A 144,179-nucleotide genomic window follows, 5' to 3' on the forward strand; every position below is an offset into this window, starting at 1 on the left:
ATTAGGTACGCTGTTTAGCTTAGTTTATCCATCTAATTAAAGGAAGCAATTAAAAAGTAGGTAATAAGTAGGGATACTGTGATAGTATAAATTCCGAATTATTTAAGATAAGTGTAACAAAAGAAGTAGGCACGCACAATGTTTTACATCACGAATGATTGATACAAGGCGCGAATCACGCAATGTGCGACATAACCTCAGTTTCAATTGCACATGTGCACTTGGCAACCATACTTATTTCATTGTTACATCACCAAAAATTATTCCAAAGTAAGGTAATAGTTTGCCACTATACTCAATACGCCACTTTGTTAATACATCATTCCATAAACTCTGAACTAATAATTTTTGTAAAATTAATTTTTTTAAATTATGTTTAAGAAATTTCTATGTTTTCTTTATGTTTAAAAGTTAACTATTGGTGGGCGTTTCACAACCTCTTCTGAAACCACGGTCCTATTTATACAGCTGACCGCAATGCGTCTCAACCAATCAGAATGTATTATTCAAAAATAGGTGTATCTGCATTGCAGATATTGGTGTGGCTGGTTGCATAACTCTATTCGCTCCGCAGGAGTAATCTGTGCTGGTTGCCTATCCATCAAGGATGCCCTCGTTCGTCAGGAGAGAGTGAACTGGCCACGGGTGTGTTGCTGGTCACACCTCAACCAATGTGCTGTCCATATGGTAGCAGTTAATGCTAGATATAGACTATCCGCACGTTGGATGATTATTAATTACAACATAACGTATTAAATGGCATTCATTTACTGATAAACGGAATTAATTTAGTTTCATTTTAAGTAAAAATAAAGAATATAGGTCTACATTGTATCAAATAATTAATCCAATGGACTGAGCTATGTTTTTGATGATATTATAGCAATAAAATAAACAAATAAAATGTATTCAAATTGATTGAAACCCGCCTTCCGATCAAATAGGCCACATGATTAAAGCAAAATTGATATAATCCAGTAATCTGGCATTAAAAATGTAAAGAAAGAAAGTCATTCCAGAGACGAGATTTGAACCTCGTCAGAACTTACCCCATGAGCTTATCAACTGCGCTATCTTTATTTTTGTTGAAAAAGATGGGCGGCTCATTGGAAAGTTGGACAGTCAACAGTGTGAGCCAGTCATTTCCACCCTTAATGTTGCAATTTTTATGTGACCCCGAGTAGTTGTGTAGTTGTAGTCGTAGTTGTTCGTGTAAGCGCCAAGGAGACGCCAGGACAACACAATTACAGCCATGTCTTACCCGGGGTTCGAACCCAGAGCCCCCGCCTCGAAGCCCGTCTGCGCTACGGACAATCAGGGCTATTGGGGTCAGGGGAAGAGACTTGTGTTATCAACAGTGTGATGACAGCTTTCTTACGTATTTAAAAATTGGGATTTATTTTTACTAGGACTATTTTATTTTACCAAATATATTTCAGGGTGGTTTGACTATGATTATGTTTAATTTGGCACACCAATACATTTGGTATGTATCCTTATGTTTACGAAAGTGACTATATTCGGATTTATGTGCCTACACGGGGATGTCCGCCATCTTTGTGTCACATTTCCGTTCATCGATTTCCATTCCATTTTCACGAAATTACACCTACCAAGTGCCGTATACGGATAGCTAAGAAGTTTACATATCAAATATTGATCAAACCAAATTTTATTTGAAATGACATTAAGAGACGGTCTTAAAATGTTGAATGATAAAAGTTGTGGTCCATTAATGAACTAAACGAAACTGCAGACAATTCCGGGTCGCTGGGTATTCGTTCGAAAGCGCTGGAAGCCTTGCGGTATTGCGCCTCTTGCGTACTTTGCAAACACGAGGAACAAGCGACGGCTCTGAGGCCGTTGTTGCGCGCGCCCTGGTGTGGCTGCGCGCGCACTGGAGGGGGTAGTTCCGATGGTGAGGGGGAGGGGACAGGGAGGGGGCAGCGCGCGACCAACCAGCGGGTGGTGGAGGGGAGCGCCGCCAGCCAATAGCGAGCCGGCTCTCTGGGAGTGGAGGGGCGCCCTCCCGCGGTTAGCCACTGTAGCAATTTGTCCAGTCCCCCCTCCCCTCCCCCGGCTCGGCGTCGCGACGACAAAAGGGAGTCCGCACGTTCACTCCACAAGTCAGGCTGCCGGCACCTGATTGGTCGGGAGCTTGCCTTACACCCGGAGGCACGCACGCCGACACAGAACCACCAAGACTGCCTGCGGCTTGCACGGGAACATTTATTTTATTTGTTATTATAAATGTATTTGAGACATCAGTTAATTCATCATCATGTTAAATAATGGTTTAAAACTATGCACTGCATCTCGGACGAGCGGAACTTTATCACAGCTACACATTGTCCGGGAAACTCCAGCTGTCTGTGTGTGCAAACCACCAGTGGCGTTTGTCCGTGAAGTTTCGAATCAAAACATGGAAGTTGTGTTGTTCCGTACATCCACACTGCAGAGGACAATGGGATACTGCCGCAGTGTCACCCTGGATTCCAGACCCGCACTGCAAACACGCCAGCATCAGCCTAGAGTCCTAGACAGTTACACCATACTGCACCTAGGCATCATGTTAGCATGGCGAAGATTCTTCACGAACATTACAGGCGTTCGCATTGTAGCCTCGTAGACTTGTGGTCAAATGTCGCTGGAGCAGTTATGCCAAAGACAGTTGTAACTAAAGACACTGGAGGCACTGGTGGCTTACCTTAAATTAACGACCGTATCTTACCGAATGGAATTTCCCAGTAAATATACACCCTTCTCGTTAAATGCGGTAAGACAAGTCTGTAGTATTTTATCACTCTGACGGGAGATCGTATCCTACCCAGATGAATGTGCTTTCTTTTTGTCGAATTTGTTTCCTAATGTGCTTCCTTTTTGTCGAATATGCTTCCAAATGTGCTTCCTTATTTGTGTGTGCTTCCAAATGTGCTTCCTTTTTAAATTTTGTTTCGACTCGCGTATTAATGTAAATTGTTCGTGTTTTGACTCGCATATTATTCCAACGGCCGTGGTTTTATAAGAGAGTTACAGAAGACAGGAACCTCGGTCCACCTCTGACAGGTGCACTGCGGATAGTCTTGTTTGACTAGTCTGGTGCATAAGTCTCGTACACGTCGATTCTTGAGAACTCTATGACGTCTTCACCATCTTTAACGACAGCCTCGATGGAAGTTGTATCATGAACAGTGCAGACCTCGATGTCAATGTTGCTGTCAGATCCAGAGATCCCGATGGCGACGACAGCTACAGTGTCTTCAGCAGCAAATCAAAGGTCATCCAAGATGGCCGCTGACATCGATAAAGGACGTAGGAACTAACGGTGTTCCATAATCCAACTTTACGTACTTTGAAAACATCAAAAAACTTGAAAATTCGTGATTACAGAATACACGATTGTTATAATGACTCTGAACGCATTACATATCAGTGAAACAGGTGTTGTAGTCAGTTTATACGCTACGGAAACTTGAAAAAGCACATATGATTTTGCATAAGACTGATTAAACATTCATCGAGAAAAAAAAAAAGTATCTTATGAGGCAAGATGTTTGTGCACATGTTCATTGCGAGGCAGCATGAAACTGAGATAGGTATCTGTGCTATGTGCTGTATGTGGTAATCAACTGTCATGTGGAGACCCAATGAAATTACATTCCAAGGCATGCAAAGGACTTGCTTCGTACTCTAAGAAGATTGTAGAAATCGAGAAACGCTAATAATTTTCCTGTATGTATGTACCTAATCAATTTTTGACGTGACGTCTAATAAATTGATGAACGCCTGCTGCACGCACGAAAAAGTGTCCCGTAACGCATTGTCCCGTTGCGCTGTGTCCCGTTACGCTCATTGTACGCTTGCGCCGCATTTATCTCTCTTCTACTCGATTGGAATAACCATCGATTTGACTTTTTCGAGGCACATTAAACTTGAAACACTCCCATTCGTTTCCTACTTTTCCTATCATTGTCCTATCCTTAACAGAATAACACAGATTGGAAGAAGTTAAATAGCAAACATGTAGGCTATACAAGTTATAGTTCAATTAAAATCTCTTCGTTAAAGTAATAAACATATTTGAATTATTGAGTGCAAATAAAAGTAAATTTATCAATTAAATTGTAGATTTAATTTCACTCCTTCTTTGTATCCATACAAAATAGTGATAATTCAATAAAAATGATTCAATTTTATTCATAAAAGTATGCATTCATTTCATCAATGTTTTGTTATGACGAACTATCGCCCGTAAACCGACTTTACAGACAACCAAATTTTTATTTGTAATTTTGTTGCTTTTTCCCTTTCAACCGGAGATTTTTATGGTATTTTTGATTAAATTATATTTTCTAAATTGATAAATGATTGAACTGAGAACGAATATCAATCGAATCAATCGTTATGTTAATGAGTGATTTTTTAAAAATGAATTTTGGAATGATTCCCGGTTTTCTAGGTCAATAATTACAGATTTTCAAGATGCCGTCTACGAATGCCCGCAAGATGGCGGAAGCCACGACAGTCTAGTGGTTGGCACTGCGGCGGGTAAACAGGGCAGGGTTCAAGATGGCAGCCGCGACGTCATATTGGCCTTCGTAGTATCTGCCTTGGCATTAGCGGTGGGTCAGTCTGCTGGTGGCTTCCGAGGAGGAATCTGCGTCCGCATTTTCAAATGAACTCACCGGGCTCTAACCCAGTACCATTTATATATGTTACTATCAAAATGTAATTAAGGAATTTTTTAATAAATTTGAAAATATTTCTCTTTTTTAGCATAAAACATATGTATTTTAAATATGGCGGACAATTTTTAAAATGGCGGAATAGTGTTTTTTATTAAAATTTTATTATTTAAATGTTTTTATAAATTTTAAAATATCTCCGACTTTCTAGCTTAAAAAAACTGATATCTAATATGGCAACCATAACCAAAAGTGCAAAGGTGACGTCATACAATCTAAGATTGCGGCCGTAACTAAATCTTTAACGTTCGGGGATTAGGGAGCTCGATTCCAAAATGGCTACTGAAATCAAAGGCCTAGGTCATCCAATATGGCCGCCGTGACGTCATAATTCAATAAGGCTACCGTAACGAAAAGTGCAATGGTGATATCAATAAAGATGGCTGCCTTAACGTCAGAATCCAATATGGCATAGACAATCATCAATCCACACCCAGCACCTATTAGCAGGACCACTATTATAAGTTATAGGTACTACTAATCCTTCAAATTTAACTCTTGGATCTTACTTTATACAGAAAATTTTTTTTCATCAGATAGTTATTTTGATTGCGAAGAACTTCATGTTAGGCAATGGACGATATGAAATGGTTTAGATATACAAATTTATGTATATATTTTTTAATGTTTAGCAAAGACCAAATTTATTATTAAAATACTGTTACGAGGATGCTAGAGGCGAAGCCACGAGGCAGGCCGAACGGCCCAGTGCGCCGGCCAGAGGTGAAGTGGAGGGGGGGGGGTCCAGGGGACACCCCACCTCCTGTGCTGGTTGTGTCTGTCTCTCTGCTAGTGGGAGCGGCGTCTCTCCCAGTCCCTCGAGGTTACGGCGCGTGAAGTGGCGTGACTAGGACGCCACTGTCTGGACACGGCAGTCGGGGGGCTACGAGACAGCGGGGCCGGGGAGTGTGCGGGGCGAGGGGCGAGCCACAGCGCCTGGTGTCAGCGCAGTCTAGCCGAGCCGAGCTGCAGTTGGACTTGCAAACATATACCTATATGTGGTTAACTAATATAATTTAAATTATAATGTAAATATTAGCAGTAACTAAAATTGTATTTAATGAATCGGGCTATTTTATGGACCTGTTTTCCCCACTAGTAACACTGTTATAAATCAACTATTTATGTTACGAACATTGCACATTACATAGGTACCTATATAAAAAATATTTTAAATTAAAGAATAGTTTTATTATTTTGATGGATTAATTTTTTTAAATACTTCAAATTAATTTCACTATAAAACTGCCAGTCGTGTGTTTCCAAGCTAAGAACCCTGTCACTTGGAAAGCACAGCCTGACTTGCCGTCCAGGCGGGCGTGAGAGCAGCCGTGTGGGGCAGCCCTCGCCTGAGCGGCGCCGAACACAGCCGCCCAGCTGGACCCGGTGGGAAACACCGCCTCTCCGGGGGGCGCCCCGACTTGAAGTGGCGTTCACACGCCGTCCTCGGCCCCATGCCTCCTGGGCTTCGTGGTCCGCTCCGTCACACACGCACCTGGGGGGCGCGTTCAAGCAGCTCGGTGACTGCTCCCTGATGAGGCGACTGCAACCCACAAGCCGAGCTGCTTCAGACGATGGCCGTGAAAGCCTGCGGACATTTACTGTACATATTGTTGTTGCATACCATTATTACTACAATGATGCTCCGCTTCGTGCGAATATGAGCTCAGGAGCTAGTTGGCACGCCGGCGCTTTTGTCGAGCCCGTTCCACGATGACTGAAGGCGAATGTTTGAATTCCTTTATTTACAAATGTATAATGTTGTGGCTGGAAAGTTGTTTGTCCAACTCAGATATAGTTGTGCATATTTAAAAGTAATAACTTCTGGATCGACCTAGCTCTGAATATAATTTAATTGCAAAGCACCTTTTATATCTTGCTTGATTATGCTTGGCTAATACTTTTTAACCGCTCTGTATCGGAATGAGCATGAATCATTTCTGCACACGTGACACATTACTTTAATACAGTTATTTTCTTGTGTAGCGCAGGTGAAGAGGCTATTTCGACCTGGTGTTAAAAGCAGGCTTTTTTCATACTAATGAAAAAATAATAATGAAATAACCAACTCATTATGTACACCGAGCCATAGTAAAAAAAAAAACTAGATAAGCTATAGGTAGGGGCATGCAGATTTCGCAAAAAGATTTCGAGACTAGCTGAAAGTTAAAACACTATAGCATCGTCTGTGTTTCGTGATTGGGTGAGTTTCTTCCAGGTACTTATCGATTGTAACAACACCAATCACAGTGATTCAGTGCGGAAGTAAATGTGTCCTGAGTGGCTCGGTCAAATAAGGAAACGACTTCTCTCGCAGACGGCCGCCAATCACAAGGAAGAAACCACAGGTTCGGGTATACCTTGTTGCAGTATAATAAGTGTTCAAATCTTTTCGCGAAAAATGCCTGCCCCTAGCTATAGGCACATATAGATTAAATATAATAATTTACACACAAAAATTAATACAAGCTAGGTCAAGATTAATCCAAATTTTTTGTTTCTCTACCTAGTATGCAAGTTAAGAAATGACAGAAACAATAATGATTGTACTCGATTTGTTTTCGTGACCACCACTATCATTTATTTTAAAGTTTTTATAAGCCAGAAAATTTGAAATGTAAAATAATTTTGTACTGAACAAAAAAACAGATTATAAGTGGTCACACAGACTGAAATACAAATTGTGGACTCTACAAAAATATTTTTTTTATCTATCACTATAAATCTTTTGGCAAGATACCTGTAAAATGTTGACGATCATCAAGTCACACAATCTATATTAACACAAATGTAAATGTTCGTTTGTAAAAAATACCTACCACCAATTGCTTTGAAATTTTGACAAAACGTTGCATTTGTATACACACGTGTTTTTGTACAGGAAGAAAAAAAAAAAAACACCACATGTAACTCGTTCACATAAAAGAAGTGACATTTCATTGGCAATTTAAACCTAGACTCGTAAGTGCTCTCTTTATAACTATTTGACTTCAGAAACTTTTCAAAACAATGTTTCACGAAAATGTGGCATTAAAATTATAATTGAAATTTTACTCTCATCACACCCAAAGTAGTTTCACTTTAAAAATTGTGAAATTAAACATATTATAAACATGTGCTTTTTTTTTTGCTTTCCTTTCAATTTAACTTGACTGAGGCACAGAAACACGTGGTCGGTACAGCTAGTAACGATAATTAAATAACAGTATCTCAATAATTGTACTTATTAACGAAGAATATAAAGTTTGCAGCACAACTTACACTAATACAGAAATAAGTACTATTTTAATTGTTCCTGGCTTTAAAAAAAAAATAATAACCAAATGATACTGGTAGGAAATAGGAAGGGGAAAAAAATAACTGAAATTAAAACAGTAATTTGTTTATTCCATACACACACCGTACAAAAACACATTAAATGTTCCTTACTCTGAACATGAATTATAAACATGGCAACTGAGTATATATCACTTGCGTGATAGTTGCAAGTAGAACAAAAAATAGTTTGATACCTATTTGTGTCCTCAATAATTTTTTTCATTTTGTAAATGTATTCAAGTCCAGGCAGAACATAATTGTATTGCATAAGAAATATTCTGTGACAATTTATTTTTAAAATTGATGGTCCGGCATGGTAATCATAATTTTTTAAGGAGTATGGTAGCAAAATTTGTTCTTTGTTAGCGTACAAAAATTGTACTCACAATAACGCAATTTATAAATTGTGTCTAGCTGTCCCAAAATGATTTAACATTGTTCATCATGTAAACATAAAAAGAACATTTTCTTTAAAAACTAAATGCTTAAAAGAAAATAGAAACTTTCTTTTATAATGTCCAATACACAAAAAATGCTCACCAGACTATTGTAAGCAAAAATGAATAAATATTTACACTTTAAAATTATTTGCTCAAGTTGCAAATACCTAAGCAATTTAATAATACAATAATTTTACTATTCATCTATAATACAAAAAACAAATGATAATTTAAAAATAATGAAGAAACTATTTGTCATATTAAACTCATTAATCATGGTGAACGTAACACAAACAGTTCAGCTTTTGAGCAGTTTATGTTAACATTTATTAAAAATTAATTTAATATGTTGCTACTTGCAGAAAACATTTTACTGCTTTTTACTGAAGTATAAAATACACATAAACTGCAAGGTTTATTTTAAATACATGACACACAATCTATAAAGAAATTATTCACCAATAAAGCTTTAAATCACTAGACTGGTTAACTTCATACTAAACTTGCAAAAAATGTCAAATCCAAAAAAATTAGAGAAATTATTTTGGTATCTACTGAGTAAATAAAACATGTTAATTTTCAAAATGAGAATAATTCTCAACAGTTGAAAAGCACTTGTCTCAGTAGTTCCCACCGTAGCCGCTCCTACTTCTGTTGTACGAGTTCCTGCCTCTCTGAAAGCAGCACAACAATTAAATAAAATACAACAACAAAGCAACATATGACCTTTGTTAATATAATTCAATTAATGCCATCAGCCCCTTAGTGGTGATGGGTAGTGAGAAGCAAATGGATAAGATCATACTATGCAGAACATTAAGATGGGAAATTCAATGGGGTTGTTTTGTTAGCTAAATATGTTCATTATAATACCTGAATGTACAGAACTAGTCCATACAGAGTAAAGTTAAAATAAGTAAACTGTTTTTTCATGATATATAAAAAAAATGAAAATAAATTTGCTGTAAAATTATTAAAATCAAATAAGAAAAACCTCTATAGTAATAACCAAATGAACAAAATCTTGGAACAAAAAAAATATTACAATTTTAAGTTCATTTAATTAAACATCTTATTATTCAATTGAAAAAGAAAATAATTGAAACATTTCAGTACATAATTGAGCTATATAAAAGGTTTTTATTATGCGATTTTAATAATTTTGTAACTTAATTTTTTTTGTATTTGCTTTTTTTGTTTCAAGACCTTATTTAATGAAAAACAGTTTGCATTTTTTCTAAACTATAAACTATATTGACTATTTTTGTACATTGAGGTCTCCATAGTGAAAATATCTAGCAGACAAAACAAATCCCATTGAATTCTGACAATTTATTAAGATTCTATTATTGTTTTTACATTTTCGGCATGCACGATACGACCTCTCCTGCCCTCTTCAGATAACATGTAAATTTATAACTGGTTTCATTCACAAAATTTTTCACTTGCAAGAAAGTCTGTTTCAAAATAAGAATTTTTTTTAAAATATAACTATCAGAAATGGGAGATTTTCTTATGACTTGCACAACTGCAGGGCATAAAAACTATCGTTTAGCAAAATAATAAAGTATACACTGATGATCACGTAAATATCATTAAATGCAATTTAAGACAAGTAATTACCAATACTAGCACTATAACCACCACCATTACTACTGATAACTGAACACCACCAATACCACTACCATCACCACCATAATCACACAACTGTTAACTACATATAATCCATTCTGAAAAGAACCCATCACTGAGATGACACACTCGGATGACTACTCTTCAGGAGGCTGTCAGGCCGCGGCCAGTGGACCAGTGGGACTGCGTGCACGAGGTCCAGTGGACTCACCTGCTGGCTGTAGCCTCGCTGCTGGCCCTGGTGGTGTCCCTGGTGGTGGCCCTGGTGGTGTCCCTGGTGGTGTCCTTGGTGGTGCCCCCACTGCCCGCCCGAGCTGCAACACACCATCAGGGCCAAACTTACCTGCCGTTCTTCTGCAAGCCCAACACTGCCTGCGGGAGGAACTCTTATTGTCAACACCGAGACACAGTTTCATGAAGTATATTTGTACCCACCCACCCGCTAGATAGTTCTCTTTAATAATGTATTACCCACTAACGTAAGACTGTTGATAAGTAATACATAAGCTATTATCAGGCAAACAGACCAGTGAAAATAAAATTGATTTATTTTGCTAGCTACATATTATGTGGTGTGGCATACCAGACATTTTTGAATCTTTTACTCATTTATATAGAACATAACGTTTTTTTATTATTACAAAACTGCATTAAGTGTTCGCACAGTTTAAGATCACTTTCAGTGAGCAATTAGTCGTCAAGTATGTTTCCGACTGTGTCTAGCAGGCTTTTCAAATCTTGGGATGAAAAAAAAAAGATTTCACAATTGAATGCACGTAATAATGACGCATCACTCAAGTTGAAGTTGTGTTTATGCACAACAAAGAAGTTTGCTGATGTGAATTTACCAACATCTGCTACATGAAGAATATGAAAACTATGATAAAGCATAATACAAACGTAAGCGCAAACTGGGACTTTTGAGTTGTTTCAGCGTGTTCGGAGAAGGAGGAGAGAATGTAGACGTAGTACAAGCACTGCTGTAGTGTTACCGGCTGCTATGCGACCCAACACTGTCTCCACTCAGCGAGGCTCTGCAAGCAACACTTGGCAAGATGTGGGTACCGCTGGCCAGTGGCTGGGCCTACGGACCTCACTTCTCACCATGCCTCGACCAACATAACTAGGGACCGGAAAAATTCGCGGGTTCAATGACATCTAGGATGAACATTATAGTTCTACGTACACTCGGTCAAACGTCACCCTCTCATTGGCTGCTGTCTAGTGAAGGTGTCCCAACGTAGCGGACTGTGATTCGACACAGCTTCGGTAGAGAGTTTCTCACTGGCCCAGAGTCGTCCAGGTGAGTTGCGAGCCAATAGCAGAGGCAGCACTGAGGTATAACTATATGAATTTTAGGCTGTCGTGAAATGAATCCGCGAATTTTGCCGGTCTCTAATCATAACCCACTGCCAAGGTGTGTACGGGACCGGACTGTACCGAGCAGAGAGGGGAGAGGGGGTGCAGAGGGGAGAGGGGTGGAGTGCGGGTGACGCGGTCGAGCCGCCGCCACAATGGCGACGCGAAATGACGGGACCACGGTGGAGGGCTGTGCCAATCACGCGCGAAACAAACGGCCAATCACACAATTCCGACGAGCCGTCACGCCCGCATGTCCCCTCCTAGCGCTGCCTGCTCGCCGAGATTAAAACATTGCAAACACCCCCTCCCCGACACTCGACACTCGACACAATGGCAGACATGAACATCATGTGTCCTGAGCAGCCAGAACCAAGTTACAGTCAAACATCCCTATACAGACTATGTACTATGCTACTCTCCACGCACACACTTGTACGAATAGACAAGTCTGTGTTTCTGTTCGTTGACTGCCGCAGTCTACCACTGACCGGGTCGCAGGTGCAAGTAAGACCACAGACACACAGTAGTGCCTTTTTAATGTACAGTACATTCTGTCCACACATTATAATGTAATTTAGCAGATTTGTAAAGATCTCTTTTGAAACTTTATTTTTTCCCCCTTCACTAAGGCGTCTAGTTCAACGTTTCAACACAACAGAATCGACCTTTTCCCCCTCCATATTCAGCGAGGTTCAAGCAACATGGTGTCCGAGTTTCCTGGCGTTTCGCTACACCTAGCGGTCAGCATCTTCAGTGAAAAAAGACTTGAAAAAATACTCAACACCAGGTTTGGACCTGATTTTACACAAGTGATTTAATTAAAATATTGCCCATACTGTAAAAAATTAATTTAATATTTAAAACTATAAAGTTTCCCCTTTGTATCTGATGAATTCGGATCGCGTCATCCGCCCCAGATGGCAGCACCATTGTTACACATTTCCGTTCCATTCACGAAATTACTCATACTAAATGCTTTACACAGAGTTAATATGTTAACACAAACAAAAAAAGGGTTCTCCGAGGGTCCCACAAAACAATTCGTCACTATCAGTGCTCCAATGTACTAGGGATTTCACGCAATCATTACTGGTTTAGACGTCCAGTTACGTAACTACGGAGTAAACAGAAACAGGATTGTGTCTAGTAGCGTATCGTACTATAAATATAGATAGCTAATGTAACGTGAAGGTAATTGTTTTGTAAAGGGGCTTCGAATAAATATAATTCCTGAAACTTATTATTTCAGCTTTTCCAAAAGTAAGTTGTTTGCAAACCTGTGTGCTCGAGTAGGAGTAGTAGGAGTAGGAGCAGGCGTGGCTGCGGAGGGCTGACTGATGGACTACTCACGTCCTGGCGGTGTATCTGGAGTCGTGGCCCGAGTCGTAGCCGCCGCCGCCGCCGCCGCCGCCGCCGCCGTGCCAGGAGTGCGGTCTCTGCTGCTGGCGGTGGCCGCCTGCAACACACACACACCCCTGGCTGCAGACTGTCTCACTGCTGGAAGGCGTCCTCTGCAAGTCACCTCATGAGCCGCCAGGAAGACTGCACATGCGCTGTACAGAGACGTGGAGTGTGTTAGGGCGAGGGCACAGGCGTGGTTACTGATCATTAGTCATAACTAGGGACCGGAAAAAATTCACGGGTTCAATGACCTCTAGGATGAACTTCATAGTTTCTACGTACACTCGGTCAAATGTCACCCTCTCATTGGCTGCTGTCTTGTGAAGGTGTTCCAATGTAGAGGCCTGTGATTCGACACAGCTTCGGTTGAGAGTTTCTCACTGGCCCAGAGTCGTCCAGGTGAGTTGTGAGCCAATAGCAGAGGCAGCACTGAGGTCCCCCCCCCGGCCTACACGTGGCTCGAGCTTCCCCCAGGCCGACACGCTTCAATGCAGTCGACAATTATTATCAAATACTTCTTCAGACGCGCACCATGTACCGAAAATTCCACAGGATGGAAAAAAAAAAGCTACATAAAAATTAAAATTATAGCCTATACGTGCTTTTTAAATATTTGTGATAGAAATTATGTTTATGAACTTTTTCATGTGTGGGTTATTTTCCAGTACGTATGATTTATTTTCATTATAAATGGTAACTGATTAACCATTATTTAACAAATAAAATAAATTAATTATAATAAACTTTCAGCATATTTATTGATTTTCATTACCAATTGAAACTAAACTCGATTATTTTAATACATTAAAAAAAATTTCATACACCTGTTTATATTAATATTTAATACTGGGTTTAAAAGTTTTTAATTTGATTGAATTTATACTTTACTAATTGTATTCATAATATCATTACAGTTATTATATTATTTTATTTATATTAAGTAGGCTATATGAATGCAAAATTAAAGGTAGTTTACGCCAAGTGAGTAACTTCTGCGACATACAAGAATCAATAAAAACAAGATTTTAAGGTTTCATTTTCAAGCCAATTACGTTTTTAGAACACGATATTTCGGTGCTATGGTTTTTCATATAAATTATTAGTTTAATTATCAACAAATGAAAACACTCAAATATGTTCTTCTTAATACATGTCACATATATATATATATATATATATATATATATAAAATTTTGACTGATAGCATACTGGCTGCACTTTTAAAATAAAATAAAATGTAATATCAAGGTCAGCACTATTCGGAATAAAAAAAAATCGCTGCGTGTTTGTGTTCGAACAAATTACCAACGTCTGGAATGTAAAAATGAGTTACTGATAAAGATGCAATCTTTCAGTAAATTTTTATTTTATACTAGACCGTTTCGATGATATACTTTATCATACTTAAAAATTATATTTTTTTGATGTACTTTAGATTTTTGACGTAATAACGACTTATAAATCGATGAACGCCGGCTGTACGCACGCAAAATTGTCAAGTTCCGCCTGAGCCGAGCGTGCAAGAACAGGCCAACCACCGTGCGAGAAAATCTTCTATAATATCAAACAGGTTAAGGCGGGCTTTTTAACTAATTATTCGTGATTAGATTTTTAAAAAAAAATATTTAAATTAAATTTGCAAAAACTGTAAATAATATTTGAAAATAAAAAAAAAGTATGCAATTTTTCATCAATGTTTTCTTATGACGCTATAACGTAAAATTATCGTCCGTAAACCGACTTTACAAACAACCCTCTTATTTCTATTATTATTAAATATTTTGACGTGACAACGTCTAATAAATCGAATAACGCCGGCTGCACCCACGAAAAAGTGGCCCGTTATGCACATTGTTCCGTTACGCTGTGTCCCGTTACGCTCATTGTACGCTTGCGCCGCACCGACAGAAGTGAAAACTTAAAACTTTGTTTATAAATGTGTAATATGAAAAAATTTCTACGTCAAATGTACGTAAGAAAATGAATCTGATTACTAGTATAATATCAAGTATTTATTCTTTTATTATTAAAAAAAGTAGCATCTGTCGGCGAGTGCAGTAATAATAGGTTATGTTAAATATTTGATTACAGTTTATTTATATGAAAACTTGTTCATAATTATATTTAAACGAAAAGTTAATGTGGTTTTCATTGCTTATTACAACAACAATTTCGGCAATAAAGATTAATTATTCTTGCATTTTAAAAATCTCATTACTATAGTATAATTTCAAGAATTTATGCTTTTATTATTAAAATAAAAAATGATTCAATTTAATTCATAAAAGTATGCAATCATTTCATCAATGTTTGTTATGACGTTGTCACGTTAAACTATCGTCCGTAAACCGACTTTACAGACAACCAATTTTTTACGGCTGTTTGGTTTGATTGCATGTGAGTGGTTGATCTCGGTGTGTGGTGTTGCTGGTGGGTTGTCGCTCCTGCTGTCCGCGACCGCCGGCTCCCGGCTCGCCACGTGCGGGGCAGGGGGAGGGGGCCGCGGCGCGGACAGGACATCACGTGCGGGACAGGGGGAGGGCTGGACACGGATGCGCTCCATTCACCAATCACCGGCCGGATGCGTCGCAGCGCGTGGCGAGGTGCGCCCATCGTCCGGATGTCCGCATTCCGGGAAGGTCAAACAATTTGTTTAAAAAATGGTTCCTTCACAAAACTGCAAAATTTGCAATGATTAAGAATGGATCACGAGCCACGGAACAGACGGGGAATGGCGCGGACTGCCTCCCCAGGACACCGGTACTGCCAACTCTGCAGGCTCCAGGCTGTCTGCAGTGGAAGTGAGTGGCCCAGGACACGCGCACACACACACACACACACACGTCTGTAGTAACATCTCCCTCACTTCTTCCATCTTGTAGGCTACGAGTATGTTTTAATAATTGGTATTTTTTGGAAATTTTATGAAAGAAATAAACAAGATAGTCCAACCTCCACAACTTACAGCTAGCTTAGCATTAGGGTAATGTGGGGCAAGAGTCCGCACGGGGCAAGAGTCCTCATTCGTAGCAGTTACGCTCAGTGTCACGGTACTTCCGCCATTTCAGTGTGCGTGGTGGCAGTTTATTGTTTTAAGCAGTGTGTGGTGTTATTTATTATATTTAGAAGTACGTATAAATTTGCATGAAATCTTCAAACCATTCTGCGGAAAGTACATAGACATTAGAAGTAAGTTTTAAATTATCTACTGGTGTGGGAAATTTTTGTTTTTATGTAACGGGTAAATAATGGCCAGTGGATGAAACATTTTGTTACACATGGGGCAAGATTCCTGGGGCAAGAGTCCGTATAACATTCTGTGCGGATTCTTGCCCCACATAGCCATTTTATCTTGAAAAATGTATTTAATGCCTAAAACTATGTTTTAAAGTATGCATTTCCTTTTTTGTTTTTATTTTTTTTGTAAACATTGATTAGAAACCGTGAAATTCAATTGAAAACCCCAAAATTCTTATTTTATTTAGTGAAAACATTCGAATATGATTTATCCTGGATGTGGGATCAAATGTGATTAAAATGCGGTTTCCATTTACAGGATATGTAATATAGTGTGCAATTCACTTTATGTAATGTAACTCATTTTATTTATTTTAACAGCTAGTGAGTTACTTACAGGACACTGACAGAAGATTTTACGGTTTGACATTTAGGGAAGTTCAAGCTTTAGCATATGAATTTGCAGAACAAAATAGCATTGCTCATCCCTTTAATAAGGACATCAAACTTGCAGGGCGGGACTGGGTTTATGGATTCCTTTCACGCCACCCATCGCTAAGTTTAAGGAAGCCTGAAGGTGTGAGTATAACACCTTCTGTTGGATTTAACAAAGTTCAGATGGATCACTATTTCAAAAATCTTCAAGAAATAGACGAGAAACATAGTTTTCTAACCGAACCCAACAGAGTGTACAATATGGACGAAAGTGGCCTATCCACTGTGCCCAACAGAATTCCCAAAATAGTATCTACCAAAGGTCAAAGGATTGTAAACAAAGTTGTGTCTGGAGAGCGGGGTCAGACCGTGACAGTTGTTTGCTGCATGTCAGCAGCTGGGCATTTCGTCCCTCCTGCGATGATATTTCCAAGAAAGCGAATGAAGGTTGAACTTTCAGATGGAGCTCCTCCATAAAGTTTATTTCTTCTTTCTGATTCTGGATACATGAATTCTGATCTGTTCTCAGCGTGGCTTCAACATTTTGTTTCACATACTAAGCCTTCTAGAGACGACCCTGTCCTGTTACTTTTGGATAATCATTCCTTACATATTTCCATACCTGTTATGTTCTGTCGAGATAATCACATCAATCTGCTTTCTCTACCTCCTCACAGCTCCCACAAAGCTCAACCTCTGGACAAAAAGTTCTTTGGACCTTTGAAAGTTTACTATTCAAGTGAGTGCAGCAGATGGATGTCAGCTCATCCTGGACATTCCATCACACAGTTTCAAATTGCTTATCTCTTTCGATTGGCATATGAAAAATCAGCATCTGTGGGAAATGCAGCCAAAGGTTTCAAAACATGTGGCATAATCCCATTAAATCCTGATGTTTTCACAGATGTTGACTACCTTTCATCTGCAGTTACTGACTAGCCTGCCATAAACATCAATGTCGAACCGTCTACATCGTCCTCTTCGCATTGTTTTCTGGAAAGTTGTGGCACTACATCCCATCTAGTCCTAGGTCATCTCATACAGACATTAACACTGAGTGTGCTCCAGATAGGCCAAGGTTACCAGACCTTTCACCTCATGCTGGAGATTTTATCATGTATACTCCTACAAAAGCTTGTTCTATTGTTTCCCCAGAAATAATAAGACCTCTTCCAAAACGTAGCACTCCTCAAAAACGACATAAAAATTCCAAAATATCTCAACTGCTCACAGGATCTCTTTACGTTAAAACATTTTCTTCTTTACAGTCGAACAGCAACACAGAAATGAACTCTCAGAAAAACATGCCAAAGAAATGTAAGCCAAGACAGTTGGCCATTAAAGGTATTGGAGCAAGACGTCAATTAACATGGGGGGTTAAGAAAGGCATAACATGTTCTGGAAAATGTGACTACTACTGTAGGGGTTGTGGTGCTGTGTACGAAGAGCCTTGTACAGATTACATGTGAACTGGTATTTTTACATGCGATGTGTGCAAGTAGGACTCTTGCCCCTCATGTGGGGCAAGTTTCCTAATTTACATGATGGTGAGTTGTGTTAGGTTAAAACTTCATAAAACCTCCAGTAATAATTCTAAATATTTATTTTTGTTCCTAAAGGCTGTAGATGTATGATAATGTGTGTTTCAGTTCTAAAATTTGCAACAGAGGTGATAAAACTACATATGTGTCCTTAAGTGCGGACTCTTGCCACACATTACCCTATATAACTTAAAACTCAAATTTAAACGGATCTTCCGTATGCCATTCATTTTATGGCGTATATGCAGTAAAATACAACGTGAAAAAAAAAATTTCACAGTCTAGATAATGGCAGACTGGAGCATGACACAAACATCCCACTCCCCCCCCCCCCCCCACACACACACAAATTACAATCACTGGGGAATCATCTCGACATTTTCGAAGATTTCAAGTAAATCCCTAGAATTTTCCGTACCAATTCAATCTCCCCTGGCTTTACAGAATGTAGAAACTCTGCGGGAGATAAGAGCAACAGAGTTGCTGAATGTTGGACATGCAATAATGAGAGTATCGAAATGTGAGAAACAGGTCCGGAAGGATAGCCCGTTAGTAGAGACCGGGAAAATTCGCGGATTCATTTCACGACAGCCTGAAATTCAAATAGTTATACCTCAGTGCTGCCTCGGCTATTGGCTCACAACTCACCTGGACGACTCTGGGCCAGTGAGAAACTCTAAACCGAAGTTGTGTCGAATCACAGGCCGCTACATTGGGACACCTTCACAAGACAGCAGCCAATGAGAGGGTGACATTTGACCGAGTGTACGTAGAACTATAAAGTTCATTCCTCGAATTTTTCCGGTCACTTCCCGTTAGTTGCATGCAGTTCTATCGCTGACCCAATGCTCGGACTCGAGCAAGGCGCCCGTCAGCCGGGGCCCACCGGGGACAGCTCGGCGGGTCCCACGGAGTCCTCTAGGCCCGGGAGAGGCCAATTACCGCTGGGAGGGAAGACAATGGCGGCGGAACGTGCCCGATGTAGCACGGAGACAAGTTTTAATTGGAGAGCAGCTAGGGGGCGGGGCCTGGCATCGCATCGGGGGCGCAGCCTCTCGGAAACAAAGACCTTCATCGCTTGCCCCGGGGCGCGTCTGGCCGGACAAGAGCCACCTGATGTGCCCCCGCGGGACCCGCCCGCCTTCCTCAAACAAGAGTCTGCAGATTATTACAAACATTCGCGACGATTTACTAACGATACTGAGGTGGAAGAAAAGGAAAAGGATAATGAGCTTACATATTACAGATAATAATAGGTACACACTTCCCTAAGTCTTCCATACGTAGAAAACAAAGAACACACACACTTCTTTTCAACTTTCCAAGACAAGTGAGGAATATAAAAAGGTTTTACTTTTTTTTTTGCCACGTCGATATGACACAATATACGATTGAGTGCATGGAAATGCTTTGTTTCGAAAAGGGTGGGGGGGGGGGGGGGGAATCCATGTCGACAAATACAAAATAAAGACTTGTCAATATATAACTGGATAATTTAACTGACGATAAAGATTTCTTTCATATTCATGTAGTTTTTCTTTCCCTCTGACCGCTTGTGTAGATACGAATTTTTCTTTCAATTTAAATTTATAATTATAAAATTATTTTCGAATCACAATTATACATTATTTCACACGACAATTAAATGCATTTGGCATACATAGAGCATTACACAATAAAGGTAAGTTTCTTCCTCAAACTGGTATACTACATACTGAAAATGCTACAAATATAAACAAGTAGACCAGCTAGTTGTGGGAAGCCTTCTTTTCATAGACGAGAGAGCCAAACTCCCGATCGTGCATCTTCGGTTTTTTTTGTCCATTGTAAAAGGTTAGGTTAGCTACATTATAAATACTTTAAAAAGTTGTGGACGGTTGATTTGGTTAGGATAGCTACATTAAAGATACTCTGAAATCATGTAAACGGTTTCCTAGCCCTGGATAGCTACATATTAAAAAGTTATTTGCTAAGCAACCATAAAATGATTTTACAGTATTTTTAATGTAGTTATACTTACCTAATATAACCAACCAACCATCCACAATGTTTTAAAGTATTTATAATGCAGCTAACCTATCCTAATCGACCGCAAAATTTAATGCCACACCGGTTTATACAATGAGATAGAACGTAAAAAAACAAAGCGAGCATGAACTTCGGGTGTGGCTCTCTCGCGTGTGAAATGAAGGCTTCCCGCTAGTTGTAGCGCCAGCAGCAGTGGCGAACCTAGCGGCCACGGCCGGCACTTGTCCGGCCACCAGGACAGAGGGCGCGGCTCCGCCCCACAGGTCGCAGGCCGACCACTGGCCAATCGCTGTCCGCCCTCCGCTCTCTCTAACAACACCGGTGGAAATGAGATCTCGACACCAGAAAGGAGTCGTGCTAGAAAAAAGCTAAATTCGGGTGGCGTGTGCGCACACGTGAAACAATTCGCGCCGCAGTCGACCAAGAGAGCTGCTAGTGGCGCCACCGTGGCTGGACACTTGGCGAGAGTTAGCCGAGGCCACGCAGGGTAGTTAGTGTGTGCGACACCGCGGTGCAGTGGTCGGGAATACTGCCTGGCAGGCAGCCGGCTCGGGTTACATACCAACTGGTGGTGGCTTTCTTTTCATTTTCATTCCTTTTATTCCTCGCACTAGTTAACATTAATTACAGAATTTAAATATATCCAAACAGTTAAATTTACATATTTTGAATTAATATATTCAATTTAATAAAGTTTACTCTAACTCAGTTAATATAGGTAGCCCAACAGGAATAGTTTTCAAACATACTTTTTTGAGCTGTATTTACTGTAGAGCGTGGTTTATGATTCTAAACTTTCGTCGTTCAATAGCAATGTGTTAATGTTGTCGTTATATCAACATGTGATTTTTTCCCCCCCTTTCCTGCGTTTAGAGCACATTGCACTGGTAGATGATTCAAATCCCCATTAGTGGGCTTCTGTAATAAACTACAACATCGTTCTGCGTGATCTGTGTGTTGTGTGTGTTGTGTGTGCTGTGTGTGCTGTATGTGCTGTGTGTGCTCTGTGTTGTGTGCTCTGTGTTGTGTGTTGTGTGCTCTGTGTGCTGTGAGTGTGTTGTGAGTGTGACGTATGCAGTCCCCCGAAAGGCTCGCGGACGGAGTGGCAGGGAGTGGCAGGGAGGGCGGATGATCGCATCAGGCACCGACGCCTCCACACACGCCCGCATTGTGCGCGCTGCCACAAATCCGGCAGTTCCCAAACCTCTGGGGAGGGGTGAAGGTATTACCACACACCGGGCAACAGTTTAGGAGACTCGCGAGGGGCGCTTTTCCCACGATTTTCCGGCTCGCGTGGCGCAACTCACGAGGAAGAGGGAAATCCCCTGACGTCACGAGGCCACGCCCCTTGGCAGGCGACAACAAGCTCTTTCCAGATCTTCAAGGACCGTTATAGGGATGTTCATGAGTTTACAAAAGAATTGAAATATATCCGAACAGTTAAATTTAATTAATTTAAATTAATATATTCAATTTAATAAAGTTTGCTGTAAATTATTTAATCTAACTACAGATGAATTATTGCAAATTATACATTTTTGATTTGTATTTACTGTAGAGCGAGATTTTTAAACTTTTGTCCTTCAATAACAATGTCTTATGTTGACGTTATATCACAATGTGATTCTTTTTATTTATTTATTTATTTCGTACGTTCTGAGCACATCGCTCTGGCAACTGTGAACAGAGTCTCGCCCAGTGTTTGCAGTGATTTGTCATAACAAAGGTATTTATTTTATTGGAGAATGGGGATAGAAAAATTAATGTTTCTTCTGATACAAAAAAAAAAAAGCAGCATAGATAATTACTTGCTAGAATTTTCGTCAAGTGCTATTAAGAACCTCGCCCAATCATGTAATTAATAGTTGACCACAGCGAGGAATAAAAAAGGAAAGACGCCCAGTGGACGGACTGCCAGGCAAGGCGCCTAACCACCGCGCCACGCCGAGAAGTCCAACAACAACAAGTGCACCCAACACACAGTTACACGAAACAAAATGAAAAAAAAAGAAAACTATTCGTTCTTTCGAACACGTGAAACATTGAGTTCGAAAATTGTTCCATTGAACCAACTGATTATATACATAACAAATTGAGTATCGGTAATAATTTTAAATTAAATAACGGTTTATTTTATTGTGAAAACAAAATTTTTTCAATACGTCATCGGAGTTTAATGTTACTTTTTTTCCCTCATTACAACTGGTGCATGTATTGAAAACAAAAAATTAAAAAAAAAAATTGTTGTCTGTAAAGTTGGTTTACGGACGATAGTTTAACGTGACAACGCCATAACAAAACATTGATGAAATGATTGCATACTTTTATGAATAAAATTGAATCATTTTTATTGAATTATCACTATTTCGTATGGATACAAAGAAGGAGTGAAATTAAATCTACAATTTAATTGATATAATTACTTTTATTTGCACTCATTAATTCAAATATGTTTATTACTTTAACGAAGAAATTATTTTAACTATAACTTTTATACATGTTTGCTATTTAACTTCTTCCAATCTGTGTTATTCTGTTAAGGATAGGACGATGATAGGAAAAGTAGGAAACGAATGGGAGTGTTTCAAAGTTTAATGTGCCTCGAAAAAGTCAAATCGATGGTTGTTCCAATCGAGTGGAAGAGAGATAGATGCGGCGCAAGCGTACAATGAGCGTAACGGGACACAGCGTAACGGGACAATGTGCGTTACGGGCCTTTTTTTCGTGCGTGCAGCCGGCGTTCATCGATTTATTAGACGTTGTCACGTCAAAAAAAAATATTCTATTTGAAAAGTGGGATCTAATATAAGAGTGTTCCCGCGTATGGAATGTGTTTGGCCCACCGGCATGGCAGGAGGGCTATCCGCACCAGAGGGTCCTCGTGTCCCGGGCCCGCGATGGCCATCCACTCGCCTCCAGGGCCGCTACACTCGGCCTCTCGGCGCCGCTACTACCCTGGCTGCGGACATCGGCCCTGCGCTACTCGTGTCCCAGCCTTCTTTTCACAGACGAGAGAGACAAACGCCCGATCGTGCATCTTCGGTTTTTTTTTGGTTCATTGTAAAATGTTAGGTTAGCTACATTATAAATACTTTAAAACCATGTGGACGGTTGATTTGGTTAGGATAGCTACATTAAAGATACCGTGAAATCAGGTAAACGGTTTCCCAGCCCTGGATAGCTACATATTAAAAAGTTATTTGCTAAACAACCATAAAATGATTTTACAGTAGGTATTTTTAATGTAGCTATACTTACCTAATATAACACAACCATCCACAATGTTTTAAAGTATTTATAATGTAGCTAACCTATCCTAATCGACAGCAAAATTTAATGCCACACTGGTTTCTACAATGAGATAGAACGAAAAAAAAAAAAAAAAAAAAAACGAGCATGAACTTCGGAGAACTTCGGGTGTGGCTCTCTCGTCTGTGAAAAGAAGGCTTCCAGCGCACCATTACCCATTAAACTGTACGCGAATGCACCGCGGTTCATGAAAATCAGTTTTTCCTGTAATGATGCAAATGTTATCTACTACGTACTTTAGCGACTAACGTACGGATTTAACGTGTCAACACTCGGGCACTTCACCACCGATAGAAGCACTCAATAAATTTGGTGATGGTATAACAAAAATTAACGATTACAGGAGAGATAAAACCAGAAATTTTAGCTCCAGCCTTATGTTTTAACAGCATGCACACTTCGCATTTCATTCGTTTTAATTATGAACATTTTGATAAAAAATAGGCAAAATAAACATATTCTTATGACTACTTAATTTAAACAATGGGTGCGTGTACTGATGTATGCGTGTTCAAGGTTATGCTTACGTACCTGACAAAATATAAAAAAAACTAACTTCAATAAATGGGCTGGGGTGTGGTTATAAATACGGTTGAGAAAGTATAAATTCAATAAAATTTAAAAAAAATTAAATGAAGACTCAGTAATCAATATTACTATAAACCCGTTTATAAAATTAATTATTTATTTTAGCAAACTAATTGAGATAAAATATAATTAATAATGAAAATAAAAAATAAGCTAAATGTTTATTCTGATTTATTATTTTTCATTATTTATTAAATATAATGTATTTTAAAATGCAAATTTTATTATTCACACGGGAACATAACCTCATATATATATATATACACTTGAAAATACGCTTGAATAAAGTTAATAAACATAATATTTCACATTACCAATTTTTAAAAAATATATATCAGTATTAAATATCAATCGTTAAAGTATAAGATTTAAAAGCACACACATGATTTTTATTTGTATGTAGTCTTCTTAAATTTATATTTCCTTTGGCGCAAAATTAAAAATTTAAAGTGAATTTTTAAAGTGCGCGCACCTTGAAACGAAATTTACACAGGATAAAAAAAAGATACATACAAATAAAAATTATGTATGTGTTTTTAAATCATATACTTTAGTGATTGATATTGAATAATCGTCCAAATCATTACATTTACTTATTTTCAAGTGTATTTTCAGTATATTTATATGATATTATTTGACGTATGTATAATTCATTTGAATTAAAAATTATTACATCATTATTTAATAATAATTATAATTAATAAATAAGAAAAAATTGATAATTTATTGATTATCATTACTAATTAAAATTTATCTACATTATTTTACTAAATTAATAATTCATTTCATGCACGTGTTAAAATTAATATTGAAGACAGAGAATTCATTTACATTCATTAAAATTTGATTGAATTTACCAACGTATTTATAATATCACTCTAGTTCTTTTATTATTTCATTTCTTTTAATTATTTGCAAGCAAAATTAAAGTTAGTATTTTAATACACCAAATAAAAAGTTATGAAAAATGCTTCGATCGTTTTGGCATTTATATACTTTAGATGATAAAATTATTATGGTATGTAAATTTGTCTTTTTTATATAGCCCATCAGAGGTTGTAAAAAACCGCCCTCGTATGAGTAGGACAGGATAGGATAGATTCGTTCCACAGGCGAGCCAATCTCAAAACTAAAGACACACACAGGTATTAATTATGTTCTCAGTTTGCTCGTTAACTGCTGAATCAGTTTGTTCCTTTCAGCTGCACTACACGTGGAAATTCAATTTTATCATAAAAACCGACACATTTCGGGCGGAATTGAACCCAACGACCACTACATCGCAGACAGGCAGGTGATTGCAAAAAGAAAACCAGCAGAGGTCTGGAGGACTGCAGCAAGATGCAGCAGCACAGGCGGGAACAGCAGCAATATGAACCAGCACAGGACGAGACTGCAGCAAAATGCACCAGCACAGGTCTGGAGGACTGCAGCAAGATGCAGCAGCACAGGCGGGAACAGCAGCAAGATGCACCAGCACAGGACGAGACTGCAGCAAGATGCACCAGCACAGGTCTGGAGGACTGCAGCAAGATGCACCAGCACAGGTCTGGAGGACTGCAGCAAGATGCACCAGCACAGACCAGGACTGCAGCAAGATGCAGCAGCACAGACGGGGACAGCAGCAAGATGCAGCAGCACAGACCAGGACTGCAGCAAGATGCAGCAGCACAGACGGGGACAGCAGCAAGATGCAGCAGCACAGACGGGGACAGCAGCAAGATGCAGCAGCACAGACCAGGACTGCAGCAAGATGCAGCAGCACAGACGGGGACAGCAGCAAGATGCAGCAGCACAGACGGGGACAGCAGCAAGATGCAGCAGCACAGACCAGGACTGCAGCAAGATGCAGCAGCACAGACGGGGACAGCAGCAAGATGCAGCAGCACAGACGGGGACAGCAGCAAGATGCAGCAGCACAGACGGGGACAGCAGCAAGATGCAGCAGCACAGACGGGGACAGCAGCAAGATGCCCCAGCACAGACGGGGACCGCAGCAAGATGCAGCAGCACAGACGGGGACAGCAGCAAGATGCAGCAGCACAGACGGGGACAGCAGCAAGATACACCAGCACAGACGGGGACAGCAGCAAGATGCAGCAGCACAGACGGGGACAGCAGCAAAATGCAGCAGCACAGACGGGGACAGCAGCAAGATGCCCCAGCACAGACGGGGACCGCAGCAAGATACACCAGCACAGACGGGGACCGCAGCAAGATGCCCCAGCACAGACGGGGGCAGCAGCTAGATGCAGCAGCACAGACGGGGACAGCAGCAAGATGCCCCAGCACAGACGGGGACAGCAGCAAGATGCAGCAGCACAGACGGGGACAGCAGCAAGATGCCCCAGCACAGACGGGGACCGCAGCAAGATACACCAGCACAGACGGGGACCGCAGCAAGATGCCCCAGCACAGACGGGGGCAGCAGCTAGATGCACCAGCACAGACGGGGGCAGCAGCTAGATGCACCAGCACAGACAGGGACAGCAGCAAGATGCAGCAGCACAGACGGGGACAGCAGCTAGATGCACCAGCACAGACGGGGACAGCAGCAAGATGCAGCAGCACAGACGGGGACAGCAGCAAGATGCAGCAGCACAGACGGGGACAGCAGCAAGATGCCCCAGCACAGACGGGGACAGCAGCAAGATGCAGCAGCACAGACGGGGACCGCAGCAAGATGCCCCAGCACAGACGGGGGCAGCAGCTAGATGCACCAGCACAGACGGGGACAGCAGCAAGATGCAGCAACACAGACGGGGACAGCAGCAAGATGCAGCAGCACAGACGGGGACAGCAGCAAGATGCCCCAGCACAGACGGGGACAGCAGCAAGATGCCCCAGCACAGACGGGGACCGCAGCAAGATACACCAGCACAGACGGGGACCGCAGCAAGATGCCCCAGCACAGACGGGGGCAGCAGCTAGATGCACCAGCACAGACGGGGACAGCAGCAAGATGCAGCAGCACAGACGGGGACAGCAGCAAGATGCAGCAGCACAGACGGGGACAGCAGCAAGATGCAGCAGCACAGACGGGGACAGCAGCAAGATGCCCCAGCACAGACGGGGACCGCAGCAAGATACACCAGCACAGACGGGGACCGCAGCAAGATGCCCCAGCACAGACGGGGGCAGCAGCTAGATGCACCAGCACAGACGGGGACAGCAGCAAGATGCAGCAGCACAGACGGGGACAGCAGCAAGATGCCCCAGCACAGCACAGACGGGGACAGCAGCAAGATGCAGCAGCACAGACGGGGACAGCAGCTAGATGCAGCAGCACCGGCACTCGGCGCGGAAGAAGAACAGCTTCATCAGCACGCCCCTCCAGCGGCACTTGACCCCGCGACTTGTCCGAGGCGTCGCCATGGTGACGGGCGGGAAGGGGGGGGAGGCAGCGACGCCTCAAGAGGCCTCCTCCCCCGCGAGGCGTCGCTAGGCAACCACCGCGAGCCGCCGCGGCGCGTGACGTCAGCCGCGGTCGCCAGTCCGGGTCTGCGGCGAGGCAACAGTCCCGCACCCCGGCCCACCCGGTGGACAAACCACGCGATATGAGGACTGCCGCAGATCCCCGAGTGGCGTCTGTTTGCGAAAAGCCTTTAAGGATGCGCCGAGACGGACGAGCTGTTTTGTTTCCGGATTCCCTTTTCTAAACCCGTTTTTCTAGGAAGGTGATAATGGCTAAAACGATTGTAAGCACACGAGACTTGCACTAGACCTCTATCTTCATTTCTCCGCCATACAGTTCCATGGTGACCGCTCACATACCAGAGCTATCCTGCGCACGACGCGAAGACTGCGCCTCCCACACCGCTGTAGAAGCACCAACCAGTCCCGCCTCACTCGACCAGACCCCGTAACGATCACTCTGATGTGTACTTGCTAACCCTCACCAGGCGCGGTAACGCACCGTTCACGCGATGATTCAGGCGTCGCATTGTGGCTGTGGTGACTGCATCTACGTCACAGACTGCAGTCTCCTGACGATTCCCAACTCCCTGGTCATAGCCGTGTGACTGATATAGGCTTCTGTGCGCACCCTTAGCTGACTGCCTCCATTGCTCGCTACTTGGTTGTTGGATCATCGACCTGGTGTTAGGAACGCAAGGTACACACTAGCGGCGAGGGGACGACCCTCATAGCCGCACCAGGTCTCGATAATCAGCTCACACGTCGCAGGAAGCCCCGTGCTCGTCGTCTGCGCCATCCGCGCAGTCAACATTCCGCATCAGCTGATTTTGGCTTGTTTTTTCTTTCTCTTTGTACTCGTGTATTACATTTCCTTTTCCATTCTCGCTGCGGTTTCTCTACGACATACATGTAAGTTCACACCTCATGAACACACCAATACTCCCACAGGCAGCTGATCCCGTTAGGGTGTATTCCTGATTCGGAGAAAGATGGATCTTTTACATGCCTGATACTGTTACCAGTGTCCGACATGGGTTCCGAGAACCGGGAAACAGGTACGCCATTTACAATCGCGGCATGTTACTGGAGAGCGCACGGCTGGGTCGAGAGGTTGAGGACACGCAGTGAGAATCAGCAATAGTCGATGAACCGCTGAGAGAACGTCTGGGCCGAAGTCAGTGGCGTGAGCCGAGCCCAGGAGGAGAGGGGCCGGGGCGTCGTGGCGGTTACCTCTCGAGCGCGCCGTGGCGCGGAAGCTGTGGAGGGCCTCGTTATTGGCGCAGGGGGGAGGGGCCCTGAGGGGGGCCGGGCGACGTCTCGCCGGGGGTCAGTGTGGAGGGCCGCGAGCCAGGGGGCCGGCGCGCCCCGCGTCCCCCTGGCGTCTCACTGCTTGTCAGCGGCGCACCCGTCTGGAGCACACTAGAACAACTGTCAGCAGGCCGGCTCAACACGGCGCCATCTTTCTTCCGTCGCAATGATTTACCGCAGTTTCACTACACGAGCAAATGCAAAGTTATTTTTCTGCTGTGGGTCATTTCTGAGCCGGAAATATTCCAAACGTTATTCCGCTGTATGTAAAAAATCAGGTGAATATTTATAATCGGAAATGTTTCCTGAATGTCTGCGTGCCTGACAACTGCCAGGAGCACGGACAGCCGCCACAGGCGCCGCACTCGAGCTGAGTGCTGACACCCCCGCCAGCTCCCGTGTGTGCTCGCGTTCCTGGACACCCGGGAGACTTACCAACAGTATGTGTGTGTCATTGTGGAAGTTCCTTCGAATAGGCCTGTGATTTGTAAACTTAAATAATAATGTTAATATGAAGTAAATACAATTTTGATAATTCACGATTCTTATAAAAGCTTTTATTATATTTATTAAGTAACGTCTCAACATTAAATGTTTCAGGTTATGTGTGTCTGTAACCCAACAGATAAGTGCACGGTGCCAATAAACGAAACACGAAAGCGTATTTAAAACCCTGTAACTGCATTTTATATTTTAATTTTTTAAAAATATATTTTACTTTAAGCAAAATTGTTATTGTTAATTGTATTTTTATTTTTAAACGCTGTAATAATTTATAATTATTGACGTGACGTCTAATAAATCGATGAACGCCAGCTGCACGCACGAAAAAAGTGTCCCATTACGCTGGGTCCCGTTACGCTCATTGTACGCTTGCGCTGCATCTATTTCTCTTCCACTCGATTGGAACAACCATCGATTTGACTTTTTCGAGGCACATTAAACTTGAAACACTCCCATTTGTTTCCTACTTTTCCTATCATCGTCCTATCCTTAACAGAATAACACAGATTGGAAGAAGTTAAATAACAAACATGTATAAAAGTTATAGTTAAAATAATATCTTCGTTAAAGTAATAAACATATTTGAATTAATGAGTGCAAATAAAAGTAAATTTATCAATTAAATTGTAGATTTAATTTCACTCCTTCTTTGTATTCATACAAAATAGTGATAATTCAATAAAAATGATTCAATTTTATTCATAAAAGTATGCAATCATTTCATCAATGTTTTGTTATGACGTTGTCACGTTAAACTATCGTCCATAAACCGACTTTACAGACAACCAATTTTTTTTTCTTCCCGTTTGTTCTGTTATTTCATACTAGTTAGGCGCACGGAAGTTTAACACGTCAAGTGACCATGTCGATGACGACTTACATGAATTTACTCCCTATCCAAACCTTCCCATAGAATTTTTCACTTCAAATATTTCTGTAGAAAATCACAGATTCAAGCTGAGCAGTTTTAAAAGATTTCCAATAAACGCCACTTCCCTGATGTATCCCCAGGGACCTACTTGTTGAGCGCTGCTGGGCTGATGGAGCCTCGGAAAACAAGACTGAAACAACCCCGCCGCGGTTAAACTCCTTATCGCGCGACTAGTCGATCATCGCTCGATGTCTGCAGTCGATCATCGCCCGATGGCTTCCTTGTTTTCTCTTTGGTTATCCGCGAGTGCGTCATTCCACCTCTCAAACCTCGGCGTCCTCTGGCTCCTGCGCGCGGTTCCACTCTCTCATCTCCCAGTCTCTCGCACAAATACCCGCGGGTATGTTCACCACAGGGCAATTATTAATTACCTATTATTAATTTAAAATAAGGAAAGGAAAAAAATACCAGTGTTTTACACCTCAACCAGACAAGCACAAATTAACATAGGTACAATATATTCTTGAAACTCGACCTCTTTGGCTGATTTCGTAACATTAAGTTGGAAGGTTTTAAGATAAGACAAAGGGAATGCCCAATTTCGTTTACCAAACACCTGTATAAGTTTCATACGGAAACATATTTGCGACAACGGCAGACAAGTTCCCCGCTGAAAGACGTTATTCTAAGGGCCGGTTTTATGACCTCCGGCTAAAGTTCCGGCTAAAATTTAACCGCAGGCTAGCTCTTATTTCGGTTTTATGACTCCATGTTAACGTCTACCTTCCAGTTAAAGTTCCAGCTAACCTAGCGGGTGGATGAACCGGCCGCTAGCTGCTTAACCGGAGGCTAAGCAACAGAAAATAAAATGGCGATGTATCAGGCTAGGTTAGTTGTTTATAGTGATGATGACTATTTGAGGAATTCTATTGAATATTTGCAGGATGCGATGGAATAAATAATTACTAAATATAAAATGCTTCGCCGTATTTGTCAAAGTTTTATTAAAAATTACATGGCATGAAAGTGTAGTCACGCTTTTCTATTCTCGTCGAGTCGTGTATTATTATTTGACTTTAATTGATCACGAAGTACATAAACGTATGCAATGTATATAAACTTAAATGTTCCTGCTTAAGAATATGTGTAAATAAGTGAATTTTAAAATTGCAAAACAAGGGTTATTATTACCTATAAAATGCGTGTTTTCGTGGAAGTTGTATCTGTGAATTTTTATTCGTAATACAGTGGACATATGCCGGGAATGAAATGCACTTCATACGACTTCAGACGTGGTTCTAATTCAATGAATACAATTGAATGTGAAAATAAATGTTACCCAATTATCCCTTCCCTATCTTACAAACCTTTAGGTACTTATTAACTACCTGCCACGCAAGTGCAAAACGAAAACAGCACTGGAATTATTCTGTTTCCCGTATCCAAGTTTATCCCTTGATCCTATTGGCATGGCCCTTTATATATGTTGGTCTTGTTTTACATTAGACTTGCTGTTTTAATTTAGAATGGTGAAAAATCCTGTACATAACTCAAAATACCTAACATATCACGATACAAACAAATTATGTCAGGTCTTGTAAAAATGTATTTCTTTCTTATACATTTTACAATCATATGTATTTCCCCAGTGAATATGTCTAGGATCTCTCGACATAGTAAATTAAAACAGCAAGCATCCTATACCACAAACTAATTCCATCAGGATCGGATTAATTTGGATACGTGATACGAAACTATTAGTACAAAAATGAAACCTACACCAGTGAAATGAAAATCGACAAGTATTTTCCCGAAACAGGGTCTATATTATTTGATTATGAAATAAATTTATGAAAGAAATAAGTGTTCTCTAGCAAAAATGTCATCCTTATTTATTTGTTTGTATAGAATTACTTCGTTAGTTTTGGCTTAATATATAACCTAACAAAATCATGAGTTTCAATACAAGAGTAAAGTTGAAAACACACGGTTTTGAATCGTAAATTGTAATTTTATGGTTTAATACAAAGCAGGTTTGACGTCGAAGTAGTTTTTGGTTAAGTTAATTATATCTGTTGCAAGATAAAGTTCGCGGCATATTTCTTTACTGCAGTTGTAAACATTCCGAATCACAATACAAACAAACAGCTGACACATTCTACCAGAAAAAAAAACTGTTCTGCAACAAAAGTTACCAAATTCTGGTTTATTTCATTACCAACACACCCATTATTACACCACACGTTTCGTCAGGTTCCGGTTAGCCAACCGCAGGCTAAGTATAGGTCATAATACACCCCTCGTTCGTTAACCGGAGGCTAGCCTAACCTGGAGGCTAGCTAACCTGAAGATTTAGCCGGAGGTGATAATACCGGCCCTAAACACGCCATCTTCAGTCGCACCTGTGTTTTCGTACCATGTGCGTCTCTGCCTGAGGACGGGAGCAGACAGCAGTTCCCGAAACGTCGCTTGTTTCTGTTTTGGAAAACTATTGTGTTTGTTTCGTCTTTTCGATTTGTCGTGATTTTGTCTCGTTTCAACTGTTGTGCAGATTTTTTTTTTGTTCAATATTTTTGTGCTGTCTTCATTTGTGGGTTTTTTTTTCGTCCTCTTCTGTTTTGGAAAACTATTGTGTTTGTTTCGTCTTTTCGTTTTGTCGTGTTTTTGTCTCTATTCAACTGTTGTGCTGAATTTTTTTTGGGTTCAATATTTATGTGCTGTCATCATTTGTGGTTTTTTTTCCGTTCTCTTAGTCCATTTTTATTTGTTTTTCTTTGTTTGTTGACCATATTCCTGTTATGGAATATTATGTGGTGTTTACCTATATCCTGTTGACAACAGCAATTTTTTGCTTAATTTGTGTTTTTGTTTTTTTGTAGTTTTCTTCTACAGACATACATGTGCTTAGCAATGGCGTATGTCCATCAAGTAAATCACGATAAGGCAAGCAAGTGTCGACAACTCGCGCGACGCCTGGTCCCGAGGAACTCCGCGAGCCTGGAAGCAGCAGCGGCGGCAGCTCCAGGCGGGGGGCAGCAGGGCGGCAGGGGAGACGGGGGCTAAGCCCGCCGGCAAACTGCGGCGCCGCGGGGGCCGCGCGTGGGAGGAGCAGGTGCGGCTCTCATTACCGGGAATTGGATCCGGCCGCGGGGCCGCTGTTTGCTCTGGGATAAGTCGGCCCGGCGGCTGGCGCCTCCGCAACTTGCCGGCGAGCAGGGCGGGGGTGAAGGTCATTAGAGACGTCGAGGGGCGACTGAGTACACCAGGCGGAGTGGGAGGAATGGCGGGGAGTACCCCGAGAAAACTCCCGGCCGGCCTCGACCGCTCGCATCCATGGTCTTCCCGATAACCTCCATGGCCGCGGCTGTTGCATTGTTGATGATGCTTTCTTCCGTGTCCTGGCAGCGGCTATTACACTGGTATCACTGGTATCACTGGCAGCCAGCCAACCCCACGAGCAGAATTGCCTGTCTTTTCCGTCATACAATGCAATATTGGTATAGCCAACACTATTTATAGCCTAAATAATCTGCACTCTTCCTAACACCGCCATCATCACTAAGGGGTTCTTCAACGTTGCGACAAAACCACTTACACAGTAACAAAAAGCATAGAAACTATGCATAAGTATCACATCACAATCAAAGGCACCATCGCAAATGCAATTTAGCAACACACTAAAAAAAATTGGCATACCAGCACTACAATAAGCAAGTACTTAACATGTTTCACTAACTATTTCCTGATTATTCCAGAAAATTAAAAAAAATCCCTCACCAGTTTGCCTTTTCTTCTGATGCTAAACAACCTGTATTATGCATTAAGTCATACTACGCCTAAGCTTTTTAAATAAAATAAAAAAACACAACTTTCAGCACACACATTGTATTGTATTTCGTGGGTCAAATCAGGTAATAAGCATGGTTTTAATGTAAATTTTCGCGAACAAGTGTAACAATTACGTACATCATAAATCAACGAGCTTAAAAAAATAAGGTTATGTTCAATAAAGTCATAATAATATAATTAAATCGACATGTTTTTTCTGAAGCATTTAGCAAGCGTTGTAAGAGCCTAACCAAAATATTTAGTTGACCAATGGAACGTAAGTAACAATGTTAGGACTCTATGACTGTGGCAAAAAGATAGTCATTGGTTTCTTCTAGTCGACCTCACTAAAATTCAGAATCACTGAAGAAGCAGTACCTAATCCTCTCCCTTAAAGTTACCCAGATTATTGTTCATGTTCCGTATTGCCTAAAAATAATTGATGCGGTAAAACGCAAAGAGAACCATCAGAGACATATCACACAATTGGTTTGTTAATTAAATTGTCACTTTATATTTTCATGTACATAAAAAAGGGTGCGTTAGTAGCGAAACTCTACACTTCTATATTTAACTGGAACAATAAAAGTACACAAAGCACAAACATTTTGGTCCACACTGGAAGTTTACAAGTGATTGAAACATGACTTCAATAAAACAGGAAAGCAGTTTGACAAGTAGTTCTCTCTACTGTATCCGTTTCTTCCTCTTCTCCCTTTCTCCATACATCATATAGAACCCCGAAAATATCGTTGCGCTTTTCGTTACATACTGTAGTCAGTGCTTCGATCTACACTACCGATTGCAAAGTTGTTTCACTGAACAAAAAATAAATAAATCTTGTCAGCAATTCGAAATATTTTTGACGTGATAACGTCTTCTAAATCGATGAACTACCGGCTGCACGCACGAAAAATTGTCAACGTTCCGCCTGAGCCGAGCGTGCAAGAACCAACCGACCAACCACCGTGCGAGAAAATCTTCTATAATATCACACAGGTTAAGGAAGGCTTTTTAACTAATTGTTCGTGATTATATTTAAACAAATTATTGAAATTAAATTTGCAAAAAAAAAAAACTGTAAATAATATTTGAAAATTAAAAAAAGTATGCAATTTTTCATCAATGTTTTCACATGACGTTATCACGTTAAATTATCGTCCGTAAAACGACTTTACAGACAACCCCTCCTTTTTTTTTTTTTTTTTTTACCGAGATACACCACGTGGTTGTAGTACAAGTGTATTGTGAACAGCGTGGGAGGATCCGGCGAACTGGCGCCGGGAGATCGACGAGAGCGCACTCGGCGAGCACGCAGTGAGAGCGCACTCGCCCGAGGGCCCTCGTGAACACGAGCAAGGCGCTCGGCGAGAAGGGGTGGGGGTGGGGGGGGATGTTCTTCGCGCCGGCACTCGCCCCACTGCGAGGCTTCATAGATGGCTATCTCCTCGATTGACTTAAATCTTTTTGCTACCCGAATTTCAGAATTCCTGTTGGACCTGAAAGCTGCACGTGTCCTCTATGCGATGCACTGTTAACTCCTCCCACTCCCGCACTGGCGACGACGGCAACCCGGTGGTGACTGCAGCCAGGCGCTCACCTCGGCACAATCAGTGACGTCACTTCGGGAGAGGGTGAAGCCGGCGTGGTGCTGCAGGTGCGTGTCAGGACTACCAACATACCATGACACGAGCATCGAACTCCAAAATCAACCATTTCAGTAGAAGTCCTTTTCACCCAGTTTGATGTACCTACACCTAAAGTCAATAATGTTCGCAGGCTTTCACGGCCATTGTCTGAAGTAGCTTGGCTTCTGGGTTGTAGCCGCGTCCTTGGCGAATAATTCGACCAACGTTTCGGTGGACATTGCAGTCACCATCATCATGGAGCAGTTACCCGCTGAGGTTCTTACCAGTTGTCCTGCCTTTATATACTCTCGCCTGAGGGGAAGGTGCTTCCTGATTGGCTGCTGCTGTGGGCCAATCAGAGCCTTCCTTTCTTCTGGTTGGCTGGGCTGTTTTGCCAATCAGGGGCGATTTGTCTGATGTTGGCTGTGGAGCTATGTTGTGAGGATTTCTAAAGAGTGGGTTCCATATTTTGCTAAAATTTGTAGCCATCTTCTCTATTGAATGTTGCTGGGTGTTTTAATATTTCTATTGATTCTCGAATGTATCTTTTCTTGTATTGTCGGATGTTGGATATGGTGTGGAATTGGTCGAAATCAATGCTGTGTCCGGTTTCAAAGGAGTGTTCTGCTATAGCTGATCGTCGATTTTCATTGCTCCCTGATGATGGTGACTGCAATGTCCACCGAAACGTTGGTGAATTATTTGCCAAGGACACGACTACAACCCAGAAGCCAAGCTACTACACCTGCAGTCGTTGACGGGTGTTCTGCCGAGTACATACTCCACCAGGACACGGTAGGCTGGAACTAGTAGAAGTCTCTAGTAGCCCAAGCAGTTCTCTGCGGAGCGTCCACAATAGACGTTACACCGTATCGTTGTTTCAAATAACAGTTGTGTAACTCTTGGCGGTGATATTCAGCAGCAAAGCTTTTATTATAATTTTGTATCACTATGATCTTCTTGCAGCACTTAAAATAATTTTAGTTAATATTTCACTTTCACAAATGTCGGACGTCGAAACCAAATTCAATGGATTATGTGGAATATCTTTAAATAAATCCATTAGCTTTACATTACTTAATAAATTGACTCTTCTTATATAATATTCACGCCAGCTTAAACTTCAACGATGATCCGAGTCGTTTGGTGGAAGAATGAGAATAATATAATATACCTCCGAATTCCTTGACGGCTCTCGCAACTAACATAAACATTCGTAACAACCTAGTTTTGCACTATTCCACTAAAGGAGAAAGTTTCGACCAAATTAGATTTCAGCTTACAAATTACATGCAATCTTTTAAAATAGTATATTTACCTTAAAAAGATCCAAAACGCGAAGAGAATTAGTACACATGATCTAATAACACAAATTTGCTCGCATAACATTGTAAATTAGATAAAATCATTAAGGTAATAATTTAAATAATAAATTAGCATTGCTAGGCCTTTAAAGTATTAATTATGAATGGTTTTTAAGGTAAACACATTCATTAAAAAAACCAAAGCTATATGACACAATAAATAATTATTGTGCTTAAAGATATGAGTTTTAAATCACACAGCAAAATTTGTACTGAAATATTAAGTTATATGAAAAATCAATATTAGCTACCGTCATATGTCTAAGGAAAATTACTAAACAATGGGTAAAAAATGTTATGGCCATGAAATAATTAATTTTCCACCAAGCCTCGTATTTTTCAGATGCATAAGCATCATCATCAACATCATGAAACCCTTCCAACCTGCTGTTGGGTCAGCTATGTGGAATCCCTCCATCTTCCTCTGTCCCTCTACCATTCTTCCTCCACTCTGTTCCATTCTTCTCCTCTCCTGCTCTTTCCACCTCCACCTGGGTCTTCTACCTGTGTACTTCAACTCCATCATTGTCCTTAAAGCCACTTTTCCCCATTCTCACGAAGTACAAAACATTAAATCAGAAACCTACTTTGTTATTTTACTACCGTATACAAACAAACGTCCAAGTAAACGAAGCGTTCACAAACCGTAAGTCTGGTGAAAATGTCCCAGGATCACTGTTCACCGACAAACAGGCAGTGATGATAGTGTTGCGTTTAAAGAATAACACGTACAAAGTATCCGTCAACGAATTACGCCAAAATCAAGAAGCAAACCAAGGGTAGGCAGTCTGTATCATTTTCATGAGTTCTGCGTGGAAGAAGTGTCATCTTGGCTTTACTGATTGAATCCAACACACCGAAACAAAAATGAAAGTGTTGTGTATGGTCTGAGAGAACTGGACATGTGCATGGTCTGAGAGAACTGGACATGTGCATGGTCTGAGAGAACTGGACATGTGCATGGTCTGAGAGAACTGGACATGTGCATGGTCTGAGAGAACTGGACATGTGTTTGGCGATGGAGTAGTTGGAAGACGCAACTGGCAGTGTCGGGCGGCCCGGAATATAAAAGAAACAAGCGAAAACAGCATTTAGAATAGCAGCAAATTAGCTACATAAGGTTACAAACACATCATTGTGGAAATATTATTGTAATACTTTGTGGGCCCTCATTGTGTTTCCAAGCCCAGTGTATACTTCATGCCAGTTTGCACACGTGTTGCTGTAAGCATGAAGCGTGTACTGTGTTAGTGAGGCGGGATAGGCGCGGTCTCCTGTAGTGCACGGTGCAGTGACCGCGACACTACAAGGCGGAGAAACAAGATGGTGTAATGTCAGTCCCTCACCAGTACCAGTTGTTTTACGCCTAAACATTTCTGAAAACACGCCTTTCAGCCATTTTCACTCTTCTAAACATACAGAGTTTAAAAATCTTGATCCGGAAACGAAGCTACTTATCGGCCCTCAGCGAACTCCCAAATGCTTTTTCGCAAACGGAGAACCCACTCGGGTATCTCGAGTAGTTTTCAAATCGCGTTGTCTTCCCCTGAAGCTGTGCGCACCGCGTGTGTGCCCGGGCGGGCGAACTTGGAACAAGGTTTTAAAACAATGAAACAGACAGGAACAATACAAGATGTCCGAGGCACAGTAGACGTGAAGTCCCCGAGACTGCGGCCGAGAGGCGCGGCGCAGGACAGTTCCTCGCGAGACGCCGAGGTAGCGACAGACAGAGAGAGAGAGAGAGAGAGAGAGAGAGAGAGAGAGAGAGAGAGAGAGAGAGATAGAGAGAAAGAGAGAGAGAGGAAAGAAAAAAAAGCCGGGGAGGAAGCGAATAAAATGTTTGAAGGCGGAATATAATAGCGAGGAACAACCCCCTTCGCCCCTGCGCCGAGGAGAACCGAGGGTGGTTGCCGGGGGGTTGCGGGGTTGCGTGCATATCCTTGTTAACATCGCCTCCCTCCTGGTCTTATGCCACCCTCCGTCCTTTCATCCCTCTCGCTTTGTGTTCTCATTCCGTCGATATTTTGTAGTGCACTTGAAGATCTGATGCCTGCCCCCCCCTCCCCCGAGCCTCTTTCTTTCTCCCGTGCTCCCCCCCCCCCCCAAACCCGGGAACCACTCATACACGAAATAAAAAAAAATATGAAAAGACGCACTCGCCTTTCTCCCGAAGAGCATTTTAGAGAAGCGGGGCTTCGCACGGGGCGCAGCGAGACGGGAGAGCCCTGATTGTCGGTGGTTTCCCGCCGCCTTCCGTCCTCGAGGGTCGGATACTGTCAATCACCGCGCGGCGCTGCCAGGGACTGCACGGCGCCGTCCGCCACGTCTCCCGCCGGGCGGCGAGCTGTCCTAACACCGGCGCTGCAGTGGTGCGCAGTGCAGGCTTTTCAACGTGAATTAACATCGTTCCTCTTCCGTAGAAAAAGGGGGTTGTCTGTAAAGTCGGTTTACGGACGATAATTTTAAGTGATAACGTCATAAGAAAACATTGATGAAAAATTGCATACTTTTTAATTTTAAAATATTATTTCCAGTTTTTGCAAATTTAATTTAAATAATTTTTTAAATATAATAACGAATAATTAGTTATAGAAACTGGAATCAAATCAATGTCAATAAATTGTTAATTTGAAATGACGAAATTGGACATATAAATAAAAATTTTTAAATTGCTGCTTTTTAAAAGCCCGCCTTAACCCGTTTGATATTATAGAATTTTTTCTCGCACGGTGGTTGGCCGGTTCTTGCACGCTCGGCTCAGGCGGAACGTGACAATGAGTCATGCTTTTCTCGTGTGAGCAGCCGGCGTTCATCGATTTATAAGTAGGGACCGGAAAAATGAGAAACACCCTACCGAAGCTTTATCGAATCGCAGGCTGCTACGTTGGGACGTCTCACAAGACAGCAGCCAATGAGTGCCGAGTGCACGTATAACTGTGGAGTTCATCCCACAGGTCGCTAGCCATGACTCGATAGCGCGAGCACACGGGAGTATCGGTATTCCGGCTGCTCGGCCGGCAGTGGAGTCCGGGCAGACACAGGATAACGAGGTAAAGGTGGGCAGGAGCCGCACAATGGCGGCGAGGCAAGACGTGCTCGAGGGCCGACCGCGGCTAACGACGGCCACGGGGCGGGCGCCGGCGACTAATAACAATTGTCCTCAGCCCCGGCGCGGGGGGCAAGACAAGCCCCTGGCGCGTGCGGGGAGGGGCGCGAAACAAAACGGCCGTGAGTCAAAGCTTAATGAGCAGGAGGGGAGGTTCCAGCCCTCGCACGCTCCGCGGAGAATTAATTACTGCGTGGGCCGCACCCCGCGCGCCCGCACCCCCCTGTGGCGGGGCGACTGAACTGCTGCTCCTTGGAAGGACAGCCCTTCAGGATTTTTCTGACAGTGGTGTTTTTGAAAGGTTGTCTGAATTGTTGCCCCTTGGAAGGGCATCCCATCAGGATTTTTCTGACAGTGGTAAAGTGACCTGACCTAACCTAAACTAACTTAACTAACCACTGTCAGAAAAATCCTGAAGGGCTGCCCTTCCAAGGGGCAACGATTCAGCTCCCCCCCCCCCCCCTGGGGCGGGTGGCGCGGACCAGAGTTCACTAAGACAAAGGGAATCTTTACAGCATTAGCTGTTTAGTGAATTTTAACAAGATGACCATGATTTTTTTTTCCAAATAATTCTTTGCCGAAAATCAGATGCAAAGCCGGGGTTTTGTATTTCTTAAAAGTCTTTTTTCGCTTTTATCGGAGCCGCTTCATTACATAGTTTAAAATTTCGCTCTGCAAATCTAATGATTCAGTAGTCGACACAACTGCTGCGGTAACGAATTCTAGCGGCGGGTGCGTAACTACGTATCATCTGCGTCAACAAATGTACTTGGAAACATAATTTTCTGTTTTTTCATCATGCTCGGCAGAATTTTAAGAATTCTAAGTTAAATTCTGTGTCCGAGTATTATAGGTAATATGCTAGTTACAGAGGTTAGGTGGCACATATCTCTGGCGAATACTGAAATAATAGCTCACATTCTTTTATTATGAACTGGGATCAATATTTCCATGTTTTAATGTCATTTCAACGGCTGCACACTTAAAAATTGATGCAAGTTACCAACAAGGATTAATTCTGGTAAACGACTCACTCCCTAAAGTGTTGCACTGACCGCAAACAAAGACTATAATTACACCAAACACCCGTGGCGCTCGAAACTAGCGCCTCACGACTTAATCCCTGGCCAATGAGATCCAAGTTAACTTGAAAAAAGATTGGTTGTCTGTAAAGTCGGTTTACGGACGATAGTTTAACGTGACGTCATAAAAAAAACAGTGATGAAATGATTACATACTTTTATGAATGAAAATGAATCATTTCTATTTTAATAATAAAAGAATACTTGAAATTATACTAGTAATCAGATTTTTAAACTGCAAGAATAATTAACCTTTATTGCAGAAATTGTTGTTGTAATAAGCAATGAAAACCACATTAACTTTTCACTTCACTTTATAACCAGTCGACGAAACAGTTCACGTGTAGATGTAAGTTGTGTGCTGCCGCTGTAATTCTTCTCCTCGGACGCATAGGCCAATCGAGTGGAAGAGAGATAGATGCGGCGCAAGAGTACAATGTGCGTAACGGGACACTTTTTCGTGCGTGCAGCCGGCGTTCAGCGATTTATTAGACGTCACGTCAATACGGAAAAAAAAATTCATGCACTAGCTTCTTTTTCCGTCTCAGCTGAATGAGTGGACATTCAGCATACGTGTGCGGGTGCGACCTGAACCTCAAGTCGTTTCCAGTGACGTGTAAAATAACGAAGTAACAAACGGACACAAACGTGTCTTGGCCAAGGAACTATTTAGTCGTCAGAAGCGTCACAAAGCCCGCCCGCGGTGTAATTGCGAGGTGCACTGCACTGCACGTGTTTCTGCTCGGGCGAGGCTGAGGCAGATACAGGCTGGCGACTGGCGACGCCTCATGCATTATGCACGTGACGACAGAGCTGCGTGCGCGCCCCTCAGAGCCACTTACACCACAAGTCCATCAGCCCGCGCTCATGAATATTGGAGCACCTGGCGGCGGCGCGCGGAACTACCACAGTAACCCCCCCCCCTTCCCCCTCAAGGTTATCTACTTTTGAAATGCTGTAAATTGTTGTAACTGGAAGGTTAGTTTAAGTAAGCGACATTACAAATACTTAAAAGGTGTTTTTCGGGACAGTAGTATCATTGAATATATTCAATGGTAGTATTGAAAAATACCATTTTCGAAGTTTTAATATATATATTTTTTTCCTTTCAGATGAGCACTTATTCTAGGAAGTTAACTATTTCATCACGTTTTACAGAATTATTTACGAAATAAATGATTTAAAAAAATTCAAGTTTGAAGTTAATTACGTTTCTCTGTTTAAAGTTGTATGATCCTTGTCCTTTTACTATCACTTTTAAATTTACGTCATTTATTCATAATCTTAATTTTGTTGTTTCGATTATGAATACACTGTTTTAACACAAATGTATGGAGTATAACCCCTCACGTGCGTCCTTCAGGCTGAGCCGCTAGGATCGCTGCAAGCGGCCGCCATGTTATAAGGCCCGAGTCTCCTGTAGGTTTCTACTACAATATGTGGTGGCGAGATGAAGACAGCAGCAGCCCGGGAACTGAAACTACCTGTTATAACCCAACCACCTCTACCCTCCACCAGAACCACGGCGATACCTACAAAGCTCGTGACTCGGCCTGCTGTTAGAGATGGCAGTGACGTAGCGACGCTGGTCCCAGACGCGGGGACTCGCACACGAGGCTGGGGGCGGATCCCGGGGAGACAAGTCGACTCCCCGAGATGAATCTCCTTAGTTCGTGTGAAGAGTGAACTCTCACATCTACAGGTTGTACACGAAAACCTTCAATAACATTTCCCACACTTTTCCCCAACTTTCCATTACCAAAATTACAAATTACACTGACTGATCTAAAAAAAAAAAATAATAATTTACCTATTATTCAATATTCTGAAAGTACGAAAATACAGCCTACACCATTTTCATAGCTGGTCAAGTTGGAACAAAACCTTGCATACATCATGTTATAGTATAATAACTATGCACTATTACAACAAGGGGGTACACGTGTTCCAAGCCAGGAACCACACAGCCCGTGCGACGGACGAGACGACTGCGTGTTAGTTGGCGGTCGCAGGGAAACACCCCAGTGAAAGTTAACGACAAGGTAATTAAGGACCCCCCCCCCCCCCCCCGTCGCTTACTTGAGCAACCATACGAATTCAGAGCTTCACAAATAAAAAAAAACCACGCGGATTTGAAAACTGCCGAAGCTGTCAGAGTGGAGTCTGGCTACGAAAAGCATTATAGAAATACGCTGTGGGCGGATGAGTTAGTTATTTTTACATATTTCGCTTTTACGCCGTATTTTTTATAAGAGTGAAAATGGCTGAAACAATTTCTTTTCTTTCAAGATAAGTTCCGGCACGCACCAGCCGGTGCAGATGATTGAAAGGCAGGCGGTTCCCACGGGGACTGCTAGTGGGGCGCCCCAGCGCGGCGGGGAACAGCAGCGGCGGTCAGGTGGAACCCCCCCCCCCCGGGCAGCCCACCACTTCTTCCTCTCCGCTGGACGCGCAAATCGTAAATCGTTTTGTTGTGGTTTGAACCCGCGGCTTGGTTCCTTCTGCTTGCGGCCGGCCCTTGTTGCAGCGTGGCTCCTGTGCGGGTCGCCTATCATCTCAGGAGTGACCATTACACTGTCACCGAGACAACTGTCGTAATGCCAGTCCCTTCAGTGCTTTCAAGGGTGTTTCCAAGCGCGGCTCCAGAGGAGGGGCGCAGGGGGGCGACAGCCCCTTCCGAGCCCAACTTTTACTTCTTATTTCTTTGTAGGGAATATTAATGTTAACTTAAATACTTTCGTTAATGTGCTGAACTCTTCTTTCAATCAAAAATTTGTACGAAAATTAAATTTCAGTATTTGAGACCATATATTTTGTGAATATCCCAAGGGCAATGTCATGATTATTAACTGCATCCTCCTGTGTGTGAGAGCTCTGCCCGTGAGGTCTTCCTGGAGCCGCCATTGGGTGTTTCACGCATACAGACGTGTCCTGAAAACACAGCCTTATGATACACAACAACTCACCCGCTCCAGCGTATCCTGACCTCCGGAGCAATGGCGCCCACTGTGGTCATGCTCACACTCCCGGCTATGGACAAGTTTGTAAAATATCAGCGAACACAGTATGTTGCTGTGTGAGAAGCCACTACTACTGTCAATGAGTTTGCTGTTTTGAATACACGTGTTCAAATTTTAATTCTTTCTTTATCTAACACCCCCCCCCCCCCCCAAAAAAAAAATAAATAAAATCCTGTATCCGCTACTGCTGGCTTGTTAATATTACAACATTTAATTGAATACCATTGTTATTTATCATACTTTTAGTAGTCTTTTAATAATTTTGCTTTTGTTGATTTTTCTCTAAGGTCATAAAATAGTGCCTATTTACAAAATTATTACATTTCACATGAGAAACTATTTGTAGCTGTCGGTCACTAATTAATAACAAGGCATTTCTTCAAATTATGTGCTATGCTCGAAAATAGCTTTAAATTTAAAATTACACTATATAAATATTTGTTTGACAAAAATGGTTGAAACCAAGATGGTGTCTTTCAGTTATGTCTCCTTAAAAGTAAGAATTGAATATTATCAGATGATGCTCTCCATAAAATAAAACAAGAAAATGCTTCCTTTACAAAAGACAATGTTTCAGATGCACTAATAAATATTTTCAATACATTATAATATTGTACTTTATGGCATATATTTGGCAAACTGAACAAAGGAAGCACTATGGCTGAAAATGTGCAGACAAAGTACATGCACACTGCTAACTAAGGATCACACACTATTAACCAATTTTTGGATAGATATTAGTTTTGGTCTCTGTAAATGGTATCAGCCAACTTAATAGGTTCTTAAACCCAGCGAAAAATCTGATTATCAAAATCTTTACTTTCGATGATATACACATGAATGTACAACTTAAATTTCTACCTTTGCTTTGTAAGTTACTATATGTGCATGTTTTTTGTTGGAATTTGAAACAAACGTGTTAAAATATTATTTTATATTAAACTATGTTAATCCTGGTAAAATACAGCAAAAAAAAAAATATTTAATGATTATTTTAGTTACTACAGTGTTCAATCAAATATAACCTACAAATGGCGACGTTACTTTACCTGGAAGTACAGGAGAAGTATGCAGATTCACTTGCTTGTTACGTGCACATCACTGCTGGGTACAAGCACGCACAAGTATGATTGGACAAGGGCCTTGGGAAGACGGACGGGCGATGAAGGTAATACCAGCCAAGACCGGAAGATGAAGGGAACGAACATGTTGGAATCACGCTGGGGGATGCAGATGTGGGAACGAGACCCACCACACTGCATTATGGGCCACAGACCTGCCCACGCCAAGGGGCTGTTCACACATGCTTCTCCCTCCCTGAATACATTTTAAATATACGTCGATTCCACATCAAAGCGGTACAAGCAAAAACTGGCATTGTACCAAGTTTATTTACAAAATTGTTTTAAAATTTTGTATTAGTAACAAAATAAAAACGTCAACAAACCAACTCAAAAATTCTTTTTTAATGTAACTAGGAGTAGGCAGATATTATTGCTAACAGGAGTTTCATTAGCTCGCCTCCTCCAATGTGCTGTGAACATGAACTGGACTGCTGACTGTATTCAATCCACACCTGGGACCGTGCCAATGACACGCCTCAAACAGGTGACCTGGTAGAGTACAAATAATTAAACTACTTTTCCTGACATACTGCCAAACTTACTGGGCACTTACCACTAAGTAAATCCTGCATTTGAAAATCAATTTCCTTGTCGATCGAAGACCTCCGGTGTAAATAGTGATAACCAAAATCACAGTGTCTGGCTGCAATGATGTTAGGTAATGTTCAAGAATATCTCTGATAGAAAATTTTTTTTATGAAGCTTTGTTCTTTATATTTTCCAAGAACGTTTATACTCTAAACTTGAGTTCAGAAATAGAAAACTTCAAAAAGGTCAGAGCAAGGTGCTCCCTTCTTCTGGGTCCGGCCTTCGTAGCAGCCTTGGGTGGCTTCCGCCACACACACCACTAATTGTGTCGGACAGGTGCGACAAGACATCACTTCCTCCTCGGCTTTCACAACTCCCGAAAAGACAGGTCACAGAAACTCTTCAATCCGAAAAGCTCACAAAACTAGACTTTTCCATGGCGAAAATACAGTTAGTAATTATTTGTATAAAAAAAAATTGTACCTAATCCAAATTGAAGCTAGCTGCTTATTCATTGAATGATAAAAAAAAAAAAACTTACCAAATTGACATTTTTTTAAAACTCCAGTGGAAATATAATAACACAAACTGTAAGCACACAGTTATCCAAATAGTGCCAGCACTCTTGAAGAGTAGAATGTGTCAACACTTTATTTTGACACGAGTACACACATTTATCTGAAGAGAGTGTTTACAACAAATGTTAGTTTAGATAGAAATACTGAAGTGTTCACATTTGTTATATTCTCTACAGCAAATAACTAAACCATAAAAAATTGAATAAGAGATAAGTTTGAAGGATACGTGGGAGTTCTGTTTACAAAACAAGCTCATGCCAGGGTTCACCCAACCATTCAACAGAAACTCGGACGCCTTCAGCACCTCTCTGCCACAACTGGCCAAATGCACATCTCGACTAGTATCTACTACAAAATTGTTCCTACATATTGATTAAACTACTTTCAGCTCTAAACATATGGCCACTTATTTTTATTGCTATTATTTTCAAATACATACTAATTGTGTCAAGATTACGTCATCTCCCCAAGAGTAATTATAATTTCTCCTGTAACAGGCTGAACTTGATGACTTTACGATTTTTAACATTTTTTATTAATAAAACATTCAAAATAACAGAAGCACCCTAAAAGTGTAAATATGTGTAGCCAAGGATAGATGCAATATGCACATTAAAATATTTCAATACTAGACCAATTTTTTTTACTAATTTTTTATCTTTAAAATTTTTTTGCTAAAGAGAAGATCCAAAGTCAATTTTTACAAATAAATGTAATATTTTTAACAGAATAGAAGTAAAAATGCCATATACAACAAAACATCTTATGTATGCTTAGTTTACGGCTCGGTAAACTCTAACCACACGAAATTAACGTAAGGAACTTAATAAGCACACACTGATCTACAAACATTTTCAGGAAACTCATAACGTTTGTAAATAAAACTTTTTTTCCAATTTCTCTAAATGTTGTGCCACAGTGCGTGCAGGGAAATGCTACCACCGGCCACACGGCCCGGGCGATGCTTCTGCTGAAGAGGTATGATGTCCAACGCAGGTGTGGAAATATAAATAAATCAGCTGGAAGACAAGCGAGCCGCGGGAGCCAGGGAGCGGAGGGGGCGCGACCAGGTCACTAATTGTCACGGGGACCGGTTGCCATGGCGACGGCACGCAGCCCGCCAGCCTAATGAGCGCTGGTTAAAAACAAGCGCCAGCTGACGTCGGGCAACGTAGCCAACCACCGCCCGGCACACGCATCTACAACACTCCTCACTCCTCATGCCTCACTCCTCATGCCTCACTCCTCACTCCTCACGCCTCACCTCACGTGTGTATCGGGAAACCACAAAGACAAGTTCTTCAATTAGGGAATGTGCAAAAACACAATTTACTTTGCAAGTTCATTACTTGGAATAAAAAGAAAATGCAAAAGTTCAAGAAGGTAGTATTGGTAATAATAAATAAAATGGTAATGCATTAACATTTTCATGTAATCATACAATGTTCTAGGGTACGTTGTAACTTAACAACAAACATATCCATGAAGACACAGTATCTGGATTAACATCAAGGCGTAAGTAAACTAATTTAATGATATCTCAAAAGATATAAAAAAAATTGAAACCATCAAAGATAAAATTAAAAACCTCCTTTAAATTTAATTTTAGTTTTTTTTTAAAATAACTTATTCAAAAGTAAAAGTTGGGAATTTAAAATTTTTCATTTCATTTTTTAAAATTTTGCTTTTTTTTTCTACTTTGACTTGGTTTATTTATACTGAAAACGTTTCTGATAAGTAATAAGGCAATAAAAAACAGAATGGAAAACAGCTAAAATGTTAAGCCTAGTAACAGTAGAATGTCTAGTAAAACAAAACATAGAAAATATTTAAAGTGGTTTCATACTTAGGGTTCACTACATGGTTGTCAAACCTTAAAATAAAGAATGAAATAAATATGTATAAATGTTTAGATAAACATATCAAGTAATTGATCTAAATAATTAATTACAAAACCTTATTTTTTTCCACAAATGGTTTTAAAGATACTTAATTCTTTTGATATAAATTTTTATTATTTTTTAACAGTGGGATTATGTGTGCAATAACAAGCAAAAAACAAAATATAACCTGACTACTAGGGTCATAACTCAGAAGGTGAGTGAGTTTTTTTTTTATTTGGCTTGTTAATGCCTCACTGTTATACACTAAGATAATCATGAGAGGAAGGGCGGGGGGCTACAAACCAAACCTAACCTAATTTTACAATAAAAATGCCCCACAACTTATCCAGGATTCGAACTCCGAGTTTCTCACACCAAAGTTGTCGCTTCACTAAACTGTGCTACGGAGGTCAGACACAATGAGAGAAAAAAGGACACTAATATCATATAAAAGAAGGAAACTTATGCGGTACCCACAATGGTAAAGGTTTATTTAAACAACATTCCCCATGGCTTGCAGACGTCGCATTGCGTACTCACCCGTCCAAGACTGCTGATTGCCCATCATCAGTTGCTGGACCATTAGCGCCCCGTTGAGTGCAGACACATTGCCCATCATGGGCGGCACGTTGCTGTACTGGCCCACACCTGCCGCTTGCTGGTGGTGGCTAAAATAACAACACATGAGCTCATTTAACACCCTCACGTCATCAACCACTTACCCATTCCCCAGGCCCCAGCGTTTATCATCTTCAAGTGCCAAAATTCAAAACCAAAAAATTCATCATTTTTTTTATTAAGTAACAAACAGTCAAAAAATTTGTCAGAGACCTAATTTAACTAATAAAGATTTTTTCTGTATGCACCATGTTATATTTTCAAACAAAGAATATGTGTAAAGTGCAAATATATAGCACTCACTTCACTCAAAAATCTGTAAACACCCATAATTGTATACTGGTATAATTAAAACAGAGTTAGTTAGGAGCTTGAACCGCCTACCACCGGCAGTAATGGTCAGTTTCAAATGTAACTTTACGAGAAACCACTCGACATTCAAGAATAGTTTTTAAATGAAATTTGTTCATTGGAAGAAATAGGCAAGCATTTGTCACATTTACATAAAAAATAGTTCCAACCACTGAAAATAAAAAAAATTAAAAAATTGGCTGTGTAGCTTGGCAGAAAACATGAAGCAACGAATAGGCATTTATCGTACGCGGAACAAACTTTGCAAAAGGCTGCTTCCCGCAGTCAGGATGTCTGGCAGTTGCTCACCCCAGCATCCTGTGGCCTGCGTCTCCTAGAGACGCTCGCTTGTTGGCGGGAGACATGCCGATCTGCGGACGCCAGTTCCTGTTCTGCTGCGGACTCAGGTCCCCGGGCTTCAGCACCCGCGGGGGGTTCCTGCAGCACCGAGGCAAGCAACAACGGCCCTAATGGGCGTGTGGCTGTAGTTCTACATCAGCTCACCAACTGCTGTCGTCTGTGTACCGGCGAGTAACTTAAAAGCTATTATATGGATATTAACACTCAGATTGAGTTTCATGGATGTGCACAACAGACAAGACAACAAGAACTGTTAAAAATACAAATAAAATATAAAAAGAAATAAAAATCACAAAGGACAAAACAATGGACAAACACAATGATATTAACAGTATTGAAAGGAAAATATACAGTAAACTCCCGGTATACCGCGCCCCGATAGATCGCGGAATCGGGTATATCGCGGGTCAAACCATGTCCCCCAATCAGAAATGAATAATAATAATAATAATAATAATAATAATAATAATAATAACACAGTAGAACCTCGTTGATTCGTGATGGTTGGGACCGAGATAATCACGGATTACAGAATTTCACGGACTAGCGATTAAAAGCCCGGAAGGTCTTGTCAAGCTTCTTAGACACCAGCGTGCAGCTGGGTTAAGGCCAAGGTCATGTGACGTAACATCTCCCGAGGCTTACTGCGCCTTGGCAGCAGATGGATAAAAAATGGTAAACTCTCCATTATTCGTGTTAATTGGGACCCGCCGATGCCCGGATAATTAAAATCCTGTAAAAAAAAAAGTAATAAACCCGGATAATCCATTCACGGTAAGGGCCGTCTTCGAATTAGTCTCGGCTTAAAAAAATACGGCACTGCCTAGCCATTAGTTCACGGTCATTTACAACAGCCGAAGAGAGAAAGATAAGATCGTGCTGAACTTGCACACATAAATTTTGGGTAGCCCCCCCCCCCCCCCCCTCATCCCACTTCGTCCAGCCGAATGCCAGCCAGACACGTCACTCGTCAGGCGCCTGCCGTGCGTTGGCGGGTGGAAACAAACAAAGGGAGACGGGAAGCAGAAGTCAGGACATCCCCCTCAAGTTTAAAGAGTGACAAATGTGACAGCTGAAAGGAGGACGACACAAAGGGTCGGTACAAACAGAGTTGCAGAGTTTGGCGGCCCATGCGAAGGCTTGCTGTGTTTGCCGGCCGCCGGCCCGCGTGACGTTAATTTTAAGCGCTGACAATTTTTACTTCTTTTTTTTTTCTGCACTTTTAAATCGTCCCGGATTATCCGATTCCCGAATTAGCGCGTCACGGATTAACGAGGTGCTACTGTAATAATAATGCAATAAATGGTTGACAGCCGATTAGGATAATTTTGCGTTGTAACTCACAATCTAAGCATCGGGCAGAAAAAAGCCTAGGCGTAGAAAATGTCCGCAGTGAAATTCTAAACAAGATATATCCGTACATTATTCCTCTATCTTGTAGTGTTTTCAAATTATGGTCCAATCCAGCCCAGTGTTATTTTCTGAAACACTAGTTCTTAACATTTTTTTAACCCACAAATAAAGCATCGGACAGGGGACCCGATAAAGCCCACCGTCCAGCGACATTATCCAGCGTGACTCGGCTGGGGATTGATGTTGGATTGATGTTGGATAGTCTTGGTTGACGGCAAGCGCTGGGAGGGGAGAGGCGAGCAGAGAATATGCGACCAAGACACCCGTGTAGACGGGAGGAGTGGAATATAAGCGCCAGTGATGAGAGGGGCGATTAAGCCGAAAGGGGGGAAGTCTGGTGACCTTGAGTAGTTTACTCATTTCCGTCTGCACACTTCTCGTGTTCACGTGTGTTGACAAGCGGAGACATATAAATGTTTTGTTACAATTGAACCTACAGACGTAATATTATTCGTTGTATTATACACGTTCATCTTTTTACTTTGGTATAATGTTTTAACATTAAATAGTAAAGTAAATCAGCTAGCGTATTTTTAATCTTTGCCGAGGAATTCCGAGTGGTCCAATACTTACGTGAACCATACTGTACCACTTTTGCCGTGAGGTAGTAAACAAGCCCCGGATATGTTTATGTGTAGCGGCCTCCCGACCTTTAACCAGAGGCTGGGGAATATAACACTTGCCGATCCGAGCCACACACACTCAGCAACTCGACACAGCGTTTGATGGAATAAGTAAAGACAACGTTTAACAGACTTTTTAATACGGCGCCACTGATTGCGCTAAAATTATTTTGGCGAAATTTTTGTATCCCACATGTGACCATTTATAATTTACTGTAAGCATGGATAACAAAGTTTAACCACTTTACACGATAGACTATTCTTTATTTTATATTGTACGAATGCTAGAATCGTTTTTCACGTATCTGCTGCATACTTCTGCAAAAGACACGCTATCTGTAAGTACGTAAATCTAGAATTTTTATTTTGTCAATCGAACTCGGTACTTTGCGATTCATATTCGGTTTGAAGTATTACTATGGCCTTTCTATTTAGAAGACTTTGACCACAGAATCGTGTGTAACCGCACACACTGCACTTACTTTGTTACGGACACTCAGACGAAGCAGATACTGTGGCTGACACCACGAGACTGGCAGCAGCTTGTGTGCCGCACGTGTGTATGGCGGCGTGTGGCGCGCTCGTAGGCCGTGCGACAAACTGTGCGCGGCATGCGGGGAAAAAAAAATCAACATTTAATATTTATCTTGAAAATTTATTATTTTTATTTTTTCACCCGCGTTTAGTGAAAACTGCGGATGCAAAGTCCGCACAAAGGCGGGCCGTCTATACTGTGCGTGCTTGCCGACCTATTAGAACACAGGCGGTGTTTTATTCCTTTTGACCTTGGTCACATCGAAACATCGCGGTTATGCAACAACGCGGGTAAAAGTTATGTCCCCCGACAACCGCGTTAAATAGGGAGTGTACTGTACTATAATTTGCAAGGAACATTTATGTAACAATCAATTGTAATATTAGTATTTGTAATGATCCAAATAGATTATTGAAGTTCGTAAGAGTAATTTTTTTTTGTAAGAGAATTTTTTATTGTTTGTTTTGAGAACCTCAAGTTGATTAAAATGGTTATTAGTTTGTATAACTTATCGTTATTTCTATTCAAGGTACAAAAAGTTGAAGTCAGACGGCTGTGAAATGTAGGGACTCTTAAACCAGTATTATCTAGCATGTATTTACAATTAACTTTGGAATTATAACAATTTTTTTACAAAAACATGATAAATAAATTGGAGCTTCGAGGAGCTTTAGTATTAATGGGCGTGCCTCGTCTGATATATTTATGCTAGTGACGTGTGACGGCAAGTGTGATGCTCACTGGTGCTTCTAGCGCAATACTGAGTCTAAGTGCAAAAATATATAGTTTTAAAACAAAAAAAAATGCAAACAGAACCACCCAAATGTCCTCAGCGTATCTTAAATGCTTTTCGTAAACAGATACTGCACTGATATTTCGGGCAGTTTTTAAATCAATAGTATTTTCACACCATATGTAAGCCAGGGAATGGTGGGGCCCATTCTTCCACTATTCCTTTCTCTCTCATACACACTCTCCATCCTAATTTTTTACTTTATCCATCTCACTCTTTTGCTTACGGTACAGCTTTAGAATTCGATTTAAATTTAAATGTCGAACAAGTGTTGGACCAATACATATATTTAAACCAATCTCCTTGGTTACAAATTCTTCCTAGGTGAAAAAAACTGATTGCACCCAAACTCTAATGCACTAAGTAACCTCTTCCAGAGGTTACTTACACCCCTTTTCTAGAATAAATATTAACACACAAATAAAAGAAAAAAACAAACAAAAAAAAGCATAACTTGACCCCAGCACTCTTAATAGAACTTACATACTAACAAATAAATACAAACCTAGTGAATTCCATCACTTATATATATTTTTCATTGTCTGTTTAAAAATACTTACACTGCTCCATCAAGTCTCTTAGCTGGAAATACGAAGGAGTCATCATACTTTGGATCCCTGAAGCGAATGCTAAAATAAAAAGCAAAGCTTTGTTTAGCAAAATTTGAAACATATAATCATCCAAATTAATATATATTGAGTTTCCAAATTATGAGTTAAATTGGAAATAATTCATATAATTTGTACATAAGTAAATTGTTAATACCTACCAACGAACACTGTTCTCATAAATTATTGGAAGGCCCATAACTGGTGATGAAAGAGAACTAGAAAAAGAAAATCAAAACAATGAGGGAGTGCATATCACACATTTCTTTACAATGAATAGAAAATACCAAACTAGCAGAAATACACACTGAGATTTCATAGCAAACTGTTAAAACAAAACTTTTCTTTGCAAGAATATATATGATTTTATCAGTTAAGAGATAAGTAGGAATGTTACATGTACTTCAATCCTCTTGATGAGTCTACAGAGTAAGTGTCTCAACCAACTATCAAATTTCTATTACCTAATGGAAAAATGAAGTTGCGTACAATTTTACTTACAACATTTATATTTTCTAACAGGTGTGACTAATTTGTAGAGTCAGGAAAGAAGAAGAAGAAGAAGAAGAAGAAGAAGAAGAAGAAGAAGAAGAAGAAGAAGAAGAAGAAGCTGAATTGCTGATGTCACGCAAATGTTTGGTAGTAAGTAAATATCAAAATATATTCATTACATTCATTATAGATTCTAATAAGAAATTTTCTTAGTAAATGTAAAAATATCAGAACTTTTTGAACTAAATGAATATTTGAGTACCTAACAAAAAGTCATTCCTTTTATATGAATTGACTGTACTAGCTTTGAATCCATTACTTTTTTTTCTCAAATAAATAACAGGCAAGGGTCTAATACACTTTTCCTCAAATATGAATCTCAAAGTCAACCACTAAAAGTGTGCCTCAAATTCAAATTGATTTCAAGAGACAGCAATAAAAATTATATAAGCAAAAACACATAAATTAAAGCTTTAAAAAAATACTCAATCATTCAAATATTTTTTTTAAATAAAAAAAGAATGTCAAAAATGTTTCCTGAAGTGTTAAACAAAAATTCCCAGAGCATTGTGGCTATTGGTAGATGTAAACATATATTTGATAGTCTCTGTAGAACTAAATAACACAATCCTCGTAAACCACACACGAGCTAGTGTTTAAATTTCTGAATTCCTCTTGCTCAAAGTTTTATCTTTCAATATTTACTTCAAGTACTTTTGAACAGTAAAGGTTTTATGTATTTATAAGGATTAGACTAACCCATCCATAGAAAAAAAACTGAATACAAGTAAACTAACAATTTCCATTTCCTGAAATCAAGCATCATTGAAAACATGTCCTAAAACATAAAATAAGTGAATTAAGGATGACACTGAACATAACACGACTTCAAAAGTAAGGAGGCATTGCAACGCATGCCGGGCATTAGCTAGTATAATGTAAAAATATAAAAATTCACGCTATCTAACTGTGTAGCAATCTTGTATGCAGGAATCAGAAGATTTTCATTAACGAATATTTTAAATGAAATTTTTAAACATGATAAGCACAGACCGGAAAAATTTGCGGGTTTGATGACCTCCAATATAGACTCCAATATCCTCTACACACTCGGGCAAATGCCAACTGTTCATTGGCTGTTGACTTGTGAGTTGTCTCGACTGGGTGGCTTGTGATTCGACACTTCTATTGAGTCAGGGTCTCTAATTGGCCCTCAGTCCTCCAGATTAACAGTAAACCAATGACAGAAGCAGCACTAAGGTATAATTATTTGAATTTTAGCATAACACGAAATGAACCCGCAAATTTTTCAGGCCTCTAATGATAAGGAACATCAGTCAAGCACAATTCACAATTGGATAGACTTGAAAGTGTGAACAAACTTAATGAGAAACACACACAACAACCATTACCTCCAATCTGGTTCTACACAAACTCAGCAAAGTCCTGGAGAAGTGGAGGTCACTTACCCCCCTTGCTTGATGCAGTCTTCCGCAAGCAACACGGTGCCTCTCATGCCATCAATCATTATACTGGTTTCAACCGTGCTGTCTACTTCGTTCTGATAGAGGCCTTGGATGAACGAAAAACCTGAGTTTTCCTTCGTAACATACAGCCTATCGTCACCACGGACGTTACGCCGTACTGGAAAACAAGTGCACATAGAAATTTTTAAGTAAAAAGTACACATTGTGACATTGCAAACCCCTGCCCTCCCCATCTTTGCAGAGTATTCTTATGCCATGATATTTTACAGTACCGTGGTATATTAGCTGCTTATATAGTTCAAGGTCACTGTGACCTAGTTTGGTTTTTGTATTTTAATCATTTGGAATATTTTTGTAGTAGTTCTGATATTTAATTATTTTTATTTAGAAAAGCCTTTTAATGATATTTTCACCGATTATCACAATGAGGCTACATTACTATTTATGTAAGTGTGATTTTCCATATTTCATTTCATTTAAATATTCTTTTTACAACTATACTTTTACGTATGTGTTTCATAGAACTTCGGACTGTGGTTTCTGTGAAAGAAAGAATAAACAAAAGAAAGAATAAAAGAAAGAAAGAAAGAAAGAAAGATACACGAAGCCATGGTGCCGAAATGATAAACAATATTTTATAGCAGTAATTGTAAGAAAAGTACTTGCAGCCAATAGGAAGGCAGCTTTTTCAGGGACGGCCCCGTTGATACTTTAATGTATGTTTCTTTCCACTGTGCTTTCTCTGGTCAGTCACTGCTCGGACATTGCCATGCAGGCTGCACTGGTCGGTGGCTCACTATTTTAAAATATTAATGTAACTGAGAGACAAATTTAACAGCTGTGGACCGGGCTGCATCGATAAACAACTTCTTTCAAACTTTTCATTTTGAATTTCATTGACTACAGTCATCGCAGGAGCCCACGAAAGGGTAATAGTGACCTTTCGCATCGTCCCAAGGACATCATGTTTCCTTGGTTGTACCGTTTGTTCAAAATTGACCGCGGAATATTTTCCTAACCTCAAATTATTTCTGTGCCAAGTGATAAGTTGCCATAATCTATGTTGATTTAGTGCAATTGTGGACAGTGTGAAAAATAGTTTCGTAATGAAAAAATAAATTTACAGTATTCGACTATAAACATTTTTATTTGAACCGTCACTCCAAGTTCAGTAATAATCTTCACAACCTTCATCTTAGTGAATGGTCTCAAATGATTAAATACTTACAAGACTTATATTTTATGGAAGTGCTTTATGTATGTGAAATTCAGACCAGAGCTAGCCTGTGAGGTCTGGATTGTCACAACTTTAAATTAGAAAATTAAATATTTTCTCGTAAAGGAATATTAGGTTTAATTTTCCCCAAAAACTACTACATATGTACAGTAGAACCCTGTTATAATGTTCCTGCATATAATGTTTTCCTGCTTATAATGTCATATTTTTAAAGTCCCAATATTTCCCCCATAAGGACAATGTATTTATTTCCTGCATATAACGTTCATAAATAGTGTAATTTCCTGCTTATAATGTTTGCTTTCTAACATTCAATAAATGTGGAAAAAATGTTTTAAAACCAAATTATTCCAACACTTACGATAAAAAGTTTCCTTTATGTATGTTTATGTTTACAATCACTGCCATACAATACATGAAGTTTGTTAAAATACAATTTTATGCAATATACTGAAGGTACACAATGTTCATAGTTACGTGTCAGTTGGCACCCTTAGTCAACGCTTCTCTTCCTTGCCATTTCAGTGGGTATTCAGATGCACGTACATTGTCCTACGATATTCAAGTTGCCAACCATTGAGCGAGGGCATAACTTAAAAGTGTTTTCTATTGCTCACAAATAATTGTTTTTTCATTCTTACGTAGGAATCCCAAAATTAAACATTTTCAGGTGGCGAAGGAGTAGACGTTCTCACTCTTAATGTTGTTATCATGAATCGTGAGACAATTTTACAAAAAATGTGGCAGTGTATCTTTAAAGACAAACAAAATTTAACCAGGGAACAAGACGAAGTTGAAAAATTGTTGGCTTATTTCAGAAAATTCATGTATCAAGTATACTATCTTTGGTTTTAACATTAAAGTTTTTTACATAGCTTGGTGAGTCCATTGGTACAAAGCTTTAACATTGTTAAGTGCTAAATTGAGATTTCCTGCTTATAACGTTTTCCTGCTTATAATGTTTTTTTCTTGTGCTCCCTTGAAAAACATTATAACAGGGTTCTACTGTACATACTAATAAAAGTCAGGGACCAAAATTGGCTGGTTTAATTTTTACCTAAATTTTATTTTTAAAAACCCAAGAATTTTGGTGTTATTGATTTTATGTTTAAAAGTTGTGTTTGTTTATGAAATTGACTTTCATTGAAAGTCATTGTCTACTACCTATTGAAAAAAGTTTGGTAACTTTTTGCACATTCGTGAGTCACGATACAGCAAGGACCAACATTATAGGCGAGATTATGTGAATCTAGGAATGCTGATTTGCCCAAGACAGATGACAACAAGAAAATCAAAAAAATGTATCGCCAGTTTGCAGTAGAATAAACACACTACTCACTCTCAGCGGTAGTAAGACAGTCGTAATACGGCTCCAAGGCTTTGAACAGCCTATTCTCGTCGACAAATGGCAACAAGGCAACACCCTGCCAGGCAAACTTCTTGCCGTTGAGATCGATCTTGAAGTCCACCGGGTAGAAGTCAATGATGGGCGAGTCCTGCAACAACATTCACCCATCAGCAGCATGTCCAAGTGAACACACGTGGCATGGAATTGAGTAACAAATAATGTCACGTGCACCTAGCCGGTGCCACCGCCATTTCTGTCACGATCCACTTTCAGAGGGGGGAGAGAATCGTAGCTCTTTACATAGAAACAACTCGCTTGGCATCAACTAGTCTTAACTTCATAAAATACTTTACTGTACCTAGGATCATAGGTTCGTCATCCCGTACAGGATGTCTGGTGAGAGCTGAACTAAGGAGATTTTGCAAAATAACATAATACTAAATTAAAATTATTTTATTCTTAAAGTCAAATAATCAACATCATTCTTGACGAACATTTACACATCGGGATTAAAATTTAAAACAATACTCTTCTTTACTTCCTTAACGATTGAACGACCTTACAAGAGAGAGAATGAGAGAACTTCACTAAACACTTCCCTAGTCCTTCCGAATACCTCAAATCATAATTAATACTTAAAATTAAAACAAAGATAAGTCCATACTCACATTTTCCGAAAAGCCTTTCTTGATCGATTACTTTAAAAAAATAACGTAGGGGCCTCTCCTGCCCTTGAAATCCCGAACGAACATTACATTTTAAAAACTATGACGCGTGACCCCTGACGAGGGCCATAGCCTCCGCCCGAAAGCTTGAATTCCTACATCACGAACGAACTAACAACTCGTGACCACAGGTGAGACGCATAGCCTCCGCCTGAGTGAGCCCCGAGTCACCAATCACTTGCGCTTAAATTCGCGCGCCCTGCCGCGCCTAGCATAACAAAAGCTCGTTATTGAAGTCAAATTTACTAAACAACTAACTAGAACATCTGGGAAGACTACCCCCCCTCTACCCCGATGTGCAGGCCACACCGCGCGGCTTGTTACGACAGCGCGCCCCAGTAACTGCGGCCCGTGGCTGCGCCAGCGCGCGGCCAAACAAACAAACAAAATTCTGCAAGCCCGCAGCGCGCCGCGCCGGCCCCGTGCCCCAATTACATGGTCACGCCACTTGCGCTGACGAGTGAACAGAGCAGCCAGCCCAGAGTCCCGTCAGTAAAGTCCCTAAATTTGATTTCAACAACCCTGCAAAATTTCAACCCGCGACATAACCCTCCCCTCACAGAGCTCGAGCCCCATCGAGCTACCTCAAAATTACAAATTGTCTTTTTCCATTAAACCATAACTATAAATTCCTCATTTCACAAAAATAATAATTTTCTTAGTTCCTTGCTGTCTGAACATACATCTAGATTCTGCATAAGATTTATTTTAAAACAACAAGTATTCATAAAATTAAATGTAAAACTTTTATCTGGTTTGTTCTCACAGGAACCTTCAGAGGCTCGAGTTCTCAATTCTAAAAAAATTGTTCTGTTAGTGAAGCTCTCTTTACAAATTAAATTACTGTTCTTAGTTTCTCAGTATTCGTTAAACAATGTGCAAATTCTTGATAATTATTATTATTTTTTTTTTTTTCGGTTTCCGTTTATTACCATACTTCTTTCGTTCTTCAAAAAAAATTAAGTGTCCTTACAGTGTTTCAATTAATTAAACTCTTATCTCGTGAAGGTTGGTGCAACTCCTCGAAGTCAGTGTTGTCGAGAAGAGTAGCTCCCTGGGCTGGCCATCAGCAAACACCACTCAACTCCAACAGCTACTGGACTGGCTTCCAGGGCAGCTCACAACTTCTCCCCACATCTGCTTCGGAGTTGTGCCATCCTCATCACGAACAGATTACAATTCTGAAACATCATCAACAGGCATTACCATCACGCCTGACAAATACAAAACTAACTACTAAACTGCAATCGATGGGCAAGGATGCAAACACACAAAAAAAATAAAATTAATTAATTCAACTGCTAACATAAAGTATCCCACCCTTAGCATAATCTAATCAGGCAAATAATTTGATAGGAAAAACTTAAGGAAGGGAAACATGACCTCCAATGATTTTCCCTAACTCTTGAGTCTTGATCTTCTCTATACAGCAAATAGTCCCCACGAAGTAACTGGGTTGAAGGTCACTTCACATGACCCACCCATAACCTTTCTACTCTTCTTTTCTTCTGGGGGCAACCACAATGCCCACCAATCTCTCTCCATGGTGCCGAACCAGCTATCCCATGAGAGTAAACAACGTAGTCAATAGAAGCGCAGAGGGGAAACACCAATCTCTGGCTTGTCGAGTCATAAAACTTCTTCTTCTTCTGAGTAAAAATATCTGACTAACCTTGCTTCTATTCTTCCAAACAGTAAAAGTTCATCAGGTATCTTCATGAAAGAAACATTCTAACTAATAATTCTTCATTTTTCTTCTTCTTTATTTCTGTTAGTTGTAATAGAAGGCCATGTTAGGGAGGTTATAGGGAAAAAGAGTGGCCAATTCCCACCCCATCACCCACCTAGATCATGACTAATTAACTTTTAAACTTTCTATTTCAAACAAATAAAAAAAAACATTTTTATTCAAATTTTTAAATTATAGCTACTTTTCCTTCATAACCTCAAAAGCAAATCAATAATTCTAAATGAAATTGTGATTTACTGCATCCTTGTTCCATCCGATCTGTTTGTTTATAACCTTTCTTGTAAAGTATAAAATTTTCAAACATTACTAATTCAAAAAAAAATTAAATTCTGGTGTCCTTTGAGTTACAATTAACTTTACTATTTCTTAGCTTGAAATAATTTAAGTTTTCAAAACTATTTCATTGTCTAATTCACAACACCTAAAAATCAACTCAAAACAACAAATCATCAAAATCAATAAGATCATCTGACCTACCTATCAGTACGGTGAACTTGAACTGTTCGTACACATTTATAATAAGCTATTGTATTGAAATTCCAACCTAAATAAGGTTTAAAAAAAACTACTAATCCCTCTGTAAATTAAGAAAATTAACTTTAAAAATTAAACTTAAGGTATTAGTTCTTTTTGACAGCTACCACAACTCACTAGTTCCATTACATTACTATAACCTAAAAAGTTCTGTAAATAATGTTTATAACAAAAAAAAACTCCAGTTACTGTCTTCCATAAAAAAAATAAAACTTTACATGACCTTATTAATCTCCACTTGTAAGTCCATGGCTGCCAGCTTTCTCTTCTCTTGAATCTTCAGTCTTGGCTCTTGTTTCAGTGATCTTGTATCTTGTCTCTCGAACTCTTGTCATCTTGTAAACTGGACTGCTGCTCAGCTCATCTTAAGGAATCTGTAACAGTTTCAAAAATACATGTTAATTTAAATTACATAATTCCTGTTCTTTGGTCCTAAAAAAAAATTGTATTATTAGTACACATTACCCTGAAACAACATTATTATTCATTGTTTATTACTTAAAAAAAATGCTTTACCATAAAATCCTTTTTTGTTCTTTTCATTAGGCCTATTTATTTTCCTTCTTCTTTATTAAATTCTGCTTCAAATGTTAATCCTAACTTAAGACCTACCATCTATTTATTATTCATTACCTACATTATTTATGTTACCCTAAAATTCCCATAAGTTTCTAATACTTCCTATCAAAGACATTCTCTCTAAAAAAAAATTTACTTGTGACTCTTAACTTAACAAACTTAAAAAAAACTTTTACACTAGACTTAACTTATTATTCATTCTTAGTTACTAAATTTCTATTTGTAAACTTTAGTACTTACAAACAAAAACTGCCTATTTCTCTCTACCTCTTAATCTCTTTCAATTATTACAATAATAATGTTACCTTGCATCTTTAAACTTTCTTCTTTTCAATTAAATTAGACATCTCATAACAATAAAAATTCTGCCTATACTCTTCTTATGGGTGTACAAACCAACAACAAAATTTCAAATTCTCAAGTTTCCTTATATTTAAATTATGCAATACAAATAACCTCTGTGGTGCCTGTACCCTTTAGGCCTACCACCTTCTCCTCTCACAGCATAACTCTTATTCCTCGGGGTCTGTATTCACTGTTCCAAATCAAATATCTCAAATAAATTAAAAACAAATTTATTATTTTAAGAAAACAAAAATTTACATTGACTTTACTATGGAGCCTGGAAATCTCAATGTCTCACAGCAGCTAACATGACTAAATCCCATGGAACCCCAGGTTTACATAACCTGTGCCCAAAAATTTAAGCATACCAGGCTTTCCCTGCACTGGTTTTACAGCATCACACACTATTTAGGGCCCCTGATCTGCCATCAGTCCCAAGGAGTTTTCCCACAACCCCTCTCTACACAAGCGCCTACCGCATTCCTCTCAATTGGCTATCGGTTTTACGGCATTCTTTTGGGATCCGACCATCAAGTTAGAGCTAATCGAACACTAAACCTCCATACTTCCAAACTAATGTAAATCAATTAAATTTTCTCTGTAATTTCTTAAAATCCAAATACAAATTATTCAAACATGCCCAAGAAACTTTCAAAAAAAAAAATTCATAATCTTATCTTCAAACCCTTAAAATAAAAATAAATAGATTACTCTGTTTTCTCCTTAATAACTGTAAACTGTCAACAAATATTATGTCGTAAATTTAACTATGCTTACTGACTCTAAATCATAAAATCTCATTCGTCCTAATTAATAAACAACCAATTTCCTTGAAATCTCACTGTATCTCTCACACTCAAACTTCACTGGCTGAATATCTCAATAAATTCAAAAACAATTATCTACACTCTTAAAGAAACTCCTCCCCAATTATTCAAATTACTTCACCTTATTTTATTTCATTACTTAAAACACCTTACTCAAAAAAAATTAATTAATTATCTAGCTATCTTCCATTATTATTTAATTACCGAACAAAACTTTCTCCTAAATTAATTTAGTAAAATTCAATTTCACATTAGGCAAGTACACTAACTCTCTACAGCAATGTTTCTCATTTCCCTCCTTCCTAACTGAATCCAATCTTACTTAACCTCCAGGGAATTTACCTCACAAAATAACCAAAAATTTCACTGTAGTGCCTATCTGCTATAGGCCCACTACACAGGGGGCTCTAACCCCACCAACAAACTTCATTGAAATGGTACCCTATCCCATACAGGATAGCCACTTCGGTACTACCATGGGGAACTCCTGCCCCAAACTACTCACAACTCTCAGGATTCTCCTAACCCTTAATTCACGTAGCCAGCCCATCTCCTATGGTCTGCGCTACAATTCCCTTTCTTCCCAGGGACACAACGCCTCACCTTAGGGTCCCTCGCCCTAATGAAAACATTAATTTTGTCTCTCTGTTCTTTTGGAGTAAATTCCCTCTACACACAAAATCTAGCCTTCCCAGTTTTCTCAATGCTTATCGATTTTATAGTGTACCTCCTTAATAATGTTTACAAATCCCAAAAAAATATTTTTAAAACCGAGGTAGAATTTAACTAACAAAAACATAAACAACTTACAACGAAACACTTCTAGCCTATACATCATACACTTCTTAAATTAAATTACTTACATACTGAAAGTTCCTCTTCTCCTAAAACACACTTAAATTTAAATGTATTTAACCAATAGTCTATTTTCTTATCGCTAAGTTACCGTACAGCTGATCAAAACAAGGTCACGGCCGTCCACGTCTCCGTATGAGCCCGTGACGTCACCGAATTCCATCAGGTGCGCCAACCCTCGCTTGCGGTTCCTCCGTTCTCCGCTAGGTCTCAGCACCTCCCCGTCACGTGTTCACTCTGCCACGTCCACTGACGTGTCGTTCTGAAACAACTCTCAACATTTTTCTAATTAAAACAAAACATCACTATAAATTCTATAACTCTCTTTTACATAAACTCTCGTTTTCTCTTTAATTCCTTTCTAACGTTTATCCTTCCCTCGACTGATTTAATTCGTACGTCTCGTCTCCTACGCGCACGAAAACAAAACAAACTTCTCTTGAAAATAATTCCTATTTACGACAAAAAACTTTATTTTAAATTATAATTCTCTTAACCTACAATCTTAAAATGAACTTCAATTAAATTAAACCACTTGCATTATCTCTAATAAGCATTTAACTTATAACGTATTCTCCTCACGTAATAATCCCCGATATAAATCTACAATAAATTCAACGACTTAAAACAACTTATCACTATAAACTTTATCCTTACAAGTATCCTCAAATAAACATCTGTTACGTCAAAAAAAAAATCTCAAAGACTTCCTCCACTATAGACTAAAATTCCGTAATCCTCTCCTCAAGTAAACTCTTAATAACCTGCTATCAGAAGCTGAAACTAACTTAATAATAAACATAAAAATCTACCTCTCTCTCTCTCTCCAGAAATAGAACCTACCCGGCGCCTCCACCATTTCTGTCACGTGCACCTAGCCGGTGCCACCGCCATTTCTGTCACGATCCACTTTCAGAGGGGGGAGAGAATCGTAGCTCTTTACATAGAAACAACTCGCTTGGCATCAACTAGTCTTAACTTCATAAAATACTTTACTGTACCTAGGATCATAGGTTCGTCATCCCGTACAGGATGTCTGGTGAGAGCTGAACTAAGGAGATTTTGCAAAATAACATAATACTAAATTAAAATTATTTTATTCTTAAAGTCAAATAATCAACATCATTCTTGACGAACATTTACACATCGGGATTAAAATTTAAAACAATACTCTTCTTTACTTCCTTAACGATTGAACGACCTTACAAGAGAGAGAATGAGAGAACTTCACTAAACACTTCCCTAGTCCTTCCGAATACCTCAAATCATAATTAATACTTAAAATTAAAACAAAGATAAGTCCATACTCACATTTTCCGAAAAGCCTTTCTTGATCGATTACTTTAAAAAAATAACGTAGGGGCCTCTCCTGCCCTTGAAATCCCGAACGAACATTACATTTTAAAAACTATGACGCGTGACCCCTGACGAGGGCCATAGCCTCCGCCCGAAAGCTTGAATTCCTACATCACGAACGAACTAACAACTCGTGACCACAGGTGAGACGCATAGCCTCCGCCTGAGTGAGCCCCGAGTCACCAATCACTTGCGCTTAAATTCGCGCGCCCTGCCGCGCCTAGCATAACAAAAGCTCGTTATTGAAGTCAAATTTACTAAACAACTAACTAGAACATCTGGGAAGACTACCCCCCCTCTACCCCGATGTGCAGGCCACACCGCGCGGCTTGTTACGACAGCGCGCCCCAGTAACTGCGGCCCGTGGCTGCGCCAGCGCGCGGCCAAACAAACAAACAAAATTCTGCAAGCCCGCAGCGCGCCGCGCCGGCCCCGTGCCCCAATTACATGGTCACGCCACTTGCGCTGACGAGTGAACAGAGCAGCCAGCCCAGAGTCCCGTCAGTAAAGTCCCTAAATTTGATTTCAACAACCCTGCAAAATTTCAACCCGCGACAATAATAACTACTACACACTTCCTTTTTGGCAGATTCATACATCTTGAGAAAGTTACCTGCTCCTTACCCTAAAGGCAATAAAACATAAAATTATGAGACCTATCTCTGATACAAATTACAGTAGATCCTATGACATTTGAGCATGCCAGACTCACAGGCTCGACTGTTGATGGTTTTAGTCCTACGTTATGGCATGGCTCATAATTTATGAGGGAAAGGTTAGCACACCTGCATATTGTAGCCTGTCATAATCTCTACAGCCCGGTTGAAGTGTAGCTGTCACATCACTCTTACCACCACAACAAATCAGTAGAGCCAAGATTTTATGGTGTTGTAAAAGAGAAAATTTCTTCATTAAAAATAGTGAATTTTGTCTTCTCTCATTAAAAATGAAAACACATGAAATAATTATGTTGATTAACTGCTTCAACAGTTTGTGGTGCAACTTTTAAAAAGTTTACATAAAACAATACTAGATAATTATATTGATGAAATTAAGTTAAACTAAAAATCGAAACTAAAACATTAAAAATTCTTCCGTAGTGTTTCTCAGTTCTCAAGGAAGTTATAAATATGGAAATAATAAAAAGTACAACTAAATGTCTACAGAAAAGATTTTATAGTTTTACATTATGACATTTCCCTTGTTACAGCTATTATTTTTAAAGAAAAGTACATTAATATAGAACAATATTTAAACAAGGAAAAGTGTTATTGGAACTAGTAAACCTAAATAACTTTTTAAGCAGCGGGGAAAAAAAATATTTGAATAGTTGTGTAATTTAAACTTTTTCTAGTGCCAAACATACATTTTAAATTTAAACTCGCTTAAGACGTTCTCACGAGATGTTCAATTGTGTTACATTTCAGACTGGCCCGACAAGGCAGCATGAAACTAACGAGTTTGGAAGGATAAAAAAAAATCACTTTAAACAACTATTGAGGTGCAGTTGATTCCTTAAAACTGATTTTTTAAAATAAATTCTTCACTAAAAAAAATCCCAGTCCGAGTAAATTCTTCACACATAAGCACAGATGATTGGTTCATTTTTTTTTACAGAACTGTGATCAGGGGTGCAACAACTATCCAAAAGAAGAAGGGGGGGGGGCAATATACCTTTTTATAAAGAATCATCGATCACCTCATTGAAGCGGGGGGGTCCTCCCCTGGGAAAATTTGTATTTCAAGGTGGAAAATTGTGCTATTTAAGCAGTTTTATCATCTAAAAATTGATTACACAGCACTTTCTTTGCCGCTGTTTGCCCCCACTTCAATGTTTCAGAGGGGGGAAAAATACCCTTGCCCCCCCCCCCCCCCCCCCTGTTTTTGCGCCCCTGGCTGTGATTAATTGTTAAACTTCTTGTAGAAATGTGAAGACGATGAGAATAACTACTGTGTCACAAGAGACAAGAGAGGTGCGATGTGTGCTCTCACCGGGTCGCTCATGAGCGTCGCCCACGGGGCCGGCACGTGGGAGCTGCTGGCGGCCGGGAACACCCCCATCAGCTGCTGCAGCGGCTGGAACTGCAACCAACCCCAACACCACCCTCCGAGACCCACCGCCACTGACCGCACCGGAGGTCGCTCCAGTGGAAGCATGTAACACTACTACTGAACTTGCCAAATTCATTATACTATACATATTCTGTGATGATCTATTCTACATTATCATCCAGTGCGCGACTATTTCCCTGGCTTATAACGTGACTGGATGGTATATTTAGTAGTGATGGGTCAATTCCTGTTTTTTCCCGGTTCTCGGTTCGGTACCGGTTCTTAAAAATCGGTTCTCGGTTCTCGGTTCCTCGGTTCTGACTTAAAAAAATAAAATAAATATTATTCACACATTATTTATGAGGTGTTTTAAGTAATAAACTATTTACTGTTTTGGCTACAAAAAAGCACTAAAAAGCATGTGTCCATACTTACATCTTCAACAATTTACTGTTTATAACACTGAAAATAATAATTTGTTTGTATTGTTCTGTCCTCAATGTTTTTTTATTGTATGCTTACAAAGAAATGCATTGGCATAATGATTCAGTCTTTAAAGAGGCTATCAAAGCAAATTAAAAGGTTTAGAATAGTTTTCAAGCTACAGTAAACACACCAACATTAATAAAACTAAAATTTACTATATTAATTAAACCCTACTTTAAAACATAGGAATAAAAAGAAAAAGTTACAATAATGGAAATAAATACAATGATGGTGAACTTTCAAAGAATTAGAATATTAAATTGTCCATCAAACTTATTGCCTACATTGAATTCAGTATGTTTGCACAGTCAACAGTAAATTACTGCCACACTTCTGATGCCATTTCTTACACAATTTGCTCTATTTGGCCAGAATAATTATACTTTACTAGTGTCAACAAGCATTTTGTAACTTCCCCCTTCAAAAAAATCCCGTATGTCTAAATGAGAAAGTTACTAGCCATTACACTAGATGGCTGCAGATGCAGTGAACTTACATTCCAAAGCACTGCACAAAAAAAATGCATAAAATTTTATAACACCGAAAATTATCACGGAAAATTTTTAATCAATCATTAATTATATTAAACAATTATTCTGTGGAATTTGCAATACACCAGTCACCCTTACGTGTCAACGACTCAATTAACTGCCTATTTTTAAAAACAAATTGAAACAAACATGGCGTCTTTCTGTTCTCACATCTCTGCTGAGGCACGTCATAGAGTTGCACACCTCTATGAACTACATCTATGGCACCTTCAACTGTTATGTTTTGATTGTAAAACGTACTTTGTTTACAGATGTGGCGAGAACATTAAATATTTTCACGTGTTATTTATTTTATAGTTAGAGATGAATATTATTCCACGGAAGTCCAAAAAAATAATTCATATGTGGTTTGGACGTGAGTTGAGCCATTTCATGCTACAGTTAAGTTATAGTGAAGGACTATTTTCGTAAAGGGTTTTGCTATACTGCCGGTACCGGTACCGGCACCGGCACCGGCACCGGCACCGACATTTTAGCTGCGGTTCTCGGTGCCGGTTAAAATGCTGAGAACCGTAGGAACCGAGAACCGAGAACCGGTACCGACCCATCCCTAATATTTAGAAAAGGACCGAAGTTTCTGATGACAAAAGGTATCTGGTTGCGCATCTCGCTCAAGAGGTGGTCGTTAAAGACGGACACATATACATCAGGAAATTTGGTGAAGGAACTGACAATGATCAGGAAAACAGAAATGACAATGTACCAGTGTTCAAACCCTCGGTTCAACCCCATCGCTTGTGACATAGAGACTGCACCCAGGGGGAGAGAGATGCCGGATCTCGCAATCGTCACAAGTTTACACGCGCGATCAGCAGAAACATTTCAATTCTCACCGGCTTGGTTCCTTTCTCGAAAGTCGTTGGCAAATCTCCAATGTCCACGAAATCTGATGCGAATGGAGCATAATGGTAAGGGAAGTACCACTTCCATGAGGCGCAACCCTGCAACAACAAACATTTATCAATCCAGTCAGGCAGAGAGTAATTTCTTTTAAATCTTTAAAACACCCTAAAGTTATTTTTTTTTTACTGTTTACACACTTCACAGATTCTCATACATGGCAAGCTTCATATCAGTTTCATGACCAACAACTAACCTGATAGTAATACTGCAACACCCAGCATAGACCCCGCACGTACTCACGTGCGAGCTTATGCCTGAACTTTATATTGCTGGGGTCCACGTCAAACTTGGACTCGTAGTAGCGATCCTTGAACCCATCTTCCCACAGCCGCACCTCGTCGTTAGGCTCTTCTTCCTCGTCTGAATCCATTTCATCCGCTTTTCGCTTCTGACCCCTTGGCCCAGACTGGAAAAAAAATATATTTCATTGGCAATAGTTTTATTTTTATTAGGTGTGACTGGATTTTTAAACACCAATTGTTGACTTAAATAATGTCTTCTTGTAATAAAAGACAAATCATTTGATGAAGAAATAACTTTAAGGATTTTTAGATCTGCAAAAATTATACCAAAAGAGTGGCAGAGTACCTTGGTATATCGTAAATAAATACATATATTAAAGTCGATAAATTATTATTTTTTGAACAAGTGATAATACTGGAGGATAGTAAGGATACAGGTATGATCTCAAATGGAAAAGAGAATATTTTTTTTTTGGTGTAGATAAAAACAAGCAGCGTTACAAGAATTACGTAGCATCACTGCTGCATCATTTCTACCTCTCCCCTTGCCATTAATCCCTTTCAACTGCTAGTGTATGCAGTGGAGGGGTGGAGTTGCTCACGCACTCTCATTCTCTACCGGTTCCCCCACCACGTACCTATTCCCTTCATGCGATCATAATTTTTGTAACGCTCAAAAACTGTAGCACTCTCAGCAAAGAAGTTTCAATCATAAAAATGTTTCAAAACTTAAAACTTTTCCTTTAAGAAAATACAATGTCAGTTTTTTTTTTCTTTCTTGTATTGTACAACAATTTTTTTATGGTTTCATATATATAGTTCTCTCTATTTCAATTTATTGAACTGAACTCCTGTGAAGTGTAAAAAAAAGTTCCCCTGTATTTTTTATTAAAATTTTAAATATTCAATATTAGTGAATAATTTGATATTCAATTCTAAATTCAATATGAATAAAAAAAAAAACAGGATTATGCAGAAGCCTCCATGCTATAAAACACTCATGCAGCCATACTGCGACATGAATAAACATGGCATTTTATGTTTGTTGCAATCCACTTGAAACATGTTGCACTTTCAACACAGAATAATTGACTGACGCAACAGCCTGGAGAAGGAGTGCTCTTACCTGAGAGTCATAACCCAGGCCTCCTCTCTGTCCGCCGGCCTCCATTCTGCCCTGATACGCCGTCTGCCTCGGGTTCTGGACCGGGCTCGCATTCCGCCCTAGTGGCTGGAGAAGGAAACAAAATACAGTGAACTCCCTATTATCTGCCCATGCTACGAAAAAATACAGCAAATACATAAATCTGTATTTTATTACAAGTGAGCGAATTTTAACTCTACTGACGAGTGTATTGTGTGCATTATACCGTAAAACGCCACAGGCCTTCTCGGAACTCACGCAGTAGGTTGGCATGCCTAATTATTCAGTAAAATTCTAAAATTTCAGCATCATTTAAAATTTTTTTACTGTTAATTGTAACTTTTACTGTACATGAATTTTTTAATTTTTAAGTTGAAATTAATGTTTCCTTTTTTGTTTCCCATTTTCGGCTCTTTTGCGGATTATCCACAATTTTCACTATCCGCAGTGGCCCAATTATGCAGATAATCGGGAGTGTACTGTATACAGAATGCAACACACATTTTAATCACCATAATTTGCCGCTTCCAGGCTTTGGCCGTATATGCTTAAGCACTTTAAAATTGAGAGACTGAAATGAGGGATATCACAATACATACTATGTCAGTATTTCTGGTTTGTTGATTCCAATGCCGATACCTAGGGACCTCAATAACACAGACAAAAGCTGCACAAAAATTTGATGTATAAATACAAAAGCAATACAAAAATCTGGGTAAGAACCTAAAAGCGATGCACAAAAACAGTGCAAAAAAGTGAAAGTTTCTGTAAGTTGGTACAAAACTTTTGTTTTAACCTTCATTTCTTAAAATTTTTTTTCTATAGACTATGCATCAAAACATAGCATTTTTTTTTATAGATAAGACGGAACTGGCATTTTTACTTCGGGACGGGATTCGGTCTGGAAAGGTATTGGATTTTCGGGATCAGGATCAGGATTGTGAGCAATAGCTTTGAAATTATGTCACGTCACTTGGTATACAGAAAAAAAATTACTATTAAACTGTGCATATTTATGTCTCTCATAAACCATCCTCATTAATAATTCAAATGATTTTATGTTCAAAAAAAATATTGACATATGACAAATAATAAGAAATCAACATCTTATGCCCTATTCTACTTCAAATTTTCGTGTATAAATATGTACCAATTCTTCAACATGTTCACTTGTTATTTTGTTAGTTACAATAATGCCAGCACTAGAGGAAACACATTCTCCGGCAACCTCTGTTAATGATTTTTTTGTCTTAGGAATGATGGACTCATCATATTTAGCTTTAGGATAAGGTGTTATATGCCTGTGCATTCCTGTTATACCACATTCAGTTTTCAGGACAGAAGGGCAAAAGTGCCATGGATCCTGTTATCGGGTAATTTCTGGAAGAATTTCCAAATAGGTGCTGAAGTCACACCTGGATCACCTTGCCATTACTGCCTGAAATGCCAAATTTAGAAACCACTCGTTTATATTTCATAAAATTTACTCTAACAACAGTTGAGTCAAGATTTTTTTTAATGCTTGGGTTCACCTTGCTAAAATGAAAATTACAAGTCTACTGTTAAAAGAATACAAAGGAAACCTTCAAGTAAAGCAATACAAACACACAAATCAAGTTTACAGTTTACATTTAATTATTTTTAACCGTGCAGTTTGAAAAGCTGTACATTAAATAATAGGGATGGGGAGACAACCAAATTATTTGTCCCCTTAGTTTCTCTCGATGGCTCATCTACTGACAGTTCAGTATAAACTACGTTCAGTATTCATACTAGATGAACCGTAATGAGACACACCGAGCGCTTACCTGAGGCGAGTACTGACCCTGGGGAACCCAGTTGGGTCGGAAATTCTTTATTGCCTTCTCCCTTCTGTTCTTAGCCTTCATGCGCGCCCTGAAGGATATCTCGTCTTGCTGTCGCTTCTTGAAGATCTGGTCCTCCACCTCCCCCAGGTCGGCCAGTATGAGCTGCACTCTCTCCAGGTAGACGTGGCCGCTGTCCGTGACGAACCCCTGTCCAGTCATTCACATCTGCTTTCCATGTGCTCTTCCCGCAGGCAAGTGCCTTCTGAACTGATGGATACTTAAAATTTATATATTAAGTAACTAGTAACTATCAAATATTATGTAAAATATACATACAGTAAGACACTGTTAATAAGTTTCTCAAGGTACTTAGAAATATAAATTCAGACTTATTATCTATTATACCTTATTAAAAGGGGAAAAAAAATTGTATTTATTTATAGATCAAGTGTGAAAATTTTTAAACTTATTTTTGCACTGCATATGGATCCTTGTTGATGGACCTTTCATTATTTTTAATTTTAAACCAAAGTCTAGGAAAAAGTTCTTAATCTTTACCAAAAGACAAAACTCATTAAAATATTTTTTTTTCTGTGACATCATTCTAATATAAAAAAATACCCAGCAACAAATTGCTTAATAACTCATAAATTATGTAAGTGTACCCAAATATATAGTTAAAAAGAAATACAAAATCAATGTGACAAAGGCACGGAACTGAAACCTGAATTTGAAGGGGGGGGGGGGGGGGGGGGGGGGGAACATTAATCATTTATTTTCCATTATTGGTAATATTATTTATAACCATATTTACAGGAGTTTGTGGGTTTAAATAAGGATAAAAAAAAATTTTCATTAGCAAGTAAATTTTCAAATTCTTTGGAAACTTTTTAGGTAATTGAATTCTTCCGAAGTTGAATAAACCAATTCTTAAAATAAATTTTGATTTCACAAAGATTTGCACACATTGAACCTATATTTTGTTCAAACAAATTAACATTTATGGTGCACTTTAAAATCCAAAACTAGATAAATATGAAACATAAGTCTGTGGACTTTTACAATGATAAGGAAATACATCTACGTTCAAAGTTTCAAGGAAGGATGCAATTTGATTGTTTAAAATTTTTGTTTTAATTTTTTTAAATACTGTGTTTTCTCGCATAATCATCGCACATTTTATTCTAAAATCAAGTTTGAAAAGTAAATGTGTGACTATTATGTGGGAAAAATTTTTTCGTTAGGTAAAGTTATACATGAAAACAAAACCCGTTCATGGATAGTATGTTTATTTAAAAAGTGAAGTTTAAAAGAGCACGCCAAACAAATAATTCATGCAACAAAAACTTTCTTCAACTTTAAATAGAAAATCTGTGACGCGAACGCAAGCCACTTGAATATGTGACCTGAAATAGCATGTAACTGTCGTAGTACACGCTTGCCACGAAAGAGTGCGGGCCGTCAAATGTAGTTAACTCGGCACCTGACAGAGAGAGCGCGATGCATGCAATCGGCGAGATATCAATATTCGACCATGTGCGCGCGCTCTATGCGGACAGCAACATAACCAAAAACGAATGATGCCAACTAGCGCTGGCTACATGTTTGTAAACAGTAAACGCAGGCGATCAGATATAGGTTATAACTTTTAAAAACTTCTTTAAAACAAAATTTACGTCAGACAAAATTCGTATTTCCGTTAATTAAATAAGTAAGTGGTAATGTCCGAATAAATATTAGATTTCTACTTTAAAATAAATCGTTTTATACGGAGATGATACCTACACGAAGCACTCAGTATCTAATAGCGGGACCAAAAACATCATGCGACGTTTAGGTGAGGAGTTTATTTATCCAAATTTTGACGGCCTAAAATATGGGTGCGACGATTATGCGATAAAAGAGGGTTATTACAAACAATAAAGTGTATTTTCCTGACTAGAGTTTCAGGTTTTTTTTATCCCAACTTTGACTGCCTAAAATATGGGTGCGACGATTATGCGATAAAAGAGGGTATGATGGACGGCTCACCCCCGTCTTGTAGACGGCCTTCTTGTAGAGCGTGACGAGCCGGTCGATGGCCCCCTCGCGGATCTCGAGGGAGGGCAGGTGCGGCAGGAAGTCGTTGCCCACGAAGAAGCACATGAACACCCAATCGTCCACCGCCCGCTCGAAGTCGTACTGGAAGGGCAGGCCGGGCATGTCCAGCTCGCGCTCCAGGTACTCCCGCAGGATGTTGAGTCGCACGAAGATGAACTCCCCCTCCGTGCCGTAGTCGGGCGGAGGGTGGTCGCTGCTCTCCGCCGGCCGCTCCAGCCCGAGGCAGTCCTTCATCTCGTGGCCTGGCCATAAGACAAGCACACCGCTCACACTTCCTGCACCTCGCCTATAAACACATACCATTTTATGCTTTTAATAAAAGTTCTCGGTTAATAAATCTAATATTATAAGAATCTCGAAAAAATTCTAGACAGGGATTTCCTGTATTTACCGTATTTACTCGCATAATGTCCGCAGTAATTAGGCTACATTTTTGACAAAAAAAATGGGATGCGGACACTATGAGGTGAAGTCGGAAAAAAAAATTTTTTCCTCAAAATTTTATGTTTTGTGTAGAGTAAAAAAATTGTTCTCTCATAATTAGTATACTAGCAGAGCGCTGGTGACTGGCGACCCTCCGCAGCGGATGTGAGAAATGTGACAGGTGACGAGATAATTGGGTGCCGGCGATTAGTGGAAGATGCCACTCATAATTTTTTTTCTTCTCTCAATTGAGTGTGCGCTCCTACATTCAGAAGCCACAGCGAGCCTACACAAAATAAATGCTTTGCGTGAAAAGATATTTTTTTAATCTTTCATTGAGATGGCCACTGACGGCACGGGGCAGATGTCTAATGTCTGCATTAGCCGGCGCCGGCGAGCCTCCCTCCCTGTCCCTTGCCCACTGTGTGTATAAAAAAACTGTGCGCATGTACCCCCACCACTTCTCCGCTACCTCCCCTACTTTGTGACGTAGTGTGAGTTGAGGTGTACTGGCTTGTGCTATATATAGCCCATCCCCTTGCAACTCGCATGACGTAGCAGGCAGCTGCGCAGTGGAGTGCGAGTTTCTGAGTCCGGACGGTTTCACCACGCTACGAAACCCTCTCAGCGACCGCTCCGGAGAAATGAACAACTCAAGGTCAAAGCATTGTTGACAGTGTCAGTAATTTTCCATCCCGTTACTGTGCCTTTCAGGGGTGGCCAAGGTTGCTTTGTCTGGTGCGGACTTTATGCGGATTTAAAAAAATTCCATTTCAAGTATTTAAAAAGAAAGGTGCGGACATTATGCGATGGCGGACATTATGCGATTAAATACGGTAAATGTGGTTTCGCAACAGTAGGGACTTATCCCAATCATTGGTAATGAACGGAACTGGTTGATTATCAACCGGGAATTATTTGTACAATGTCAGCCTATTTACTGATTTGTTCAAATTCCATTTTTTTTGTAACTATTCATTGTCACCTATGAGGCAACATGTCTATCTCCAAAAATCCCTCCTACAACTGCCACCAGAGAATTTTTTTTTTTAATTCCTGAAATTGTCTTATTATTTTCAGAAATACGCATTTAACAAAATTATGCCCTGCATTTAATAATTTCAATGTCAATGGCTTCACGAGGTAATATTTGCCCATGTATCTTAGCTCTTTTATTTTTTGTCATTAACTGCGTACTGTTATTACAAATAAGAAATAATTAAATTTAAAAACACACATTTTGGATATATTTCTGTTACTCCAATAAATCTACATTACAAATAAGTTGGAAACAAAACCAATACTAGATCAACAGTTCTAAATGAAATTGAATTTTAGGGAGAAATTACACATGTCTAGTTAGCAGAGCACAAGTAGTTAAACACATTTTGCCAAACTGTTTAGTATTTGATTTAAAAGCAATGCCTTAATAGGGAATGGCATTTTAGAACTTTTGCATGCACCAGACAATCCTTTGGTTCATTTCTCACATGGGACTTGGAAATTCCGAGTGGGAATGTCAACATGGTTGTAATAGATGTTATTTCAATCATTTTCATGAGTCAGTATTTCAGCTAAAACACAACCTTTGCAATGATGCAGTGTAAAGACCTGTAGCACACCATCATTGTTACTCTACAATAAAAATTACACTTTTACAACTCTAAGTTAAAGTAAGTACTTTGCGAATCAAAATCATCATGCATACGTGCATTTATAAAATGTTCCAATGTCATATTGCAAATGTTAGTAACAGATAACAGTTTCAATAGAAAAAAAAAGCAAATATTTTTCGAATCTATTTAGTACATACATTTTGGTACTAACTACATGCCAAATAAATTATCCATTGAATTTAGTATATTAAATATTAAACTTTTTTAATCTGAGTTGAGTTTTGATCACATATGCATATTAATTACAAGATTTGTTTGCTGCATTTCGGTGCTTTTGGGTGTATTAACTTGCATTTGGTGTTCTATGTATGGTGAATAGACATGCTTTTATGAGTTACTAGCGACCCGCCCCGGCTTCGCACGGGTGCAATGCTGATACTAAATATATGTACTACAGAATCTCTCTATATACCGGCCCCCCAGCCGGTACCGCCGCAACCGCTAAGCCCCTGTATTTTAAATCTGTAATATCTTGAAAATATTAATTTAAATTACATGCTGTAAAGGGACATATTGATCTATATTAAATGCACAATGTATTTAAGGTACTTAATCAGATAAGGATTAATGCTTAAAATCGCTTTGTAAATAAGCCATTATTTCTCGTCAAAAGTAAAAGGATAAAAAATGGTTATTGTGGGTTATCCCTAAGAGATAGACATATACCATCGCGAACATTTTTGTAGACCTTTTTAAGGTGTACAATACTGTAGTACATTATTCTGATCCATCTCGTAGGGTTCAGCCAGCGTTTGCAATTGAAGCGCATGAAAAATGTGTTTATTTACGACATCACATTAGAAACCTCTAAAATTGTCAGTGTTTCTCTACTATATTATATACATATAAACCCATCCTCTTGAATGACTCTCGCACACAGAGGGACGGCCGGAGCACGCACCCATCTGGCCGCAGATGTCGCAGGGGCGGGGCTTGTTGGGCTTGAACTCCTCCCGGATGATGGTGAAGTAGGGCTCGTGGGTGGCCAGGCCCAGCATGATGAGGTCGGCGTCCGCCCCGCACAGGCAGTGCTGCGTGTTGGGGTCGTGGTCCGGCTGGGCTGAGGGACCATGAGCCTCCGTCATCCGTCATCACTACGCCAGTTATATACCTTATATCTTTACACGAGCAATTCTTGGATATATATATATATATATATATATATATATATATATATATATATATATATATATATATATATATATATAAAATCTGAATCTCGGAAACGGCTCCAACGATTTTCGTGAAATTTAGAATGCAGGGGGTTTCGGGGGCGATAAATTGATCTAGCTAGGATTCATTTTAAGAAAATGGAGTTTCATCCGTGTTTTCAATAATTCTCGTATATATATACAGTAGAACCCTGTTATAATGTTTTTCAAGGGAGCACCATAAAAAAACATTATAAGCAGGAAAACGTTATAAGCAGGAAATCTCAATTTAGCACTTAACAATGTTCGAGCTTTGTACCAATGGACTCACCAAGCTATGTAAACAACTTTAATGTTGAAACCAAAGATAGTATACTTGATACATGAATTTTCTGAAACAAGCCAACAGTTTTTCAACTTTATCTTGTTCCCTGGTTAAATTTTGTTTGTCTTTAAAGATACACTGCCACATTTTTTGTAAAATTGTCTCACGATTCATGATGACAACATTAAGAGTAAGAACGTCTACTCCTTAACCACCTGAAAATGTTTAATTTGGGGTTCCTACGTATGAATGAAAAAATAAATTATTTGTAAGCAATAGAAAACACTTTTAGTTATGCCCTCGCTCAATGGTTGGCAACTTAAATATCATAGGACTATGTACGTGCATCTGAATACCCACTGGAATGGCAAGGAAGAGAAGAGTTGACTAAGGGTGCCAACTGATACGTAACTATGAACATTGTGTACCTTCAGTATATTGCATAAAATTGTATTTTAACAAACTTCATGTATTGTATGGCAGTGATTGTAAACATAAACATACATAAAGGAAACTCTTTATCGTAAGTGTTGGAATAATTGGTTTTAAAACATTTTTTCCCCATTTATTTAATGTTAGAAAGCAAACATTATAAGCAGGAAATTACACTATTTATGAACGTTATATGCAGGAAATAAATACATTGTCCTTATGGGGGAAATATTGGGACTTTAAAAATATGACATTATAAGCAGGAAAACATTATATGCAGGAACATTATAACAGGGTTCTACTGTATATACTAGTATGTATATATATAAAATATGAATCTCGGAAACAGCTCCAACGATTTTTATGAAATTTAGTATGCCGGGGGTTTCGGGGGCGATAAATCGATCTAGCTAGAATTCATTTGTAAAAAAATGTCGTTTTTTTTCTTCTTCGTGTTTTCAATAATCAACTTAAACATAAATGACTCTTCCTGACATCTATTGGCAAGTAATAATACCATAATTTTTTTTTAATTGGGAGCAACTAACTGGTTTAACAACACAACAACACTAAAGCTACTCCAGTAGATGGCGTTGATAAGCAACACTAAGCCAATGAGTGTTTGGTTTGAGGTTAGACCAAGAAAATCAATTGTTTACTTTTATTATTTGTGTATTTTAACTCGTGTGTTCACTTAAAAATGCCTAAACGATCTTTGAAAAAAACGCTAATTATTATGTCGGTAAGATCGAAAAATATTATTCATATTTTATCATTTAATCAGTATGTGGTTCATATTTAGATATAATTTCTAAAAACACAATAAAAAAAAAAACGAGCAAAGCTCGGTCATCCAGGTACTGTTCTTTAAATGATTCATGCAATCGGGAATTAACATTTAAATACAGTTTCTTGAACGTACACCATTGCAGTTTTGCACTGTTTGGTACTGGAAAAAAAATTGAATAATGGAAATCAAGAAATAAAAATGAAAACATAAATGAATAAAAGTTGCAAAACACTAGCAACACATCAAGTTTAAAGAGGAGGTCCTAAATTTAAATGCTACTACGTTTAAAAATATACCAGAAGATTTTCAAACACAATAAACTATTAGCACTCCATTTGATTAAATGCGTACACAATACACAGTTTGAATACCATTGCAGTTCTCCTTATGGTGTCTAACAGACGTTGGGCAAGTAGTTCCTATTGCTCTTATCATTTAGTACGGCAAAACACAACTAGAGAAAAGTAGTGTGATTGTTGCTATCTACATGTATAATCAAAATTGAACATGAGTAAATGTAATACAAAATTTTCTACAATTTTCAGGAACATACCAATTTTTAAGTTATAAAGCTAAAACAATTTCAGAGATACAGTCCACATGTGACTATAAATGAAGTGAGGTTTTACGAAACCAAAAGCAAGCTAGCAAATGGTTTCTGGGTATTACAATTTTCATGACTTCCACAACATTGCTGCTTGTTTAAGGCATTTTTAATGAATGTCTGACCAGTCCTTCAGTTTCCTTACTTTTTCATGACTTTCATGACCTGAAGACACCTTGTAAGGGTTCGGTTCCCATTAAAATAAAAGTAAACTTATTCAATTCAATAAAAAAATTATAATTATCTGAAATAAATATTCAGGCAGTATAACCCATGCAAATAACATGCCTTGGATTCTTCATCAATCCAAAAATGACATAATAAAGTTATCAATGTTCAATTTATTTTCTCAAATGAACTCATAGCTGTTTGCAAGTGACAACACTAGCAATAATGTCTCACCTCGCTGCCTGCGAATGAAGTCCATGATCTTGTGCTCCCCTTCTCCGGGAACGTTGGCGTCGGACAGGATGACCTTGATGCCCCTCCACGCGGGGTCGCTGTTCATGCGGTCATGCACGTAGTAGTGCAGGCATGCCGACAGCCGGGCCATGAAGGGTGTGCCCTGCCGAGACCAGAAGCAAGGTTGCACTGCGTGGCTCTGCGCGCTCGGCAGTCCCGAGCCAGGCTGCGACACTGCACTGCCGGCGTGTTCACTTCGTCCAGGGTGTGTCGCTACTGTCAGTTTGCCGTTTTGCAGCGGGTTACAATTAGAGACAAGATTTTATGCTTTTATTTTTAGTACAATTTCATTTTTAAAACACAACATTTCTGTGTTATTGTGTTTATTTTTATAAATACTGTTTTGTAGTACTAACTCCACCAAAATAGTGCATTTGCATGCTGCATTTCTACGATAAAATGATTGGTCTAAAACATAACATTCAGAACGATAAATATAAATTGGCGAGCATTTGTGGTTTAGACGTGATTAAATAAGAGATGCAAAATGTAACCAATTTAAATAATTTTTCTGACCTATGCACTTTAGTACAATTTCTGTTGGGACATTTTGTCATGACATGCCAACAATTTCAAACATTAATTATTTTTTTTTTGTGATTTGAATTAAGTTTTTCTTGATATAACTTGCATTTGAGTGCTGTTATGGTGTATTAACTTGCACTTTGGTTTTATGCAGTGTATTGACATGCTTTTCTGTGTTATTTCTGTTTTATCGCAATTCACCGTATAACCTTGTCCCTAGATATAATTAACATTTGGTATTCTCGTTAAAAACTATAAATAACGATCAATAATCCAACAAAACTGCTGATGGTACCGAATGTGATGGATTAAAGGTCCTATCACCATATTGCTGTTTCATAGAGAACCTCTGCCAAGCATTGTGAACCAGAATAGTCGTGAATGCCTAAGTTCATCTACCAACCAGCTGCATTCATCCCACATTAAACACAAACAACTGGCTCCCAGACCCTGAAATGAAATATGTGTACATTTCAGATAGACAGTGCTGCAATGACATCTGTATACTGTGTCACATATCAGCAAGCTAGAGCAACACAAGAACGAAATTGCCACTGCTGTCAAAGTGTTCTCTTCTGTGGTGGCGCATGTCTGCGTGGGCCTGACTTCGACACAAGTTCTTTTCTTGTGACTCAACCACGTGTCTGGCAGTGTTCAACATGCTTGCAATACAGACACGAGAACGTATTTTTCCACACAGGTTCTCATTAATAAAATTAAAATAAAACTTTTTTCGATCACATTCTTAATTCATTTAGAACTAACTATGTACATAGAATATTTCCATGAAAATCCTTACAGAAAAATTAAAAAATCTGTGCAGAGCTACAACAGAATCAAACAAGTCTCTCCTAAGGCAAGATTAGGTTTCCAATCAATTTCGGTATATGTGGATGTATTTCATTTCCATTTGTATCATTTCAGATTATTTAGTATATTTCACATTAATATGTATAGTTAGGTAACATTTTCACTCATTTCAGTTCTTTCCTTTGATTTATTTCGTTACAATTAAAGCATTTAATCATTGAAATTCTATTCTATTGAAGTACACTTATTTAGTTATAAATGGATTCTTTTGATTCTTTTTCATATAATTCTACTTCATTTTATTTATTTAGTTCCATGCTGACCCTGCCTATGTGGACTCACCGGAGTGATGCAGTTGCTGTCGAAGTGGTCTCCCTTGGGCTTCTCAGGCGGCAGGAAGCAGCCCTTCAACGCCAGCTCCGACCTCAGGCGCGCCACCTCGTCGATCTTCTCCACGCTTTCCTTCGCCGCGCGGAACCGACGCGACCTCTGTTGGTTCATTTTCGCACGGGGAGCCTTGAAAAAACATCACACAGCCTGTGAAAATATAACGAAAGGTTACAAAGAAGTTGCAGCGCAACAAGACCCTGCCCTGTCCAGCTTTTATAAGTATTTTTTTTTTAAAGGAATAAATATTATGTTTTTGTCATTCAGGTGGATCAGCGGGTTACGTAGCTTCCAGGTCGAGTGATGTTTTTCATGCTTGTACTTTGTTATTAATTATTAATATGCTTGTAATTTTTATACTTAATTATTTTTTCAGAATACCCATTTAACTATATTTTTATTGGCTTTCACATTGTTTGTTAGGTTAATATTGGTTTAAATGCATTTTCAGTATTTTTTGTTACTTCCAATATTGTTTTAATGCTTGTAGTTTATGTTTGTTTTCATTTGAAAGTTATGATTATGGTTCTAGAACACTGTGCATTGTGTTGAGAAAAGGAAGAACGAGAGACAAGTGCACGACAAGATGACACCAAGTTTCTGGACTTTTTCCAGATGCCGAGACGTTATGGTGCGTTCTGCATGTATTCTTATGATGGGAAAATCAGCAGATGTTCGCTCCCTGGGGAGACTGTCAAATCATGAATTTTTTGTATTTTTGTACCAGTCAATCAGGACAAACTTCGTAATTATTCATTTTTTTTTGTAGAAACATCTTGATGCAAGCATTATGTACTTTATGTTGTTGTTTCCTTGTAAGAGGTGAGTTGTGATTGGTTGGTGAATTCACGCACCTGCCTCCTCCCTGCGTGGTGGTAGGCTGTTGCTTCATCTCGCCAATCATCATTAGCCAATAGCAGCTGTGTGTGGTCGGTGGCTCACAAAAATAATTTACAGCATGCATCATGTGACCATTTAAAATCCTCTTCCAAGCCAAGCCATTAAGTAACCTTGTTTTTTTGGCAAAATATTTTGAAATTTCTCGACCACCGGCATCTGTGCTAAGCACAAAGCTGTCGCCCTGAGATATGTTTAGTTCTCAGCAGTACAGTAAGTTAGTGCAACCACGGGACTGTAAAAAAGTTTTAAAGATATTGTTTTTTTTCAATTGGCAACTTGACTTACAAATCAACAAACCATAGAAATTTTAAAACATCTTAATTATTCAGTGCCAAACTACACCACAATTATTGTTTCAAGTTATTTTCTTCGAACTTATTTTTGGACTGCCTTGCCGGGACAGTTTGAAATGTCAAATAGTTTCTATTTTGCAAACATAAGTGCAATAAATTGTAGACCTGGATAGATGACCAAGTTACTTGGGAATTTTTGTATCTTGCTGAAGCTTAAGCAAATATTCAAATGAAGTATAATTTTAAAATTAAACAGTAAAGAGAATCTAAGTAAAAAAATTACAATATTTTAAAATTATAATTGTTTTCATACAGTTTTACTATCTACATGAAGCATAACCGCATTTTGTTACTTACCACTCCGTCAATGGCCATGTAAAGAAGTTTCCTTGGGCGTACGATACTAAAAAGCCTGTCGATACACTCAAAAATTGCTACCATCATTTCATCTTCATTCTTTGGTGCTGGCCTTCACAGACAGAAACATTTGTATCAGTATGGATGAGTTAAATATTATTATACTTGGCTACACAAATACATTACCTACTAAAACTCAAAGATAATCATAAGTAATTACAAGTAACAAATTATTAAAAAAATTTCAGTCAATTGTGAGACACACAGAGGAGTGAAATGACAGTTTCGTAGCTACTTTCTAATCTCTGTTTGTAACATGTACAATTGAAAATAAGCTTGCAGTTTTGGCAAATAAAGATCTCGGACAAATGGCTACTGAAGTTCTATACTAAATGTTAAAGTCCTGTAAAGAAAATTTTATGAGAAGATTATATTGTGACCAAAAGGATATTTTTATTTTGCAATTACAATCCATTTTTTTAAAACTGAATTAAATTTTGTAGTAAAATGTTTTTATAATTTTTATTTTTATTTTTGTGCGCTTTCATGTTACATGTTATAGCATTGCACATAATTTATAAAATTTTGGATATTGTTTCTATACCATAAAAATTAATTATGTGTAAACGTTAATTTTATTTGCCTAATTTGCAATTGAAAGTGTGGTTATGATATTCAACACACACTTTGCAGCTAAGCGGTTTTTAATTTTTGAAACAAAAGATAAAGCATTTTAGCATAAGGCTACGGTTGAAACACATTGCAAAATAAATAATCTTACCAGCAACAAACCACCACGAAAAAAATCAAGGTTGCCAAAATTTACTTTTAAAACCGTAGCGATTTAGGTTGTTAGGTTGCCTCAAAATGTCAGCACCATTTCCTAATTTCCAATGAAAATAAGAACGTAGTTATAGCAGTGAATTGTGACTATTTTCCTTGCTTTGTGGCCTCAGTGAGAACAAGAATACAATATCTAGAGAGCCAGGAAAAGATCAAGCCTAAGAGGGAAAAAGGGAAAGGAAAAGGGTAACACTCGGAGGAATAAAAAATCAGAACACAATCTTTCTTTGTATCAAAAAGCTACCTTAAGTTTTGAAAGAGGAAAAAAGAACATTCCCAGAGCATTGTTGCTGGAGGCAAATACACACATTTCTCTGATAGCTTCTGGGAGTTAACTAATGTATAGAGACCAGAAAAATTTACGAATTCATTTCACGATAGGCTAAAACACAAATAGTTATACCTCAGTGCTGCCTCTGCTATTGGCTCACAACTCACCTGGATTACTCTGGGCCAGTGAGAAACTCTCAACCAAAGCTTTATCGAATCACAGGCTGCTACGTTGGGACGTCTCACAAGACATCAGCCAATGAGTGGGTGGCATTCGACCGAGTGTACGTAGAACTATGGAGTTCATCCTACAGGTCATTCAACCCGCAAATTTTTCCGGTCCCTACTAATGTAGTCCTTGCCAACTACCTAAGCACTAGTGTTCGATTATGAATATCCTATCTTAAATTTTTTCTTCAAATATTTTCTCTTGACTATCAAATTTTTTGAACACTCAAGATTTTATGTTATACCAGGATTGGATTTACCAATGCCTAATAAGTCACAATTTCTCAGGTAAAAATTTCATCACATTAATAAATTACAAATAATATTTTAAGAATAAAAATATTCAAATAACCACAAACAGGCTTTTTCCGATAATATCAACTAATCGCACTGTTTTACAAAAAAAAAAAAAGTAAAAATTTCACGTGACCAGAATAGTAATTTAGGAAACAAACCTATTACATATGTGAAATGAACACACATATGGTAAATTAAATAATCACACTAACAAATAAAAGCAAATATCAACAAAGTGTAAATTACCACAACTTTCGATACCATACACAAAAAAAAATTATAACATTTATAAAAAAAAATTAGCTCTTACTTGTCTTCAGGATGTGTGCATGGATGAATGATGCCATTCATATCCAAATACAGATTGTCAAATTCCACACCATTTGGGTTTTCCTTTGTGGCATCGACCGGGATTTTAACACCATTCAATTCTTTGGGCTGTAACAATACAAAGTAACAGTTTTAATACTTTTTCAAAAACTATAGACATTACTTAGGTGTTAGAATAATAAATGTGTTATTGTTGATTGCGTAGCACAAATTTAATTTCCGCAGCTGAATAATAGCTATTGCCTTTTGCACTGTCACAATGGTAGAGGCGGTGGATTATATTTAGGGAGTTAAATGAAGAAGTTTCAAATGACAAAGTATAAATGGGTATTGTGGTCAGTAGAATTCTATTGGACAGTATACTGATAAGTTAATGTTCAGAATCATACTTTACACTAAAATGTTAATATATTATATTGAAAAATGTAAATCAATTATGACATAAAAATTATTAAATAAATAATAACTGGTATTGATAACAATAATGTGATTTCATTAAGAAAATAACTTTGTGAATAAAAGTTCCATGTTTCCTTGCCTTAAACCCCTATTTTTCCGCCGTTTCTTCCGTAAGCACTACCATGTTTATGCATTCAGCGACATTGTTATGGAATCGTTTTGCATACTAATACCAAATACTGTAGAGGGAGAATACAGGACAGCTGTATACTAATAGCACAGCCGCGCGGGCGAAGAGCGTCAGCGCTGCTACCTAGCGGCTCGGCGTGATAACAGGACCCACGGCAATGCATTCCAAGCCTAAAATGTATTAAATTCAACTCGACATTGCACCTAAACTAATCAACAGATTCTTTTGAAAAAAATTGTGTTGACCCTCGTATTCTTTGCGGCCATGCAGATGTAAATTTATTTGCTGAAAAGTTTTGTTGCTTTCGATGTAAAAAATAGTTAACAATGAACAGCATATTTTCAAGGAAATTTAAAGTAAAAATTTTCAAAGCATTCTATTGCTAATCATCGTTCATTTAGGGAATTATCTAATGAATTAATTAAATCATCCAAATTTTTAGCCACTAAATACTATTGATTTGCTATTGTTTAACAGCCTATTGGTTATAAAAGTTTTTTATTTTTTTTTTATGAATATGTCTGCAATATAATGAGTACAGTTGTTCATATAGTGTATAATACGTATATAATAATTAAATGTACAGTTAACAGAGATTTGAGCACGATATTATGAAATTAAATAACATGGACATTTAAATAATATTATTAAAGGGAGATGAAAAAATACATAATTTCAGTATGACATAAATATGTAGAAGTACATAGCGTTTGACACAATGTAAATAAACAATATAATCCTTAAATTAGAACTTACAATTGCACCATCTTAAGCTACCATAAATATTAAATATGTATTAATACCTCGTTACTTTAAAATAATAATATTTAAATAAATGCATTATTACAATGGTACCAGAGCTAGAACAAGTTCTACAAGATTCACTTCCATTGTAAATGAAAAATGCAAATAATATACAAGAGACGAATATGCTTATAAAGTTTTATCCAGCTGTACCTAAATTGGTAGCAAGAAGTTTATTTTACCCCGATCATACCTTATAACCACTGCTATGCTAGATATTCCATACAATTTACATGTGCATGACTTTTTTTGCTTTTTTGTTTTCTTTACTCCGGGTTCTCCCACATTCATCGTTTACACCTTTTATAAAACAATTGATTATGACATTAAAATATTTGTTAACAAAAATTTTGAAGCATTCGTCACACATTTCGATTTCAGTGGGTTTCTCAATCAATCTAATCATTTTTAATTTGACATTCCTGCAAGAAATATTCAAAATATTTACAAAACATTCATCAAAAATCGCACATATTCTTGTCGACAACAACTGAATAGGCTTTTTAGGGTACAAAAATTTTGTATAATCATACTGTTTCATAGCTATTTGTGCGCTGCACTGATGCGGGAAGTGGGAAATATTACAACTCACGATAGTATGTTTTTCTAATAGAAATATTTTGACTTGGGGAAAATTGTTACGTTATATAAGGCAATAGAATTTTTTAAAAAAATATTTAATAATAATTCCTTTCAATTCTGACGGTTACTCTTTGTACTTCAGCGAGTTTAGTTTCAGAGGTTTTCGTATGGCGCGGCCGTGGTCGCGGCAGCTAGGGGTAGTCATCACGCCGAGCCGCGAGAGCGCAGCACCGTCGGTTTCTCGCGAAAACGAGCGAGCTGTCCTGTATTCTCCCTCTACAGTATTTGCTAATACCAAGTATACAGCCTTTTTAAGAACAGAACTTAACTTTTTGTACACATTAATTAATAACCCTAATTCAGCGTGCATGTAAGTATTAATGAATACGTATTTAAATATAATAGACAAATCAATAAAAACTTTATTACCTTCTCCTCGATGCACGGTACTATTACAGATACGTATTTCTTGCTGAGCCATCGAAAAAATGCTGGAACACCCATGGTCGTCCAATTTAAAAATTATTTTGGGAAATAATCTTGACGCAGAAGTAAAAAATATAGTCAACAGACACGGATTTCCCCACAATTATTACACTATTTATGTGACATGTTTCTTGGTTATAAAACACAAAGTACGAAAACAATAATTTTGAGCATGTATTTGTTTTCAGTTCAACGACCACAACAAATCTGCAAGTAGGTAACAAAACAAAACCAAAAGTTCTTTTTAAACAGCATGTTTAGGACAATTGGGTAATGAATATATACCTACAATTAACAAAATTTATATTTTGATACAGAAAAACTTTAAAAATAAAAAGCTGCGAAAAACTTTAGTTAAAGTTTTTCAGCTCATAAAAGAGTTGTTTTACTTAAAATTGTAACTATATCTTTCATTATATTCACATTAGAAAATGTAAGTGAAAAATTTCTCAATCAGATAGAGTTGGCAAATATTGTTTCAATTATAAATAAAAATGGCGGCGCCCTTGAGGAGGCTAAGTGGGAAACGTACTAAATTACCAGATAGCATAAACTTAAGAAACACCAGTTATTTTCGACGATTATGTGATGCAGCATTGAGAAATTTCAGTGATAACGTGTCAAGAGTACCAGAAGTAGATATACATTTTTCTAATGGGTGTGTATTTTTGAGGTTATAAAATGTATTCACTGCAATGGAATTGAATCAAAATTGTAAGCTTATAGTCGCGTTTTCACCTGGTAGCAAGGAGTCTTCCTCTGTTCTATTTCCTCAAAACTTTGAAGCTGCATTCGAAGTTTTCTTACCCCTCTCATTTCGACCACCTTACCCACAAGCCCATTCCACTAGTGGTAAATTCTCCCCTGTAACCCGTCTATGCAGCCTGTTTCCCAGATTTTCCCAGATTATGTTAAACAGCCCTCAGCGTTTATTCCACCCCCAGATCTCTCACCATCATGGCTATCCCACGCATCTTGCTATCACCTATCAACCATCTCGCTGTCCTTAGTTGTAGGAGTCTCTACTAATAATATCAAAACAAACACAGCAGTATTTGTTGAGTTTAAGGATTTTTCATTTTAAAAAAATTGGTGCATGTGCTTATGTACTTGGTGTAATAATAAACTAATTTTGCATCAAATAATTTATAAACAAAAATAATAATAGGACTGGAGTGACATTGCAAATATGTTTAGTAAAGTATAAATTCAATCAAAGAATTTTTTTAAAATTAATACTTTGTATTCAGTATTAATATGAACATGTGTAGAAAATTAATTAATAATGGAAATCAATACATATGATGTTTATTATAATTTATTCACTTTAATTTTTTGCTGAATAATAATGTAATAATTTATAATGCAAATAAATTATGGATACGTGAATATACCCTCACTTAAAAAATACATTTGAAAAAGTTTATAAACACAATTTATATCACTAATATTCTTAGTAAATAAATGTTTTCAATTAGGTATATGGACCAGTATTCAATATCAATCACTAAAGTATAAATTTTAAAAGCACACACACATAATATTATTTTTCATTGTCAGTTCTTGTTGAATGTTACACACGCATCGTAAAAATTCATTCTCATCATTTGTACGTAATTCCCTAAAGAAATATGGCGGTAAACCTACTTATTTAAATTTGCATTTGTAAAGACATTTTTACAGCTTAATTCATGTTTTGTTAGGCCCTCTTGATTATTAGTTACCTAGTTCAATACAACTATTAATTCTAGTGTAGGATTATACTCAGCGGTGTGAAGTTATTTTTAGTACAACTTAACATATTTTATTCCAGATTTTGGTACAGCGTGTGTCTCTTGGTATGACTGTGCCTTTGTCCAGCTTAGACCTGTAAATTAGCAGGCTTCTACGTTCATAATCTTGGTTTGAGTTGAGGAAACAGCTGTAATGGGGACTGCGACTTGTTGCAGGCGTGTCCTGACGTTGTCAACGGGGAAGTACGCCAGGTTTAATGGGGACTGCGACTTGTTCCAGGCGTGTCCTGAGGTTGTCGACGGGGAATTACGCCAGGTTTAATGGGAACTGCGACTTGTTCCAGGCGTATCCTGAGGTTGTCGACGGGGAAGTACGCCAGGTTTAATGGGAACTGCGACTTGTTGCAGGCGTGTCGTGACGTTATAGACGGGGAAGTACGCCAGGTCTAATGGGGACTGTGACTTGTTCCAGGCGTGTCCTGACGTCGACGGGGAAGTACGCCAGGTTTAATGGGGACTGCGACTTGTTCCAGGCGTGTCCTGAGGTTGTCGACGGGGAAGTACGCCAGGTTTAATGGGGACTGCGACTTGTTCCAGGCGTGTCCTGACGTCGACGGGGAAGTACGCCAGGTTTAATGGGGACTGCGACTTGTTCCAGGCGTGTCCTGAGGTTGTCGACGGGGAATTACGCCAGGTTTAATGGGAACTGCGACTTGTTGCAGGCGTGTCCTGACGTTATAGACGGGGAAGTACGCCAGGTTTAGTGGGGACTGCGACTTGTTCCAGGCGTGTCCTGACGTTGTAGACGGGGAAGTACGCCAGGTTTAATGGGGACTGCGACTTGTTGCAGGCGTGTCCTGACGTTGTCGACGGGCAAGTACGCCAGGTTTAATGGAGACTGCGACTTGTTCCAGGCGTGTCCTGAGGTTGTCGACGGGCAAGTACGCCAGGTTCGCGGACGGCTGCGCTGTCGCGGAGCTGGGAGACACCTCCGTCATGGTCACGGCGGTCAGCAAGGCCAAGCCATCGCCCGCCCAGTTCCTGCCGCTCGTGGTGGACTACCGGCAGAAGGCGGCCGCGGCGGGGCGCATCCCCACCAACTTCCTGCGGCGCGAGCTGGGCCCCACGGAGCGGGAGGTCCTGGCCGGCCGGCTGGTGGACCGCTCGCTGCGCCCGCTCTTCCCCGAGGGCTACTGCCACGAGACGCAGGTGGTGTGCAACTTGCTGGCCGTCGACGGGGTCCACGACCCGGAGGTGGCGAGCGTCAACGCGGCCTCCGCCGCGCTGTCCCTGTCGGACATCCCCTGGAATGGGCCGGTGGGCGCGGTGCGGGTGGGGCTGGTGGCCGGCGAGGTGGTGGTGAACCCCACGAGGAGGGAGCAGGCGGAGAGCACCCTGAACCTGCTGGTGACCGCGGCGAGGCACAGCCTGGTGGTGATGCTGGAGGGCAGTGCGGAGAACGTGCTGCAGCAGGACCTGCTCAAGTCCATCAAGGCGGGTGTGAAGGAGTGCCAGGCCGTCGTGCAGGCCATACAGCAGCTGCAGAGGCACTACGGCAAGGCCAAGCGCGCGGTGGACCCCGCCCCGGGCCCGAGCGAGGACCTGGTCCGAGCCGTGAGGAGCCTCTGCGAGATGCGGCTGAGGGAGGTGTTCCGCGACCGCTCGCACGACAAGCTGTCCCGGGACGCCGCCGTGCAGGCCATCCGCACGGACGTGCTGGACAAACTCAGCAAGGGCTTCGAGGAACCTGTTGATGCCAACGTGGTTTCCACAGTGTTCGGTCAGATTTGCAAAGAGACGTTTCGCTCCATGATCTTTGAAGAAAATATTAGGTGGGTAGTAATAGCTGAACTTATTTTCTTAGTTTTCTTAACCTTTCCCTACATATTAACGTTAAGAATAAATTGTAGGGTGCTGAAATTTATTTCCCTGATGATGATTTTATTTATTATTAAAAACATTAAATATGGCCTCTTATCCACAACTGCTCTTAAAGCATTTTACTTAACCATATATATTTTATAAAAATATAAATTTCTTGACACAGATTAGTAAGTTGTAAATTGATGTTATAATTAACTGTTGCGTTATTTTACATGGAATGTTGAATGTAAAGAACTTTTTTTTTAAAATAGGAAATAGATCTCCCATGTTGTTTAATAATTTTTGTTTTGATAATGTTTCTTTCTTTTCAGTAGCTATGTTAGTGTTGTTTGGCAGCTGCTCTGTCTTGGGCTGATCTCAGCGGGGGAGTGTAGCGAGGTGGGGCAGAGCCTCACATTCCAGAGTGCTTGAAACCACATTTTGATCCCTCCCTAAAATTGCTCCAGTTGACTGCTGGTTTGCCTCCCTAGTAACGGCAGTGATTGCCTCTTCACTCTCTGAGGGCCAAATATTGTTTCTGAAACTAATCCGAGTGCTGCCAGAAAATATGAACTTACATTGAACTTTAAATCAATTATTTTTTAATATCACGTTATTTTGTACAGTAAAATGAGCATGAGTTGTGGCATGTGTTGAAAAAAAATTCCTATCAATATTATTAACAAAAAAATAACTTTAAATTTTAGATGAAGGCCGATGAAACTAGTCTATATTTATATAAATTACATTAACTGTCATAATAGTTTTCTGTATTTCTGTGAGAATATTATGGTGGCATCATTGCAGTGTTTAGTTGGGAAAAAAAACTATTCTACATATGCAAACAAAGATGGCTGATACAGAACAGTATATCTGATATATAAGATTCTTTAGGCGAGCTGTTGAAAGCTACGGTGAGAGCAGGCTCCGACCCGTGGACTGCAAGCCTGGACGAACCCTGTTTCAGTGTCATGATTCTTATTTTAAGCTTATTAAAAAAATACTTTATACAGAGCTGTTGATCATTCTGTCGCTGTTGAAAATATTACTTAAATTTAAAGAGTATTTTATACTTTTTAGATCGTACAACATAAAAATAGTGTTGTTTAAATTTATTTAATGTACAGTGAAAGTCCGTTGTAGCGAATACGTCATAACCCACCTAAAGAAGTATAACTTCAAAAAACCTACGGCGTGACAGACTTTCCGATTACAAATATTTCTCCTACGTAACGACCTCCTGTTGCTCTACTGGAAACGGTGACTTGACTGGTGGGTGTCGGCGGGGGGCAGGTGCTAATGACCTCCTGTTGACAGTACATGAAGCTGTAGTGACTTGACGGGTGGGTGTCGGCGGGGGGCAGGTGCTAATGACCTCCTGTTGACAGTACATGAAGCTGTAGTGACTTGACGGGCGGGTGTGGGCGGGGGGCAGGTGCTAATGACCTCCTGTTGACAGTACATGAAGCTGTAGTGACTTGACGGGTGGGTGTCGGCGGGGGGCAGGTGCTAATGACCTCCTGTTGACAGTACATGAAGCGGTAGTGACTTGACTGGTGGGTGTCGGCGGGGGGCAGTTGCTAATGACAGTACATTAAGAGGTAGTGACTTGACGGGCGGGTGTCGGCGGGCAGGTGCGACGGGCGGACGGCCAGCGAGCTGCGCAGCGTCTCGTGCCAGGTGGACCTGTACCGCCCCCTGCACGGCTCGGCACTGTTCCAGCGCGGCCAGACGCAGGTGCTGTGCACGGTGGCGCTCGACTCCCCCGACTCGGCCCTGAAGCTGGACCCCGTCACCGTCCTCACCAGGCAAGTACTCCACCTAGCACCGACATTCACGTCCATACTCCACAAGGCAACGAACATGCAATGCAATTAAAACCGTAACACTTACCAGCATTTTTAATCAAAACTTAACTCTGATGACAAAACTGTAATTTTACGAGGGACGAGAGTATATGGTGGATTTCAGTAAAACCAAAATAACATCGAAAAGTTATTCGGTACAGCATATTAAACCGACATTTAAGTTAATACACCAAAATACAACGAAAATGCAATGCAAATAAAATCGTAAAACGTATCAGCATTTTTAATCAAAATTTAACTCTAATGACAGAACCGTGATCTTTTAAATATTAAATTTAATGAAATTACCTAATTTATTTAGCATGACGATTGTACCACAATTTACTTGTTCTTTAATCTCGCATCTGCTATTAGGTACTCATTTTTACTTAACAAATTTAGCATATTTTTCAAACAAAAAAAAAAACTTTTTATTTGCTTTGAGTAATTAGAAATGCTTAATACAAATCATTATATTGTAAAAAAGTATCAATTATCAGTCAAAATGATACTGTTTTGTAGAAGTTAGTATCATTGAACATTTAAGTGTCATATTTGTTCAGTAAGGTACATTTTTTTTTAATAAACAGATTAAAAAAAAATTAAACCTATAACACCTAAAGTTCCTGCTTAAAACAAAATTAACGTGAAGATAAAATCATAAAATATTGTCTCTAGTTATTACCAGTTCAAATTCTGATACTTTTTAGTGTGCTGATTCATTTGGGCCTGGGTGGTTGATCTGTTAAAGAGAAAATAAGTATTTCTGACATGAAAAATTTATAAGAATTATCCACACTATACAGACTGTAACACCCTGAATTTTAGAAGGTTATATTCCTCCTAGCATTGGAATATCGGGATACACTATTGTTGAAACATTAGGATAAATATTGTTTATGGGTTAGTATTTGAAACACATCACAGTCATGTGTGAATGTTCAGTGGCCTGAAAGAGAAGAACTTCTTCCTGCACTACGAGTTCCCCCCGTACGCGACGAAGGAGATTGGCCGGTCGGGCCCCACGGGCCGGCGGGAGCTGGGGCACGGGGCGCTGGCCGAGAAGGCCTTGCGACCAATCGTGCCCAAGGACTTCCCGTTCACCATCCGGCTCACGTCCGAGGTGCTGGAGTCCAACGGTGCGTCTGTGTTCCTGGCAGAACGTCACTACTACTTGTGGTTCGCGAAATAAAATAAGGCAAACTCATACTAAAGAAAAATTGCTTGTTATAAGATCTTTCATAATATGTTTTACTGTAAAAAATTATATATTTTTTTAATCTGGTATTACTGTTTAATATTTTATGCACAAAAGTGTATTCATTTGTAGGGATTTCAAATGAATAATACCAAATTTCTTAAGAAGACACCTTTTCATCTTACCTTGAAAAAATTATTTCTCTATGTCATGTTAAATTGGTTCTTTATAAAATTACTTTTGGCCAATTTTAGGACCATTTGATAAGGTACCTACCACTGTAATTTCGTTGCTTCCTGTGACATGTGTCATAAAAGAAACTGGATACTCAGTAGCATCTAAATCGTAGCATCACGAAACACCAGTACTTGATACCATCACTCTGTGTGTGTGTGTGTGTTATTTTGCTGTAAAATATGGAATCACAAAAATACACGTGATGGATTCATTTTTTAATGTAAATAAAAGAAAAGTGTGTTTTTTTTCTTTACTACTGCAGAAACAGTATGTATGTGTGTCTAGATAAGATGGCCACGCAGTGAGCCGGCAGGGCATAATAACACGAGTAAGTGGCACTTCATCGGGCCGTGTTCGACGTTATCTATCAAAGATTTGGTTTCTTTGTGCCGTGGTATGTTTGCGTTCCGCTCCATTTAAAATTTATCGTTCACGTAGTTTCACTTGCGCAAACGTACTCCAATGAGATTATTTTTAATAATATACGTATATTTAAAAAGTTAAGAGTTAAAAATATAATTTTAATTGTTTAAATAAAATTCTCAATTTCTTAAACATAGCTTATTTATTTATTTTACCAATAAAAATTAATGAAGCCAAATATTGCCGCTAAAATATCAATTATAATAACAATTTTGATTGCTGCACCTTAATTAAAAGTTTGAAGTACACTTTTTTATGTTTTTATTAAAAATGTTAAAATTTGTTGTTTAGTATTTTTTTTTTCAATTCTTTAATTTGTAAAACCAATTTACGAAATGCATCACAATGTTTGCATGCAACCCACGTTGCGTGACGGAGCACTGCGTCGGGCAGAGCGGCAGTGGGGAGCGGGAGCTGTGAAGTGGGGCATCGCTGCAGGCTCGTCGTCCATGGCGACCGTGTGCGGGGGCAGCCTGGCGCTGATGGACGCGGGGGTCCCCGTCTCGCAGGCCGCCGCGGGCGTGGCCGTGGGGCTGGTCAGTCGCTACGAGGGCAGCGACACCAAGCACCTGGGGGACTACCGCCTGCTCACCGACATCCTGGTGCGTGGCCCCCCCCCATCTCCGGTTCTAGTATAGGTCTCATTTCACAACTACTTCATCAGTGAAACTTAGACAGCAAACGTAATTCGTTCTCGAGTATTCCGTATTCACAGTACACTGATTGGAAATGCTGTGATTTTTTTTTATCTATTCTTAATGGCAATAGTTTTTTTATGTACATCTATATGTTAAAATACTCTTCTAAGACACCATCTCCAGTTTTAGTCTTTAGTCTTTCATAATCGTCGCACCCCTACTTTTCAAACTTGATTTTATAATAAAATGTGCAACGATTATGCGAGAAAACACGGTAGATAATTTAATACCTTATATTAAATTTGTTTTACAACATTAAAAAAAATTTTTTGCCTTTACCAATAATGATGAGCTGGTAGATCCAAGAGATGTCTGTTGAGAGTGCAGGGGGCGGGGTTGCGCAGGGCATAGAGGACTACATGGGGGACATGGACTTCAAGCTGGCCGGCACCAAGAAGGGCATCACGGCCCTGCAGGCGGACGTCAAGGTCCCGGGGCTGCCCCTCAAGGTCGTGATGGAGGCCGTGCTGCAGGCCACCGAGGCCAAGTCTGCCCTCATCGACATCATGAACGACACGCTCAGCAAGCCCAGGTGGGAGCACGGTCGTGACTTCCTTCAAGTTACGTTCAGTGTTGCAACGCAGCGATTATCAAAAGTAATTGTTTGAATGATAGTATCAAAGAAAAATTAATACCGTAGTATACAGTAAAATCCTAATTCGAAACAAGTAATAAACTGCTCTATGGCTCACCGTTTTACATTGATGTAATATACTAAATAATTTATGGAAATAAATTTGAAGTGTTAAATTTTTGGGTTTATTGTGCAGAATCCACAATAATAAGGTGGATGTTGTTTATGTAAATTGTTTTATTTACGTTCATGCATTGTAGATGTGTCCATGCAGAATTTTGTCTTTTATTTTTCTTAGCAAATTATTATAATATTTTTCCGATTTGAACAGGTGAAATGCAAGCTGTGTTCAAGTTTCGTATTAACTTATGTTTTGTAACGTGGGTATTTTGATCTTAAAAACGAGGTGAAGTCACCAGGGTTATGCTTGTTTAAAAGAATGTACAGTAACCGCTCACGAGTGGTAGAACGTGAGGCATCGAACGAGGTGACGCAGTGGTTAAGACACCAGATGTCCTGTTGTCACTGGAAGCGAATGTCACCACGGGCTGTGGTGAGTTCCTCGTGAGCGTCTGTGCCGGTCGCAGGAAGCAGAAGGACAACTGGCCGGTGATCGAGAAGCTGGAGGTGCCCCCCAACAAGCGCGGCCGCTTCGTGGGTCCGGGCGGCAGCAACCTGAGGCGGCTCATGGTCGAGACCGGAGTGCAGGTAGGCACTCGGCTGTCTCTCTCACTCTCTGTCATGCACCCAGCCCGGAGGACTGAACAAGTAGATTACCAATGACACTTGTCAAGCAAGTAAATAAAAATTTATGCTGTATAAACTGTCTCCTTAAAAAATACAAGTTAATACCTTAACTTATAACAGCCAATGCAACACGATAGTGTGCATGCAAAATGTGTACATACAGACATTCAGGGGTGTGAGTTGACTCTGCAGTTTAATTTTCCTTTGTTTTGTGCCATGAAATTACGTAATTATGTTCATGTTCATTTATAATCGGGAAAGACTTCGGTGGTGGAGTCATCAGAACACTGGGGCTTTGTCAAGACAGTCTGGGTGTGAATCTCGGAGAACTTAGACCAAGATTTCTGTTGACTGGTAAACGTGGTATTCGTACTGTAGATTGTTGGATTTTCTTGGGGTGCTCATAGTTATACCGCCACTTTCTTACATTCCACCGGTGTTCCATCTGAGGTCTCGTTTAATGCCACATGAAGGTAAGAGAAGCATGAACTTCCCTAAGTCTTTTTATTACTCAATCTCCAAGTATCTCATACAAGATGTCGACTGGAGTCAAAGTTACTAAGTTCTATAAAAAATAAACTTAAAAATTTCAGTGGTTTTTGATTGAGCTCTCTACAACCGATACTTCTTTATTACCTTAATAAAATGCATTTTTAAAAAGTATTCTTAAATAAAAGTGCATTTCGTATTGTGCTCTTGAATTAAACAGTGGCAGGGATGGGTTGGAGAAGTCACAAATTATTTTACCAGAGGTAGAAATAAAACTGGCAGACATTTGTTTGGATCCAATAAAATTTTTTTTGAGATTTTTGAGAAACAGGTTGTTAACATTTCAGCATATAAAGTTCATAATGTTTCATCAAAACCCAAAAATATGTATATATTTTTTGTATCCCAGTTTGAATCCGTAGAACATACTTAGTTAATATTTTGACGTCGCAACGATAATCCCACTCGCAAGATAATCTCTCCCCGCACTCCCCTCTTCCTAGTGCTTCTTGCCCGCGTCCCCACACCTCTTTCCTTTCGTTCCGATTCCCCCCTTTATCAACACTTTCCCACACACGGGCACATCGGGGCAAAGAGGTGGCAACGTGCAGCGACGGCCTGAGGGACCGGGAGGAGCAGGGTTTGGCGCGTGTGCCACGGCAGGTGTCGCAGGCGGAGGAGACCACGTTCACGGTGTTCGCGCCGTGCCGGAGCGCGATGGAGGAGGCCAAGGAGCTGATGGAGCAGTGGCTGGCCTCGGAGCGGGAGCCCGAGCTGGAGTTCGGAGCCGTGTACACGGCGAAGGTGGTGGAGGTGCGAGACATCGGGGTCATGGTGACCCTCTACCCCTCCATGCCCCCCACGCTGCTGCACAACTCCCAGCTGGACCAGCGCAAGGTGAGCCTTCCAAACATACACTTAGAACACATCACAAGACCCTAGAAAGTCACAAACTGTAGAAGAGTTCAGGAAAGGTTACAAACGTGACGTGTGCAGGCGATGGCCAATGCGCCGGCCGGGTCTCTTCATTCAGCTGACGCATGTGAAAAAAAAAACATTGTGTTCTAAAAGTTATTTTATTCTGCAGTGGCGACGTGGCTAAAATATGTTTTAACGGAGTAGGTAGTTTTTCACTGGGCTGGATTTTTCCTTTAATACAAGTATTATTTTCCATGATTTGAGGAGAGATCGTTTTTATAATCAGTAAGTTTCTTAAGTAGCTTGGCTTCTGGGTTGTAGCTGTGTCCTTGGAAAATAATTCACCAACGTTTCGGTCGACATTGCAGTCGCCATCATCAGGGAGCAGTTACCTGCTAACTGCTCCCTGATGATGGCGACTGCAATGTCGACCGAAACGTTGGTGAATTATTCGCCAAGGTCACGGCTACAACCCAGAAGCAAAGCTAATTCAGATAATGGCCGTGAAAGCCTGCGAACATTATCAGTAAGTTTCTTCTTGTATGTGTTGATGATTGCCAGACCTTATTCTCCCCCTGGAGTGTTTGTACGCATGTGTTCTCGACCGGACTGACGATCAGGGCCGTGGGGCGCCCCTCAGTGGAGTGCAGGTGTGAGGGCGTGGGGGGGGGCGTGAGCGCAGGTGAGCCACCCCAGCGCGCTCGGACTGCAGGCGGGCAGCGAGATGCAGGTGAAGTACTTCGGCCGGGACCCCGTGTCGGGCATGATGCGGCTGTCCAGGAAGGTCCTGCAGAGCCCCGCCTCCGCGGCGGTGCGAGACCTCACCGGCGCCAGCTAGTCTCGTCCGAGCCGCTGCTCTCCCGCCTCCGCAGCCCGTCTCGTCAGCTGTCGGGTCAACTACCTCGGCTTTTGTTTGTCGCGACTCTGACTGGGAAGCCTAGGTAACATGCTCATCGACTGTGAAACCAAATTTAGGCCCCGCTTCATCTGCAGTGTTGGATTTTTTTGTTTGTTTGCTGATTCCAAATTTCAGTGAATAAATATTCTGAAAGAGGAACTGTAGGAGTAATGTTGTATGCATTCCAGCTACAGAAACACAGAAAATGAAGTTAAACGAGTGACCGAAATGTAATTAGTTCTGCGAAAATGTCATAATTATGAGTTTGTGCTTGATGCCAGATAATGTGTATCGCATATCTGGTACAAATGAACTAAAAATTAGGTAATTTTTTTATTGCCTTCATAATGAAATATTGGTAAAAATCACAATAAATAAAAAAAATTATATGAAAATGCAATAATCCAACATTAAATTGAAGCTCAGCCTTAAAACAAACCAGAAAGAAAGCCTTTTTGGAACTTTGAAATAACGAGATGTATATCAACCAGACTTGGCAGAAATTATTTGAACAAGTTTTCTCATTGCCACCTTCATTAAATTCTGTTCAAACATTCCCAGCCTTCCAACTTAATGTTTATTATGAATTTTAACAACAAAAAATGTCCTGACTGGTGACAAATCTTAATATGCAATTCTGCTTCAGTTGAAAGTTGCAAAATTAAATGGAAATACTTTTTTAATGTTTGTTTTCTAAATGAGGTTAATTTTTTGAAGGTTTCACTGCAATTATTATTTATGTTTTACATTTTTTACATGCAGGTGTTTGTAACCTGAAGTGTAAAGCACAACCGTAATTGACAAAACATGTTTTATGTTAACTGTGTGTTAGGAACAGTGATAGTGTGTCATGGTTTTGTAACGTGTAGAATACCTACTATTTTCATACCTTCTGAATTTTAATTTTTGCAGTGAAATATGTGTTGATAGTTTAGCTACACAAAATTTTGGTTTTCTTATTTCTTAAATAGTTCCCTTCTCTTCAGTTCAGATGCAGTGTCTCCATGCAGTTCTGTGGCAGCGTAATAAATAGCCCAAGAAATTTGGTTTCAAGCAAGTGACCGTGAATTATGTTTCAAGTGAAAGTAGATTATAAGGCAGAAAGAACATTGTTATATTCAAGAACGTTATTGAAAATACATACATAAACCTTTATCGAACATCATGATGCAATTGTGTGTTTGCATGTTTTGTCCAAACATTCTTGCAGTTTGTGTGAAAGTAAAGTGATTTTTAATGAACCATGTTTAAAAAAATAAATATGAACAGTGATCCAATAAAGTTGTGTGTATATTTTTAAAAGAATATTAGAGAAATTATCACTACTGCCCTTTTGGTCTTCTTCCCCTTTTCCTTTTTGCTATCGAACGATCTTGCACGGGTTAGACTTTCGCTCAGGAAGTGGTAAATTTATAAATGTGTTCGATCTTCCAAGAAAATTCATTCTAGTTTTGTGATAAGTGTGTGTGTGGAACTAAAAATCGAGTTATTAGGATTCATACTGTTAGTTACAAAAAAATTTATTTTAAAAAGGTTTTTTTTATTGCCAATGACAAAGCAACTAAAGAAACTACTTATGTACACAAGTTAGAAGTTATACTTATTTTTGATTTAAGACACTGAACTATTTTGAAATTTATTGTAACAAAAATTAATTAAATAATTTCTCAGTATTCAATATTTATATAATATGTTTATAAATTAATTATTTAATTTAGTAAAATAATCAAGATTAATGTTAATTAATAATTAAAATCAATAAATATACTGAATGTTTATTCTTATGTGTTGGTTTATATATTGATAGTATTGTAATAGTTTGTCATTTATAATTCAAATAAATTATACCTACGGGAACAAAATATCACTTCTGTAAATACACTTGAAAAAGTTTATAAACACAATTTATATCATTAATATTCACAATAAATGAATGTTTTTAGTTATATGAACTAGTATTCAATATCACTCACTAAATTTCTAAATGTGAATCTCACTTAGTTTTGCACCCACTGCTAGAATTCGCTACCGGAGCAGGTACGTCGAGTATCGAATCATTCAATTTGCAATTTCTGAATTGTCCCATAGTTACTTGTGTTCTCTGGAGCAACGAAAAAGATCAAGTTGGGAAAACAAGCCTTTGATTCGACGTGCAGTAATTTTCTGTCTTATCACCCAGCGCAGGAAGCGACGGAAATGCCTGGATTTGGCGCGGAAAGCAATTAAGAGCATCGGAAGACGAAAACCAGTCAGGGTGTGAGGCGGGCGATCCTCTTAGAATCCATTTTCTCCTCGGGAAGAAGGGAAACGAAGGGAGGGAGGGGATGATGATTCCATTCCATTCAGTGCTCCTTGCAGGGGAACATCGCTCTTCCCAGTGTCGCGGCTGTGCAGCCCTTGAGCGAGGGGGGGGAGGGGGTGGCGGGGAGCGTTTCCGCGCCATTTATCTCGTCCCGGGACCACCTCACCCCTCCCCCTGTCTGGCAGAGACCCTGGCGCGCTGCCCGGCTGTGATTGGAGCCTCGCCCCACGGCCTGCCAACCCCCCGGGAGTAATTAGCGGATTGTTCGGCGGTGACTGGCGGTGTCTCTGTCGCGCCTTCAGCACCCCTCCTCCGTCGCGCTCACATTGCAGTACAGAGACTACCGCTGTTAGTTATTTAAAAAAAAGTTTTACGTGATAACGTCCTATAAATCGATGAACGCCGGCTGCACGCACAAAAAAGCATGACTCGTCACGTTCCGCCTGAGCTCGTAGCGACAAATTACAGCGGTGACGTCATAATTCAAAATGATGGGCATGCTGTCATAATTAAAAATGGCGAACAGTTCTAGAATACAAAATGGCGGAAATTTGAATAATAAAATGGCAGAAATTTCTAGAATGGAATATAGTGGAAAACAAAATGGTGGAATTTTATAGAAAAAATAGCAGTAAAATTCAAAATGATTATATCCAAAATGGTGGAATTCAAAATTGTAGATATAAATTCGCCGCTGGTGTCCAGGGATCTTCGTGATTATTAACGGCTTTTCTTGTGAATTTACGGACACATTTACGGAGTTCATTTACTTTGAATATGAGCACAAAAAATATTCTTCGTATATTAAGAAAACATTCAAGAATTTGTTAAGTATACAGTAAGAACACTCTTCTTTAGTCCAATTGTGTGTGTTCACCTTTGTTTGTAACTAAACATACAACTCGGAAGTCGAAATACGAATATTCAATTATTTGAAATTACGAAGAACTCTTCGTTTATTTGAGTTAAATTCTTCCTCCAAAAGTACGTTAATTTACTGTAATTTATATCAGTGTTGTTAGGGCAACTATGATAGTTGCGAAATGAAGATAACGGTGTAATAAAAGTAGTGCTTTCAGTAATGTGTACCAGAAGTCTCATGCCTAAAAAATTATTCTGAAAACATGCGTTTTAGCCATTTTCAAGCTCAAAACGAAATACTGAGACAGAGCTACTCATTCGCCCCCAGGGTACACACTAGTAGTCATTAATTCGGCGTAGTTTTTTTCTGAAGTTCTCCACACCGTATGTGTGGAGCGCTAAATAAGCTAATCTGCTCACTTTAGTTCACGACAGCAAATAAGCAAGTGCACGAATAACCACACATATTTATTAGGGAAGATAAATTTTGCAAGTGTACAGCACTGTCAAGAACACACTTGGCTGAATATTCCAGAGAACTAGTTTTCCGTAGTTGGCGAGACAGCGAGCGATGCTTGGACACGGACCAGGGGCAGCCCAGGAGGAGGGCAGGTCAGGGGTCACCACGCCACGACGCCCGCCCCGAGCCACGGGAACGGCCAGGCGGGGACCCAGGGGTAGCCGCAGCCCCCGCACAGGTGGCCGGGGAAGACCTCGGCGGCCGAGCAACTGGCGTCCTGGCGGGCGGGGTGCCACCACGGATGGCCGTGAAAGGGACGAGCCACGTCGTCGGGAGCCTCGGCTGCGGAGGAAGACGCAGAAGAAGAGCTGGCGGCAGACGCGCCGGCGGGTCCGTCAGCGGCGCTGGCGGCGGAGGAGCTGGAGGACGACGCAGTCACGTCGGCGACCTCTCCCGGCGCAGTGTCGGCGCTGGAGCCGGCCTCCGCCGTGCTGGACGAAGAGGCCGCGGCAGCTTCTGGCGGCGCGGCGGGGTCTCCGGGGGCCCTCACATCGTCGCCGCCGCCGGCCTCCGGCCCGGGCTGGTGCTGCCACCCCCAGTGCCACCCCCAGGGCGCGGGGTGCCTCCAGCCGTAGCACAGCCCGCGGCTGGCCGCAGCCTGGACCGCTACGAGCGCAGCCACTGCGACGATCTGCACAGGAGACGCCACTGTTACACTCTCCTGAACGCGTCTACACTCAAGACGGGTTTCCCTGAACGTCAGGCAAGGCTCAGTAAGCGTAAGATCAAGACGATGTTGTTCCCTGTTTTAAAATAAAATATATGCAAATTCTACAAAAAAAAGTCATGTATGGAAGAAAAAGTTTAACATATTAACAGTTTAAATGTATATTTGAAACGGTTGATACCAAATCGGCACACGTAATTATATTAAAAAAAAGGGGCTCACTAATTTTAATATTTCAAATCCCAGAATTTTTTTTTTTTTTAAATTCTTACATGAACTTGACGTTTTTCTGTATTTTTTTTTAATTTGAGAACGATAGGAATTGATCACATATTTTGCTTGTAATTCCGGGTGCAAACAAAATCCACCGTGAGATACACGTGAGCAGCGACGCAAGTGGTTAGCTTAACAAGTTAAACATATGTTTCAAAAATTTTGACTGAACGGGTCTGGAAAATTTCTGCTAGTGACTACAGTGTCTAGAACATTTTAAGGCATTTGTAAAGTTAAATACGAAACAAGTTTTAAAAACGGAAGATGTTAACGTGTTTAGTTATAACGCCAGTCCCACTATTTAGCAGTGCTTAAAGGAAGCACGTAATGGCCGTCAACAGTCGTGACGTGACCCCGGCATGACTCGTGCTGCTGCGAGACTACGGCAGTGCTGGCGTGGGACGGGCGCAGTCCTCTCAGGAGGACGCCATCTTGCTGCAAGCAGCCGGCACCCCGAGCGTGAGGCCAGACAGAAACACCATCGCAGCTAGACCTGGACGTCGGGAAGCCTTCTTTTCACAGACGAGAGAGCGAAACGCCCGATCGTGCATTTTCGTTTGTTTTTTTGTTCATTGTAAATAAATATGGCGGTGTTGATAAAAGGATACTAATGGTCAATTAGGTTAGGTTAGCTACATTATAAATACTTTAAAACATTGTGGACGGTTGATTTGGTTAGGATAGCTACATTAAAGATACTGTGAAATCATGTAAACTTCGGGGAACTTCGGTTGTGGCTCTCTCGTCTGTGAAATGAAGGCTTCCCCAACCCGTCACAGGAACTACATTAATGTGAATACTCATTTCTTCTGACAAGGGTTAGTCCGAAGCTCAGATAATCTGCTGGAACTAATAACAATAGAATATTTTAATTACGTTGCCCGTTGAGCTATCACGGTTGGCTAATTAATGATTCTTTTCTGAGAATGGCTAGCAAAAACTGTAAAATCAGTAACAAAATAAATATTTTTAGAAGGGTTATTATTTTCTCGCCATAACCAAGTATGATTGTAATATTAAATGCTACACGTCTCAATTAAAATGTATTGCGAGAACTGGCAACACAGCATATGATGAGTTGATTGACTGAAGGATGGTGTGGCTGGAGTGCACTGAGTGAGATGAGTCTGTAGTGATTCGCTGTTGCCTTCCGCACCCAGTGCTGAACCCTGGACGGGAATTTTCCGCAAGTGAAAAGTCCTCTACCCGACCGGGATCCGAAGTCGGAAAATTCGACTCGCCAGCTCTGACAGCGCGTCTACAGGTCGTGAAAGTCACTAAGTCCCTAACTAAGCAGTGACGGTGTTGGAAGTCGCTCAGTTATAATTTGCTAGCTTTAGATTGTTATTTTGACCTCATTTCAGTTTATAGTTGCACATTAATTACAACTAGTTATATTCCGTTCAATTAAATCCAATGAATAATTTCTGATAATGTTTTCGTGTTACCCCTTCAAATCTGCATATTCCTGCGAATAGTAGATCTATTTCGAACGATGTTTAATTTTGCTTATTATAACTAGAATGAGCCTGTAGCACATAGCAATGTTCGCAGACACGTCTAGCAGGCCACAAGAGCGCACTTACTCTGTAGAGCATGCTTGCTGAAGTGTTCTCGCGCGCGCCGGTCGAGGAAGTGACCTTAGGGCAACCCGCCGCACTACTTATAGCGCCAACTACTCCGCGCCATCTCGCGGCGGTGTTTTCACAGGCGCGTGACATGCCTCACGCCGGGACTATCTTCCTTTGTGTCCGCGTGTTTGCAAGTAAATACAGCCTGTGTCCGCTGTCGAAATACTCTGGCCTCCACGCACGCAACTAATGTAATTAGAATGTTTTAATGATAACCGCTGTTTCAAGTGGTGTCTCTGGTACGCAGTCATGTTGAATAACAAAATACTAATGTTTTAATTGTTCAGTTGAGCTGTGCCTGCTTCGCAACCCTCACTTCTCTCCTCTCCCAGGGCTGCAGACAGTCTCACACTGTCTGTTGTCGTTATTGTTAGTTACTCCAGTATCGGGGTTTGTTATCACTTTCATTGTCACGGAGCACAAAATAGAAGAGAGCTATCGTGATATATTTGAATTTATTGAAATAACATTAAATAACAGTAAAAATACAAATTGCAATAACCAACAGATCGTTAAGTGGCCCGCCTCTTCAGGGGCGTATCTACGCAAGTAAGGCGGGACTCGCTGGTGCTTCTAGCGCAGTGTCGCCTCTAAGCGCAAGGCTGTGACCAACTATGACATTTGAGCAGTAACCATAACATTATGGCGGAGAACTGAAGGTAAAGGTGGAATGCAAGTCCCTTGAGCGCTTTTAATAATTTGCACAGAGCATTTCGTGCACAACAATTATTCTGAAAACAAGCGTTTTAGCCATTTTAGATCTTTTAAAAATAAAGTTTAAAAACGAAAAACCGGAAACGGAACTATTCATCCGCTCTTAGCGTATTCTTAAATTTTTTTTCGTGAACAGACGCCACTATGGAAATGTTGAGCAGTTATGGCAATCTCAGTTAGATCCACACATTGTTATTTCATCATTGCATATTCAAGTTATATATACTATGGTAAGGGTTTTATGCATGCACCATACAAACAGTTTTGGTATATACACAGGACACTAGCTACGAGTAATGTGCAAGTTTCTCGAACGTTCGATTCCGGGTGACTCATCTATGTTGAGAGCAGATATTGGACACACGCGTTAACCACTATGATCTAAATATAAAAAAAAATTTAAAAAATTGTGAACCACGTTTGAAAAGTCTTCAAAAATTTGCAATATAAGAACTGTAAAATCGAGGCATATAGCGACTGCAAGACACGGAGATTAGAAGAAGAGCAACGTGACTGCTTCCTGTGGTTTCGTAGCAGCTGTGCATTGACTACGTCTCGCTATTCTTGTTCATCAAATATAAACTCAACTGTCACCCGGCTCACTGGTATCCAGCACGTAGAGTACGTGCTACAAAAGAGAACACAATAACACGAGGCCAAGCCATAGATTGTTTATAATGTGATAAGTAATACAACTGTGACAGCGTAGAAGTTTCATAACAGTGACAGTTGGAGCAAAATGTTTGGCTTGGTTGACCTGGTTCCAGAGAGTAAGCAAGTCCTCAGAGCGGCCTTGTCTCAGCCTAGTGCGTCAGTCAGGACTTGGCGAACCACGTCCACCGGGTGTTTGTCAACACAGCCGCAACCTGCCGACTGTTGCTAACAAGCGGGCGTGGACTGCAGCCCTTGACTGAGACAAACGCTCGCGGTGATGTGATGGAGGGTTGCCTCTCCCCCCCCCCCCCTCCACCCGTATGAGCCAATGGGAGCTGGCTAGGACGTATGAGACGACGTTACACTGCAGTGGTTAGTCGCTGGCTTCCCGGTACAGATTCCTGACAGCACTTTAGGTACGTGTATCACACCTTTATCTCCAGTTATTCGCCAGTTATCGCCCAGACCTCATAGTCGCCCTATGCACGACGAGAATGCGCGTCAGTCCACGGCCTGGCGCTAGAATGTGTTGAACGAACGAAAGAGTATAGTTGAAATAATAATTTTTAACTTGCAATATACAGCGTAAAATACTGCTATCTCGAACTCTCTCGAACTTATACGTTTTTTGCTGTAATTGTTTTGATTGGCTGTGACATTAGGAGTTTCACGCAGGTGAGATAGTAGTTACGTCAGCCTAGTTTTGACTATAAAAAGTACCCGCAGAGAGATCCTGTCGCATGTGTGCTGAGCACGTGCTGCGTGCTTTGTGTTAATATTTGAGAGCAATCGCGCGTGAAGGGTGCAAACCCCTTTAAACTGCACCGTGGTGGCTGTGACGCGAGGAGGAGAGAGACAGGCGGTGCTAAATCATCAGCGTCCCGCGGGGAGTGGAGAAGCCCTGGCCCGGAGATCGAAGCTCCAGTGTCGAAGCTGGCCTCTCTTTTTATTTCCCGACCTGTCGGTCCACGAGCACGCCCCCATGATTTATCCCCTCCCCCACACCCCCACCCCCCTGTCACGGGGCTGCTTTATGCCCGGCGCTGCGGCGCGGACTTCTCGCTGATTGATCGCCTTCGCCGGTTTCGCGCCAAAAATAATAATAATATAAAACAAGAAGAAACAATCCGCAGGGTGCCCGGTAAGTCACGTAAACCCATGGCAAGGGGGAAAAAAAGAAGGAACCAACTGCCAAAGGAACGAATATAGTTTTCGGTTCCATCTTCTTCTTTAAAGTGGAGAATGCAGATGGCTGTATTGCCGGTCAGACATTCAACAGCATATGGCAGCTCTTTGCAGATGGCTGTTGGTCCTGTTCTGTTCAGTTCTGTTCAAATAATTTAGTTGCAGTTCGCAAAAACAAAATTTAGTAGTAAAATATGTTGATTGATTCCAGGGGCGCAAACCTGTGAAATGTTCAGGAAAAGGGCCTCGGGTTTGAAGGTGGCATGTTCGCCTGGGTGCCCACACAGTTCTTGCAGTGCGGGTCTTCTGAACTCCAGGAAGGGACAGTCCCAGATCCACGCCCGGGCTTTATTCCCTGTCAGCCTCGCGTAACTGGGTCGAGTCTATTTATTTATCCTTGCTTCCGGCCATCAGCTTCGGAGCCAATCACAGGCCGCGCCTCGTGGCTAGAGGGGGAGGGGAGAGGGGGGGGGGGTCTGCACCGGAAACAACTCGTCCTTCAGATTCAAGAAGAGCGCTGGATACAAACTACCCTCGGATATGTGGAAATGTGTGGCTATCTTCTCAAACTGGCAAACACCGAGTATAATTACTCTGAACATGAATCAGAAAGATTGTTCTTCGTATATTAACGAAATATATCAAAACTGCTTACCTCTACAGTAAGAACACACTTGAATTAATACAATTTCTTGGACATACGCCCTTTCAGTTTTGCGCTGTATGCCATGGAAAAATAAATTAAAAACGCAAATTAAGAAATCTAAACATGAACCCACGGAGAACAAGTTTAAATGAACTGATGTCAAACAGATAAGCCCAAAGATGAACTTCAGCAGGTAATTTGGACGACACAGCGACGACAGCACAGATAACACATTCAGACTCAAACATCAGACAGCACAAGAATTCCTTGGAAGGAATATAGTCATGCCAGTAGTCTCCGATGTGTGCAAACAAACTGTGAGACAGCGCCAAAAAACATATTTGCTAACAACAATTTTAATTTAAGGTTTTTATAATTTCCTCTCGGGCAGAGTTTTCTTGTATTTTTTTCCGATAAGTTGCTTTGAAACGGGAAACGAAGTACCCGAAAATGTAAATAACAATTACAAAAGTGTGTAGACATAAAAATACAAAAGATTTGGTCAAAATATTAAGCTAAACTCTCGAAAAAAAATTAAAATTTCATTAAAATATACATATAAATCTTATTTTTATTTTGTGTAATGTTCTCAAGTGAAGCCAAGATAAATATGTTTAATGATCTACCGGGCTGCCCTCTATGTACAAGAACCAAATGCTTCGGACAAGTGAATGGCACACTGCTACAGTAAACGTATCAGGGACAAGTGAATGTCACACTGCTGCAGTAAACGTATCAGGGACAAGTGAATGTCACACTGCTACAGTAAAGGTATCAGAGAGCTCGGGCAGACAGAGCAGACAGGAGCTACGCTGCGTCACAAGTGCAGTGTTCACTGACTTTGCGGTCGATATGGCAGGCGCCATCACCAGTCTTCTACAGAGAGTCTTGCCGCCGTTTCCTCATATGCTCGGCCGAGAGCGTGTGACAGTGATACAACAGAAAATGGTCTTAACTAATAAACTTTTTTTTTTTCAAATTAAATCTTTCTCGAATGCTCATGGTAAAAATATGTAATAAATTTTAATAGGTATACCTATTTCACTATATTTGTAATTAAAGCTACATGAACTCATTTTTAATTTAAATCACTCAGGTTTTCGTAAACAGTAAAATTTTATGTGAATCCTTAATACACTTTAATATAAGTATTCATGTCTGAGTTTCACGGAAAAATATAGATGAGCGCGTGTAAGATAAATTTTATTCTTAATATGCTATTAGAAATTGCAACTTCCGTGGACTGTTACGTTAGACCGTACCAGATGCTTAGTAACAAAGGAAGGGTGCAGTCTTGTGACGTACAGATGGAGGTAATCCAGCGATTTGAAAACTGCTCGACATATGTGAGCGGTGCCTGTTCACACAAAAAAAAAACATTTAAGAATACATTAAGATAGCAGATGAGTAGTTTCCGTTTCCGGATGTAGTATTTGGGAGAGTGAAAATGGCTAAATCGCTTGTTTTCAGGATATTTCGTAGGCGTGAAACTTAATGTTCATTTCTCCGCCGTGCAATGCAACAGCTGCCCGCGCGCTCAGAGGCCACACCGCGCGAGTAGCGCCAGCTCAGCGGCGGGAGGATGCGAGGATGCGAGGATGCGAGGATGCGAGGATGAGAGGATGCGAGGATGCGAGGATGCGAGGATGAGAGGATGCGAGGATGCGAGGATGCGAGGATGCGAGACTGCGAGGATGCGAGGATGCGAGGATGCGAGGATGAGAGAATGCGAGGATGCGAGAATGCGAGGATGCGAGGATGCGAGGATGCGAGGAGGCGAGGACGCGAGGATGCGAGGAGGCGAGGATGCGAGGATGCGAGGATGCGAGGAGGCGAGGATGCGAGGAGGCGAGGATGCGAGGATGAGAGGATGCGAGGATGCGAGACTGCGAGGATGCGAGGATGCGAGGGTGCGAGGAGGCGAGGATGCGAGGATGCGAGACTGCGAGGATGCGAGGATGCGAGACTGCGAGGATGCGAGGATGCGAGGGTGCGAGGATGCGAGGATGCGAGGAGGCGAGGATGCGAGGATGCGAGGATGCGAGACAGCGGGTCTCGGAACGAGAAGACGCCGAGGATCAGGAGCCAGACGGGGTCCCACTGGGGCAGAGCGGGCCAGGGTAGACGGACTGGAGGCTTGTGGTGGGGCGAGCGACGCCGGGGGCGTAAAGAACGGAAAGAACGAGCAAGTGTGGTCGATGAGGAGAGTGGTGGGGGAAGTGTTCCAATTCGGCGCGCAGGCTGCGAGCCAGCTGGGGAGAGATTGCAACCCGTGGCGTGCCAGGAGGGGGGGGGGGGTGCGGTAGGATATGATTTCGTTAAAACGTTTTCAGTCTATTTGACAACTGTAGTTTTCATAATGGTCAAACGGTACACTGTAGTGGCTATGAGATGGATGATAAATCTCTAGCAATTTCAGTTTTTTTTTTTTTTTATCTATTATCAACTTTTTTGATAATTTTAGTCTTGATACTAACAGTTATATTTTTAAAATTCATAGCACTTTCATTAATACGACTGGTAAGCCACAGAACACATAATAATGGGCACTGCACGAGAATATTTGAAGCCTGCACTTCTAGTTACAATTTGGCATTGATGCCGAAAATGGCAGACGATTCATATCTCCAGTCCGTTTAAACCTACTAAGATTTTAATTACATGACAAAATTAAAAAAAAAAAAAGTTTAGTTGATGTGTCAAACATGAAAATTATAATTAAATAAATCATGAATTGTGACTGAAAGGGTTTCCCAGCGTTCAAGAGGGCATTCGATATATTTCAGTTCGTTCCGAGCCGTCAGCTGTTCAGCGAGCGTCTGTTTGGGTCCCTGGAATCTCACCTGACCAAAATGATACAGTTTCGGGTTTCATTGTACATGAGCTGCAATTTAATTACATGGGAACACCGATGTGACCAATAAAGAAGTTCAATTTCAAGGCTCAAGATGCTGTTTAAACATTTTTGTGCCGAAACATGAAATGTTTCACTGGTAGAAATGATAAAACTGTTTCGTGTTTTTGTAACATTTGTCGACAGTTGTTAAGAAACGTGAGAATTTTTTTTTCATTGGTACAGTTCAAGTTAGACTATAATCTGCATACCCTTTGATTACATAAAATTATTTACAAAACGTGAACACGAAATTATTAACTCGAAATTTTGTTTTCTTTGAATGATTCTTGTAATAGAGAATATTGGTTAAAAAAATTATTTCGGACCAAGCCCGTTGCTGGTCCACACTGTGTGTCAAATATTACACATGAAGAATGGACAAAAGTTGTTCTAACTAGTAAGTATAATACGGATATTTGGATGGCAGCACTGCATAGATGATAAAGCTCAACTCACTCGCTGCATTGTACAGATAGTCCCAAGTCGTGCCACACTGCCTCTCCAGACAGAACCCTTACACTGCCGTTCCCATGCCAGACACATTCACACTCACACATTCACACGCACTCTCTGCTCTACATGGTTAGAATCTGCAGCAGACTTTGGAATTTTTCAAAGAAATATCAGCCTTAAATAAATGTAGGGTTCTTCACACTTCCAGATGAATGGATCTTTGCCGAAACTTCGCCAGTCCGACTTCCTAGTCGCGTGTTACGTTTCAGACAGAGCGAACATGCTCGTGTGTGGAGAACAAAGTTCCTGATGTACCTTTGAAGATACTTGTGTTCTTTGCAATTTTAAAATGGTGATATTTTACATAACAAATGGATATTTGCAGAGACGGCTCCAACAAAATGCTATCACAATGTTGTCGGGAATGTTTGTGTCATTGCATCCAACATTTTGCCGTAAATAAGTATTCCTGCTTGTACTTTTATTTAGATGTAAATATTTCTGTACTATAATATTTACTCCAAAAATGCATACAGTAAACTACAATCTTAACTGCAAAATCGATAACACAATTATAAATAAATTCTGGGACGTCTTACCGACACACTTACATGCAAACAGAAAATCTTTGCAGGGTAGTTCTTCAGAGGTAAAGAAATTTAGATTAGGCATGGTTATGTAATTTTAGTGTATATAAATATTTTTTTCTCTTATTTATCATTTTAATAAAATTGTTTATTGGAATTGACAATGTTAAATATATGTGTATAAATACACGTATTAAGAATACAGGAATTTGGCCGAAGCACATGAGTAAATAAACAAACATAAAGAGCATGAAGACGCTTAAATTCTGTCCATAATGAGATACAAGCGGGAAATCTAGAGCATTTCATTTTTAAATAAATAATTTTCCATCACAGCTGAGCTCTTGGTTCGACCTGCCTCATTCACAGGGCTCAGTCTGGCTGAGTGATCAGACCACTCGGAGACTACAACAAACATACAGTTTTCTATAAAATGATTATAACTAACAAATGTTTGCCAGCAAAAAATTGCGCATCCCATAATATATGACCTTTACTGGCCCGCTAAAGTTTTAATTTATTCAGAGTTCGTAATCTTGCTTCGAGCTTGGTTCGTTTTAAACCATATCATGAACTGACTTGAAAATGCTAATGTTCTTCGGAACTTTATTTTTAAAATAATTTTGTAAGGCAAATCAAGAGAACTCCTGACTCACGCAGGGACTATAATTAGTTGAACTCTTGGACCGAAAGCTGCCTCCGCATAACTTACCTCGGTGGCCACGGATACTGAAAGGAGAAAGGAAGAAATGTTCCCAAAGGAGTAGTAATGAAGGCGTGGAAAAGCATGTTTAACGGAAGGAGGGTATGGTGAAGAAATGATTTAAAATTATTAGTCTGTATGTAAGAACTATAAAAAATATTTTATGTTGAATTGAAATGAAACTATTTCCAACCATCATGAAATTTAAACAAAATTCTAATTACTAAATTTAAATTTTAACTCTGAACTTGTGCAAATTTCGGATTTTGCAGTCACATATTTTAAAAAAGGCTTGGCTGTGGTCTTCGGTGGAAGGTTTCGTTTGATTTTTTTTAAGCGGTCTTAAGCGCCGGGGACAGAACAAGAGACTTTACGCAAGTCGTTTCAAGATAGAGGTTTAAATACGTGAGCAAAAAAGATTTGGTATTTTTGCGACGGCGCTAAATGAAACCCACAGTGGATTTATCTGCGAGCTTTCCCCAGCTTTTGAACCGCGTAATGACTGCGTCCTTTGTTTCCGGGAGATCCTCTTATTCTCTATTATGGACTTGTTTCTCTTTCACTCAAAATGGCGAGCGCCCGGTAGTTAACAACCCCCCCCCCCCCCTCGCATAGCTCATTCTCCGAGCTCGTCAACAGGAACTACTCGACAGTAATTCACCCGCCTTCAAAACGTCGGCTTTAAATGCTGCCCTGCATGGTTTGGTTTCTCCGCTCTTTTCATTCTATTTTCTTCTGCCACACGTCAAATTTTATACACTTGTGGACATCAGTAATGGACTCAGCTAGGAATTATTTTATTGGGTATGCAGGGGTGGGGCAGTAAAGAAAGAAAAAAAAGGGGGGAGGGGGTTCGGTTAATCGGATGATTAGACACACTTTTAAAATACAATAAACTTTTTTTTATGTTTTCGAAACATTGTAATTTTTAAAGGGAAATAAATAATGTATATTGAAAATACGGTTTCTTGTTGTATTATTCAAGAGCTTCAACTAATATTCAATTTTTACTTTTTAGGAGACTTAACATATATACGCTATCTTGAGCAAACCATTTTTACCAATAATTTTTTTATATAATTTAATATTGAAAAATGTAGGCTCTGTTTGAGCGTCACACATTTTAAATTAATAATCAAAACTTATTGGTGGCATACGAAATGAAATGTTTAATGTTCACAATCAGAGTGTGCCATGTGGCGGCAGTGGACGCCCTAGGCGCTAGCAGCTGGCGCAGGTCGAATCCTGTCAGTGGGAGGTGTTACATGGGAACACCGACGTCACCAAGAAAGCAGTTCAATTTCAAGGCTCAAGATGTTGCTGTCCAAACATTTTTGTGCCAAAACATGAAACGTTTCACTGGTAGAAATGATAAAACTGTTTAGGTAATGTTTTTGTAACATTTGTCTACAGCTGTTAAGAAACGTGAGAAATTTTTTTATTTCTTTTCATAACCTTACTAAAACCAAGTGTATTTGGCAGGAAAGGTCCGGTTGAGGGCGGTACCTACGTGCGTCTCAGGCCGAAGCCTACACTCCCGGCCATGCTGGGAGAAGGTCGCATGCACCGTGTGCTCTGTGCGGGGATTGGCCAGATATGGGAGCGATTGAAGCCACGACGGTCTACCGCGCGACGGTCGAGGCACTTGGACGCAAAGTCCGCCTCCATGTTTGGTCGCATCTGGATTCCGACAACCAGCGAGACTAGCGCCCCTGGCGGCGGGAGGCTGCACTCTCACCCACCCGGCCTCAGCAGCGCCTAGCAACTGCACTGGAATACAATGCCAAAAAAAACATACCAACTAGGCACTAGACACTAGGCATGTTTCACTACGTGTGCGCATTGCAGAGGCCTTCTTCTCGGGTGGGAGACCTTTCAGCCTTTTATTCTTGCAAGGGCCTTAAATTATACTAAAGCTAATAACTTAATATCTATTGTTTTGATTATTATTTATTCATTGTCTCAAATGAACGCGCAGTAAGGAAACTGAGGAACAACTGAAGGCAATGTGGCCGGGAGGGCTGATGGAGCGCCTCGCCCCAGGGAGACACCAGGAGGCGGGCAGGATACCTCCCCCCCCAGGGACACGGCTGCGGGACTGGGGCTATCTGCGCCACTGGCAGCCGGGTGCTGGGATGCGGGGTTTATGCGCGTGCGCCGGGGAGGAGAGAGAGAGAGAGAGAGAGAGAGAGAGAGAGAGAGAGAGAGAGAGAGAGAGAGAGAGAGAGGAGACCTAGTACGCCACATTTGCCTCATAAACATTTTTATAACGTAATCATTCTATATAGTCTAGTCTCTAATGCATTCCTTCGTTGTAGCATAGGTTATAGTCATTCCAAAGTATGAATTCAATATTTAACATCAATGATTTCACAGGAAATTTTTTTTTAACAGACAATCAGACTTCATTCTTTCCATCAATAATATACTATGCTACAACGAAGCCAAATTTCAAAAATTAAAGAGATTGTTATGGCTTAAAAACTGTTGAAACCAAAATGGCGTCCTTCGGTTAGAGTCCCTTTCATTTTAGTGGTATTAGGCCCAGACATCTTGGTTTTTCAAACACAAAATTACATGTGGCAAACCAGCTTACATATCACAACATTTTTGAAGTTATACTTCTTTAGGCGCATTATGGAAAAAATTATGAAAGTTAATTTTTACGATGCGCACGCACCATGCAACGAAATTTTCACAGGAAGATGGCGGATCCACGAATGATTCGATAGTCGACGTAGCTGCTCCGGTAGCGAATTCTAGCGGCGGGTAATGAAACTACATGTGAGTCGCGTTCAGAATTTTAGTGATTGATATTGAATATTGGTCCATATGATTAAAAACACTTATTTATAGTGAATATTAGTGATATAAATTGTGATTAAAACTTTTTAAAAATAATTTATATAATTGAGGTTATCTGACATATGTATAAAGTATTTTATTTATAAACAAAAATAATTTACAATATTATTTAATAATTAATTAATTAAATAAATACTAATAAATATTCAACGTATTTATTTATTTTCATAATTAATTAAAAATCATCTCCATTATTTACAAAATTAAATACATTTAAACACATGTTTATATTAATATTTAATCCTGAGTATTTATTTAATTAATTTTTGTTACAAGAAATTTCAAAATAGTTCAGTGTCTTAAATCTAAAAGAAGTATAACTTCTAACGCGCGGACATAAGTACGCACACTTTTCTTTTTTGTTTGACTAGGCTGGCTGACCTGGCCGGTACTACGAACTTGTTGGAGTCGACTCTCGCAGACTGGTGTGACTTTCACGATAGTCGTAGTTGCTAGCTGTTACGAGCGGAAATTTTTTGTAAATGTCAGACTGAAACGAAGTATCAAATTTTGGGAATGCATTATGGATGCCCTATCATGCCAGAAATCTGGATGAATAGCTCACGATTGAAGGGACAGCGAAAAATGGAAGAAACCAGGACGGCGAGCCCAAACCCCTCATTAACATCGACACCGAAGTAAAGTCCTTCGACGGCTGAAATGGGAACTAGTAGTTTATTTTATTTTATTTAGCTTTTTGTCTCCCATGCTTTTATGAAAGTTAGGTTCGTTGGAAAAGGGACGAGGAATTATAGCTTTTAAACTAAACTCAACCTAATCTTACAAAGTCTTACCAGGGGTTGAAGACAGAACCCCTCGTACTGAAGTTGGCGCTTCAACCAAGGGAGCTGTGAAGGTTGGCTGATGGCTGTAGGACCTAAAACACTCCTAGGCTGTTCATACATGGACAACAGTAAGGTTACCACGCAACTGTTAATGAAACAACGGAGGTACCATACAACTGTTAATGAAAATATAACAACAATGGTTAAGAGTAGTATATTATAGTATGTTCTGGTACAGGGTAGAAGGTACAAGGTGAGTATTGATACTATGAAGTCACGGCAATCATCTTTGATGACATTGATATCGAACATTTACCGTTTTTACCTCATAATGTCTAAAAAAAAATCAAAATAACTTAAACTTTTCTTCGAAATTGTAAAATTTTAATTTATTTTTATGAACGTTGGTTTTTTTAAAGGGAAAACTGTACATTTTTCAAGGTCAGAATGGTCCAGATATGGGCAAAAAAGTCACATTCTCAATCCCTAACATTAACCCTGTACCAGAACCTACTATTATAAACTACTTATATGCACCTTACCTTACCTTCTATAATTTTTGCTCGATGAACTTCGTTTCCGAGATCACCGCCCGAGAACTGCGCCATGTTGACGTGTCAGTGTTCCGTGAGGTTGGCACTGGCGAGTTGTCGTGACCTCTGACCTCCGCAGACCGCGCGGCGGGCAGCGGCTATCAGAGCCGCGCATGTCGATATAAACATGGAGCTCCGTGACTAATGGCCCCTAGGAGTGGTGGGGGGAGCTGCCGGCCGCGGGGGAGGGGGGAGGCACGCAACCGAGCAGTGATTTATCACACGGGGCTTGATTTCCGAATGGTCCAGCGGCTGGGTGAAGGGGGAGAGGGGAGGGGGTCACGTGACCGGGTCACGCCTGCATCTGATGAGTTTCTCCGGATGGGCGGTGGGTTTTCCGAGGGGGTAGGGGAAGGGAGATTCGGGGTGACGAAAGTTCGAATGGGTTCCCATATGAAACGCGTCAAATCGATATTCGCTGAAGAGGGTTGCTATCGATCAGGGTCGGGGGCAAAAAAAAAAAAAAAACACATTCATCGAACGTGTTCGAACCAATTTAGGTTCTACGTTAACCTCCAGGGGTGTAAAAGCTGTTCTTTTTTTTTCTGTGCTTATTTATGATATGATTTATTTACATAGGTATATTATCCCCCTTTTCAAGCTACTCGACCAAGTAAGCTGTTTATTTTTTATATTTCATACACCAATTAAGTTTTAATTTAAAAAAAAATTGGGTGCATATACTTATGTATGCGTGTTAGACTTAATTATGAAAATCAATAAATAATCTGAATGTTTATTCTAACTTATTACTTTTAATTATTTATTAAATAATACTTTAATAATTTTTAATTTATCATGCAAATAAATTATACATACGGGAATATAATGTCACATAAAAACACTTCAAAAAATTATAAACAATTTATATTGCTAGTATTAACAATACATAATTTTTTTAAAATTATATATACTTGTATTCAATATCAACAACTAAAGTATATGATTTTAAAGCACATATATAATTTTTATTTGTATGCAGCTTTTTTGATTCTGTCAAAGGTTGCGCGTGTATCGTAATAATTCAATCTCATAATTTTTTCATAACGTGCCTAAAGACGTATAACTTCAATAAAAATGCAACAAAAATAACAAATGATTTAATATATTGAATGCTCCACTCTCCAACTCCAGGCATGGTTAAAGTATACTATTTATCTATAGACACACACACCAATTCGTGAACTTCGCAGACGTACCAACAGTATTAGTGTGACAAATGAATATTTATGTTAGCAAAACATACATATTGTAAACCAACTTTCCGAAACATTGGTAAACGTGTCACAGTGGAAAACTGCTATAAGGGAAAGTACCAGTGGAATTCTACCACAGTTTTTTTACACACAATGTTTTGTGATATTACTTAGGGCTGCTGTTGAGTGTACAAACGAAAGAATTGTCAAATCAGTGGGTGTGGCCTATGCATTACAGGAACAGAAAAAGGCATTTGTTTTGCCAAAGTCCATACTGCTGCATCTCTGCTGAGCATCTTCCGATGATCTGCCTCTGAGGCATCGGGCTTGAGGGGCAAGTTGCGATCGATGGTTCTGTTCCAGTGTAAATTTTTTTAAATACTTTTTTTCTTCTCACGTGCGATTTGAACTGCAGAAACTACAGAACTACATAAAGTTACCATCAGAAGTGCTAACTGTTGTCTTTTAAGTTAGCCAAAGAAACTGTTGGGGTTGACATCACTACCTGCCGACGTACTGTATGCGCTACTCTGAGAGAGATGTCGTTGTACTAATTCCATAGAGCGTATCCCACCGAAATACTAAAATGTATGTTATTTCCACAAAAAAAAAGCATTTGAAAGCATACCGCGGGAAAAATGGTTATATCCCCCTTACCCCTCCCCCCTTCACAGAAATTCAGCAAATTAATTTCCGCGCACGCTCCTGGGATACATAACCGCATTTAATTAATTTAATGGCACTATTGTTTATTTGAAGCTTAAATTTGTTCGTGATTTTAGTGATTGGTTTTTTTAAATGTTAACTCAGTAGTAGACCACAATAATTTTTTTCTAGATGAATGAATAGTTAACTTGTACTTGTAACCTACTTTCCTTTATGGGTAGGTAGGAAATTACTAATAAGCAATAAATGTCAGGCTATAATTTTTTTAAGTCCCAATTGTCTGTAAATGCACAGCTATTAAGGATCCAACATGTAAATGACTTGTCATTGCAGGTTTGCTAGAGTGTGTCTGGGAAACGCTTTAAGCAGTGGCGCTCACGCAGGCGACACAGCGCAGGCGAGCTGTCTTTCCCCGAGAACGGGTCGTGAATAATGGAAGACTGGCGGAGGAGAATGAAGGAGAGCGATACCCGAAGATGAAGAGGAAGTGGAAGTCTTCAGGCCCAACGTACAAGCCCCATGCGACGCAGACGGAACGACGAGAAGAGAAAATGCGTGCTAAGGGCGAAGGTTCTTACAGGCGACTAGATAAGGTAAAGAGGTGCCTGGAGCGGGGGAGAAAGCTATAAAGGGAAAGAAAGAGAAAGGAACGTAAGATGAGAGACGCCCGCGACGCTAGAAGGAGTTGTTTGTTCGCTGCCTCGCGTGCCGTGTACTTCACCGACACTGCTGATCTTGATCTGCAATCGTCAGTAGTCCTGTCTTCAGTGCCAGATCATTTCCATCACCCACGAACCTTTGGTTTGCTTTCATTCACTAGCCGGCCTGCGCGTTCGTATTGTCTTTCGATAAATAAATAATTACACAACTATAATTTGTATGATTTCTGGGAGTTGAAACAACGCCTCGGTTTTATATAGAATGGGCTCTAAGAAGTATTTATTTCTTCTGGCCTTCCAAGACAGCACGACTGGTTCTCTGGTGTTACACGCTGCTGGAGATTTATTTTTTGCTTGAATGATTTTTATGACATTTTTATGTAATTGAAACGTGACAGATTTACAAAAAAAAAAAAAAGAGCGTTAGGAGTTAAAATTACCTGGCACAGTTACGTTAATTTTACATGAAAATAGTTTTTGAAAAGAAAATAATGAAAGGACTGGCGTGATATTATAAATACGTTTCGTGAAATAAAAATTCAAGAAAATTAAATCTTTAAAAAATACCAAGTGTTCGATATTAATATAAACACGTGTATAAAATTATTTTTTTTTTAATTTAGTAAAATATTCATTATAAATTTTAATGGATATTGAAAACCAATAAATATGTTGAATGTTTATTATAAATTATTATTTTAATTATTTCATATATATATTAATGGTAGAATTTATAATGAAAATAAATTATACATACGGGAACATAACTTCACTTGCATAAATTCACATGAAACACTTTATAAACACAATTTATATGTCAATGTTCACCATGACACACATAAAAACTCGAGATCGGAATCACTTACCTGAATCAGTGAAATGGTAGTAACCCAACGTCCTGCTCAGTGGGAAAACAGAGCAGTTCTGGCGGGAGTGTGCGCCGAGGTCGGTGAACGTGACGGACGTTGCCACGAGGCGGGGGGCGCCGGCTCGGGGACTGCTCCTGTGCTCCCGGGACCCCCGCGGGGACAGGCGCTAATGAAGTCGTTAACCTCGACTGTCGAGCCGCGCCGCAACCCCCGCTCTCACCGGCGATAGCTCATCTCCTCGACGGAGCGGCGTGTGGGGTGCACATGCCAGGATCCTGCCTGCTTGCGCGGAGCTCCAGAACAAACCACGCCATTAGAAACCCTTCTTTACGAAAAAAAATATTAAGAATACGTTCAGGGGGAGTGAGTTGTTCTGTTTCCGTATTTAGTTTTTGAACTTAATTTTATGAGTTAAAATGACCAAGATACGTGTTTTAAGAACATTTTCAGGCATTAAGCACCCGGTAGATATTGTTTAAACAGTCAAGGAACCATTTTGCACCTTTATCTTCATTTCCTCTGCATGTAATGGTTAGAGACCGGCAAAATTCGCGGATTCATTTCACGACAGCCTAAAATTCATATAGTTATACCTGAGCGCTGCCTCCGCTATTGGCTTACAACTCACCTGGACGACTCTGGGCCAGTGAGAAACTCTCAACCGAAGCTGTGTCGAATCACAGGCCGCAATACATTGGGACACCTTCACAAGACAGCAGCCAATGAGAGGGTGACATTTGACCGAGTGTACGTAGAACTATAAAGTTCATCCTAGAGGTCATTGATCCCGCGAATTTTTCCGGTCCCTAGCTAATGGTTACATGTCAGAGTTGCCCGATGCACGACGAGAACACGGCGTCACTCGCACAGACGCACCGCCGGCTAGACGGGCGGCCGGGGTCACCAGGAGGACGGCAACGCCCGCCACGTCTTCCCTCGGCTGCGACCCGCACAGCAGGAGCTAGTGCTCGCCCGTGCAGGATCGGCAGAGGCCGCGCTATCAACGCTCCGCCCCCACACACTGTATTGGCCACTGATTGGCTACTGCATTCCCATCTCCCTGCGTCGGAAGCATGCCGTTGGATGGGATATTCATTTAGCTTTGACTCGCAGCGCATTATAATATATGTACTTGGCTTAGTATCATCCGTGTATGAAATTGTCCTGCAAAAAATCTATGTTTAGTAAGCGTACGTTTTATTAGATATAAAAACAAGCTCTGGAAAGAATAACGTAAATGCTAGAAACACTCTTTATTTCTGCCACGATAGCAGTAGACCAAACTTGGTATTAACTGGCTCCTTAAAATGCGTATAATTGTAGCAGTTAACCGGTGAACAAATAAATACGTTGTATTATCGAGTGGCCACTACAAATAAACTGAGCAGAGAAGCACAACATTAACAGCTCTGTTACAAGTTTTGCAAGGCAACAGTTACCTAAACTTTAATAACATCAACATAATGATTTGTATAAGTATATGGCATTCTAAACCATATTTATTAAAACATTCTATAGAAGGTTTGTTGACATAAAACTTTAGTTCCTACTAATCATGATATACACTTTTCTCGATGACTATCGATTTATAATAATAATTAAAGGTAACGACAAATGTTTTGTTCCTCATGACAGTTTTGCAAAAAAAAATTTATAGTTCTTACATTCAGGATTTTAAGATGTATTTATTTTTTAACACGGTGGGCAAACGACGGACGCTCTATTAAACAAGTTGTTGCTAGGGGCCAATCGCAGGCGACGGAACAGATGCTGCAGACTCCAGCAAAGTGTCAGTCACTGTCTCTAATCTCGGAGCCCTCTCGTGAGCAGAGACTTTACTTGACGGCTTGAGTGGGCGTGGCTTCTTCCCGGGCCCGCCTCGTCAGAGGTGCGTGTGTGACGGCGAGGCGGGACTGGCTGGTGCTTCTAGCGCGGTGTCTCCTCTGGACCGGCGCCGTCACATCAGCGGTGACCGTAACTTTATACTGCCGAGAAGTGAAGATAAAGGTGTGATGCAAGTCCCTTTAAGTGCTTTCAACAATCTGTACTGGTTGTTTTGCGCCTAAAAATTACTCTGAAAACATGCGTTTTAGCCATTTTAACTCTTCTAAAAATACAGTTTAAAAACTTAATCCAAAATCAAAAGTACTTTTAGACCCCCAGCGAACTATTAAATGCTTTTCGTAAGCAGACCCCACTCGGACACCTTGAGAAGTTTTGAAATCGCGTTGTTTTTCCTGAAGCTCTGCGCACCGCGTGTGTGCGCGGGTAGGCGGAGCCCTTAAGACATGGCGAGGAAGTAACGAAAGAAAAGTAATAAAGAGAGAGAGAGAGAGAGAGTTGTAATCTGTTGAGGAGCGAGTTCCATGCTCGCCTTCGTGGGTTAGGGGTTGGCAAGTTCCCTCGCCTCAGCACCCAGCCTCTCATGCGCGCACACGTCTCCCGAGCCGGCCAACTTACCGAACTGACTACCTCCTCGAGCTTCCATCAGTGGAGCAGCGTGTTTCCCCAGTCTGCTGGCCCTTCGCCTGAAACACACACTCACACGAGCCTTCGTCCTCATGTTCAGGATGTTTTATAATCCGCGGCGCTGGCGACCCGCGCTGTGCTAGTCTCCAGGCCAGGCCGACACAGGCTGCTTCTTCCCTGTCGCAGTGTCCACACTGTATTGTAATAGGCTTGGAAAAATATATTTATATTAGTTGGGAAATTTTTTTTCCCCTGGTTTCACAAACTTAGTTTCATAATAAACCTCCAGTGTCGTGGTCGCATGCAATTTATTACAAAACGTTTCCTCCAATAAGAAGACAGATGAAGCATGCTGCTACAATTTTCAAAAATTGTAAAACAAAAACTAATTTTTTAATTTGTTGGTCATTGAAAAGTAAGCATCAACCATATAAAAATTAAAAAAAAAATGTTATTCTTTTCTGTTGCAAAGAAAATAAAATATGATCGATTTAAAAAAACAACATAAATGGCCGATTTACACACCCTTAGAACAGTTAAATCCACTTTTTTTTATAAAGGCTTATTTTAACTAAACATAGGCCACATTTCTAAGTGAATTGATTCATCCCATTGTATTCAGGTGTCCGCATTAACGCGACTGCTTTGCTGGATGTTATTTCTTTTTTTTTTTTTTTTTTACCCCCTCCTCCGTCGTTTGTATTCTCATGGTTTGCCGATTCACATGACGGGTGATTATTCCAGTCGGAAGGGCTTGTTCTGAAATGCAATGCTGTGTTTCCGAACAGTCAAATGTTGACGTCGGTCTGTCGATGCGGGAGCCCTCATGGTTGTCAGTTGTCGCTCCACCGAACAGAGGATTGGCTCTGTCGCCGGGTTTGTTGTTTACTTTTTCTGTCTCATTATCGCTCCCGAGATTTGCAGGCACGTAGCGCTTGCATTTAAACATAATCCAGCTTAACCCCATTATCGCTTCAGCAGAAATCACAATCAAGTGACCACAGGCAGCTGAATTAAGGTGGTACGATCATAAATTATTATTCTTTTATAATTTCGTGGTTTGGCGCATGATTTTGAATAAACTGTTAACATAACAAAGAGTAACTGTTTATTAAGGATTTTATCAATGCATTTAATGTTTTTTTTTTTAAATGCTTTCGAGAAACTTTAATGGTAATTTATATTTCAATTCCAGGACGAACATAGGGCATGACCGTGTTGTATATCATTTAGAATTGAACGTTTGTATGAGTTTATTTATTTGAATGATTTCTTTCGTAAAAAAAAAAGTTTTCTAATACCCAAAACCTGATATTATTCAGGGTTTGGGTAAAAAATTTATTTTTTAAATTTGTGAATAATATTCTGAAATAAAATGTTTACTGAAAAGGCTATAAACAAACAGTTCATTAAAAATTATATAGCGCACGATTTAATGCACTCAATACATGCTAGGACGGAAATATAAATTGGTATTTATTGTTCTCAAACCATTAAATGATACTTATTGAAGTTATAAATCCATTTATACCCAATCATCGGAAAAATTTCAAAATTATAGATGGAAATATATTCAAAACTCTATCCTCTAATATAGTTACAGCAAATTTGTAAAAATGAATATTCATAACAAATATTTTTTTTAGAAAAATATTTTATTTTCATTAAATTTTATCACACTGTCTCCTAAAGATATGTTATACATACATTATACAACTTTGAAACTTGGTTCTTACAATTTTTGGGCGTAAGCACAAGTTTTTTTAATCGAACGTCCTCTATGCTAACTTTACTTTAATCTGTACATACGATATGCATGCTGCATACATACGCCGATATTTATTTTTGAAGACGTCTGCATCTATTTTGTATGTCATGTAGGCTTACATTGCATACATGTTTTTATAAAAGGAATATAATTTTTGAATAAAGTTTAAATGAAAGGTATAAACAATATATTTTTGTGACAGACGCGATACGACGCAATACGACAAAATGAGGATTTAACAACCTGGTCAATAATCAACTTAAGGAACGCAAAGACGTAAAGTCACAACACGTAACCAACCAAAAAAAAAAAAAAAAGAAAAAAGAACCTCATTTATAGGTATAGCTCGAAAGTTGCAAGAATTCACCAAACCTAAAACTAAAAATTGTAAAACAGTATAAATTAAAATGCTCACATAGAATTATTTTCATAATTCATGTTTATCTTAATGTATGTGAAATTGTGAATTTTTTACGTGATAACAACGTATTATAAATCGATTAACGCCGGCTGCACGCAAGAAAAATTGTCACGTTTCGCCTGAGCCGAGCGTGCAAGAACTGGCCAACCACCGTGCGAGAAAATCTTCTATAATATCAAACAGGTTAAGGCGGTATTTTTAACTAATTGTTCGTGATTATATTTAAACAAATTATTTAAATTAAATTTTCAAAAAACTATAAATAATATTTGAAAATTAAAAAGTATGCAATTTTTCATCAATGTTTTCTTATGACGTTATCACGTAAAATTATCGTCCGTAAACCGACTTTACAGACAACCACTCTTTTTTATTTAAGTCATTGTGTATACGATATTTGAATGTTTTCTGTATAAGTATTGAAAACTTAATTTTTGATGTTGACATTTCTCAACCGCACAGGTTGTTTTACTGGCCATGTTCCAGCCAGTTCAGTTGCGCCCCTGCTTGTTCCCTGGAGTCCTGGAGCATCTTCTCCAGGATTGGCAGCCATTGTTCACTGCCCCCCCCCCCCCCCCCGGCCGGGCAGAGTCAGGGCCATCCATCACTCGAGACTCAGGGACTCGCAGGGGGGAAGAGATGCAGGCGCCCCACTAATGCATGTATTAGTTCATTCGTTTCGGAGAAAACTAATTTTTAAATTAAATTTTAAAACATTAATAAAAGCAAAAATAAGCAATATTTCTCTCTAAATGCATTTTTTTTAGTTTCTAATTTCTTGTTCTAATTGAATATGAAGTGTAAGTTTTTGGTTTTTAAAAATACACCTTCCCCATTTACCAAACTTATGGTTTGCATTTCGCAAACTGGTAAAATTTTGGTTTGGTACTACTTTTTGTTTCTTATTAGTACCCGAAGCAATTTATTATGCTTAATTTATTTCAGAGATATAATAATTTCCGTACGTTTATTATTGTCACTATTTTTTTTATTATGCTTGATTAAATTCGGAGTACAATTTATTTATTTATTTATTTACAACCCTTTAGAGCTGGAATTTCACAAAATGATAAATTTGTGGTAGGTAGGTTTTTTTGTGGTATTTATTGGTCCCTTGTATATATTTTAATATACTTGGCAAGCTTAGGAGATATAATTAGCCATCTTTATATTATATTTACATCTTTTTCACAATAACACAAAATGGGAAAAAAATGTAGCTGGTAGTTTTTTATTATGTTTATTATTGGCACCAAGTATAATTTATAATGCTTAATTTATTCGGAGATATAAATATTAATCTTAAAACCATATTTATCTTATCCTCTTCTTAGAGGTTGCATTTCGCAAATTATACAATTTTTAGTTGGCGATTTTCGTATGTTTATTATTGTTACCCAATTGAATTATTACATTTATTAAATTCAGAAATAAAATTATTAATCTTAAAAATATACTTATCCCTTTTTCACCCCTTAGAGTTAGAATTTCGGAAAGTATAAAAACTTTTATGGTTTGTTTTTGTATGTTTATTATTATAACCCAAGATAATTTATTAATTTTAGTTAAAATATTATTATAAATCTTAAAAGAATACTTGCCTCTTTTTCACTTCTTAGGGGTTGAATTTTGTAAAATACAAACATTGTGGTTGGTAGTTTTTGTATGTAAATTATTGGTAACAAAAATCGGTTATTTAACTTGATTAGTTTCAGAGATATACTTAATTATCTTAATACCATATTTACCCTTTTTCACCCCCTTAGGTGTAGAATTATTAAATAATATATAGCCTAATTTTTCAGTTAGACAAAAACCTTTCTAATAAAAAAAGTTCATCAAAAGCCGTCTAGTAGTTTTCGAGTGATGCTAGTACAAAGGAACAAACAGACAAACAGACAAGATAATGTACATAGCAATGTCCAGTATTTTTTGTATAATTTCATCCAATGTACAGTCTTGTTGCCTCGAACAGTTTTATTATTAGTATAGAATAGTACAGATTAATGGAAGGTACGTGAAGAAGTTTGGAACCACGGTATCCAGTCAGGACGTCTTACATGTCAGCAGCCAATGATCAGGGGACTTGAACCCGAGCACGCAGAGGTCTGTGGAGTCTGTCCTGGAAGTAGGTGAAGCCACGGATACTTCTGTGCTTGTCCACCATCTTAGACAGTAACAGTCAACACTTTGCCAGTACTTTGGTGGTTCACGCATACTCATCGTTTGCCACCTGGCCTGGAATTAAATGCACCCTGTTCTAACAAAATGTTACCAATCGTAGCAGTTGAATAATTAATAGTGTTTAAAAAAAATGTGGGTGGGGATAATTGCTGTGAGACGATCTATACCCGCTACATCACTGATTCGAAGGACTTAGTTATGCTTGTAGGCATACTCCCTGTTCTACCCTACAGCACTATGTTGCCCGCACTCGATGCTCGGTTTCCAATCCCGAGAGACGATAATCACCCCTCCAGCCAGTCTCTGTCGAAGAAGGCCAAGTTCTGCCAACCGACCGGGGTTATGGGGCGGGGGAAAGGGGCGGGAACTCCCTTGATTAGTTCCCGGGGCTGCAGGCAGTTAATCTCTGCCACAGTCGGCGGGCACTGCCTTCGTCACGTGACTTCCTCTGGTTCCGGACTCGCGAGTTAACAGCGAGACTAAGTAGGTCCTTCAGGTACTGACATATGGGACTATCAGTGCATGTAGTCACATCTCAGGGACGCAACTAGTTCTAAAGTACTTAATAGTAGGTCTCATCCAACATGTTGCAGTTTTTTGGCCTATGTTACCGATTTGTAAGAATAAATATTTCCAAATGGGACTATAAATGTTACGTTGTATGCGTTACGCTACCTAAACGTGGAAACATAACAATTGGACTCTAGTGCATGATACATTTAGTCACAAATACTAGAAACAACGAATGCTTACTTTTTCAACAAATAGCGATGCATTTTGCAATAAAACATCAAATGAAATATAAAACTTTTAAAATTAGGGTAAATCAGTGAAATTTCGCTAGAAAAAAGTTTTATACCTTCTCCAAAGAGGTAATAAAATGGAACAGTTACAATAGTTTTCCTGTGAAATTCTTCTAATCCGCAGATCAGAGTGTACAATATATGCAATAATCCCACAATGCTGTTCTGGATTATTCTAAACGGAAATAAATTAGAACAAAAAGGCGCCTTCTTAAATTCACAAGTTTTTTTCAGGCCTACTCAAATGTTTTGTCACTTCTTCTTAAAAAAGATGGCACAGAATTTAATAGATTGCTTGAAGTTAAAAACAAATGGCTGCAACATTTATTCCTTGTGAAATCATTGGGGTTTCAGTATTGAATTAAATTTGAAGAATTTCTAAGACTGTAATAGTGTTGTTATTTTACAGTCTCAGCAATGGTATTCAAAACGACTGCCACGACAGCCATGCGAGGGTTCCTCTGAGGAATGTGAGTACTAAGGCTGCGCAGATCACACGCGCACTCTACCCAGCGCTCGCTCCATGGTCTGGCCGCGGCGGACACAGAGGTGTGAAGCGGCTTGGAGCCGCGGCATGGAGGAAGAAGGATGAGTTACGAGCGGGCGAAGAGAGGGAGGAAGGGAGGAAAGAGATAACATTAAGTGCACGGACTGAATTTATAGGCGCGGAGCGCAGGGGCGGCTCGTTCCAGGTCGAGCGCCCGCACGCCGCTGACGGCGCAGGGTTGCTTGGACAGACTCGCGAGAAAAGGTCGGCCCGCAAGGAAGGGGGGGGGGGGGACACAGAAGGACTTGGCGTGGCCATTGCGTGCTCGAGCTCACACGCCATGATTTAGTTTATTCGTTTATTCCTCATAACTTTTATTTAAGAACTATTTATGAAATCTTAAATCGGTACCTCTCTTGCATTCGCTGACCTCCCACAAATATTTCAAACAAAAACAGATATTCAATTTGTACAAAATGATCACTTGCATGCCTTCATACAGCCGTTATATTACACTTATTGGATATATGTTTAAAATGTTTGTGGCAAGGGAGGCATCAGGTTAAAGTTTTAGAAATAATCCTTAAAGAAAATATTAACATGGCGTGTGATGCGGAGATTCCATAAAGCGTCTCGATGTGTAGACGTATGGGAAATTGGCAAAATTTTATTGCACTACGTGTGCTGTTAAGCCAATAGGAATTCAAATGAGAGTAAACAAACATATTTTTGAAGTATGCGTTGATGAGGGGAAAGATTTATATTGGCGTATACTCTGTTTACATATTCATGTATTCATCTTCGTTGTCTGGCGCGAACCATTAGTTGGTTTCAGTCGATCTTCCGCAATGCAAGAATATTTCAAAGCACGAGTGAACTGAGTCGCAAGTTTGTGTAGACGCTGCTTGTTCTTCTAGAGCACTGATGCGCGCTTGGACGACAGGCTTGAACAGCGGGTAGGATCCGCCGTGCAAGTTAGGCAGTTGGAGGAACTATCTCTCGGAGCCGTGTGTCTCTCTTGGAGCTCCCACGCGCACCGTGCAGCAGGGAGTTCGTTCCGTTACCTGAGCCAGGCGCGTCGGTGCAGTTCTTACAAACCAGGTGTGCTCGCGATGTGGACACACGCCCTGGATCATCAGGGCGGTTGTCAAGTCTAGGACCTCGGTACAGGACAAGACAGCAGAGTACCTAGCGATAACAGTGTCCGTAGAGGTCGTGATTCAACACCGCGCACGAATTTAAAAAGAGGGCCGAAAAATAAAATTTAATCATATGAACATTATTAGGGTTGTGATGGTGAAGAAAAAAAATGCTTGTTATACTACCATGCTATTTAAGAGCAGTATGACGTGCGGTGAAAAAAAGAAAACTTATAAATTCGCGCTCTATTCAACACAGCACTGACTAGAAACAAACAGGCTTCCGACAAAAAAAAATACAGTTTTAAAATTTAATATAATTTAATTTTTTTTTATTTTACATCGTGAGATTTTTGTCTAGTAACCGACATTAAATAATTTACAGTTCGCCTAAATGCAACTAACAGCCTAGTGCTGAGTTAACTTAGCTCGCTCTCTCTTCCATAAACAGCGGAGCAGGCTGCGTGTGAAGCGAAACACGAAAAGAAACATCAAAACCACTTCTTTTATGATAAGGTTTTAAACGAAACTGGCATACATTCTGAACCAACATAGCAATTGTAAAGACTTGCTGCTCGCTTTCATTAGATGTTTTTTTTTCTGCACTTTCATTTAGTAAAACTTTCAATATCTATGGAAATACTAATACTAATTTTTTTTAGGTGTATGCATGTAAGCTATTAGGTAACAGTCATTAAGTAGCTGGAAAAATGCCTAATGTTTAGTTTCAATTTTATCATCTAGATCCATTAACGCCTATTTTTTACCTCAAATTTGTTTTAAGTGTATCCATCAGGTGTTATTTTTGAGTACCAATAATATATTATGTTTCTATGCGCTGAAGTAATACAAAATTCCTTATATCAAGCAAAATTATGTAATATATCAGAGAAAAAAATAATCATGTAATATAAGGGTTCAGCTAAATTAGAGCTAATGGAAAATAAATATTATTGTGTGTATTTTGAACCTAGAAACAAATGTAAAAGTTTAAGTTTTGTAATCAAACCGACTTGAGTAAAAAGTGAAACAGTATAAAAACCTTATTTATGAACAAAAACTTACATTTGAAAAGATAAAAAAATTTATCGCCCCCGGGTGGGCTCGAACCACCAACCTTTCGGTTAACAGCCGAACGCGCTAGCCGATTGCGCCACGGAGGCACATGGTTGTAGGTCATATTTTATGGTATATTAGGCGTTAAAATTGTAAGAGTTATGATTAAAATAATATATTTTGTTTTAAAGAAAAATTTAAATGTTTTTTTTAATATTTGACATTTCCTATTAATCAACAACAATAAAATATCTCATGACTTAATCATGTACAAAGTATATTACGTTTTGTACCACACTTTAAAAACATATGGGTTCCATGGTGTAATGGTTAGCACTCTGGACTCTGAATCCAGCGATCCGAGTTCAAATCTCGGTGGAACCTGAGCTTATTTTAATATTACTGATTTGTTATTTATTATCGCCTGTTTTCATCTAATTCTGTAAATAATGTAGATAATTAGTGATGAAACTGATTTAAAAACGATTTCACCGTCATTGTGCATACCGAGTTACTTGTTTGAAGCGTATCGGAAATACGTAATGACTTCTTCCGATCACTAAAACCCGTTAGACCAGAAAACTAAAGTCAATGGTGAGTGGCTCGTGTAAAATACCAACATATGTTAAAAACATTTTGAATTCAATAAATTAAAAATAACTTGATTAAAAACAAAAATTTAAATATAATTCGAACTCAATAAATGTCCTTGTCAATTAAATATTCCCACCCCCTTTCTATGCTCAAAATTTATTATCTTAAAATAAAGCTATTAATACCGCAGTTACACATGACATTATTATATTTGGTACGATTTACCGCGGGTTCATAAAGGATAGCCCAATTTAAGATTTTATTACACTACACAGTTTTATTTATTGCTACTACTTACGTCACTTACAAATATTCTTCTAAAATGGCAAATAATCAATTGCACTTTAAAAAAATGTTGCTTCCCCAGCCACTCGTTTCTCACAATCCACACACCTCGCTGGGCCGCACCTCTGGCGCAACTCTCGCCGCAGCACCCCTCGTGGGTCTCAGCCGCGGGACTGCGCCGCCGCCGACGCACTTGCCTTCGCCGAGCGTCCGCTCAACGCCTCGCTCAGATCTTCGCTCGGGACTCCGCCGCGCCCGCGACACTATTGCCCGGAATTGAACTCTCCGCCCTGGAACCTTCATCCAAGGACTTCGCCACTCTGCCGCACCCGCGGCACTATCGCCCCAGAATCTCCGACGCGGGAGAACTCCCGCCTGAACTCTCCCTGACTCTACTCACTCTCCCAGGCCGGCGTCCCGGGCACATATATATTGGCCCAGACACCTTCCAGAACTACCGAGCGCGGCCGGGGCCAGTCGCGTCATTCCGCGCCGACCCGACGGCAGAAATCTCTCGAAACACGTGTCGGCGGCTCGCGTAACTCCGCAGCTGTCAGGTTTCAGTTACGTGTCAAAGGCAGGGCGCCGCGCGGGGAGAGGTGGGAAGGAGGGGGAAAGCGACAATCCTTGTAATCTTCCAGGCGCGCGCGGTGCATATCATGTTGCGGCAACCGCCAGCCAGCTCTGCACCTGCACGTGTCACGGCCTTGCTCATGTTCGTAACAATATTATAAGTGTGTGTGTGCATTATTACACGAATTTTCAATTTGCATATGTAAAGCGCAAAACAATTCTGACGGAAGAAATACGAGAGTTTGTTATATATATTTTAAGCATAACTTATTAGGTGACATTTTCAACACAACAAAGAAATTTATTTGAACTCTTGCGCTAAAAGTGGTTTCGAAAGCTTACTGTTTTTGAGACTAGTTATAAACTTATATTTTATAACAAACAAAATTTTATTTTATTAATATGAATGACGAGTTCAGGGTTAGAGTACTTTTACGTATAAACTGATTGTTTACAATTGGTTTACATGCATTAAACATAAAAACATAATATTTTGTTGTTGCTCGGCACAAAACAATAAATTCTCAGTTAGTTAACTACCAGATGGCAAAGATAATTTAAAACGCGTCTAGTATAGTACCGAATTTTAAGTCTTGCACAGTATAGGAGTAGTGGTTTTTTTTCTTTCAAGTTTTTATGTGATGAAATAATTTCAGTGACGTAATTAGGAGCGCGATATGTAAAATTACTTTGTTTGGATGAATCTTGAAATCCACCACTCAGGACATTTCCCACTAATGTGTCGGAAGAGTATCCTGGAGGTTAATGGCGTGGTCGTGCGGTTGATGGCCAGGAAAAAAAAAAAAAAAAAATCACCCTAATGGAGCTGTTCTGAGTCCATGGTGTCGGGATGCAAAGTTCCCGGGAAAAAACTGCTTCGACCCACTTCCGACCGACCAAACTTGCACATTCAGAACATGCCGTACAAGTTTCTTGTGCTTTTAAATGGAATAGTAGACGTCATCTCAGTTCCAGCAGTTTATAAGCGATAACTATTTCATAGCTTTTAAATTATATAACTTGGCCCGTTTAAATATAGTATATAATTTAGTGGCATGTATGAAGTTAATAATGATTGGCTACTACGAATAGTTTTACTCTGTGAAGTCACTGGAATTTAGAATCGATTTCATTCTCGGGAATGACTACAATCGTAATAATAGTGACTTTAGACGTTTGTAAGACGTTATCACGTCCAAAACTTCTTAAGATAATACAACACAACTAGTCCCTGGGGTGAGCGGACAGACATGCCAACAGAGGCGAGCAGGCAGCCTGCGGCGCGTGCAAGCCGCCCTTATCGCCCGGCCTCTGAGTCACAAGTCTATAATAAACCTGAGCTAGGCGCGGCTCGCTAAGAGGAGGGGAGCCGGCGGGTCAAGGCCACCCGGTGCCGCGAAGTAGGATCGGGGGGGCGGGGGGAGGCCAAGACAGCGCAGAGCGACTGCCCGTGTTTCCTCCGCTCCAAGGAAGGCGGGAAGCCGACATCCACGCTCTAATATGTACCTGCGTGTCACTCGCATGCTCTGACAGTTCCGAACATTACCGAAGTTCGCCTCTAGCTCGTGCAACTTCGGTAGCACCGATCACAAGGCTAGCTACGACGAAAATACTATGGAATCATTTGAGCGGTTGGATAAGATCCGTTAGTTTCGTTACAAAGGCTAAAAACATAATAAGGGAAATTGATTACGTTAAGTTATCTTCATTTTAATTAGTAATTCCCAACTACAGTATTTTAATGTAACCAACCTAACATAACACAGCATCCACTCTTTTAAAAGAATTTTTAATGTAGATAACCTAACAGGCCATTCTCAAGATATCACAAATTATTAGGTAATATTTACACCTAACCTAACCACTAGTTTAAAGGTAAACTACAAACATTTTGGATTACCAATGTTTTAACCAATAAATATAAAACCTCAAACTAAGTACAGCACATATGCTATAAATTTAATTAAAAATTCAAATCCTCGATGTTTCAACTTTAGGTAAACAGAGAGAAAATAAAACGCAGCAGGTTCTGATTTTAAGGTCCCTGTCATTATAGTTTGCAAGCACAGTAGGGACACACTAAAAAAAGCCTAAGTTAAACGAAAAGTTGCCGAAAAGACTTATTGTGAAATGTATTACTTTATTTATGAGTGTCTGTGAAAAGCACGTAACAATGTCTAAATCTACTGAATTTATCAGTTCTTTTGACAAATCGTAAGACAAATTGGACTCCAAGCGCCGAAGACCAGAATATGTCTACATCCATTTGTAATTCATGATTGAGATGAGATTGTGCGTGTCAAATTGTCACAATACCCGCACAATTTTAAAGTAGTCAATTTTTTTTACAAAAAATATGGTTTGGGTTAAATTTTCAGTTAATTTTCTTTTCACAAGAGTAAGCGGGGAGAGGGGTCTTTTTCAAGGAAGAAAGCAGTAGAAAATCCCTTTAAACCAGAAAACCAGATAAGACGTTAGTGATAATCACACAACTTGGCAACAAAAAAAAAAGCACCATAAAGGATTGTTTTCAAATTTTTACAGCGTATCAATTTATTTTTTGCACGTGAGTAAATGTATACAAAAATTGTGATTATTGGACACTACCCGACTCTAAAAGTAAACGTAAACCACATATCCTAAACATTTTGAACTTTCAGGGAAACTTACTTGAATTTTCCCTATTATTCAACACTCTACCTTTTTCATTTTCCCTTAAACAACCCCTCACCAAACATATAAACCACTCAAATCTATTTTCATAGCATTACTTTCCCAAACATTACTTCCTCCTAGTTCTCCTCTCCCAGATTGTAGGCACCAGGTATTTAGTTGCAAAGCCTGGGGAGAATGGTTTCTGCCACCTAAATTGCCCCCTTTATTTCCACACAGACCCTTCATAATAGGACGTAACTTCGCTGCAACTTTCACTCTAGCGGAGGTGTTGGAGGCAATTACCGTCGGAAACTGAACAAAATGTGACAAAACTTTCTCCGAGGAAAGGCAACAGGCAATTTATTCTCGTGGTCGCGCGACACAGCTTTTGGGGAGGAAGTTTGTCGGCGGGCTGGTGGCGCGGGACAGTCTGCTCCAGAGATAACAAAGGCACCATTGTCCCGAGCTGCCACGCAGTCTCGGCCGAGGAAATGCAAATGCAAAGATGTCACGTCAATTACTCGAGCGTGCAAACGTGCGACATTCACAAAACTACGACACAGACCAGTTATAAGTATTTTAAAACCTATATATTTTTTCAACTTGGGCAAATAAGGTGAAATAAGAGGTAAAAAACTGTAGTAACTGTAGGAACACTCAAAAACTATAATGGGAAGCCTTCTTTTCACAAACAAGAAAGCCAAAACCCGAAGTTCCCTTCTGTTCATGCTTTTTTTCCGTATCTTTAATATAGCTATCCTAACCAAATCAACCGTCCACAATGTTTTAAAGTATTTATAATGTAGCTAACCTAACCTAATTGACCATTAGTATCCTTTTATCAACACCGCCATATTTATTTACAATGAACCAAAAAAAAAACCGAAGATGCACGATCGGGAGTTTGACTCTCTCGTCTGTGAAAAGAAGGCTTCCCAACTATAATGCGTTAAGAAGATTAAAGCGGGTATTCTAATTGAACATATATAGAATTCTAATCAGTGGTACAAAATTTAATTTAGAACGACGGCGAACTGTTTAGGGAACGGACAGCTGAACCGCTCACACACGAACTTGTAAACTACTTCACGCGTCACGAACTTCCCCATTCGCGGCGGTGGCTGACCGGCCATGGCAGTTGGAGCTGAACTGAGCGAGCGGATGTTGTTCTGTCGCGCCTCGCCGAGTGGAGGCCCCGAGGCGAACAGCGGGCCGTAACGGAACAACAGTCGGGGACATGCGCGTACCCACTGTCCAGTTTCAATTAACTCTCCAAACAAGGCAACTCCCGTCCTAATGGGACTCCGCGCGGGCTAGCAGAGCACAGATGCCCCTTGTCCGAAAATGCGACACGACATCTCCGTCCGAAATGAAGGAAAGAGAGGCCCATCAGTCCATTGCACACCCCCCTCACCACCATAGCTCATCACCAGTACCTTTCCACCTACCTTACCGCGATTACAGATCCCCGACTGCGAGTTACGTTAAACCAGCTTGGAAAGTTTGCACTCATCGAAGAAAGAAAACAATTACCATCGTTCAGAATTAACGCATACTTAAGCAGCCACGATGTTCTTCGAAACTGTGTGAAAAAAAAAAAAAACCCGCTCACACATAACAAAAAAGACATACAAATGTCTGAAATTTTAGGTTCCTTCCTCAGAATAAGTTTCACCGATCCAAACAGCAAACAGTACAATATTACTTACGAATAAAAATATGTTTCCATTGTAACTTACCACTACCAGTAGTTCTTATTTCAAAGTCTCTACACGTATAAGGTACAAAGCATCGAGACAGTTTACAACATAAGTACACTCTCCTTTATGTCACTTAAACAGGTCTATGTTAATTTGACTTTTCTCTTAATACCATTATCAGCTCGAATTACCAGAAGGAATATGAGCAAACTGTAGTGGCATTCCCAGTATAATGAGTAAAGTATATTAAATCAGGTGGGGTATGCTATTTGAAAAGAGATAAAAATATTATAAAAGGATTGTAAAGGGGAAAAAATGGTAAGCATGAAACACATTATATTGATTTAGTCGTGGTAACTTAATGTTTCAAGTTCCAGTTCACAATAGTTTCCATTTGATGGCAATATTCATGTATCAAAAGTATTTTTAAGACGGTAGTTATTATTTCTTTTACCACTGCAGAACATTTAGTAAGGTCTCTATATTGACAAATTATTTTGTACTCACTGTCAAATTTTCCCCTGTGATCCATTGAGTGTCTTGAATGTTAAGCAGTAGCTCGTTAGGTCCACTCTGAAGCTTGGAGAAATTGCTAGGATTATTTACGACCTTTCCCCCACTCCGCCTCCACTTGTTGACTTGTAAATTACTCGCTCTGCTGCAACTAATCACATGGTTCCCTGCAAACAAAGTATCGGACTTCATTCTACGTCTCAAAGCTGGTCGATACCCCGGCTGCAGCGACCTGGAAGCAGAGTCGAGGGCAGGACGTATCTCGAACAAGAGTGGACCATGATACAACCAATTTCTATTGGTATTTATGTTAGTGAATTAAGAGCGTGCAAACTACCAGGGCAACCTCATTCCCTTGTTTAAATATTGATGGCGTATCGCAAAAAACATAGTATGCCACCTTCTTTATGCAAAGATATCTCGACGTTAATGTTTACGAATCCCTGGATTTTTGTGCTTCGTTCATACATTTTATCACCTATAATTTTAGACTACTGGTTTAATTGGAATCACTAGTTCGTACACGGTATAAATATTGATATGATGCTATGAAAACAAAATAAAAAAAATTCAAAATCGTCCAATTGTGAACAGACGGTGTTTGCACTAAGCCGTCGTCACGGAGATATGCCTTCTCCCGCAGAACAAGAAGACGAGGGACAGCATGTCCGCGTCTGTGAAACTTCAAGGGGTGCGCCCAGTTATCAGTCATTATTTTAAAATTAAGTTGAACATTGGTCAACATGGAGCTTTTTTTTTACGGCTCAACTATCACATAACGATAAAGAAAATTACCGCATACTTTCTGCATAATTATGTGCCTTATATTTTTTTTTAAGGATTTTGGACTGTACAAATAAGAGGAACACAGGACTATTCTACGGGCTACTTTAAAATATAGCTTACATTTATTTCAGAAAATTTACTTTAATTTTACTTGACCATTCAAAATTCTTAAATTTGTGAGGATATTGACAACCAAGCTAAATAATATATATATATATATTTGTAGTATAAATATAAAATTCATCATGTAGTAGCGAGTAGCATAGTTATTACACCTAAAAAGTTTCAGTTTGGTAATCTGTTTAATTATTCTAATTTGTAGTCCTCAAAACAATAAAAAAAGTAAATTTTGCAGCTAATGAAACGTATGCGATGCAACCATTTTTTTATTTCGTAAAATTTAACCAATCCAAAATTCTACAAATTTACATATGATTAAATAATTAAAAACAATGTCATGACCTAAAATCAGGAGGCACCTCTTAATGCGCCACTTCTAAACACGGCAGTCGTCGCAAGGTGATGATAAAGAATAAAGGGAAAAAAGGGGGAAGGGGGTAAAATACTCGAAGCCCGAGCACTAATGGGGGCTCGGTCGAGTTCCAAAATAATTTTTTTATGATTGTGTTCATCCTGATAGTAGCACCAATTACAATTATATTGCTAATAAAATTCATTGGAAACTTTACAAGTGGTGCAAATTTTTCCAGATCACGTTTACAGTTTAGGCCGCCATATATATATATATATATATATATATATATATATATATATATTTAAAGGTAAGGTTTAATGGGGAGAGGATCCGAACTGTTAGTTCCTCTCGGTGATTATAGATAACTGCCTCTATGTTTAGAAGTGTATTTGAAAAAAAAGGTGCCAAATGTTTTTCTCTGTGTAACATTGTCAGTTATTTCCCCTCGCGGATATCATGTCTGAAGGATGTAGCAAACAACAAAGTCCACAATGTCCGAAGTTCAGAGCTCCTCAACTCCTCGCCCCGGGAGACTTAGGCCCCGAGTGAGGCAGGAGGTAGCACTCCGCCCCACGGCCTCCGGAAGAAGTCGTCGAGGTCCCAGCGCGCTTCCACCAGCGATTAACAGTAGATCTCCCTCCCCTCCAGGCATCGACAACAGGAGGGCGCGAGCCTCCAAGGGGCTTTACTGCCCGAGGCGGCGCACAGTGGGAGATTTGCCCGAAAACGTGGTCAAAAATACAAAAACCAATGTTATGTCATACAAACTTCATTATAGGGGTTTTCGAGGTCGCTGATTCCGAATTTAATGTTAAAATCAATTAGTTAATGGCCGTTCATCTTATAGAGGCTAAAATAACAAAAAATATATATAATAAGTAGTCTATAATATGCATATTAAATGTTTGTAATTTTATTGACAATTGCTCATCATGGTAAAACAAATTTTGTATGTAACAGATATCGCATTCCCATTTATTTTTACAGTCAGTGGAACAAGTGATTCAATTTGCTGCTCGATATAGTTTTTTTCTCTCACAATGCATTCAGTGTTTTCATGGAGAAACTGCAGTCTGATTGACCTACAAAACCTGGGAGATGAAGGCCTCGGATTCTTCCATATAACAATTTCGTCCCGAGATTTCAGTTCAGAAGAAACAAGTTGCAATGGTACAAAAGACGTTAAGAACACATTTGCATCCGAATCAGAATCGTTGTTGAATCTTTGCTTGTACTCAATGTGTCCCGAGCTCCCATCACATTCCCATTTACAAATTAAACTTAATGCACGCACATCGTCGGGATGTAAACTTTGTATCACTTCTTCTTGGACTAGTAAAATACGTTGACAGGTGTGATCTAACAGACTTTGAAACTTCACTTCTGCACTTTTCTCAGTAACTGTGATACTCGTACGCGGTGCACAACACCTCGATTTCGCTTCCCTTACTGCTTCATAACTGGGATACAATTTTCAGTTGTGTTTTTGCGCTGTTGATCTAATTACACTGTATTGATGCCTACTCAATTTAGCTTCAACCATTGTAGACAAAGCCTCATCTGCAGATATTGTCTTCTCGACTTGCATACTATATAATGCTTCCGATATTTCGAAGCTCTTGTTGGGGTAGTTGTGGTTATGTCTTTTACTATGTTGGCAGCATCTATATTACCAGACGAACAAAGGCTCATCTGAGTGGCATAAGACAACATCGACATGTCTACATTTGTACGTAGTTGCTCTGTTCTCCTTCGTTTCATTCGTTCACTACTTGAACAAAATTCCATGGAAGGGCATCCACGTTTCTTTGCCGACTCTCCAGAACTGGGATTACTTACCGGAATACAAATGTTCTTGCTGAGCCATGCTTGATTTTTATTCAGAAAATAGTCAATGTTTCTTGAAGATTCTTTCCATTTAGTGTTTAGCTTAGAAAAAAACGTGGACAAAGCAGGCCTTGCACTCGCAGGTATTGTTATAATGCAACCCCGTTTCTCGGACAACACTTCAATTTGGAATATTAAAAACATAATATTCACAAATTATTAATACCATTTTGTTGAATATAATTACAATAGTGTAATAAAATGCACTGATATTTTTATGCAATTCTGTTATAGTGAAAAAGAAAATACCAAAGAAATAGTCAACAAAATTACACCATAATGTTTTTGGTGAATTCGTTTACAAGTTCTTTGTTCAGTGCTCATTTGCGTTCGCAACAGTAGACCCTTAGGAATAATGTCTTATTCGCGGGATTCATTCTTGGTTATGGTCGATCCGGAATTTCTTAAGGGGGGAAATGTAACTGACTTGGCCCTAGAAGAGCTAGTTTTCTCGGAGTGCTTCCCATTTCACTGTTGTATTCCATTCATGCTTCGATTCTACCCCAAATCACAGTCACTGGCACTGAAGACCTAGGCTGTTAAGGGGATTGGTGCAGGACAAAAAACAGTCATTCGTCAGAATTTGTTGGAAATGAGCTTAAGTGTTTTATAAATGCTTGTTTATTACTACTGTACGGCCAGCCAGCACGTATATAAGCTAGCGGGTGAGATTTGGCAAGTTAGTGGCGAGAGAGCTTCTGTGAGGGGAGGTTGTCGAATGTTGCAGCTCTGAGGCCTGCCATCTAGCGGGAATCTTTCGAAGGTCTTCCACAATATCGCCTTTCTCTCTTTCTCTCTCTCTCTCTCTCTCTCTCCAACACGGACACCCAACCAGCTCTTATCTTCGCTTCCCATCTCGCCCTATCCTTCATTCTCGGATCAGGTAGCCGCCCTTCCCCGCGTAGACTTTCATGTTACTCCAGGAAACCAAGACAACCTGTGAAAAATTTGTCCAAAGCTGAATTTTTGTACTGTGGTAGAGTTGACTATGCTTGATAACATACCGAAAGTTTACCGCTGAAGACCTTGTGCGTTATCACCGAAAATTTGCATTTAAGTCCTAGGTGACAGCATCAGTCCATTAAAATACTACCCATTTATACAGTTTTTAATTTTGACTGTCCGTAAACTTACCAAAATAATCTAGAAACTGTAATACGCCCATTAATGTTAGAAAAAATTTAAATTTTTAATATTTAAGATATGATATAAAGCGATTAATTCACGACATATATTTATTTTATCTTTGCCACCCAGATAAAAATACGATTTACACCGATTTGAAGAGCCCAATAAGAAAAAATGTCTAATAAATGTTTTTAATTATACTTTTAGCTTTAAGATAGTATATTTATAAAGAGTCTAGCATAATTAGTTGCCTCATTAAAGCTGCCCGAGCGTTGCAGTGTACTGCGGCCGTACTGATCTTTCACGGCCGGCGGGCTTTGAAACACGCTGCGTACTGCGACACTCAATAAACTTGGTCTTATTTAGGAATTACTTAAAATATATTTAATGCATATGATAGGGTGTATTCATGTTACATCTATTGAGATATACATATTCTTTTTTCTTATATGAATGATTTTTGATACAATAAAATTAACAATAAACAATTTCTGCTTGGAACTTGTAAATCAAAATTCTAGAGGACCTCTGGTTTTATATATGTGTGTTCGTATTTTGTTACAAAAATTTTATTATTAAAAAATATTTTAATACCAAAAAATATAATTATTTTTTATTTCTAATACATTATATTATTTTAGATCAGAACTGTGCAAAATTTTAATGTAGCCTATATTATAAAATATATATATTTAATTATATGAAATTAGTTTACTACATAACAATTGAAGAAAACGATACACCGTAAATGTGCTTATTGAGTTTTGTCACTTTTATAACATAATTCGTATGATAATATTATTTTTTTCCAGAAAATAAATAAAACATAAGTTGTGTTGTAAAATGTATTGATAGAATTACATATTTAGTATTTTTTTCTAAGTTAATTCATTGGAGTGCTGCGCCTAGCTTACTTCGTTGAATTGCTAGTGGCAAAGAGCGGTGGTGGATGTTTTTGCAAGAGTTTGACCGTATTTTATGACACCAGCTGTGAGAGGGTGTTCGTCCCAGAAATCTTAACGGTCAAGGAAAATAGCCTTTCTCTTTAGTCACGTACGGGTCTGCTACTCGCGTAATATCGTCAGTTTATCACAACTTTCCGGGAAGTTCTATTGTTATTTATTTATAATTTAGAAATTAAAGAGTCGATCATACTAACATTTTTAACTAAGCAAATCGCATCCTGGAAGATTTTTATCTACGTAAGCAGCAAAAATCACTAGCAGTTAGGAAACTTTTATTCTTTCAGAGTAAAATTCAGTCTGGAATTACCATACATTAAAAACCTTAGTTTTCTGGAGCAAAAAACGTCCCAGCACGAGCGACTAACACTGCTGCACACACACTACGCATCTTGAAATACATCAGTGGTCAGACTATTGTACCAGACACTCAAAATATACACATTTAAACCTTTAAAAAAAAACACACAGACAATATTTATGAAGTGATTTTAACGCTACACTCAACATATTTATGTAACATGTAGTCAAATTTCTATAAAAAATATATTTTTCTTACCTTTTATGATTAAAATTACCAATTTAATAATAGGACGTTTAAACATTAAGGTGTTTATCACAGTTTCCATGTAGGACATTCTTTTATATTACTTTGGTGCCATAATGAGAACCGGCTTAAAAAAGTATTAAAGTTATTAAATTTACGAAACATTTTTGTGGATCATTGTAGAAATTATCATTAAGGACTCAACTGCTCATTATTGGTGTGATCACAAGGTTTCATCAGTAAACTTTTGACGTGTTACTAAGAAATGTTCATTCTACTACTGTACAAAATTTTTGCTTTGGGATAATTTTCCATGTATTAAAAATGTTTGTTTCTTAACAGCGAAATTCGTCCCGACCCGAGCCTACTTCGACAACCTCGCAGTAGTATACACTACGCGGCTCGGATCGCTTTAGTGGTCAGACTAATTGTAT

General features: G+C 39.6%; 4 protein-coding genes and 2 non-coding genes across 8 annotated transcripts; 3 read left to right on the forward strand and 3 right to left on the reverse strand.

The window, feature by feature from the left end:
* Positions 1-8,111: 8,111 nt before the first annotated feature.
* On the reverse strand, positions 8,112-88,178 carry LOC134536285 (5'-3' exoribonuclease 2 homolog). The gene is made up of 21 exons (XM_063376033.1): positions 87,907-88,178; positions 85,483-85,610; positions 83,535-83,646; positions 81,940-82,113; positions 80,203-80,365; positions 77,400-77,558; positions 74,331-74,641; positions 72,300-72,506; positions 70,474-70,578; positions 69,299-69,511; positions 69,036-69,143; positions 67,106-67,195; positions 58,134-58,290; positions 55,540-55,714; positions 53,740-53,796; positions 53,531-53,599; positions 49,556-49,684; positions 48,818-48,945; positions 12,848-12,953; positions 10,347-10,449; positions 8,112-9,177 (listed from the first exon to the last, which is right to left on the reverse strand). Exons 1-21 carry the CDS (start codon positions 87,979-87,981, stop codon positions 9,124-9,126), a joined length of 2,823 nt encoding a protein of 940 aa, XP_063232103.1. The 5' UTR covers positions 87,982-88,178; the 3' UTR covers positions 8,112-9,123.
* A 257-nt stretch (positions 88,179-88,435) lies between these two features.
* On the forward strand, positions 88,436-100,893 carry LOC134536287 (polyribonucleotide nucleotidyltransferase 1, mitochondrial). 3 transcript variants are annotated; one of them, XR_010075782.1, is made up of 10 exons: positions 88,436-88,621; positions 90,611-91,528; positions 93,194-93,367; positions 94,352-94,545; positions 95,703-95,866; positions 96,307-96,494; positions 97,124-97,244; positions 98,436-98,669; positions 99,373-99,631; positions 100,560-100,893. XR_010075782.1 is itself a non-coding variant. In XM_063376034.1 (9 exons), exons 1-9 carry the CDS (start codon positions 88,458-88,460, stop codon positions 99,526-99,528), a joined length of 2,313 nt encoding a protein of 770 aa, XP_063232104.1. In that variant the 5' UTR covers positions 88,442-88,457; the 3' UTR covers positions 99,529-100,893. The 3 variants fall into 3 exon arrangements, 1 of the variants encoding a protein (XP_063232104.1); XR_010075781.1 differs by having other exon boundaries at positions 100,575-100,893; XM_063376034.1 differs by having other exon boundaries at positions 88,442-88,621; positions 99,373-100,893.
* A 2,312-nt stretch (positions 100,894-103,205) lies between these two features.
* LOC134535670 (histone-lysine N-methyltransferase 2A-like) lies at positions 103,206-105,862 on the reverse strand. Its single transcript, XM_063374865.1, has 2 exons — positions 105,798-105,862; positions 103,206-103,902 (listed from the first exon to the last, which is right to left on the reverse strand). The coding sequence occupies exons 1-2, from the start codon at positions 105,807-105,809 to the stop codon at positions 103,372-103,374; spliced, it is 543 nt and encodes a 180-aa protein (XP_063230935.1). The 5' UTR covers positions 105,810-105,862; the 3' UTR covers positions 103,206-103,371.
* A 4,809-nt stretch (positions 105,863-110,671) lies between these two features.
* LOC134536367 (axoneme-associated protein mst101(2)-like) lies at positions 110,672-121,542 on the forward strand. Its single transcript, XM_063376121.1, has 3 exons — positions 110,672-111,251; positions 120,203-120,378; positions 121,420-121,542. Exons 1-3 carry the CDS (start codon positions 110,672-110,674, stop codon positions 121,540-121,542), a joined length of 879 nt encoding a protein of 292 aa, XP_063232191.1.
* A 10,131-nt stretch (positions 121,543-131,673) lies between these two features.
* Positions 131,674-131,747, reverse strand: Trnan-guu (transfer RNA asparagine (anticodon GUU)). Its single transcript has one exon. It is a non-coding gene; the product is annotated as a tRNA-Asn (tRNA).
* A 205-nt stretch (positions 131,748-131,952) lies between these two features.
* Trnaq-cug (transfer RNA glutamine (anticodon CUG)) lies at positions 131,953-132,024 on the forward strand. Its single transcript has one exon. It is a non-coding gene; the product is annotated as a tRNA-Gln (tRNA).
* The last annotated feature ends 12,155 nt before the right edge of the window (positions 132,025-144,179 follow it).

The sequence above is a fragment of the Bacillus rossius genome, chromosome 10, assembly GCF_032445375.1.
Source record: "Bacillus rossius redtenbacheri isolate Brsri chromosome 10, Brsri_v3, whole genome shotgun sequence".
Lineage (NCBI taxonomy): Eukaryota > Metazoa > Arthropoda > Insecta > Phasmatodea > Bacillidae > Bacillus > Bacillus rossius.

Excerpts from the sequence above, each read along its gene's own strand:
- LOC134536285 (XM_063376033.1), bottom strand. The coding sequence starts at position 87,981 with ATGGGTGTTCCAGCATTTTTTCGATGGCTCAGCAAGAAATACGTATCT. Across the intron at positions 77,559-80,202 it reads CTTCATTCGCAGGCAGCGAG|CCCAGCCGGACCACGACCCC; the intron begins GTGAGACATTAT and ends ATGGTCCCTCAG. Across the intron at positions 49,685-53,530 it reads AAGAGACTTGATGGAGCAGT|GAACCCCCCGCGGGTGCTGA; the intron begins GTAAGTATTTTT and ends TCGGTGCTGCAG.
- LOC134536287 (XM_063376034.1), top strand. The coding sequence starts at position 88,458 with ATGGCGGCGCCCTTGAGGAGGCTAAGTGGGAAACGTACTAAATTACCA. Across the intron at positions 91,529-93,193 it reads ATCTTTGAAGAAAATATTAG|GTGCGACGGGCGGACGGCCA; the intron begins GTGGGTAGTAAT and ends GTCGGCGGGCAG. Across the intron at positions 93,368-94,351 it reads CCCGTCACCGTCCTCACCAG|TGGCCTGAAAGAGAAGAACT; the intron begins GCAAGTACTCCA and ends GTGAATGTTCAG.
- LOC134536367 (XM_063376121.1), top strand. The coding sequence starts at position 110,672 with ATGCGAGGATGCGAGGATGAGAGGATGCGAGGATGCGAGGATGCGAGG. Across the intron at positions 111,252-120,202 it reads TGTGGTCGATGAGGAGAGTG|AACGGGTCGTGAATAATGGA; the intron begins GTGGGGGAAGTG and ends TCTTTCCCCGAG. Across the intron at positions 120,379-121,419 it reads CTTACAGGCGACTAGATAAG|GCGGGGGGCGCCGGCTCGGG; the intron begins GTAAAGAGGTGC and ends CGTTGCCACGAG.